This window comes from Colias croceus, chromosome 9, assembly GCF_905220415.1.
Source record: "Colias croceus chromosome 9, ilColCroc2.1".
Taxonomy (NCBI): domain Eukaryota; kingdom Metazoa; phylum Arthropoda; class Insecta; order Lepidoptera; family Pieridae; genus Colias; species Colias croceus.
In genome coordinates, this window is record NC_059545.1 from 8,632,934 (window position 1) to 8,777,112 (window position 144,179).

A 144,179-nucleotide genomic window follows, 5' to 3' on the forward strand; every position below is an offset into this window, starting at 1 on the left:
ACGCATTGCACATAAGTTGCGAAAACATTGCTGTGTAAACGTTCCGCAGATATTTCGCTACGCAGTAGTTTCGCAGAGATTCGCTGCCGCACGTGAATGCGTAGGTGTACCGTCGGCGTTAATAATAATTTCAGTCAAGCTTTTTGAAACTGGTTAGGGATTGGGCTTGTCCTTGGCTCGTCTGATGTTTATCGGCAGTTCATTCCAAAGGTATTTAATTTATAAAATATAATATCATCATGATATCAATTTTCAAGCTTCAATCTCAAATTTATTAGTTGAATTTTTTTTTAAGAATTTTCTATTAAGTATCACACTTTACTTTTGACTTTTCTCTCTCTGAATACTAATTTGGGATGTTTTATTTTGCGATTTATTGCGATTTTAAAAAATCTAGGCATAGAGGCTTTTTAAAATCGCAGAATTAATAGTAGAAAACTTTACAAATGACAAAAATATATTTTTTTAAACGATTTAACAACCAGTGCAAACTTAGCACCCCATCTATGGAATTTTGGGTCGAAAATGACCTTGATCGTTAGGTCCCCGTTAGGTCCTTTAAGGTCCCACAATTTTTTCGTTAGGTCCCCTTTAGTTTTTTTTTAAAGAATTTTTTAAATTTTAGGTATAAAAAAATGCAACTTTAGCACCCCATCCATAGAATTTTGGGTCAAAAATGACCTTAATCGATAGGTCTCCGTTAGGTCCTATAAGGTCCCACAATTTTTTCGTTAGGTCCCCTTTAGTTTTTTTTTAATAATTTTTTTTTTAATTTTAGGTATAAAAAAGTTACACTTTAGCACCCCATCCATAGCAAAATTGGCAAATTTTATCAAAATCGTATTTTTTACCGTTAGGTCCGTATAGGCTCATCATTGAAATTGTTGAATTATTTATTTTATTAAAATTATAAAATTATAAAAACCTGCGCATGCGTCTTAGAGCATTAAGGCATGCGCACATCATACATAAACAATGCGAAATTTAAATTGGTATCGTTTCATTTGTGTTTCATTTATTTAATTTAAATCAATAAATAAATCTATACTAGTCACGTCCGAAAGATGAAACTGGCTTTTTATTTCGAAAATTTATTTGGCAACACTTGACAGTTAACTGTCATTAAAACCTGAGTTGTTGATGTGTCAAAGCTTGTCAAAGTGATTTTTTTTTCTGCGATTTTAGCTTAGGATTTTTCATTTTAGTGATTTCAAAAAAATAAAATATTTTTGAAAACTGAGTTGAAAACATGACGAAAACTTTAAACTATGATTAATAAATTTAAAATGAAACAATTTGAAAGAGATGTAGTTTTCAAGGAAAAACAAGAGTGTTTACGAGAAATATCTCAATGCATTGTTAAGTGTGACTTGATATTTTGATGCTTTTTATCTTGATTGCATTGCACATTATTATAAGTAGGTATGATTTGTTTTATATTATTATTATTATTTTGCATGGATGATACTAGTAACCCAGTTAAAAACCATTCAAGCAACAATATAAAATTGAACGATCTGTCCGTTCAAAATGTTTAAAGACTCAAAATCAGTATCTCGACGAGTTTTATTCTATGACCGAACCATGTTATTCATGTTGAAGAGCAGTACAAAAAAAAAACAAGATGGAATAACTGCAGAAATGGAAGAGTTAATGATGTCAGAGATAATGATAGTGATTCTTATTCTTTATTCGCGGCTTAAAGCCAGTTTCATCTTTCGAACCAGACGTGACTAGTATAGATTTATTTATTGATTTAATTTAATAAATGAAACGATACCAATTTAAATTTCGCACTGTTTATGTATGATGTGCGCATGCCTTAATGCTCTAAGGCGCATGCACCGGTTTCAATTATTTTATAACTAGTGGTCCGCCCCGGCTTCGCCCGTGGTACGTATTTAGTATCCTATATCCTTCTCCTGGCTCTAAACTACCTCCCTGCCAATTTTCAGCTAAATCGGTTCAGCCGTTCTTGATAATTTAATAACATAAATAATTTAACAATTTCAATGATGGGCCTCTACGGACCTAACGGTAAAGAATACGATTTTAATAAAATTCGCCAATTTTGCTATGGATGGGGTGCTAAAGTGTAACTTTTTTATACCTAAAATTAAAAAAAAATTATTAAAAAAAAACTAAAGGGGACCTAACGAAAAAATTGTGGGACCTTATAGGACCTAACGGAGACCTATCGATTAAGGTCATTTTTGACCCAAAATTCTATGGATGGGGTGCTAAAGTTGCATTTTTTTATACCTAAAATTTAAAAAATTCTTTAAAAAAAAACTAAAGGGGACCTAACGAAAAAATTGTGGGACCTTAAAGGACCTAACGGGGACCTAACGATCAAGGTCATTTTCGACCCAAAATTCCATAGATGGGGTGCTAAGTTTGCACTGGTGATTTAACAAGATCTTTCCTCGAAATTGCATAAGTGAAATACAAATAATAAAGGTCAATTTACGAAAACCTATATAACTAGTCGTAATTTTAAAAAAAGGATCAATTTTCTCTTTTAATAATTAAATGCGATTTTTAATTAAAGTTACGTTGCAAAATAATTCACTATATTTTATCTGTATTCTCAGCTGTTTATAAACGCTACTCTTGTCGCTTGTTGCCAACTTCCCGTCAGTCATTTTACTTTGTGGCTGTTGGTATATGGTCGACGAAATCGTAAAAAATCTTAATCATCGAAAGTTAATTTACAAAGTGACAAGATGAGTGCTGGAATGCCTGAATTAGGCTCAAAAATAAGCCTAATATCAAAAGCCGACATCCGCTATGAAGGCCGTCTCTTCACCGTTGATCCGCAGGAATGTACGATTGCTCTAGCTAGCGGTAAGTTGACAAATGGATGCTATTATTTTGTTATGTCCTGTTTTCGTTTAATGCAATCTTATATCCTGTTACAGTATTACAAAATTCGAAGAAAAATATCGTTTTAATTGCATCGTATTGTGGTTTTGAGAAAAATTGTTTAGTCGACTTTCTATTTGTCGTTTTGTTCCTTAGTTTTTTAATATCATATAAGAAGTTATTGACCTTATATTATTACCTCATTATGAACCATTTACTAAAATCTTGTTCTTTTTTAGTAAGCACGTTATTTTTATTCTACCCTCAGTGTATACTTGTTGGTCCCCGCCTTTGTGACCGAGGTTTCATCTTGATGACGTTGATAACGATTATATTGCTGTAAACAAGTGTCGTATTGTGTTTATTTCGAACTAATACTAGCGATTGTTGATAAAATCACCGTTCATATGCTACAAAACATGAATAACCTAGATTCCGAAATGCAAAAAGTTTGTTTCGTTATGTTAATTTTGTTAGGGAGGAATACGACAGATGATCCAATAAAAACACTAATTTCTCTTTTCCGTTGTAGCGCTTTCTCTTAAGTAATCATGGTACCATATGTAATAATGAATGAAGCTAAAATTTTAAATGATATCCAGAAAATAACAATGTTTGAAAAAAAAAACAAAATTTTTAACAAAATTATTTAATTTTTTTTTCTTATATTCATTTGAAATTTTATATGGATAAGAAAAGAAATATGATTGTTAAGTGTCTAACATTTTAAATCACTTTATCCAACCCTGTTGACCATATTATGATTTTCAATTGTTAGAGTATACAAATTTACCTTAATATTTAAAAGAAATTAAAACTTCTGTTACAGTGCGATCATTTGGTACTGAAGACAGAGAGACTCAGTATCCAGTGGCTCCGCAGAGCCAAGTGTATGATTACATCTTGTTCCGTGGCTCTGACATCAAGGACATCCGTGTGGTCAACAATGTGTCCTCGCTACCCAACGACCCTGCCATCGTGCAGATGTCTGTACCACCATCGATCGGAAGCGGTAACCAAGGGCAATATGTGGGGCAGTATAACCATCCAGTTGTGGGACAAACACAGTATCCACAATATTATCCGATGGGTGGGTTTCCGAGCAGTGTGCATCCTCAAATGAATAAGACGAGTGAGTTGTCCCCACAAACGTCAGTGGATCTGGCTCCGCAACAACCCGTTACAGCTCCTATCGGATCCGGAGTTGTACATCACAACCAAGTGAAAGACCAAGGTTTTTCTTCTATATTTACGTAAAGAGCTCACGCTTTTGCTTTGCCATATGCTATCTTGCGATTTTTGTAGCTTTACAGGCAGCCTTCATGAACTTCCACCTCACTAACCTCTTTCTAAATAACTAACTTTCACTAATATTAATTTATATATTTTTATGATGAATATATTCACATTTGTTTATATTTGTCACCAAATTTTTAATAAATTCATTCCTAAATTCACATTTATTTGGTAGACTAATATCATACTTTGATCTTTTCTATGATATCAGAATATTTGAGTATTTGTATTCTAATATTCTTATAACACTGACTGCCTGTCTTGTATTGTAGCTTATATTACTAATGATAATATCAACTTGGCTTGTGGTATCATTTCTTAGATATTTTTATTTATGTACTGTATTGTATACACATCTGTATTTTGTATGTATATCTGTTACAAGTTCTCTCATTATAAATTTTTTACTACTGGTCTAATTATTAATCTTCAATAATAAATTGATCATACTTCATAAGAGCTACTTAGCTACCAATGAAAAAAACAATATTACTACTCAGTATTTTCTGGGTGAAAATTAAAATTATATTTTGAAATATATTTCAAAGTAACAATTATTATACCTATTAACCCATTGAGCCCCAAGAGGTCTGATCGGTCCCAGACACAATAAATTTTCTATTGTGTCTGTGGTTCCGGGGCCTGAGTTATTAAAAAAAAATAACAATTATGGTGTTAAAGGTATAAATGAAAAAAATAACAAAAGTACGAAAATAACCAAATTAACATGAAAAATCGCAACATAATCTGTGCAACATAATCATTCCTTGGTCTCATGCTTGATGTATCACTCCATACTATACCATATTTGATTTTGATATTTTTGTAATAATTTATTTTATAAAAATATCAAAATTTATTGCTTTATTTTATTATATTGTATCATTGTTTTTTTTAATCATCTTCACATATCTGTTAAGTGTTTAATCTAGATTAGAATGTATTTTAGAACTATATTTTAGCAAGTTAGTAAATTAGCTGTTTGCATATTTTAGTTTTATCACAAACAATGTAATAAGTAGAGTAAATATAAGAGCATATATTTTTTATTTATGAGCAAAGCTTCTTTTGCCTATAATTTGCAGACAAAATGCTTTGAATGTATTCCTATGAAATAATTTATTTTACGGAATATTATGGTTACATGATTGCAAATTATCCTTTTAGGTTCTATGTTAGATTTGATTGGAGGAGGTTCGCAGCAAAGCGCGTCTCGGTCGGGAACACCGGCGGCCGTGGGACACAGGAAGAGCCCCACTGCGGACCAGGGTACCCAGGTAATGTTCACTATTGTTTTGTATACTTGAAGTTCATTTAATCGTAACAATTGGAACATAATGTGTTGTACTTGTGTGTATTCGAAATGTGAAGTTTAGCTGATTTAGCTAGGTTGCAAAATCCCTTATTAAAAACTCGAAAAATTTTGAAAAAAAAATAAATGTGTTAATTACTGATGTTATTGGCAAGTTTTCCCATATAAAGAAGTTTTGTAAAATAAGAGACTATTCATTCTTGTATGTATAATCGACCTTAAATGTACAATGAAATTGCTAACTTTCACATATTTCACATGATTTATTACTCCTATACTAATTACTCCTAGGCTGTCATATATCCCCAAGCCAATAATAGTTATTTCTGAACATTTTATTTTGCATGCCGTTAACAATACATAAAAATTTTGATGCATAGGTAACTCCACGATCGGTTAAAAGTTGTAACAATTGAAATTGGTGCATTCCATTGACATTGAATAAACAACTAGACACATTCACATTTAAATATTGTCCGAAGTAAAACTCTGCTTACGCATCAATTAGGCAGAGTTTTCTAATGAACGTATAGAATAGACAGCCACAAAATAAGTCATCCTTTGAATGAATTGATATAATTTTAACAGGCGTTTGTGAGTCAAGTTTTTTATAGTACTTCAATGGCTACATACAATACATGCTAAAAAGGCCGCCTATCAGCAGGTCGGTTCGGGCGCGGGCGGGTCCACCCAGCGTGAATCTCGCCGCGGTGGCTCTACGAACAAGCCGGCGAACCGCCCGCGACAGAACTCGCGAAGCCGCCAGCGACAGTCCAGCGGCTCCCAACCGTCGCAGCCGCAGCAACCACAACACAATCAACATCAACAACACAATCAACAACAACCGCACCACCACCACCAGCCCGGTGAGCTCGTTGAAAGTAAGGCACAAGTGATTTGTTTGGACGAACCGTGTGGACGCTCAAGTGTATTAACATTATTGTAATGCTGGTTCGTATTATTAATGCTTGAGCTTTATTAACGAATGATAGGACGGTTGGTCGTGGAGGATTGGGAGGTTTTGATCCTTGAATGTCAAAGTGTGGTAATATTGCTATTTGTTTTATATTATGCAGATGCAAACATTTTCATCGTGAGGAAAATTGGCAATTCATATTTATCAATAGTTAAATCATATTTTCGGTATAATGCTTGAATTATGCTATTAAAATCAGAGTAATTGGAATGTATTGGTAAAATAATGGCCATTTTAATTGGATGCTTTTTATTGATGCTGAAACTAATTTTATAGCTAGCTATGGCTGCTTCTGGAGTGGTTTGTATTTCTACATAATATCTTAAATTAAACTTTAAAATATATCGACATTTACTTAATTTTTGGAGAAATACTTAAACAGTATACACAATTCTATATTTCATTAAATATAAACAGGCAGATATAAAAGAAATTATTTCAATTTTGTACTTTAATATACAGAATAAAATAATTTCCTTGAATGACATACTACAATATGTATGATGATTAACAGTAAAATCATCATCATTACTCTTGTAACTGAAACAGTAAACAATATTTATTGCTCATAATTTCCTTTTTCGTATTAAACAGACTGAAAATACAATCATCATCATCATCATCATCAGCCCATATACGTTCCCACTGCTGGGACACGGGCCTCCTATGAGGGTACAGGCCATAATCCACCACGCTGGCCAAGTGCGGGTTGGCGGATGACACATGTCGTCGAACTTTTTAATTCTTCGACATGTCGGTTTCCTCACGATGTTTTCCTTCACCGTTCGAGCAGTGGTGATGTTACAACATGCGCAGATAAATTGAAAAATCAATTTATTTCCTGCGCGCTCGCCTGGTCTCGAACCACGGACTTATCGATTCGAAGTCCGAGGTCTTACCACTGAGCCACCACTGCTCTGAAAATACAATAATATTGTTCAATTTCTATCCTAATAAATTTATTATAGTTACGTAACAAAACTTTACTGATTGTTACTTATTTAACTCAGATGTATTGAACCGAATTGAAAAATTCTGAAGCAGATATATATTTTTATACTATTCCTAAGTCTCTCATTATATAAAACGCAAACATTGATTTCTGACTGATCTATCAACACAGCCGATACTGAACCGAATTAAAATTATAAAGAAAGAAAGAAAAAAAACTAATAATCCGCGTTACCCACTGCGTCAAATTTCATGAAAACCGTTTCACCAGTTTTGCTTTTATATTATGTTTTAGTAAGATGTCAATATGCTAATATTCTGTACGTTTCCAGGCCAGGGCTACAACCGCGGTGGCTGGAGGGGCCGGTCCCGCGGGCGCGGGCGCGGCTTCGTGCCCCGCAACAAGAACACGCTCAAGTTCGACAACGACTACGACTTTGAGCAGGCGAACACCGAGTTTGAGGAGCTGCGCAGCCAGCTGGCCAAGGCCAAGATCGCGGACGGGGAGACTAAAGTGGAGAATAATGTTAGTTTTAGTATTTATTTTTTATTATTTGTAACTATAATATGGTTAAAAACCATATTACTTTGTTATTAAATGAAGTGATTTATTGAAATATAAGGTTGATTTTTAAATATTTCATGATCTAATTCAAATATTGTAAATAATAATTTAAAATAAAAATCTATAGCAGCAACAAAAATATGTGAAATTAATTTTTGACAACCATCTTAAAATTGTTTGTTAGAAAATAGGGATCTTTCTTGTAAAAATAGTTGACTTTTAGTTTTGCTTTCTCACAATATTACTTCATGTCAAAAGAAAAAATTAAACAGCACCTTAAAATTATTCTGAGTTTATTAGTATTTAAGTGTAATTACATGTGTATTGAACTGATTTTTCCACTTCCAAATAACTAATATTCGCACCACAGCCCATTGTAATTGATGGGGTTCCATTCCAGGGCGAAGTGGACAAGAAGGACGACTCGGGCAACGAGACGGGCGCGGGTGAGGCGGAACAAGAGGACGACTTCATGGGATACGATAAGAAGAAGAGCTTCTTTGATAATATCTCGTGTGAGGCTGTTGAGAGGTGAGTTTTGGATTTATTTATGTCATATTTGTACACATAATGATATAGGAAGTGAAACTGCGTAAGCTGCAGCTACGTAACAGCTGGTTTAAATTGATTAACACACATCAATTACAGTTATTGAGACTTATATTAGAAGCACTTTTGCTTTGTTGTTATACATAAGTTAATATTTACCACGTCAACCAGTAAATTCTGTAATCGCACTTTCAAGTCCAATTTGACATTTCAATTGTTATACAACAGATTTCTGATGGCAAAGAACTGTCTGGCGGTTTTTGACTACATATTTTTTTCCATTCATCTTCCACAATGCATTAACCCATTGAGCCCCAAGCAGCCCGATCGGTCCACGACACAATAGATTTTCTATTGTGTCTGTGATTCCGGGGCCTGAGTTATTAAATATCAACTGTAGGTATTTATTATTTATTTATTTATTTATTTATTTATTTACGGCATACGCCAAACCATACATATATTAAACTTAATCCTAAACTTGTCCTTAGTTGTAGGTATCTCTTACATTCTTCACCTATCATTCCCATCCCTGACACAAACAAATCATATACTGGTGCAGAAATGAGGATTGAGTTCAGCAGTGAAAGCAATAACTGTAAACTGTATAATGTTAACAGGCAAAAGGGGCGCAGCCAGCGGACGGACTGGCGGACGGAGCGCAAGCTGAACTCGGAGACGTTCGGCGTGGCGTCCGCGCGGCGCGGCGCGTGGCGCGGCCGGCCGGGCTGGCGCCACCCGCACAACCCGCACAATCCGCACCACCAGCCGTATGTCTACACAGTGCTATTTATTTATTTTTTTAAGGGCCGATTTTTCAATCCTTGGTTAAAATTTATCCGTCCAATAAAGTATTACACGAACATTTTGAAATGCCATTTAAACTGTCTTATACGGACAATTAGAATACATTTTTGAAATGGTAGTTTAATATGTTATTCGATGAATAAGTTTTAACCAAGGATTGCAAAATCGGCCCTTAATCTTACTTTATTTTAAGGGAAGTAGAAACAAATTACATGGTATTTAAATACAAATTTATCACTATGTAGTGTTATAACAAGTCACTTTCCACCGTCTGGGTTGTCTGCGTGCATTAAAATTATGCAACAGATTTAGATTGAATTTTTTTATAGAGCGCAAGTTCAAATGTGCAAGGATTTTTAAATGACCTTTAATGTGTTTTGATTTTAATTTCGAATAGAACTTCGAAAAAGAACCACTCAGAAACTTGCTTGTGTACGCGATTTATTTCTGTAATGCCTTTTTAAAACTTGATTATTTTACACCTATTTGGTTAGAATTTCAGAAGTTTTATGGATGTATTGACTAAATATCTGATAATTTTTTCGAATGAAACTGTTATTTTTCGGGGTATATGCAACTTTTTCGTAATTTCGCTCGATTAATTTTTACGGTGTCAACATGATGTAGATGTCCTTAACATAATAACATAATGCATTATTCCATTGCAGCATGTCGTACTTCCCGAGCTGGCGGGCGATGCGCGGCGGGCGCGGGCGCGGCGGGCCGCAGCACGCGCACAACAACCACAACAACCACAACAACCACAACAACCACTCCAACCACAGCCACGCCAGCGCGCACCGCCAGCGCAGCGCGCCCACCGCGCCGCCCGCGCAGCCCGCCGCTACTGGTATACACACACTTTATTCATCTACTAGCTCCTGTTGGTCTTAGCGTGATGATATATAGCCTATAGCCTTCCTCGATAAATGGGCTATCCTAACACTGAAAGAATTTTTCAAATCGGACCAGTAGTTCCTGAGATTAGCGCGTTCAAACAAACAAACTCTTCAGCTTTATAATATTAGTATAGATTAGCCTTAATCAGACACAACAATGATAAATGTTATAGGTACATATAAAAACTTAATTGACTGATGAGTCGACGTAGTCGACACAGAAAAGATTGGTCTGTTTGCCCTAATTTCAAAATGGCACATTCCTCCTCCATTCCCTTCCAATGTTTTCTGTTCAGTGCTGTCCTCGTCCATGTTTTGCTGCTGTTGTAAAGTTTTCGTCTTCCCACCTTCTAATCTGTCTCCCCCGTTTCCTTTTTCCATTTTTGGGATACCAGAAAACCTATTTTCTTCACTAGTTCCACTTGTTTTTATCAAATTTTTAATTAAACACCAATATTACGAATGGTTTTCTACATACTACTTATCTTGTCAGATAGTGAAACAATAATCAATTGTTTTCAATTTAGAATTTGTTTATTTATGAAAGATTTTTCATTGAAAATGTTACTTACAGAAACACTTACTAAACTTATTTGTTTTATTTGCAGCCAAGTAGGACTGGATGAAGGAGGGTACGCCGAATCTTAATTTATTATCGCGAGGACTAAACAAACACTTAAGTAACGGAAAAGTGAGTGTTGGTGATAGAAAGTGTGTTAATTGTTCTATCGTAAACTCTTATCGGGAATGTTAAGGATGGATAGATATTAGTTGATGGACATTGCTATGGTGTGACAGTGTTGTATCCAATATATGGAAGGAGCTATTTGGAAATTCCCGTGAGAACGAAACATGTTCGTCCAGAGGCACCTAAGTGTTGTAAGTATAGAATGGTTTGTTCAAATTATTGGGCTGATTGTTTCATGTTGACCTTTTTCTGAAAATTGTAAAGTCGACCAGATTGATATAAGGCTATTGTGATCGAGAGTCAACCTAGTTCGTTACGTCGAGGCTACCGAATCGCCCGCGTAGAATAATAATTGAAAGTTTATTTATGTATAGTGACGGTTTCGTGAAGGTGGCTCGACTGTTGTCATCGTGCGGCAATGTAAATGTGGTTGTAACGTTTCGGACGCACCTTCACGGAACGGTCTGAAGCCCAATCAAATCATATATTTTCATAGCTTCTCATCTATAATGCAGTTGTGCCTATTGTAACGAATAGATTATAAATGTGTTTTTATATTTCTGTTGTTGCACATTTTTCTTAAGCAATGACAGTGGCAGTCCTACTAGTTGTCGACACCGAGTTGTATTTCTGCTGGACAGATTGTAATTTATCAGTTTGTACTGCTCTCGTTTGAAACTTGTATAGTGATGACTATTTTTTGACTGTCATGTGTATGTAAATTGTATTGTAATAGTAGGACTGTGCGGGATCCTGTGACAGATCACTGGATTTTGAATTGTTTATACAGATTGATATATCGTTAAATATGTAGTTAAATTGTATACGTCACAGGATTCAAATAATGTGAGCTTTGATCCAGTGTATCACAAAGTTTTAGTATAAATTTGTTAGAAAAGGACTGCTTTCTCATGTATGTAAAAATGTATGTCAATCGGCTCATGTCCTTTTTTGAGTGAATGTAAAGACAACAATTTTTTTGACAAATAAAATGTTTGTAAATCTTTAACTCAAAAACTGTACCTGGTGATTGTATTAATACGGAAATATACATTTACTACAAATCTTCTAACCGTTATTTTGATTAAAACATCATATTTGAACAATTCTTTTTATTGCAAACCAAAATTTAAGCTCGTACTGATATACTTGTACAACTTTTCAAGTCACAATACATTTAACAAATATAGTATAAAATAATATAAAGAAATTTTAAAATACAACAGTATACATCAAATCACTCAGTCTAGAACAAAACTGCAGAAGTAATGAAAGTGTGTTTGATTTCAAAAACACAAGTACACATAATTAACACTTCCCAAATCCCAATCAATTGCATTTTTAACTGCAATAAAATATAATACGAATGTTATAACTTAGCACATTACCACTACGTCTTTACATGTATAAAATATATTATAATAAAAATATGCTGACCTTACCCACTAATACTACGAGAAACAAAATATTTACACAACCACAATATTATGTAAAGATGTCGTTTCAATACTTGAGAAAAGATTAATTATTCATAGAAGCGTATTTACGTTAATTTGAGCCTTATCTAATTATTAACCTACATTTTCATAAATGGCAACAAAAGTACAAAGTAACTGAAAATCATTCACTCGAAGATTTCTCAAATAATATTAGATTACCTACCAGGACGTTTATCAATAAAATATTTACCAACTGTATATAATAATTATTTAAATATAACGTATCAAAATTGAAAGAGTATAAAATGAGTGTAGTATAGAAAACGAAGTCAGTATAAGGTAAGTTAGGTTAGGAATTAAGCGCGCCATTCGCGCACGGGTTGACCGTTTTCTACGATCCACACGGATCCACTTTGAGCCTTTTGGAGGATATCGATCAGAGACCTGGCAACGTGTTCAGCACTGAAAACAAAAGAATAAAAAGTTGTGTTAAATCGTATTAACTTTATAAACCACTTAATTCAAGAACAGCTGAACGGGTTTTTCTGTTATAATTATGAAAATTACTTTTTTCTTAATTTCTTGATTAAAAAAACTATTTTGAACAGCTCTATTTTTTACACAATACATTGCAATTAAATTATGTAAGTATAATATGTGTAACTATATGAATTGGTATAATATGAATTCTTATTCATATTAAGTTCTCTTAACATGCTTAACCGTTAAAACGAATTTGATAACTACACTAAAAATACATGATGGAATAGTTATTCCATCATGTATTTTTTTTAGTAATGTATTATCTAGTGTAGTTACACTCTTAGGTTACACTAGATAATACATTACTAAAAAAAAAATTGTTATAGGTCCTAAGGGGCTTCAAATCTAGGTGAGGGCACTGCAACGAGGCGTGCACGCCAACACCAACGAGGATTGAAAATGGAAAAAAAGGATACTTATAAAAAAAAAATTGAAAATAATCCATACCTCTGAGTTTTGGAATTTGCATTGTCCCTCTGCCAAGCAGCTTCATACTCGGAAGACATCAGCTGTTTGCGAATGTCTTTGATAAGTCCAGTGTCGGTGAGGCCGGGGCACAACACTATGCTTCGCACTCCGGTCAGATTTACATGATATTGATCCTGAAATTAGGTAACTCATTGGTAAGATACGACGTTGAGTAATTTATATAAAATTACTAGCTGTCCGCCCGCGGCTTCGCCCGCTTTGTGCTTTAAACTATCCTATCTCTCAAGTTGGATCGAACTGCACATGGTGTGCGAATTTTATTATAATCGGTTAAGTGGTTTAGGAGTCCATTGAGGACAAACATTGTGACACGAGATTTATATATATTAAGATTATTGGGTGGAAGCAACAACTAAAAAGTTATATATGATTTCTTTTCTACGATTATATCATTGTTATTAACATAATTAAGATCAAAAGAGAGATAATATATTTTTTACTCAAAAAGCCAACTCGTCATTTCTAAGACCCTAATTGTTAAAACGTATAATAGAAATAGCTACATACAATAAAATATATTCAAATCTGTTATGAACAAAAAAATCAAAATCAATTATAAATTAGGTCTTTCATAAGTAGCAAAAGAAAGTTGAACATCAACACAAAATAAAAAGCGCGTGTGCCGACTGCCGCCATTTTCTTCGGCAGAGCCATGTCCACACTGACCGATCAGCTTCGTGCGGCTGCTGGCCTTGTGTGGTCTATTAAAATTTAAAAATATTTGTGATAGACGATGAACTACTGGTCCGGGAGCCAGAAGCAGATTTTATGACCAAGTTCCTCTCAAGCGGTAACTAGTAAAATGCATCAAAGTATAGTATTATGAAGCCTCGTGAACGTCAGCTGGAGCTCGGTTGGGGGGTGAGCGGTTGTAGCCTCCCACGCACGTCAGAAAAAAAAAGTATATTCATTCATTTCCTCTCAGCTAAAAATTTGTCAAATTGTAGCTAACCCAATATCTCAACGAAAAATAATAATCAGCTGGTTACAGCATGGTGTATTATACGTCAGCTGGTGTCTCGAATATAATGAGACATTAACAAAATCATCGAGATACATGGAATTCCATCAACATAAGTCCCCGTAAAAGATAAGTAATAACTTTATTAATTATATATTATACTAATATTTTTTTAATAATTATAGTTAACTAATGTTTTTAGTGGGTTATTTCATATTTGTTACACTTTTAGGTAGTTATGTGAATTTGATGATATGATAGTTATTTTTAAATGCAGTTTATAATATTTGTAAAAACATGTTTACCGATGTGGCTGAATGTACGTAGTACCCCGATCATGCGCACAACTAACCAGCTCCAAGTACCTTATTACTGTCTATATTATGCTAGCGTGTATTGCTTGAATTTTTAAAATAACGATAATAATTAAAGATACGTCATTTCATCTCAGATGAAAATTTGTGAGCTGATTGTTAATATACTGATGCGATAAGTAAAAAAAATCAACTAGCAATAATTCGAGGAAAACCTAGTCAGTTGATGCATATAAATTGGCAATAGATGCTTCTGTCTAACTCCTATGTAATAACTTTCAAAGTATCAGCTGACGGTTTTTCCACCAAGATACAGCCAGCTGACCTATATATATATCCACAGTTACATATAAGCTATCATCAGGTAAATTTTTGTTTGAGAGGAAATCACGGAAAATAATTTTATTTTTTTCATGTTCGAGACACCAGCTGACGTATAATACACAATGTTGTAACCAGCTGATTATTTTTTTTCGTTGAGATATTGGGTTAGCTACAATTTGACAAATTTTTAGCTGAGAGGAAATGAATGAATGTATTTTTTTTTCCTACGTGCGTGGGAGGCTACAACCGCTCACCCCCCCAACCGAGCGCCAGCTGACGTTCACGAGGCTTTATAATACTATACTCTGATGCGTCTGACGAATTATCTCTTGAGAGGAAATAATTAACCAAATTTGCACCTGGCTCCCTAACCATACAGCACTTCATTAAACTTACTCCATAAGCCCTCGTTAGGCCTACAACTGCGTAGTTGGTAGCAGTATAAATAGGTGTGGAAACTTGTGGTTTAGCGAAAGCAGTAGATGCTGTGTTCACGATGGTGCCTCCAAGTCCACCACGGTCTTTACCCATGAATCGATAAGCCAACAGGGTTCCACGTATCACGCCATTCTAGAATTAATTTAAATTAAGTTCGTTAACAATAATAATAATCAGCGTTGCCATTGTATTAATGTGGTATTAATCTATTTAGTTAGGGTGTTTTTCCATCAATAATGTGCGAAGATGTGTAGCGAGGAATGTGTTCTAAACACGTTCTAAATAACCAATCATATCACTTCAAGTTAGCGTTTATCGTTTGAAGTGATACTATTCCTTGCTATACATCCTTTTTATGCAGGGTAATCATTTATTATGATCGTATTGAACTTAAATATTAGGTGAGATAATTTATTAGGTGTATTTTAATCACAATACATACCAGGTTTACATCCACTTCTAACTCCCAAAATCGATCATTCATCACGCCAGCATTATTGATTACTATATCCAACCGGTTAAATACTTTTATCGTCATTTCAAAAGCCTCTGTTGGATAAACAAATTATATTTAGTTTCGTAACTACATAATATACAAATTGTAACAAACACAAATTGCTAGCGAGCTAGCTTTTCAATAGCGAAATGATCATAATTTTCACCTTCATATTGTGGATAATCTGTGACATCGCATTGACAAAAAAGCACATTTTTGCGCCCATATTTCGCGCCAAGTTCATCGGCGACTTGCTCTCCGACCTCAGAATCAATATCACATAAAGAAACCTGAAAAGTACAGTTCACTTTCATACCCCAGCTCAGTGTAAAACGTGATTAAATTAGATGAAACAATAACTATTTGTGTCAAGCACCTAAGCTGCACTAGTTACAGCCCTCGCATTAATTCCATTTGCTACGTACCTAGTAACTTAAGTACATACATACTCTTCAATTTTTTATTTTTCTATTCTAATACATATTAGTTAGATTGTTTTTTTATTGAGATATAATATGATATATTTAATTATTTATTTGAAGTTACGAATATTTTAAATTAATTCATGATCCATCCAGATAAAATAATTCAATAACTGTTGTTTTTTCACAACACTCACAAGAGATAATTTATTGATATGTTCTTAGCAGAGGATATATACTATGTGTAATAAATAATAATAATCAATTCAAGAATAATGTCCTTCCATAAAAAGGTGCGCTACGACGAAACCACACCGCGACCGATACGAAAGTTAAGGAAAATAATAGAGCGCCGCCAGAAATCAATACAAATTTAACATGTCATCAAAGTAAGAAACGCCTTTTCAAAGAAATTTTTAACAAATCTTTATGAATATATTTATTTGTCTTTTTTTTTTAATTCCCGATTCTTTTATTGTAATATTAACCCTTTATCTTGAACAAACGATTTTAAATTGTGTAAAATAAGATCCTGAATTCTTATAATAAAACTTACCTTGGCACCATTTTTCAACAACTCTTCACAATACGAGAGGCCGATACCGGCAGCTGCACCGGTGATCAAAGCAACCTTTCCTTTTAACTCCATATTAATTATCTATTTTTATAAAGACTGCGCCCAAATGCGGCGGCCGCTACAACCGATGTGGGTGTGTTTCGATCGAGACACCTCGGTTCGAAGGGGGTTCGGAATGAAGGGGAGGAGGTCTCCCCGTTTCTCCCCAACTTCCCTTGTAGTAAATATACGCACGATTGCATCCCACTCTCGCTGTCCTCCGTACGCCGACGTCGATTCAGTGTTTCAGTTTCGTATGTTGTATGGCCGGTTCACAGGACACTTCCCTCTATATTACTATACTCTTTGCAGGACACTGTTATAAATAGGCAACGTACTACGAGTCATATGTTTCGGAAATTCCATCTCATGCATCGTAAGTCTCGTCCCCTTTGTGAGAGGCAGAAATAAAACAAAGTATTTGGATAGTTTTACTTTATTTGTCAATTTCTCTATATTTTGATGGATACAGTAAATTTTTGATAAGATAAATTTTTCGCTTTTTTCGACTCCTCTCATCTGACTAGTACCTATTGATATGATTGAGGCTATATAATAAAATAATCGATAAGGGAACTATGGAATACCTAATTAAATTTATGGAGAAAATGGCAATCAAAACATAAGGACAGGAACAGACAAATTCTTAAAAGTATGAGTTACTGCGCGTAATAATGAAATAAAATTGGCAAATAAAACGTCGAAACTAGAAAATTTGTCTCCTTCCATAAAAGTACATCTAAAACAACAATGATTTGATTTTCAATTGTATAAACTATACAATATACATCATCTATAATATTTATTTACATTGATTTTAAAAGTGTCTACACAATAATATAGGAAGATTTCATGATTTAAAATACAAAAAGTTCATATAAATTCAAAATATCACAGATTATTAGGCAGTAGGAATAGAAAACAAAATAATCAAATATATAATATATGTACAACAAATAATAACACGAATAAATCAATTTGGTCTACATCAGTAACTAACATACCTACATTTTTATCCATTTGAATTACTAGTGTCATATTTTTAATACAGTGCAAAATATTTGAATCGCAAAATTAAGCGCGCTTACTAGCCCAGTATTTAAAAAAAGTTAATTATTGTTTACGGCTATTTCTTTAGAATTCCTAGTCAATTTCTTTTAATTAAAATGACAGGAGATTTTAATTTGCATTGAATTGTGTGTATTAGATTACGAATGGTGTGCTTGATCAGCTCCTGCAGCAGGAACAGCCTTAGCGAGATACGAAAAGGCTCTTGCATTCGGCAGTCCAGCGATAACACAAGCGCTTAATGCTGAACGCGTCAAATTCATTGGCGCTGCGTCGTACCATTCCATGGTGTCACCATCATAACATTCTACGTGCGGTATTGTGGTAGAACCTGCAAGGGAACAGCACATAAGAGAGCGCATTAAAATACGTTAACCCATTGAGCCCCCAGCGGCCCGATCGGTCCACGACACAATAGATTTTCTATTGTGTCTGTGATTCCGGGGGCTGAGTTATACTCATAAAATTATTGTATTGTCCGCGATCCTTGATTAGTTAAAGAAGTTGAATTTTAAATTAAATCTTTCCGTTTAAAGTGGGTCAAAATAGAGTCTAAAGGAGTCGGTTATATTCAAAAATGTCGGTTATTATAAATTCTATTGTATTCAGATGAATATAATAGAAACATGTTTAAAAGAATGTACGCTCTGATTTTGCATGTACAGTGCGACATAAAAGAGATGAAATTAATTAATTTGGAACTAATTTTTTTTTCATTATCTGGCAGCCCTGAATTTTCAATGCAGCAGCTGTCAAGTTGAATAAAAATTTGTTGTTTTTTTAGTGAAGTTGAGAATTCATAAGATAAAATTGTTATTTTAAACAAGAAATTTACTCAAAAAAGGAGAAATCATGAAAAAGGTTAAACGTAGCGGTGTCCGTGATGCCATGTTTAAAGTTTTCATTCGGTGTTTGTCATAATTTCAAGCTGAAAAACGAGAAAAATATTTGGCTAACGTTTACAAACGTACAGCAGATTATACCGGTGAGATTCCATTTATTTTTGCTCAGTACTACGTAAAATAGAATATTCCATTAGTGACGAGTGTTTAATGTACGTATCTATGGCGATTATTACGTTTTTGAAATTTAATTTGAGGTTATTTGTATGTAAACAAAAACTAGTTTTTATAGTGCGACCAGCACAATTTGAGTCAAGAAGTTATATCCAATCCAACCAGCCTTATATAGTATAGTGATAACTATTTTCATACAGTCCTTACTTACAACCTTACTTACTACATACTAGAGTGGCGCAGGGACCCAAAGTGAGTCTTGGCCTCCGACATAAAAAAATAGTTTTAAGCTACTAAATAAATATGTTAAATGTACTATTTGATTTTATTCATCTTAATTCGTTTGTTATAGGGGTTTCTGAAAGCACAGTACGCAGGATAGTAGAGCAATGGAGTAAAAATGAAGGAGAATATCTACAAAAAATAAATAAAAATATGTAGTTTTCAAATCACCTTGTTTTTTTTTACCTGACGGACCCAGAAGGAGGGTAATGTGTTTGAGCTGTATGTATGTATGTTTGTTTGTTCGTATGTTTGATTCTATGTGCGCCTCTGCAGTATAAATAAAATCTTCCAAATACATTTAGTAAAATTTGACCTAGGTAGGTCATTTAAAATACTAATGTATTTTTGTCTTAAAACTACACGATGATGAATGAAACAAGTTTAAATCGCGGTATTTATTACTTTTTATATTTTGGATTTTTATTCTATAGTATCAAGATCGCTTGCGTCGCAGTATCAGTGTTGCTATATGAGCGACGGTGGCGCCCTCATTTTTTGTCATCTCTTTTGTGTCGCACTATAACCCTGTAGTTACTATTAAGTGAATTAACTATTATGTGATGTAACATAATATGTCCCGTTTTCATAGGGAAGCAAATCTAGCAACAACTAATATTAAATCAACATTGTGAAACTCTTTATCTTTGCAACACTCAGTGTTGCCAGTAACATGATAATGACAGCTCCTCTAAAGACAGCTCCGGAACATGTTTCAACTTTATTGCTAAACGAATTTTGACCATGAATACAAGGCTTAGCGGAACTTGAAATGCCTTACCATTAAACCCTCCGATAACAAAGATCATGTCATCCAATAAGACTGTCGCAAAATTACTTCTAGCGCTAAACATTTCAGTAACCTCTTGCCATTCACCTCCACGTTGAGGGCAAAATCTTTCACCTGTTATCGAATGTTGGTTAATTTGCTGAAGAAGTAAATTGTGATTTGTGACCTATTTAATAAGTACTTATGCTTACCAGTGTTGAGACGACTGTAGCCGTTAAAGCCACCTAGCGCATATAAAGCATCTCTATACGCGATCAAACTGACTCCAGAACGCGGACTGAGCATTGACCTGATGAAACTCCATTGTTTCGTTTCGGGGTCAAACACTTCCGCCGAACTTAGCACTTCTTGACCGTTGAAACCACCGACGATGTAAATCTGATATGTATATTGAACCACTTTTTAATTAAAGATATTTCACCAATAAAAAATATGCTTGATCTAGTTCCTATTTCTTACACATTATTAAAAGATTATAAAAAGTCGAAATTACATATTGCCTTTTTATTACATCGGCAACCAATAAAATAATATGAGGATTTTATGTGTTTATTAATTTTTAAAATAACGACTTTGCTATCTGTAATTCCCGGTAGATTCCGGATCTATCCAGTATATAAATTATTGAACACACCTTGCCTCCGAGTGAAGCTGCACTAGCATCAGACCTCTGTTTATTCATAGGCGTTGTCATCTCCCATTGGTTTTTATCCGGGTGATAACGTTCCACCGAGGCCATGCGAGTCCTACCATTATATCCACCCAGAGCGTAGATGAGACCATCTTACCATCAAACAAAATTATTTAATAACTATTTACTAACTACGTGCCAATTTAAAAATGTAGGTATCGAGAAAAAAACTTCCTCACCATGAACAACAACGCTAACATAACATCTTGCTTGGTACATGCAAGCCCGCTCATGCCACGTATTCGTAACTGGATCATAACATCGCACAGTATTGAAATGGTCACTGCCATCGAATCCACCGATCATGTATATTAAATTGTTCAAGGCGCAGAGACCATGATAAGCACGAGGGGAAAGATCCATGTGTATTGAAAGAAACCATCTATCGGCTCTGTCAAAAAAGTAAAATTATGTTTTGTTAAATATATAACAGTGATATTATAATCGACTTTTTCAAAACTATGAACCTTGTATCGTATGTTTCAACGAAACTCGTAGGACTGCCTGCACTCCATCCCCCTACGGCAAAGAGAATTTCGTATGGTATCCGAGGTCGAGCAAGTGGATCATTTAGGTCTGCTTCTGTTTCCGGTCTCGAATCCAGAACAGTTAAAAATACTACTGCCGGGTAAAGAGCTTCCTGACATTTCTGAGAATGTGTAAAATTTTAATTTTATTTATTTTTTCTATCAGAAAAACACAATTTAAAAACCAATCGAAATAAATTTTCAATACCTCATCCTCAACTACTGGTTGCCATTGTAAGATTTTTGATTTAAAATATTTATAGCTGATGTGACCATATCTTATACATGATAACAGTGGTGGTATGTATATTCTTCGATTCTCTAAGTCGTGTTCCACCCAAGTTTTGATTGCTTGAAATACTACTTCTTCATTACGAACATTTAGTTCATCGTCTCGTAAAATGTCTTCTAATTCTTCATAAGTTAGTGATTTAAATTCACCACACTCTTTCAATATTTTAGAAAAATTTTGTCTTATAAAAAGTTTTCCTTTTTTCTCTAAGTCATTACAAAAATAACATTTAGCAAACTTAAAAATTCCCAGACAATTATGAGGCCGTAATTCTTTTAATAAAAATTGGCAGCATAGCTGGACAATACCAACAACATCAAATTGATCACCGTAAGGCAACAAATATTGAACATTATCAGATGTTACTGAACAAGTACCTGTATATGCATAATCTAATATCAAGCCCATATAATAACTGGGTACGTCTACAAATATTTCCTTTTCTTCAGCATCCCCTTTTTTTAAAGAATTTATAAAAAGGACTTTAAAGTATGGACTGACCGCAGATAGAATTGCTCGATGAACCCGAATTGATTTCATGTCTCTGCACACAATCGTACCGTCACAAAGTTGGCCATTTAGTCTCAGTTCGTTCCAAATTGGTGGAAACTCTACAACTGAAATATTTTCTGGGAGACACACACATTTTCGTTTTTTTACTATAGTTCTCTTCTTTGTTAGTCTGGGTTTAGTTGATGAAGGAGTACGAACGAAGCTCTTATTTTTTGATAATTTTCGATGTTTCGAATTAAATTCCATCCCTTTCGAAAAAACGGCGGTCGAAACTTTGTATCTGTCGCGGTGACAGACTCGGCGTATCGCGACAGTCACATTTCATTTGTTTTATATTTAAAAAAAACTGCCATTCCATTTTGATAACAAAAGCCAGTAACATTATTTATAGATTCAGTGCAGTTACCTAACGTACGGTGGGGCATAGAGTAGAAAATAAAATGAAAAAAGTCTTGCTACTAGCAACCCTCGTATTGTCAAATGTCAACGTCAACCATTGTTGTTGTCTACTTTTGTCTATAGACCCTCTTTTTCATCCGGTTGTCAATATGGTGAGTTTCGCTAGATGGAAAATAAAAAGTTATCAATAAAAATCTCAGTGATACTAAATTTTTGTGAAAGGTGTTAGTGATTTTCTGTTAATACAGTGTTGTTAAGATGCGTTGCATTATATATTTCAGGGTGTCGACATCAATCATAAACACGACAGGAAAGTTCGGCGCACCGAAGTTAAATCTAAGGATGTGTATCTTAGGTTGCTCGTGAAGGTAAATACTGTTTTGGAGTACTAACTATTGAATTATAACACAAACAATAATTACAATGATTTCATGAACCAAAACAATTTTGTAACCTCTCTTTTGTTTACAGCTATACAGATACTTGGCCAGACGTACCGATGCCAAGTTCAATCAGATCGTATTGAGGAGGTTGTTCATGAGCCGTATTAACCGTGCGCCAATCTCTCTGTCGCGACTGGCTCGTCACATGAAGAAGCCCACTCGCGAAGGTTTGATCGCAGTGGTCGTCGGCACCGTGACCAACGATGTGAGGCTGTACAAGGTCCCCAAACTAACAGTAGCTGCTCTCCATGTGACTGAGAAAGCGCGTGCACGTATCTTGGCTGCTGGAGGTATGTGATAACTTTTTAAATGATAGGTTATGTTCTGTAAAAGTTGTTGTAAAACATGTCTCTCTTTAACATCTAACCTAGTTATTATTTATAGAAGCTACATACAATGTACATATCAAAAGGATAAGATTACAACCAAATGCATATAACAAAAACAATATTTTTATTTTAGGTTTTGGTTCCTGTTAATATTCAAGTGATTTTAAAATTATATGACTGAAAGCTATTTTTACATTTTCTTTTCTCTGAAAAGTATTGTAAGCTATGAAATGTTTCAAGATATTATTTAATATAAGTGTCTTAGTGAGTGGATTTTGCACTAGCCTGCAAAGGTCTCAAACTAAACTAAACTCATAGATGTTTATGAAACTTTATAATGTAGCTCCTAGACGAAAGTCATAATTAAATTATCAATATAAATTCCACTATAAATTATTATGAACAAATTGAGCCATATTTGTATAAATCATAAGTAATTATCAGTAAACATCATGTTCAAATCATTATTATTACCTTTATTACCTAGTTTATTACATGAATAGAGATTTAAAATGTTCAAGTGACATCTTTTCAGTCTAGTCTCAATTGAAATAATAGACAAACAATGAAACAGAAAATCAAACAATACTTGAAACACAATTCAGAACTAAAATACAGAATATTTATGTTAAATAATGATTTCCAGGTGAGATCCTAACATTCGATCAACTGGCCCTCCGTGCGCCCACCGGCCGCAAGACAGTCCTCGTCCAAGGCCAGAGGAACGCCCGTGAAGCGGTCCGTCACTTCGGCCCAGCGCCAGGCGCACCACGCTCACACACCAAGCCCTATGTGCGTACAAAGGGACATGAACGCGCGAGACCACACCGTCGTTCAAATGTGTAATCTTTTAAATATAAGGACTACTATCTAATTTGTGCGTTTTATTTATTTCCTATGGATGGAGGTGCATCTAAATTTTAATTGAATATTTTAATCAAAGCAAAAGAATCATCATTTTCAAGCTAACAATAGAAAATGTAATTATAATGTAGTTTTTATTAATATTTTTATACCTTTAGATAATTTTTGTAACAGGTCTTAATGTAAGAAATACAATAAACTTATTTCAAAAAATATATTTATTTTCAAATCTAACAATATTATCACAGATATCTATAGACTAATCACAGAAAGCTTGTATCCAGTAATTTACAAGAATCTCATCATATTCTGATACACCAAGTACAGTTTTTAATTTTTTGATAGCATCTTTTTTATGTCCTGATGCTTGAAGTGATGACTTGATGGTATTTGCTATCCTGAAAAATTAACCAATGCAAAATAAGTAAAATTAAAATTTCGTTTGTTTTTAAGAAATAATCTATACATATAATAAATCTGTAGAAGGGTCAATTCTGTACATTGAAAATATTGAAAAAATAAATAGCAGGGGGTGTTACTGGATCGATACCAAACTCAAATATGTGATTTAAAAAATTTTTGTCTGTCTGTCTGTCTGTCTGTATGTGAAGACATCACGTGAAAACTACCGGTTCGATTTCGATGAAACTTGGTATAATTATACCTTATCCTGGGCGTAAAATAGGATACTTTTTATCCTGGAAAAATACGTAGAAAAAAAAATCTTAATTTTTCAGTTTTATTCATAGACGTTCTGTAGAACCGTGAACACACGTGTATTATTATAGGCCTAGCCGTATCGGTCAATTAGGGAAAGCTGGCATGTTCACAGTACTCACACTTATGCAATTTCACTTACAGTATGTTCAAAAATAAATGCGACTCTAGTTTCATTTTAGACTTGAATTGTAAAATGGGTGTGTTGTAGATAAATATATTATGCAAATATAATTATGAAAGCTCTCATAATTTACCTGTAAAATTATACTTTATAAGTAAATCAATTGATGAAGTTAATTATTTATTCTAATAATAATCAATTGGATAAAAGTATTAATAATCATTCAATTATCAAATAATAATTAAATTTCAGGTCATAAAAACAATACAAATAACACGTGCGCTCACTCCCAACACACGGATGGTTGTTTTGATAATGATCAAAGACCTATGTATATACGGACAATAATGATTTAAATAACGGACGTCTTCTGCAGTTGCGGAGCAGTCTTGTCCTGACTTTAGTCGAGTAAAGATATCTAAGAAATATTATATTTGTAGAAAGTACGTAATACCTACCAATACGCGCTGACAAATATGTGTTACATGTTTATTGTATAATTTTCACACTATTGGTTTTAAACTCAAACTCAAACATTTATACAATTAGACTTCTTCTAGAAGCACTTTTGAATCGTCTTAGCAGTTTAACAGTTTTAACATTTACCACCAATTCAGAGAGCAGTATCTAAAGAGAAGAAGAAGAATCTACTTAATCATACCTAATCGTAATCTTCTACTTCACTGAAACTTTCATCGCTCGAAGAACTCGCCGTCGGAATTTCATAATGTTATTATAAATGAGTCAGTGTAATTATCTACTTTTGGTTCTAATTGAATATATTTTTCCTCATGTTCTCGCGTCTTTCTCCAAACTTTCTAATATTTTTTTTAATAATGTGATAACTCTGATTATTCATTAGTAATTTGATTTTTGAAAAAAAAAATGCCGATTTTAGTCAAAATTTATATTTTTCTAACAAGATCCTTATCATCCAAATTTCTACCTTGGTGAGAAAAATTGACATTTCTAATGAAAATGAACAAAAAATTAAATGATTTTATTAAATACTGTAAAATAGTCTATAATTCTTCCATTTACTGTATCACAAAATTCTTCATAGATTTTTAGATATTCGTAGGTACTACACCAATTACATCACCCTGTATTTATAAACAATTGCAAAATATGACACATACATAGGCCGGGAGATACTGACACAAAATTTCGGGTCATTTGTAACAGAATGGCGGTTCTACAGAGGTCTTATTACGCAATGACTAAAAGAAAAATGATGGTCAGAACGCTGGTACCGGCGGACTTGTCGCGTGGGCGTTAGTCGAACTCGTCGTATAAATAGCGAAAGTCAAACGATTTGTAACACAAAAATTTTAGAATTTACCGATAGCCCATAAAAAAGATGTAGTCCGCCGGTACCAGCGTTCTGACCATCATTTTTCTTTTTGTCATTGCGTACTAAGACCCTTCTAGACCGCCATCCTGTTACAAATGACCCGAAATTTTGTGTCAGTATCTCCCGGCCTAACATGTGCAATGTGTAAATGTGTTGACGTTCCAGCTCTTCTTAATATATCAATATTTGGGTCCAATAGATAATTTTATAAAAGATGTCATTGTCAGAATTACTCAAAATGGAGAAATAAACCATCCACGCGAAGACCGACATCCGCGCGGACGCAGTCGCGGGCGGAAGCTAGTAGTAACTAAATCTACACATACCCCAACCACTCCAACTGCAAAGATTTTATATGTTGTAACAGAACAACATCATTGAATTTTTCGTTATTTATTGCGTTAAGTATTTTATTCATTAGTGTAGGATCTGCAATATGCAAAATTTTATGAATAAAGTTGTTTATAAACAGAAACATTTAAAAAAATTATAATCAAAATAGTAAACATACATTTTGTTGGAACATTGATCTTCCAAGTGCACTGAAAATTATTATTTTCGATTTCTTCTAAAATACATAAATTTTGGGCTTGAATTTCTTCATCATTACTTACTATTCTAATATTTTCATTTGTGTTATCTGTATTTTTTGGCAATAAAATCAAGAGGCTATTCACAACTGTTGATAAATTTCTAAATTTTGATATTATGCCTATCTGAAAAATTATTTTAAATTTTTAAATGGATAAAAATTAAGTTTATTGATAGATTAAAAAATATTTTTTAAAGCATCACTCACTTTTCCACCTGTTAAAAGACAATACAGAAGTTTTTGGAAAACATCTTTGGATAAAAGTTTTTCAATTTCCCGCAATGTCATGGAGCTATTATCAATAGTTACTGAGCAAACATCTTCAAAGATGGTTCCTTTTGTTGTGTTTGGGTGAAACTTGTTGAGCATATCTTGGCTTGTGTAAAGTGTCTCGGAATAAATTAAAGCACCAGTTTTGAGCATCCATGTAAAGTGTGAATGTAATCTTTTGAAAATATCATCATCATCTGGAAATAACAATCTATTTATATTAAAGGATAACTTAATTGAGATAAATTAAGAATGTTTTATTTTCTTACTTGTTAGTTGTTTCAATGATCTGGATTGACCAAAATCATTATTCCCAGTATTCAACCTCAATGCTCTTTGAGAGCATATACTCTGTTCATTATCATAAACAACATCAGCCAATTCTTGAAGCTGTTTGGCTAATTTCTAAAAAAAAATATGTAGTTAAAATATATTAGATTCTCCCTGTTAAAAACAATTATGTAAATAATTGAAATTAAAAAGCTGTAAGTTTTTAGATTTTACCTTCATGTGTTCTGATAAAACTGGAGTAACATTCAGAAGAAACATTTTATCTTTCATAAGAACTACAATTGAAAATAATCTCTTCATTCCTCTGGCCCTGGTATCCTTGAGGTGGAACATGTGGCTGAGAACATGCCCCTGTGTGTCACTGAAGTAAACTACACCTCCTTCTTTACTCCAGTTGACCTAAAATATCACTACATAGTATAAAACAAAGTCGCTTTCTCTGTCCCTATGTCTCTTTGTATGCTTTAATCTTTAAAAGTACCCAATGGATTTTGATGCGGTTTTTTTAATAGATAGAGTGATTCAAGAGGAAGGTTTTAGTATATAATTTATTAGGTTTTAGACAAAGCGAGCGAAGCCGCGGGCGGTTATCTAGTATAAAATAAATCAATAAGCACAATTTCTTAGATATTTTGTTTGATGTTACAGTATAGATATTTTTAGTGTAAATATTAAATGATAAAGAAATTATCAGATGAAAATTGTACAGCGTTCGTGATGTCTACAAAGTCAAAGGTTAATATAAGAGAAAAGTGTAGTATTTACTTCACATGTTATGCTCCGTAAGGCAGCCTGACGCAAAAATGCAGTAATATCATCATTAGGCACAGATTCTCTGCTGCAATAAATTATCCCACTGTCGTCCTTCGACACTAAAACTGTTTCTGCACCAATTGATCTGCAGCCACAACATTCTACTGGGCATTTGGAAGATTCTGTAGTATGACTCTCCTCATCTGTTGTAAATGTACAAAATAATGGTCGCGGGCCGTGAGATTCACAAAAATGACACAAACCAATTATAGCATTCATTCTATACGTAACATATTTTGTGTATTACAAAAAGTACATAGTATTTTCGCAGAAAATTACCAATTTTCTTGTGTTTCCATAATATTTTGACAATAGTTCTGAGCAGCTGATAATGATTGATAATAAATGACATTGACAATTATAAGTATTCGGCCACAGGATAAATTATGTATGTATAGGTGATGTATAGACTATAATAACTTCATGCTCCACCACAGAATATTTAAGCTTTGGTTTCCTAGAAAAGCGGTGCCGGCCGTCACAGAACAGTAAAACGTGAGTAAAACTGTAAAAACAAAACTGTTCTGTGGGAGCCGTCATAAAGCGGCCGCAATATTACGGCCGCCTTTTAGTCCATTGAAAAGTTACATTTGGGGTTGCATTTTTTAGCGGACGCAATTTTATTTTTTTGATGTGTAGGGGGGTCAGTGTGAAGCTAAAACCAAGTTTGTGGGGTCGCCACCCTTGTCTTACGGCCGCCACCTTGAAAATAGTGGTTGAAATGGTTTTAACGATATATCTCTTAAACTATTTATCTGATAAAAAAAAAATACGAACATTATATGTTGCAAATTAAATTCTCTACAACTCTGGCCCAGTAACTTTATGTCGTAGTACTATAAATAAAAAAGTTGTACACGAAAATGTTCATAAATTAGAGATATTTATATTTTTCAACATAACTTGTTTTTTATCATTTTACAAAAAAAATATATCAGACCATTTTTGTCGATTGTTTTTCGAGGAACAACTTTTACACGCAACATTTTTTTCATTACGTCAATAGCTGGTTTCACAGCGCTCTAAAGGAGTACTGTTTTTCAGTACTATAATAATAAAAATACCAAAAATATGCCTTAGGGTCAACTCACACCAAAAGAGCGGCGAAGCGCGGAGTAGCGGAGACCCGCGACTTCTCGAGCATTCCAGCGACTTCTCGAGCAGTCGCGGGAATCCGCGCGCCTTCCCGCGATGAATTCACAGGTCGCTCTTTGCGCAGTCCGAATGCTCGCGCGCACAGACGCGTGCGGGGAGCGGGCGCGAGGGGCGGGATATTGCCAGCGGCCGCTCGCGAATGCTCGGGCATTCTCGGGAATTCCCGCGACTTCTCGCGCAGTCGCGGGCATCCGCGCGATTCGTTCGAGCTTGTCATGCGATAATAAGTATTATAGTAATGAAGATAAAGTTAAAATTCATATGACACGGAAACTGCGCTCCGCTTCGCCGCGCTTCGACGCTCTTTTGGTGTGAGTTGACCCTTAATGGAATTCCACGGAATTCCAGCGGCGCCGCGGGCATCCGCGCGACTCGTTCGAGCTTGTCATGCGATAATAAGTATTATAGTAATGAAGATAAAGTTAAAATTCATATGACACGGAAACTGCGCTCTGCTTCGCCGCGCTTCGACGCTCTTTTGGTGCGAGTTGACCCTTTAAAGTGTATTGAGAAATGAGTCACCTATGACTCATGAACTTATACCAATACGATCATGTGAGTCATATTTGACTCATTGGACAGGGAAGATGTTAAGAGTCAAGCAAAAAAAAAACAAACCACAATAATTTTCAATAACTCATTTATTGACTGTACATTGATTTAAGTTGTTATTGGAATATCACTTAGCACAGTTAATACCTATTAATGTTAAGTCTGTGCTCACCCATAACAATAAATTACATCACTCATACCGAACGAGCAGCGTGGTAACAGCGTAGGAAATAAATCGTCAGATTAAAAATAAATTATTTTAATTTAAATATAAACATATAACATGAACTGTCTATTGAAAATAAGATTGTCTAAAAGGCGCTACACGTTTATTTCTTAGAGACTGGTTTATAGGCTAGTTTTCTGCTCTTGATGACGGACCACTTGTGTCGTTTGTAGTAGTAGACGACTGCGGCGAGCATGGAGAAGATGCCGAGCGCCTTGATGGTCATCTGGCGGCGCTCGTCGAGCTCGGGCTCAGCGCACCACCGCAGGAACGTGGCCACATCCTTGGCCAGCTGCGACGCGGTGGCTGGCGTGCCGTCGCTGTACTCGGCCGCCTGCACACAATGTTTTATTGTTTAATTGGATTTGTGTAGCACGAGTATACCAGATACAAAGGTGTTTTATAACTGCTTGGAGATAGTTTAATGTGTAATATGGTATTCATGAATTTAAATACTTCAATGCAAATCATAAAAATTATACAATGGTGCAAAAAGTGATCTTATCGCATACGGCGATCTCTATCTGACAAGCTTTGGGTCTATTTTCTCAGTAAGATGAGATAATAAACGAGTGTATGTGTGTAGATTTGGAAGGCGAATTTAGGTAAATAATCTGCTACAGCCTAAAACTATAATCGCGTTTGTATGTGATAATAGTATCAGCTAAAAATATTACCACCATAAAAATTACTCTAAAAACACTACCTGTACCAAACTCAAACTGAAACTGGCACTGTGTCTTAAAATTATAAAACAGCAATATCTCCTGTGTATATGCACTTAAGAGAATAATATAGCGACCTGTCCGGTGCGGTGTGAATGCGCCTTAATAAAATAATACAGCGACAGGTTCTGTGTGTATGCGCCTTAATAGAGTACTATAGTGTCGAGCCGGTGTGACTGCGCCTTAACAAAACACTACACCACGCACCTCGTCGAACAGACTCTGCGCCATGGATATAGCGCCGCCCGGGAAGTACGGGTTGTAGTGCTGGCCCTCGCGCAGCGGCACGCCGGCGGGCGGCTCCATGTAGCCGGTGAGCAGCGCGAATATGTAGTCCTCGCCGCCGTGGCGCGCGGACGTGATCAGCGAAAGGTCCGGTGGGTATGCGCCTTAATTAAAAAAAAAAGTTATTTTTAGTACACAAAAAGGAACTGAAAATTATTGACCCTGTATAGTACAAAGGAGATTGCCCAAGTGACTATGGCACTTGGTATCGCAATCAAACTTATTGTGTCAAGATGAAATATAGCTCAATTTGAAGCTTGATGTTAGTACTTTTAGAAACGATTAAAGTTTTTATATAAATAAGCCGCAGTTCGCGACAGTAAAAATAAAACAAAAGTTTTATTCAACGCTTCAAAAAAATACTTTATCGAGTTTAAACTAACGATGAACGTTAAGTTTTACATTTATTACGTAGGTAATATTTTAATTTACAAGATAAATGTGAAAAGTAAATCGTAATAAACATTATTTCAAAATAAATAACGTCGAACAATGCGTCGAACACATTCATTCAACTATGACATATGACGCAGGACGCTTGCAAGAGAGATAGATATATGTGTCAAAAGTTCAAAACAAAAACTTTTACTTTTATTTCTATTTATTCGGTATAATTACGACTTAATAGTGATAAATATGATCATTATAAATACAAATAGGAATTAACAATATCACGAACACGTGACACAACTAGTATTTTACCGATACCATACGTGGTCATACATGTTTCAAAAGAATAACTTTTACTATTATTTCAATTTATCCGGTATAATTAAGACTTAATATTGATACATATGTGATATGACCATTATAAATACAAATAGGAATTAACAATATCACGAACACGTGGCACAACTAAAATTTTACCGATACCACCCGTGGTCATTCTCCTTTACTAGACTCACAATCAAGTCGTCAGAAAATGTCCCAGCGGTGTTGTTAACATTAAAATTAACACTTAAGGCCGGCGGCAGATATAGCGGAGCGCAGAGCAGCGCATTATTCATTGTCAAACTAAACATTGTCCTCATTAAAATATAATTCAAAATCAAACAACAACAAATTATTCCTGAAGAACATCGAAGCCTCACATGTGAAAGGTAGCGCGCTGCGCTTTTGAATACACATTATTTTAATGAGGACAATGTAGATCGACATTCGACAATGAAATATGACCCTTAATTTCGCGGAAGTCATGTTCAAAGTACAGTAGGCAGAGTATGGCTACGGACTTTTTATGCAAAACAAAATTTCATTTTTTTGCTATTTATTTTTTATATTAATATTAATAAAAACTAGATCAAAAATGACGTCCCCCATATTTTTTGCCTGTTCAAAATATTGAGGTTTTCATTCATCCTTTTGTGTTTGAAAATAAACTTATTCTAAAATGTCGTAAGCTCAAGTTTTTGCTGTACTATGTTGTTAAGATTAGAAAAAAAAGACAGTTTACAGTTTTGACACTCAGTAAAATTTGGTTTTAATCAACGAGTCCGATTTCTGACTGCGAATATTGATTTATCATAAATAGAATTTCGTCAAAATCGACCTAGAACATTTAAAATTTCGCCTATCACAATCATAATTGGACTCGAGGCATGATTAAATTTACAATTCGAACGCCAGCGAGGCTGCGCACATAAGCAAATTTTTAAATATTAAATCTTCTGATTCTTTCTTTATATCAAAATTATATTTTTTTAACTTACCGTTGTTTGCAGCTCTGGCAGCGTTTTCGTTGGGGTATGGTGACGGGAAATAGTCCGAGAGCTTGCCCGGCCTTTCAAAGTAGTTTCCTTCCTCATCGGGCCCGTCTTTGACCATGATCTAAAACAAAACAACATTATTTTTATATTATCCTTTTTTACTCATGCTATAACCAGACACCGTTAACCATTAAAACTACATATTTTTTTTTTTAATGATTAATTTGATTAAGAAACAATTACTGTTTACAACACATCATAAAAATTGTGTTTGCAAATGCATGCAAGTATGCTATAGATAGATACAGGGCTGAATTTCATTTTATTCCTAAAATACAGAATATAAAATATAGTGTTCTATTAAATAAATAACCAATATAAAGAAGACTATATATTTTTTTTTTTTTATAATAAAACCCTAGATTTACTGTTTTTATTGAGATAAAACACAAATAAAATATGAGTGTGTAGTGTATGGAGCAATACATTATTATATCATGTATATGTTAGAAACCCCCACCCGAATCTAAATTCTAATTCTAATATTATGTACATAAAGCGCCATATCCACATACAATCTTTTTGTAAGGTAAGAAATCTCTACCATGCGAAATAACATCACTTCATATCATAAATTTATATTATAGTGACTCAAAAAAAATCACATCTCAGTATGCGTAAATACGTGCAATATTGATTTTGAAGATTTCCCCCAAATAAATTTTTCATGCGCTATCTTCTACAGAAAATTGATGTTCAGAAGAAATTACTGATACGCCACCCTATTGCAAAACTCTCTTACTATTCCATTTTATGCTCCCTATTTCTTTTCACTCAAAGCCTTTTGTCATAAATCTGCCAAAAGAATTAATGTTATAATTTAAACTTCTGCATTTACAGCATTAAAATGCTAGAAAGTATTTCAAACAATTTAAAGAATAGCAAATTCGATCACTGACCGATTTGATATTGAGGCGACACATGACCAATCGCTCTTGGCTTTAAATCCCACCTCATCATCCACATTATATTTATTTTTTATTTTAGATTTAGAATATATGTTTTTTTATGTCAGTGCAAAACAACCTGATGTTGAGTGGTCAGCCCCGCCCATAAACACTAGCAACACTGTTGGTGTTACAATGCTTTGCCAGCTTTTTAAACACAACAGCATTCTTTTCTTGAAAGCTCCAATGTCATAGTTATTCCAGAAAACCTACGGTGGTAAATCATTCCAAAACTTCTCTGAACGCGAAAGGGGTTACTAGTAAAAAGCTTATGAAGAAGAAGCGCCAATTATCCAGATGCTGTTTACCATAGTGCGGTTGTTACTAGGTTTTTTCAATATGTATTATTACTAGTAACATAAAAAGTGAAGTCCCATGTCCCCTAGTGGTTAAAGGGGGATGCATTATCCATCTGTTTCACTGATCGATTTTCTTTTTTTTTAGGGACAAGTAGGTGATCAGCCTGTGTCGTACCAGAACGAGACATTTTTTTTCTTCGTCTCTACCGGGAACCGAACCCTGGACCCCTCAGTGTTACGCTCACGCGTCAACCAACCAAGGAGGCGGCGACTAGTAACATAGTAAGTATTAATATCTGAAAAATAATAGGAACTTACTTCGGCGGCCTCCGCCTTAGCCTCAGCTTCCGTGTGGGTGACGCCGACCAAGTTACGGAAAGCGATGTATTGCAGGGAGTGGCACGCTTTGCACACTTGTTTGTACACTTCGTAGCCACGGCGGACACTGTTCACAAATAACAATAATTTGTTGTACTTTTTTCTTAATTTTTTTGAAGAATTCATTAAATTTTTATAATAAACAATTAGAACAATCTGTATTTGTTAGTGATGACGAGATTTTTTTGATATAAAAATGTTTTTATTTTTTGTTATAGAATTTGTGTAGAATATGTAACTAAGTATGTTTGTAGAAGACAAGAGAATTCAATAACACAAAAGAACCATTCTGTACTATATCTAATAATTATTTTTGTTACCTACTTTGTTTTCTTTCACGCTTATTTTCTTATGAAAGTGTAGTAGTGTTATATTTCAACATATTATGTTCAAATTTGTTGACTTTAGTAAGTATTAAATATCCATTGATTTACAATAAAAGAATTTCTGAATGAATACACATATTTAATCTACAATTAAATTATAAAGTTGTTATGACATCTATAATTATAAACGCATTAATGATAATTTGTTATGTTTTATTATCATTTAGTACATAATGGTAATAATAACAAAATTTATAGGTAGATGAGTAATAAATACCTAATAATTATATGTAAAAGTAATTAAATAGTTATCAGTAGATATTATGCACTTTTAAATTTGTTTAATCCAAGAACATTTTTGTGATTTTTTTTTGTATAAATTCCTTACAACTTTTGTAAGTTAGTCTTGCCTAAACAAGTTATATAAAACTGAGTATATCGTAATTGGCAAATAAAATGAACTGCACCTGGCATGGTCAAGGGATTTGAACCATCCATCGTGGCTCCACGGCTGGTGGTAGGGGTGAGCCTCAGTGCCAGAGGCCTGCACCGATTGTTCCAGAGCAAACAGCAGGGCTCCGACGCCTCCGCCCACGACACCCAATGTGGATAACCACTGAAACGGTTTGTTTGTTAGGCTATATAGATAATAATTTTAAGCAGTGTATAGTGAAAATAATTTATTGATACAAGTGAAATGTAATATCGTCAAGTCATCATAGGTAATTGGTAAGGTTCTTCCAGTAAATAGTAAAAAAATAAAAAATAAAATTGGTTTGAACTGTTTTTTAACTTTTTTATCAGTTCTCATTGATTTGTAAATGGTGTAAACTAATATTTAAAATGTATGTATTAAAAAATTTACAAATCTTTATGCATTTAAAAACCTTCTGAAATGTTTATATTTCAAATAAAATATTATCAGTAATCATCGCCCCCCCCCCCCCCCCCCGCCCTTAACCATTTTGAAGGTTCAGTCAATATTTGAAAAAAAAAAGAGGTTTGTTTTTTTATGATCAATAAACATAATCTTTTCTAAATTATATGATTATCATCATTATTATTTATGCTCTATGAAGTAGATAAGTCAGCATTGGGCGTATGTAGGTTAATGATTATGCAGCCTTTGATATTATAATATAACATTTTACACACATCACTTTAAATGTACATAGTACCTATTAATGTATATGTATCATTATATTTTTAGTTTAGGTTTCATAATATTTATGTAATATAAATTAAAATTTTTAGTTCTCTTAAAAATATTCCAAAATGATTTGTACTTACCAATTTCCTACTTTTAGTCCATCCTTGAGTACTTGTGGACAGCTGATACACCTGAAAGGGACGACAACCATTCGTTAGTTTTCTCAATACTTGTTACATAATGTTGGGAAGGTTACCTTTCAATGTTTATGTCCTATAAGTCACTCATTAACTATCTTGCTGGTTAACATCTATACACAAGTTATATCACAAAACTACATCGATAAAACGCAAATTTATCTCAAAATTATAAAATACATGGTCCCTGTCCCAAGTTCCAGGCATTTTCCTCTTCATCGTTAGGTTGTCTTTTGATGGGACAATTCGGGATTTTACACTTTTATGGCACTAAATTAAACGATTTTATCTATATTTAGTACCTGGGGTGTAACTATGCCATAATTTTTCAAAAGTCGTGCCCCACAAATCCTGCCTACGGCGGCCGCCATGATAGTAAAACGTCGTAATGAAAGAAGGTTCAAATGACAACTATTACTGCATTGAAAATTTATTGCCATAGAACAAATTATAAATTATTTATTTGATCCTGTGATTTGATGTGGATTTGATCAGTAAATAATTATTTTTTGATGATTGTTTGTTAATTATTATAACTCTAGGTGTTTATAGTAATTAATTACAATAAAATCTGTATGTACTCAGCGTAATGCATTTATTGCTCTATATTGTGAGTACTTTAAAGCCTCCTCCACATTACTCGCGCAGTTGAACGAGGTTAGACGAATAGAATAATGTAGAGAGGCACTTCGGCTTACTTTGTCCAACTTTACCTCGCCTCGGCCGACTTCCGTTTGTTGTCGGTTTTTGCGCCCGAGTCAAAGCGCACGAAGTTACCTGAAGTTCGTTCTGAATATGAACGTATGCGCTCCTCGCGAAGTTGAACCGAACGAGTGTGTAGTGTAGCACCGCGGACTTCAGTCAACTTCGGCCGAGTACTTCGCCGAGGAACTTCGCGAGTAGTGTGGAGGAGGCATAAAATAGATTAATAATTAAGATATTTTAGACTATAAAACGAATGTAGACAATCAAAAATGCAAAAATGGGTTTCTGGATAGATTTTTTCCACTTTAACTTAAGTTAGGTATTTATTTATATAGTTTTCTTTTGTTATTACCTCAGGTTATTACGGTACAGAGAAAGTAAACTAGTCCATTGAAAGTTACATTTTTTAGGTCTAACCTTGCGTTTTTTAGAGGACGCAATTTTATGTTTTTGATGTGTAGGGGGGGTCAGTGAGAAGCTAAAACCGAGTTTGTGGGGTCGCCACCCTTGTACCACGGCCGCCATCTTGAAAATAGCGGTTGAAATGGTTTTTACGATATATCTCTTAAACTATTTATCTGATAAAAAAATTGTTAGCATTATTTGTTGCAAATTAAATTTTCTACAACTTTTTTCCATTATTTTTTTGTCGTAGAACTATAAATAAAAAAGTTATAAGCGAAAATGTTCAGAAATTAGAGCTATTTATATTTTTCAATAAAACTTTTTTTTTATCATTTTACGAAGAAATGATATCAGACCATTTTTGTAGATTGTTTTTCGAAGAACAACTTTTATGTACAACATTTTTTCATAACGTCAATAGCTTTTCAATAGGTTAATGTCAATAGGTTTTACAGCGCTCTGAAGTGAGTACTATTTTTCAGTACTCCTAACTATACATATAATGGCTATTGGCTCTTTTCCCAGACTCCAGAACAATGGAAGCACACTGCAGAACATTTCAGCCCTGCTTTTCGACGTAAAAAAAAAAACGCGCTTGCAGACTCTTCCTCCTTGGTGGTCGGGAAAAGAGGCAATAATTAATTATTAATAATATTGCAAAATTAATTATTAAAAATATTATAATAACAAAACAAAAAAACAATTACTGATGACAAATTATGATTAGTACACACATAATATATGTATTATGTATACTGTATAGTTAAGAGTACTGAAAAATAGTACTCACTTCGGAGCGCTGTGAATCCTTAGCTATTTACTTAATGAAAAAATGTTGTATGAAAAAATTGTTCCTCGAAAAACAATCTACAAAAATGGTCTGATATGCTTTCTTCGTAAAATGATAAAAAAAAGTTTTACTGAAAAATATAAATATCTCTAATTTCTGAACATTTTCGCTTATAACTTTTTAATTTGTAGTTCTATGACAATAAGTCACTGGACCAAAGTTGTAGAGAATTTAATTTGCAACAAATAATGTTAACAATTTTTTTTATCAGATAAATAGTTTAAGAGATACATCATAAAAACCATATCAACCGCTATTTTCAAGATGGCGGCCGTGGGACAAGGGTGGCGACACCACAAACTTGGTTTTAGCTTCTCACTGACCCCCCCTACATATCAAAAAAATAAAATTGCGTCCTCTAAAAAACGCAACCCCAAATGTAACTTTTCAATGGACTAAACAGGGTATAGGTACCTACCCAAAGAGGTATCGGTATATGTCAAAGTCAACGCTCTTCTGTCACTTTTATGTCAACATTCAAAACTCATCCTCGTGAGATTTTCTTTTCAATTAAAAATATGCAAAATTGAATATAAGAATTTGCATGACCTTCATTTATTTTATTTAAAAGAAAGCTATTCCTTATTATTTAGATGCCGAGTATTATTTACGGAAAATCCTATAAGTTTATATTATCATTTATATCCAAAAGGTATCACCGGCAAGAAGTCATGGTTATTTAGTCCTAATATTCAGTGAATTTAATTTTTTTGAATAACAATTGACTACTAGGTATACGAGCACAATAAATAGCAGCAAAATGCAAGTATTTACGCAGAAAAGGAATCCTTTAACCGGCAGTACAGAATGGGATGTACAACACGAAGACTATGATTATCACCAAGAAATAGCACGATCAGCTTTTGCTGATATGCTTCATGATACTGAGAGGAACAAGAAATATTATCGGGCTCTACAATTGGCTATAGAAAAGATGCATAGTGAGGGAAAGAAGGCCAATGTTTTGGATATTGGTAAAATTCATTCAAAATTTTATTAATCTTATTTGTGGTGCTATTCAACTTGATGCAATCATCAGATTGATTGATGTTTATATTTAATGATATTTTATCCACTCATTTCTTCTTTGAACATAATATGCATATTATATTACCTAACTTTATTTTTGTAATTATTACACACTTTCATATTTCTCCTTAAATTAAACAAAGTACGTTCAAATTTCAGGCACTGGTACTGGCTTATTATCGATAATGGCAGCCAAATGTGGTGCAGACACAATAACAGCATGTGAAGCTTTCAAGCCTATGGCAGACTGTTGCCTCAAAATACTCCAGCGTAATGGTGTAGCCGATAAAATCAAGGTCATACCAAAGAGATCTACTGAATTGGTTGTTGGAGAGGATGGTGATATGCAGGAAAGAGCTAATATTCTTGTCACTGAGGTGTTTGACACTGAATTGATTGGTGAAGGTAATGCTACTGCTATTTGAGCTATATTTATATTCTATACTTAGCCTGAAATATTATAAGTTGTTTAATTTTTTTAACATTTGTTAAATTTGTTACAATTTGTATATCGAATCTAAATCTTTCAACTAAAACTTATATTTATCCTGGCTGTTGTGGAAGTATTCACAAATATAATATGTATAATTTTGTATAATTGGACATTATTTCAAATTTACACCTATTGTATTAGTATCCTAAATATTTCAAAATGTGTCTTAACTCATTTGAGCCCTGAGCGGCCCGATCGGGCCACGACACAATAGATTTTCTATTGTGTCTGTGATTCCGGGGGCTGACTTATTAAATAAATGTAATGCTTTTCTAGGAGCACTATCAACATTTGATCATGCCCACAAGCATCTTCTAGAGAAAGACTGTATAGTTGTACCAGACTCTGCTGTGATATACGCACAAGTGGTGGAATGTCCAACATTACAGAAATGGAACAAACTGAATGATTTGGCCAATGAGGATTTGGAAATTATATTGAGGACTCCTTCTAAGGTAAGTTTCTTCCAGGTTGTATTATGATGGAAATTAGTTAAGGAATAGAGTGAGTTTTGTAAATTTTGTACATTAATATGAAACAAGCATACACTCGCAAAAAAAGAGTGTGTGTACTTATGTACACACGTTAGAAGTTATACTTCTTTGGCGTATGGAAAATATACTAGAATATAAATCTTGAACATAGTTATCAATTTTCATACCACCTAGAACTAACTTCATGCTGTTAAATTTAGGTGTCGGTGTGCGCGCGCATCGTAAAAATTCATTCACATCATTTTTCTCCATCGCGCCAAAAGAAGTATAACTTCAAAAATAAAAACAGATGAATCCACATCCAATTCATTTCGCAAAATTGAAAACAGACGAATGATCCATTTCCTCCCAGACTCCCATTAAGATTTATATTCACAGAGAATATTCACGGTACTATTCTGATAGATGTGTGATGTGCATTACATTTTTTTATAATTATACATTAAGAATTGCTGTATTACATTAATTATTTCTTTCTCATTCCAGATGAAAGCCTGTGCCGGTTCAGCTGCAGTACATGACATACAATTATCACAATTACCAAGAAATGCCTTCACAGAAATTTCTGACCAGATTCCCGTATTCTATTACGATTGGTCTGGCCGTTCAGCCATTAATATGAGGAGGACTGTGAAACAACAGTTCACTGTGACTGCTACAGGCAACGCGCAGATTGTGTTTATGTGGTGGGAGCTTAATATGGATACTGAAGGTAATTAATAGTAATAAACACTTTATTGCACACACAAAACAAAACAAAATCAAAGAAAATGCGCAACACAAACAATGTCGCTTAATTACAGGTTCAAATAGGCGGCCTTATCGCTAAGAAGCGATATATTCCAGGGATGTAGACAGTAATTATTATCAAATATACAAGAATTATATATGACAATTTATAAACAATTTTTTTATCATAATATTTGACTATCTATCATAAATTGAGACCAAATAAAAAAGAGAAAAAGTAAGGAATAGCCTTATACAAGGATTCACAAAATTATTTAATAAGTTTTTGGAGTTTATTAAGAAGAGAACAATCAAAGAATGCAGCCAAATCTTTATATTATTGTTGCAAATAATAATAATGATTTAAATCTTCAGGTAAAATAGTATTAAGTTGCGCTCCATGGTGGAGTCATCCAGATGCAGATTTGTCATCGGAAAGACCGCAAGACTCGATACCCTGGCGAGATCACTGGATGCAAGCAGTGTACTATCTCCCACAACCTATTGCCGTACAAAAGGACTCGGAAGCAACTCTAGTCTCTTGTCAAGATGAATACTCCCTATGGTTCTACTTAGAAAATCATGAAATGAAATACAAAAAGTATGTAAGACCAATTTGTGAGTGTGGTATTCATATGGCATTGTCAAGAACACATGTGTCCTATTTAAATGATGGAAGACGAAGTAAGAAGATGCTAGCACAGATAAAAGAAGACTTAGTAAAGGACGCAGTTGTACTAGACTTAAACGGCAGTAGTTTTCTTGGACTCGCTGCTGCAAAAATGGGCGCGAAAACCGTGTACATAATGGAAAATATGCATTTACATATAGGCATTTTAAATGATTATATAAAAGAAAATTCTATAGAGAATGTGAAAATTATAACAGAACCAAGTGAAGAGATTCTTAGTGAAGTTACGAATATCATTTGTGATCCGAATTTTAGTAGTGCGATATTACCATGGGAGAATTTAAAGGCTGCTTACCTTTTGCATAAGTACAGAAGTAATTTAAAGGAATGTGTGACGATAATGCCGGAAGGTTGTGAATTCTGGGCAATGCCAGTCGAGTTTAATGACTTGCATAAAATAAGGATACCGTTGAATGTGTGTGAAGGGATCAATATGGGAATATTTGATGAGCTTGTTGAGGTGAGTGTATGTATATATTTTATATAACAAGCATATGTGTTTATAAATGAATCATTCATTGCATTTAAGCAATTAATTACATAGATTGTTTTGCAGAAGTTGACAGTATTGAGAGAACTTCACTATCATATGAAGGTTAATCTTATGAATATATCATATATTTATAGATTCTCACATTTACAATATTTTTAAAAAAATGTTAAAGGTTTAAATTAGTTTTAAAAATATAAAAAGTAATAAATATCACTATTTCAGAATTCAAGAATTATAAGTGACGCAGAAATCGAAGCGCAACCTCTCTGGGAATATCCGTGCAAATGTAGTGGACAGCCGAAGAAACTTCTAGAGATACACTTGAAAGATCTTAAGGCAACATTTGCGACTGACGGTGTAAATGCGATAGCGTAAGTATATCATTCTGAATTAATAAGACATAATGTTTTAACACACTTACATATTGCCGATTTTTTTAATGAAAATGTTATTATATTGAAACATTCAAAATTTATAAACTTGAATAATAAACAATAAATAGCTTAACGTATTTGATCTCGTCTTAAATACTAAATGTCGGTACATTAATAGTTATATTGCTTGTTGTGGCTTTAATGCTGATTTTTTTACTTTTCTTAATCATATTATGAACAATTAGCTCTTATTTCTATTATTTTCCAATTACCCTTGATTAATTACTATTTGTAGAGAAACTTCTGAGGGTAATTTCGCAGTGAATGGCTTTGCAATATGGGCAGTTTGGATAGTTGGCGGAAAGCCAATAAGTGCTGGCCCAACAGAGTGGCCCATGCTTGGCCAACAAGTGCAATGGGATATGCATTCCAGACAGGCTGTGAAAATCTTAGTAAGTATAACCTCTAAATAAGTTGATACTTGCTCGTTTCTTAATCTATCCAAAGTGTGTGTAATATTTCAATATTTTTTTGATTATGCTCCTAAATACAACAACTAAATCACAATCGCGAACAAATAGTGTCCGAAGCAAAACTCTGCGTTGTGTATTGGGCAGAGTTTTATAATGACATACATTGAACTTTATTGCTAAGCAATAAGGTGCTAATTTCAATGTATTTTTTATACAACACTGGGCCATTTTTTGATGATTTTATCGATTGCTATTAGTAGTATAGTTAGTTGTATAGTAAACTTAATAAGTAAAGTATTAAAAAAAATGATTTCTAGCTATAACTATCTTCCCCCATTTAATATCAACTTAATTACAAATTCTACTATGTTGTTTTATTTTTAGAAAAATGCCCAAAATGTGACAAGTGCGGACAAATGGAGTTATCAAGTTGCATGTGATTTGGAGAAAGGACAATTCAATATGGTGATCAATTTGGTTGCTACTGAATCATAAATTGTTATAATAAATGTATGTTATACATTTTTGGGTGTTTTATTTAATCATATGAAAGTATTAATTAATTATTAGTTATTTAATGCAAACATAACCTCCCCACCCAAGCTTGAAAGATGACCGAGAAATTTTATTATTATTTTGTTTGTTTATATACAATAAATAAATATAGAAAGAGTGGTATTCTCCAAATGAATATAATAAACTAAGGAAACTTGACATATTTCAATATAATTATATAGCAATTCCTATATGGCTTGCAAGTACAATATAATCACAGTAAAATTTATTAATATAATATGCTGTATGGAATGCAACAGAACAAATGTGTTGACTAGTCAAACGAGTATAATTATGTAATAGAGGCTTCTGTATTTGTCAACACAGCAGAATTCCCGATAGCAATGAACTAGGGAAATTACAAAAAAGCTCCCCAAAAATGGCAACACTCACAACAGAAGCGCAAAGAGAACCGTTACAGTGTTCCAGCTAAGGCCGTAAAAAGTGCGGATGTTGATGTATGGTAACTAGAAACTTGCCACATACCTACCGCAGGGACACGAAAAAATAAATAACGCCTTACATATTCAACTCGTAGACGCAACCACGCTTTTTGTCTATACTTCACGCAAGCGCACCTCATTATACAATATACAGTCCCAGGACAGTCACACGATTAATTAATTATTTATGGCTTATTAGAAAATCAAAGGCTGCTCAGATGCTGTCCGATCTTATTTTATCTGTATTCTTGGCGGGATCGCCGGTTTTTGTTTTTCGGTTCGAATTTCGATGAGATCAGTATCACGTTCGGTAAGTATACAGTATCAACTCAATTTTACGCTTATTCCTTGTAAATGTATTATTTATGAATGGATTCTGAAGTAACACGAGAGAATTCTTACAAATATGTCAACATTTTATGATTCTTTCATGGTATATGTATAGATGCGATATTTCTACGAAGGCGATAATTGTCAGACACTACATATGGGCATTTTCACAAAAATGTATACCCCCTGATTTTCACCTGTCCCTCGAATTCATTAAATTCTATATAATGAAGTAGTTGCCAGAATTATTTATATATGCTATCAAAGTGAAGAAACGTATACAATATTTTGTTTTTTTAACAAAAACTATGACATAATCTAAAATAAAGTTAAGTTAATTATAAATAACCATTGAAAAATGTGTAATTTTACGCTGTCCCCTGCTTACTCTTACGCGTTTATTAAATCATTTCTTAACTTTTTTGTTAGAAAGGTACCATCTTTTAAGGTTTTATTTGGTCCAGGATAATCAGTTACTGTGATAATAGTTAAAATATAATAACCTTATATAACAAAAATAAAATATAAAAAAATAAAAAAGAAAATCAAAAAAATTGTCCTTCCCGGAACGTTCAGTTTTGTCACCGATTTTCTAAAAAAGAAATTACTGTGGTTCAAATAGTTTTGCATTACTGTCAACACCATAGCTACTGCTATGCAACTTATCAGGTTAGAAGCCTTCAGGGTCCAAAAACTGCTTAGAAGGAGTGCACGCGTGTTTGCAAGCCGCAGGGACCAAATTCTTCATTCAGGTATGTGACCATATTTTGGCTTATTTCTATCTATTTATCTTGTAGTATTTAGTTAATTTTGTTTTAAATGTTTTTATATGTAAGTTGATCAAAAGTTTTGATGAATATAAGTGTTGTGGTTATATTTTAAACCGTTTTTATTACGAGAGGATTATCAAATGTGACTTCCGCTGTGTGACTATTTGAGCGGTCACATATACGCTGAACGAAAAGTCACAACATGCCTGAACACATAAAGCAATGTTTACATGGCGATTTTCTTGAGCTATAAAAATATTTTTCTAAGACATTTTTGACTGAGTTCCAAAAGTAGATTTCAAAAATAAAAATAATTTCCCCATACCGATCGCAACAGCTGATTGATCATTTTGCATGAGGAAGTAAATTTTTTTTTAGAGGAAAAAAAGAAGCAGTATGCATAAAAAGAAACAAAATAATCCAGCAGAACTAAGAATCTAGACAATGTGCCTTGTTTAACTACGAAAGGTAATAATGAAACAAAAATCTTAATTTTTTTTACGATATTTTTCATTGGTTTTTTTTTTATTTACAGATTAGCCTTCGTGTTTGCAGCGTCCACTGAAACAAGATTTTTTATCCAATATGGTGATTGAGATTATTTATTTAAGGTTAATAATAAACGAATCACGAAGACTGATTATCGACTGATTAATTTGATTAGTGCCAATATAAAACATAAAAAAGACTTCTTATTCTTGAATCTTGATAGTAATTAACCCTTTAGATAAATAATAATAATGTGATGGCTTAGTCCGAACTGATTGTGATAATTTAGGTTGAAGTTAAGTTAAGTTTATAATTAGGTATATTTATTATGTGCCTGCGTACTTTTTTTTCGCCATGTAAACGCACCCTTTCCCTTTTTAGGTATTCGGTTGTGTGACTGTCCCTATAATACGGAGCTGAATTTTTTAAATATTTCAGTAGATTTTACATTAAATGCCCTTCAAATCAGTCCCTTTAATGGAGAATAATACATAAGTGTTATATTTGTTGCCTTTTCTCTAAAAAAGTATCTAACATTTTAAATGTAAAGATAATAATGACAGTTAAAGTACCAGAGTCACAATACTGAATGTACTATTATTTTTTTTAATTAGCTTAGATCCAAAAGTTGGGAATAGTGAGTGTTTAAAATATACAAAATAACGATTTTAAGTTAATAAATAAACAATATCTAAAAATTCTTATATTTTGCACTGTTTTTCCAGCTACTGAATATAGTCACAAAACTGATATAAAATTGCGAGTCTTTCCATTGTGTCCTATTATTTTTACAGATTTCTCATTTTAAACCCATTGTATTATATTTTTTCTTGAAGTATATTGAATTTCCGTTTTAAAGAGACCAAAAAAAGTTTAAAATATAATACTTTATTAAAAAATGTATTTTTCAAGCAGGGGGTACATTTTTGTGAAAATGCCCATATACGGCAGGAGTAGTTAAGCGAGGTGAAAATAAAAATAGCAAACTTGTATTGAGATTTATTAAAAAGGAATTTCGTGTACAAGAACACTCGATTCAGGTTATATGCTATTATAAGCCATTATTATTCTAAAATCGTATGAAGATCTTCATTATAGCAAATTGATAGTTATTAAAGCATTTTCGAATACATTTCATTCCAGAGAACCTGTATCACAGCGTTAAGAAGGGATTGAAGTTGTTATAGGAAAAAATGTTACATACCCACAAACGTATTAAGTATTGTAAGTGATCTATAAATCAAAAGAACTTGATTAAAACCAGTCGTAATTCAAACGTATGACAGGCAATAAAATTGTGTGGTAATAGTAACATTATTTATAATGTAATTTTTTGTTGGACGAGGTTGATGAAATCAATGTAGATTTGATTGTCATCATGAATAGATTTATGGTGATTCTGCTTTGTTTTAACGATCGATTTAATTAAATTTTAATACAATTTTTAATTATTTGAAGATCACTTTGTATAAACTATAAAACGAAGAAAGTTTTTCAAAGGTAGGTACCTATTAGGTAAACATTTTATATTGAGGTGTTATGTATTCCCATCTTCCGCTTTATGTAAATGGGTGTTTTACCAAACACGGCCATGATTGTGGAAAATGATATCTACTGAAACATTTTTTGTTTTTCCTTGATGCAATTGTGAATTATTGATGTTTATTTCTTAAACTTACTAATAACTATTTCTTGATTACATACCTATACAATGGCAAATACAAAAAATAGCAACACTGTTCATTTAACTACTGACTTACCTACGATTACTATACCGTACTTTCTAAGTATCTTGGAGCGGCATTATCTAGACACGCGGCAGCGTGTCAAGCCGAGTTCAAACGAAGAGAACTGGCGAGCAGCAGCCGTGTGTATATTTACACGAACCATTTCGAGCCACTTTTCACCCCCTTATAACTCGAAAACTATTTAAGTTATATAAACCAAATTTGGTACATATCAAGAGGACCTCAAGATAAACAAGAACCTTAAATTTCATAATTACAGATTAAACAGTTGCGTAGATATTAATATCCAAAAATCGCAATTTTTAAGACTGACTGACTTATAGACATATACAAAACCTAACCCACTTCCAGATGACCTAGAAAGTTCAAATTTTGTAATCAACTAGGTAATAGTGAGTGTACAAAGGAAAAAATCAGAAAATACTGAATTTATTTGTATTTAATTTTTTTTTCAATGACATAAATTTTGTTTGTATGGAAAAATGGAAAAGTTTAAAAAAAAAGAAAATAGTATATTCACCTTACTAGTCTTAAAAAGTAGATCAAAACTAATCAGTGGCCGAAAAAAATTTTGAAATCCATCAATAAATGACTGAGATATAGATTATTGAAGTTTACATATTTTAGGACGAAACATCTGTAGATTCGAAGCGCCTCTGACATCACACTCACTCGCGCTAGTATCGCTAGGGCGGATTACTTCGATTGCATGATTTCTTTATTCAAAACTGTTATTAAACGTAAAATAAAAGAAAATTGTAATAAAAATATTGCCTCTATTGCTCATATAAAAATAATATATCATTTTACATATTCACATTTATTTATTCTTTATTTATGAGTGTTTAGTTTAGTTTTAATTTCAGTGTAAATAAATAAATAAATAAATAAAATCTTTATTTTGCTTTAAACATGGTATTCAATGGTGATACAATTATAATAATAAAGCACAAACATGTTTAGCCAATACAAGCATGCAAAAATAATTACCATAAATGGTGTAATGGAAGAAGGCTTCGTCGAAGGTCGAAATGATTTAATTTGCGTCTTTAGGCGCGTTTAGAGTAAAATTTCAAGATCGCGTCATGGCAATACCGTAACGTCATGGAGTAAGGCGACGATTCTTCTACAACGATCTTTGCATCTTGGTAATAAATAGTGTGTGTACAAATTCACGCTGGATGTTTAGAAAATCATGTAATCTTTTAAACAGAAAACGAGTTTAAAAAATTGCAGATAATGACGGGGCAATGTGCGCTGACATTCATAACATACAAGAAAATATAGAAAATAATACTAAACAAACCATACAGAGAAACCGCAAGAAAAAAAAATCGTATATAAAAAGTATTATATTTATAAAGTAAATCAAATTTGCAGAGTCATTTTCTGTACAAAAAGTAATGATATCCCACCAAAAACATAAATGTAAAAATTGGAGCCGAGTTCAATCCTTGACTTAATTTGCCAAAAAAAGAAATGAGATCTAAATGTGTGCCAAGTTCTGCAGACAGTCCAGAAATTTATTTACAAAGATGTATTCAGTTCTTAGGTTGACTGAAAACTCAATTGTTTTATTTTCCCTTAGAGAACCATGTTTATTCCAAAATATAACTTTTTTAATTTGAATAATATAATTATTTTCACAAAGCGAACAACTAATGACCTATTGAACCCCATAATTTGATGAGGCTAGTTTTACATACTGTTTATATTTTGTGAAGTTCTAAAAACTAGCCTCATCAAATTATGGGGTTCAATAGGTCATTAGTTGTTCGCTTTGTGAAAATAATTAAATTATTCAAATTAAAAAAGTTATATTTTGGAATAAACATGGTTCTCTAAGGGAAAATAAAACAATTGAGTTTTCAGTCAACCTAAGAACTGAATACATCTTTGTAAATAAATTTCTGGACTGTCTGCAGAACTTGGCACACATTTAGATCTCATTTCTTTTTTTGGCAAATTAAGTCAAGGATTGAACTCGGCTCCAATTTTTACATTTATGTTTTTGGTGGGATAAAATTATCCAAACAACTTGAATTAATGGAAACTTTCACAAAGTTATGTGTAGTTATTTAACTGTAATTGAGCGGCACATAGTACGTGAATCATCTCGGAATCCAAAAATGCGGCAGAAGCGAGTTCTGTGAAGGAATTATATGATTAGACAAAAACATTTTCTTCCTCCATTGCGTAGGTAAACAACATTGTCGCTTAATTTTATTTTACTGTAAGTAGCTGGAAGTTTGCATTTGTTGCACATTTTTCATAAGAACTTTTTATTTAATAAAGTTTAGTTTTTTCAAGTTCAATTGAGAAGCTCCAAATTTTTGGCAAAAAATGCATTTACCTTGTACCTATACGTTGCAGTAGATAGTATAGTTGCTAGAATAATATTATGTGGATTGAATTTCTATCTTGTGATGCAGATGATGCGGCTGCAGAGTGCAGCCGATACTATGTAAATCAAATCAGGATCATCGGCAATGGTCCCGTATCTATCTACTTGTTAGAATTTTAACACTGTGTGACTGACTGTGGTTTGTTACGATATCTCGGAGCAATTAACTAATTGCTCCGAGTATGATATAGTTTAAGATTCGTAACTATTTTGAAATAACAAATTACCTTTTTTTTTTCGTCATGGCTGTAAGACTGTAAGTAATAGTAGTTAATTAATTAAATTTATAAATTAAATTTTGAATTGTTATCAAAAAACAATTTATTGTTAAAAACGTAACTACGTTAAACTATTTATTTTAATGTCCTTATTGGATGGAAGTTAAATTAAAATGTTTTAGTTATGAAAGAGAAAATAATGAGAAGACTCAATATGTTGTCGTGTGAATCCTAGAACTTTTACAAATTGCGCTGCTTGTATAATTGAATCAAGGTCTGATTGAAATCTCCATCAAAGGAACTTTATAGACATGAAAGCAATATAAAAACAGTATAAAGTCAATACCGTATGCCATGACTGTAAGGTAACATATATTCGACGGCCCCCTGACGAGGCATCGTACTAACGAGAACTATATATTAAAATAAATGGCTCTTCCCATAAAAATAAGCACTTAGGTACCAAGTTTTTCTTTACAAAAATTAGTACCTTAAGTCGTTTTTCGTCCCACGTATAAACTTACGACGACAAATACACGCAGCATGTTCACAACGAAATATTTTACTTTATAAGGTATACAACTCGAATATATGTGTTTTACCTCTTAATTAAGAACCGTTTCAAGTAAACGATAATTATCATTTTTATCTGATACAATAATATCTACGATTTTATAATAATTTTAAAGTTATCTAAAAAAAATACCTATCTATTAGGATATAGACCGTACATAAACATAAAGTATAGTTATATGTATATACATTACATTACATTATAATATAGTCTACACTCTACTAACTACTTACTTAATAAGATGCACCTCCTAATAAAAAATATTTTTATTTATAGTTACATATTATAGTTACGCAATTAAATGCAGCTTCCTCACAACATTAATAAAATATTACACCTGTAACTAGCAATCTCTTAAGGGTACAGGGGGCCAGTGCCCAGGGCCCCCCATCGTCTGGGGGCCCCTTGGAGGAGATGACAGACAATTTTTCTCACATAAATCTCAAAATATTTTATTAAAAAGCAATACACTTTTCTCGTTGCCAGAACGTCAGATCATTTTCAGATTTATTCGAATCAAAACATCTATGTATAGGAATAATTCGAGTGATTCGAACACCATTATAATTAACTTATCAGACATTTACTCGAATTATTTATTTACTTATTAACGTAATTTAATATATTTTTACTTGAATTATTTTCGGAATTATGAAAATTAATAACAATTCTAAGTTTACAGAATAGCATACAAGGGCGTTGTGACAAAACTTAAATCTCTGGGCCTGTAGACAAGTGGCAGAAACGCTAGAGAATAGAATCCGCTATTGATAGTTGATACTAATTGATATCCCACCAAAAACATAAATGTAAAAATTGTAGCCGAGTTTAATCGTTGACTTAATTTATGAGGTTAGTTTTACATACTGTTTATATTTTGTGAGGTTCACAATTTAACAAAATTGTGAAAAACACACTTAAAAATAAAATATTAAAATTTCCGGTCGTTCTGGTGATTGGAATTTTGTTTTTGAGATCAACGAATGAAAAAATAGATTTTTCGTAGAAACGGTGGCTCCTAGATAAAAATGTATTTGAAGTTTTTTTATGGATAATTTTACGATCTACAATTTTGGTAAAAGGTTATTATATGATTAACTTACCGTCTCGGCGAAAATCGCAAAAAAACTTATTTTTATATTAACTGTACTCTATTTTTTTTCTTTCCGAGTACCAATAACCGTAAAATATTTTGGGGGCCGAGTCACCTTCGTCCGTAGGAGTATACCCGGAGTATGGATTCCCTACACGTGGCCCCTGGGTGGTGCTAATCAGGTGACATGGTGGGAGACAATCGTCGCGGCTATAATGACCACCCATCAGCTGAAGCCGTGTCGCCAAGCGTCCGCGTTCCGACACGATGAAGCTGATGTAGCCTATGTGAAGACGGGTCGAATCAGTTGCGTTTATACAACCTGGACGATTTGACGCACACTTATGTTGTTGCACCTGGAGACTAGTCATGGAGGGTAGCGGGATCCGAGGCACGGTTCACCGCTGGCCGACCGCTAGTCAAGACCCAAGTAGCGTGCTAGCCACATGTGAAAGGCTGCCCCGCCAACTAGCGAAAAATCCCAAGATGCGCCATAGTGCCGGTTGGCGACCGGACGAGAGGGCCCTATGGACATCCTTGGGGGGGCTCGGGCGTCCCCGCAGTCTTTAGACTAGTCCCCATCAGTGTAGCTTCTGAGTGTGAGTCTCAGGTCTAGAAGTATAGCGCCTCGATTCACTGCCGTCTTCACACCTACTTCACTCTTTAATTTATATGAAAAAAGCAAGGTACAAGAATAAAGTTGTACAGCGGCAGCACTCCCTCTCGCTGAAAGTAGACCTCACTAACATCAGAGGTCTACACTCCAACCTCGCTGCAGTCCACTTCCACCTAGAGACTAGCAATCCTTGTATTTTGTTCCTCACGGAGACGCAGATTAGATGCCCGTCTGACTTGGCGTACCTATTCTATCCCGGCTACACCCTGGAGCACAATTTTAAAGCTCGGTCAGGTGTGTGCGCGTACGTCCGAGACGACATCTGTTGTCGGCGTCTCCGGTATCTTGAAGACCCCCATTTTTCCGTATTATGGATGCTGGTGGACACAGGCCCAGAGAAACTTCTCTATGCATGTGTCTACCGAGCGCACAGCGGAGACCAGGAGACGATCAGGCTCACAGAGTACCTAAGTGAGGCGGCGGACGCTGCTCAGCACAAATACCCTTCCGCTCAGCTTGTGTTACTGGGGGATTTTAATGCCCACCACCAGGAGTGGCTATACCCATACCAGTGCACTGACCTCGCTGGGAGAGAGATGCGTAAACTTGCTATAGCATTGAATCTCACCCAACTGGTTCAAGGAGCGACGCGGGTTCCTGATGTTGAGAGCCATACAGCCAATTGCGTGGACCTTCTGCTGACAACAGATCCAGACCGTTACTCGGTACTGATTTCCTCGCCGCTTGGCAGCTCCGATCACTGTCTGGTGAAATCTGTATCTGTCTACTCGCCGCCCGATCCCAGTCCTAAGGACTCTCGGCGCGTGTGGCAATACAAATCAGCAGATTGGGATGAGATGCGTTCCTTTTTTGCATCATATCCTTGGCGGCCTGTCTGCTTTTCTTCTGAAGACCCTTTGACCTGCGCGGATGCTGTGACTGATGTGTTGCGACAGGGAATGGAGTACTTTATTCCATTCTCCGACGTAGCCATGTCCGGCAAAGCTCAGCCCTGGTTCAGAGCCGATTGCAGACGCGCTGAATCGCTAAAGCAAGAGGCGTATCTGGCTTGGGTTGACGCTCGACACCGCAAAGCGAGGGATGTATCTGAAAAGAAGAAAGCCTTTAACCGGGCTGCCAAGTCCTGCAAGAAGGCTCTACGGAAAGCTCGATTTGACCACGTTAGCCGTATAGGGAACAAACTGGCTTCTTACCCCTCCGGTAGTAAAGCGTTTTGGTCCCTGGCAAAGTCGGTTGAATCGAATTTCTGCCGCCCCTCACTTCCTCCACTGCTGAAACCTGACGGGACGCTGGCTCACACCGCCGTAGAGAAAGCGAACCTATTTGCTACTCTATTTGCGAAAAATTCTCGTCTGGATCCCGCAAGCGCAAAACCACCCAGTCTACCTGGATGCGAGGCGAAAATGCCGGAAATTCGCATCCGTCAGACGGAGGTTCTTAAAACGCTGCGGAGTCTTGACGTGAATAAAGCCAGTGGCCCTGATGGAATTCCAGCCATAGTTCTTAAAACCTGTGCGCCTGAACTTGCTCCTGTTTTGACACGCCTCTTTCGCCTTTCGTTGACGACTGGAATAGTACCGAAATCATGGAAACTTGCCAACGTGCAGCCTGTGCCCAAAAAAGGCAGTCGTGCCGATCCTTCCAACTACAGGCCAATATCAGTCACGTCCATACTCTGTAAGACTATGGAACGTGTACTGAACAGCCGGCTCCTGGCACACCTAGAAGCGAACGACCTCCTCAGTGACCGACAATACGGTTTCCGCCGAAACCGGTCCACTGGGGATCTTCTAGCGTACGCCACCTACATCTGGAGCGAGGCCATCGAGAATCATGGTGAAGCACTTGCTGTCTCCCTTGATATCTCGAAGGCCTTCGATAGGGTCTGGCATGATAGTCTTATTGGCAAGCTTCCATCCTACGGTCTGCCTGCTGGTCTCTGCGCCTGGATCTCAGATTTTCTGAGAGACCGGTCGCTTCGGGTAGTCGTCGACGGCTGCTCGTCCGACCAAATGGCTATAAATGCCGGAGTCCCTCAGGGATCAGTTCTCTCCGCAACACTCTTCCTGCTACACATCAACGATCTGCTGAAACCCGGTATCTATGGGTACGCAGACGATAGCACTGTTGTGGAGAGATATGTATCCAGCGCGCGAGCCAGTGCGGCACAAATTCAGTCTCTACGGGAGGCGATGGTCGATCGCATGAACTTGTCCTTACAGGCGGTCTCCGACTGGGGCGATGCCAATCTGGTCAAGTTCAATGCGTCTAAGACCCAGGCGTGTCTATTCTCCGCTAAACGGAGTCCATTCCACCTGACTCCGAATTTCCAAGGTGTGTCCGTGCCGATAACTAACCACCTCGAGCTTCTTGGTATCACCTTAACGCCTACTCTGAACTTTGGTTCCTTCATTGAATCTAAAGCCCAAGTAGCCTCAAAAAAGCTTGGAATTCTGGCGAAGGTGAGACAGTATTTCAGCCCGGGACAGTTGCTCAACCTTTATCAAGCACTAGTCCGATCGTGCATGGAATACTGTTCTCACCTCTGGGACGGTTCCGCCAAGTACCAGCTGGAGGCGCTTGAGGCGATAGAGAGGCGTGCCAAGAGGCCCATAAACGACGATAACCTAGTAGGCAAAAAGCTCCAGAGCCTCGGTCACCGCTGCAGAGTGGCCAGCTTATCGGTCTTCTATCGGATACACTTTGGAGAGTGCGCTGCGGAACTGCACGATCTCGTTCCGCCATCCCCGTTCTTCCATCGATCGTCGAGGCGCACAGATTCTAGGCATCGCCATATGGTGGACGTTCCATGTACCCGGACTAAGCGGTTCGGTTCCACATTCTTTATCCGAACCGCGAGGGACTGGAACATGCTTCCTGAGTCTGTGTTCCCCGACGAGTACAATATGGGGGTCTTCAAGCGTAGAGTGAACAGGTACCTTCTAGGGAAGCGCGTTCCATCTTAGACCACATCTCAGCTTAACATCAGGCGAGATTGTGGTCAAGCGCTTCCCTATTACCAATAAAAAAAAAAAAAAAAAAAAAAATATCATGACCGTAATATGTCAAAAATCAGCGATAGCAGTTTCTATTCCTTAGCGTTTATTTTATTCTCTGTCGTTAGTCTCACCCCCCACGGTTAGACAACCAATCAGAGCCACGCTTGAGGCGTGGCACGAAAATTCGCAATGCACGTGAGTCTGACGTTGCCAGATAGTATAAATTTGTTTAAATAATGCAGCAAAATATAAATAATACTTTATATTTTCATATTTTGGTCGGAACCGGGAGAACCGGGTTTCATACTATTCAGACCCGGTTCTCAAGACCATCAAAAAACCCGGGTTTACCCGGGTTTTTCGGAACCGGGTAAACCCGGGTGCATGCCCTAACACAAACACAAACACACATTCAAATTCGAACACGAACACGAACACGAGCACGAACACGAACACGAACACGAACACGAACACGAACACGAACACGAACACGAACACGAACACGAACACGAACACGAACACGAACACGAACACGAACACGAACACGAACACGAACACGAACACGAACACGAACACGAACACGAACACGAACACGAACACGAACACGAACACGAACACGAACACGAACACGAACACGAACACGAACACGAACACGAACACGAACACGAACACGAACATGAACTCGAACACGAACACAAATTCAAATTCAAACACGAACACGAACACAAACACAAACACACATTCAAATTCGAACACGAACAACGAACATGAACAACGAACACGAACAACGAACACGAACAACGAACACGAACAACGAACACGAACAACGAACACGAACAACGAACACGAACAAGAACAACGAACACGAACAACGAACACGAACAACGAACACGAACAACGAACACGAACAACGAACACGAACAACGAACACGAACAACGAACACGAACAACGAACACGAACAACGAACACGAACAACGAACACGAACAACGAACACGAACAACGAACACGAACAACGAACACGAACAACGAACAACGAACACGAACAACGAACACGAACAACGAACACGAACAACGAACACGAACAACGAACACGAACAACGAACACGAACAACGAACACGAACAACGAACACGAACAACGAACACGAACAACGAACACGAACACGAACACGAACACGAACACGAACATTAACACGAACACGAACACGAACACGAACACGAACACGAACACGAACACGAACAACGAACACGAACAACGAACACGAACAACGAACACGAACAACGAACACGAACAACGAACACGAACAACGAACACGAACAACGAACACGAACAACGAACACGAACAACGAACACGAACACGAACACGAACAACGAACACGAACACGAACAACGAACACGAACACGAACACGAACACGAACAACGAACACGAACAACGAACACGAACACGAACACGAACACGAACACGAACACGAACACGAACACGAACACGAACACGAACACGAACACGAACACGAACACGAACACGAACACGAACACGAACACGAACACGAACACGAACACGAACACGAACACGAACACGAACACGAACACGAACAAGAACACGAACACGAACACGAACACGAACACGAACACGAACACGAACACGAACAACGAACACGAACTCGAACAACGAACACGAACAACGAACACGAACACGAACACGAACACGAACACGAACACGAACACGAACACGAACACGAACACGAACACGAACACGAACACGAACACGAACACGAACACGAACACGAACACGAACACGAACACGAACACGAACACGAACACGAACACGAACACGAACACGAACACGAACACGAACACGAACACGAACACGAACACGAACACGAACACGAACACGAACACGAACACGAACACGAACACGAACACGAACACGAACACGAACACGAACACGAACACGAACACGAACACGAACACGAACACGAACACGAACACGAACACGAACACGAACACGAACACGAACACGAACAGGAACAGGAACAGGAACAGGAACAGGAACAGGAACAGGAACACGAACAACGAACACGAACAACGAACACGAACAACGAACACGAACAACGAACACGAACAACGAACACGAACAACGAACACGAACACGAACAGGAACAGGAACAGGAACAGGAACAGGAACAGGAACAGGAACAGGAACAGGAACAGGAACACGAACACGAACACGAACACGAACGGAAATTCCAGCCATAGTTCTTAAAACCTGTGCGCCTGAACTTGCTCCTGTTTTGACACGCCTCTTTCGCCTTTCGTTGACGACTGGAATAGTACCGAAATCATGGAAACTTGCCAACGTGCAGCCTGTGCCCAAAAAAGGCAGTCGTGCCGATCCTTCCAACTACAGGCCAATATCAGTCACGTCCATTCTCTGTAAGACTATGGAACGTGTACTGAACAGCCGGCTCCTGGCACACCTAGAAGCGAACGACCTCCTCAGTGACCGACAATACGGGTTCCGCCGAAACCGGTCCACTGGGGATCTTCTAGCGTACGCCACCTACATCTGGAGCGAGGCCATCGAGAATCATGGTGAAGCACTTGCGTAAATATTAATGAACGAGAAGTCAAGCGTAAATTACAATTACTCGATATTACTAAAGGTTCGGGTTATGACGGTATCAGTACGGTATTTTACAAAAGATGTGCAACGGAATTGTCAGTTCCTCTATCTATAATTTATAATAAATCTCTAAACAGCGGAATATTTCCAACTTTTTGGAAAAAAGGTTTGATAGTGCCAATTTTTAAACAGGGGGATAAGTGCGAAGTAAAAAATTATCGGCCTATTACGTTGTTATCGATACCCGCGAAAATTTTTGAGTCTCTCGTTTATAGTTACATATCGTAGCACACCAAGAGTCTTATTTCTGTGAACCAGCATGGTTTCACAAAAAAACGTTCGACACTTACCAACTTGCTAAGTTTCACTAACTCAGTGATAACAAAAATAAGTAACGGTAATGAGGTCGACGCAATCTACACTGATTTCAGTAAGGCCTTTGATACAGTGAATCACCATCTGCTAATTAAAAAACTTAGGGACACTTTTTGTCTTTCAGAACAGGTTTCACGAACACTAACACGAACAACGAACACGAACAACGAACACGAACACGAACACGAACAACGAACACGAACAACGAACACGAACAGGAACAGGAACAGGAACAGGAACAGGAACAGGAACAGGAACAGGAACAGGAACAGGAACAGGAACAGGAACAGGAACAGGAACAGGAACACGAACACGAACACGAACACGAACACGAACACGAACACGAACACGAACACGAACACGAACACGAACACGAACACGAACACGAACACACATTCAAATTCGAACACGAACAACGAACACGAACAACGAACACGAACACGAACACGAACACGAACACGAACACGAACAGGAACAGGAACAGGAACACGAACAGGAACAGGAACAGGAACAGGAACAGGAACAAGAACAGGAACAGGAACAGGAACAGGAACAGGAACAGGAACAGGAACAGGAACAGGAACAGGAACAGGAACAGGAACAGGAACAGGAACATGAACAGGAACAGGAACAGGAACACGAACAACGAACACGAACAACGAACACGAACAACGAACACGAACAACGAACATTAACAACGAACACGAACACGAACACGAACACGAAGAACTAAAGGTTCGGGTTATGACGGTATCAGTACGGTATTTTACAAAAGATGTGCAACGGAATTGTCAGTTCCTCTATCTATAATTTATAATAAATCTCTAAACAGCGGAATATTTCCAACTTTTTGGAAAAAAGGTTTGATAGTGCCAATTTTTAAACAGGGGGATAAGTGCGAAGTAAAAAATTATCGGCCTATTACGTTGTTATCGATACCCGCGAAAATTTTTGAGTCTCTCGTTTATAGTTACATATCGTAGCACACCAAGAGTCTTATTTCTGTGAACCAGCATGGTTTCACAAAAAAACGTTCGACACTTACCAACTTGCTAAGTTTCACTAACTCAGTGATAACAAAAATAAGTAACGGTAATGAGGTCGACGCAATCTACACTGATTTCAGTAAGGCCTTTGATACAGTGAATCACCATCTGCTAATTAAAAAACTTAGGGACACTTTTTGTCTTTCAGAACAGGTTTCACGAACACTAACACGAACAACGAACACGAACAACGAACACGAACAACGAACACGAACAACGAACACGAACAACGAACACGAACAACGAACACGAACAACGAACACGAACAACGAACACGAACAACGAACACGAACAACGAACACGAACACGAACACGAACACGAACACGAACACGAACACGAACACGAACACGAACACGAACACGAACACGAACACGAACACGAACACGAACACGAACACGAACACGAACACGAACACGAACACGAACAGGAACAGGAACACGAACACGAACACGAACAGGAACAGGAACAGGAACAGGAACAGGAACAGGAACAGGAACAGGAACAGGAACAGGAACAGGAACAGGAACAGGAACAGGAACAGGAACAGGAACAGGAACAGGAACAGGAACAGGAACGGGAACGGGAACGGGAACGGGAACGGGAACAGGAACAGGAACAGGAACAGGAACAGGAACAGGAACAGGAACACGAACACGAACACGAACACGAACAACGAACACGAACAACGAACACGAACACGAACACGAACACGAACACGAACACGAACACGAACACGAACACGAACACGAACACGAACACGAACACGAACACGAACACGAACACGAACACGAACACGAACAACGAACACGAACAACGAACACGAACAACGAACACGAACAACGAACACGAACAACGAACACGAACAACGAACACGAACAACGAACACGAACAACGAACACGAACAACGAACACGAACAACGAACACGAACAACGAACACGAACAACGAACACGAACAACGAACACGAACAACGAACACGAACAACGAACACGAACAACGAACACGAACAACGAACACGAACAACGAACACGAACAACGAACACGAACAACGAACACGAACAACGAACACGAACAACGAACAACGAACACGAACAACGAACACGAACACGAACAACGAACACGAACAACGAACCATAGGTACCCTTATATCTGTTACCTATTTATTTTTCTAAGCTCACCTAATAATATTTTTATTCCCTATTTTACTGAATCAATCAAGAAGAATAAAAGTAGATAGATATAGCTGTACAAGTCTTTGATTGCCTACGCCTATTTATTATTTCGCTCAAGCGTAAGTGGTGTAGTAGGTATATTTAATTATATTTTGCGTACTGATCGTGTATAGTTTGGAACGAAGAAGAAAGCATCCGCGTTACAAAGTATACACGATCAGTACGCAAAATTCGTGTATATTTTGTAATAACAAACAGCAGTTTCCTATGGTTGCGTTCTGGCTATGTATAGTTTGGAAATACGCGTTGCCGGTTGAAACAATTTAACTGGAATATGGCTGGTAAAGGAAATAATATACCGTATTACAGGATATTAATGGTATAGAAATATATTTTTATGGGTATTATATTACTAGTATAGTGTATTATTAAAAATATAAATCATAATAATATTTTAAATTATCTGTGGTGTTTTTTTTTTTTATAAATTGTATCTACACGATTCTTCGAAGCTTTTCCATTAGGTTCCATTACAAGATTTTTCTTTTCTTTTATAAATAAGATATCTGATAAAGTCTACTTTTATAGATTCTGTCAAGAAATATTTTTGTTGTACGCTGTTACTTAGTAGATACATGATTACGTCCAATCTTTTTATCTCAAGGAACGTCACTTCATTATTATTTTTTCAGGCATTTGAAGCAAAGTGAAGACAGATAGACAGAAAATATGTGCATTGATTGCGTAAATGGTCTTGACTAGGTACCACTTACCGTTCTTAATACCTATATGGAGGATAGAGATAGTATCTGTGAATGATCCTCTTTAGTCCAGATCCTTTTTATAGTTCAGGATACATCGCCCATTTTTGCAAGTGACTACTATCAAGCTAATTTTCCGTTTGTAGCTTTATTTTGATGAGACGCCCAATAATTTCGTGTACGAAAGTCTCGATTGTGGTAGCTAACAGAGATAACAATTCGATGGTTCTCAAATATTTATTACTAACTGAATGAATTTTTTTTTCAATCTCGAGATAATTACCTAAATTATTCGAAAAAATATTTGTCCTACAAAATCTATGGTTTGTTCAAAGAGTCCCCCTTTCCAAAGTGTATCGATAACGAGGTCATCATAAATGATTACTAACAAGCTGATTTTTTTGTTTTCACTTAGTTAATGTTTATATAATTCAACAGACATATTGTCCTACAAATTGCGTAATAAATATTTGAGAACCATCAAATCAAAAAATTTTATCCTTGTTATCTCTGTTAGCTACCACAATCGAGAGTTTCGTACACGAAATTATTCGGTGTCTCATCAAAATAAAGTTACAAACGGAAAATCAGCTTGATAGTAGTCACTTTCAAAAATGGGCGATGTATCCTGAACTATTAGTGAGTCTTTATGTGATTAACGTTAACGAATCTAAAGATAAGAAGGGGAACGGCTGTAGAATACAGTAGTAAAGTATTTTTTTAATAATCATCATCTAGCAAGTAACTAAATAGGCTAATTAGGTCTGAAACATTCTCAGTATATTTTCCAAAAGCTCTTCGTGTTTTTACTTTTTGGAGACACTATACTTTTAGGTGAATTTCCTAGTTTATTCGATTATATATCTCTTATATATAAGTAGAAAATAAGAGTTTGAATAATAAGCATAGTATTCTCGATTGTGAAGTGACTGTCCCGTATGCCTTAACTTTATATCTTAATTCAGTTATGGCCTATTTACAAATATGTTTCTATGATATAAGATCCTATTAAAGATAGCCTTTAATATTTTTTAAATATTTTTATTTATTTTTATCCAATAAAAACACATACAAGCATTAACAGTAGCAAGCAGTTATAACTACGTGTTAATCCGATCCATAAATCCAACTAAGCCAATGTTACTGTTATAACATAATTAAGAGCTTAGAAAACTGATCTTATTACACGATTTGTTGGTACGAAAACACAATTTATTAGGTGTAAATAATAAAATCGATTCCATCCTACCGTCGCGTTGCAGAGATATAGTAAATTATACAGGGTGTCTCACCGTCGGTATTCTAAGCTCAATGGAGGTTATAGTTTTGCATACGCTAAGTACGTAAAAAATACTTATAAAATTCCAGATACATTTTTTTTCAAATAGATTAATTCTTAAAACTCTATGTGTACACTGTACACCCCTAACAAGCAACTCGCCCGACTTTGCCACCTGCACGTGAGCTATAATGTTTTCATAGACAAAATGCTCACATAAGCGAATATTAAATGCCGTCTGCGCGAAGATAAAGAAGAAAACATGAACAAAAAATATAGGCAAAAATTTTTGTATTTTTTACGTGATCAGTGTATGCAAGTTTACAAATCCCTTCGCGCTTAGTATACCGATAGTGGGACACCCTTTATAGCGGAGAAAGTTATATGTTGTATGTAGTCAGTTTTATAGCCTGTTGCTTGCGTTTAGACTTCGTAGTTTATTAGAGGATTTGTAATAATGGTATTCTAAATTTAGAAGATGGTCGATGAGATTATTTAAGATTATAGACTTTTCAATCCAATTTTACATCGACAAACATAACAAACACCCTCTTTTATAGTTAAACTAGCTATCTGCTCGCGGCTTCGCCCGCTATGTCTAAAACCTAATAAATTATATACTAAAACCTTTCTCGAGAACCACTCTATCTATTAAAAAAAAAAACCACATCAAAATCCGTTGCGTAGTTTTGAAGATTAAAGCATACATAGGGACATAGGGACAGAGAAAGCGACTTTTTTTATATTATGTAGTGACTAGTGATTGCCGCCGGGGATGAGCTAGATGTTTAATAGCTACTTAGGTATATCTATATCAAAAAGAGGAATTTTAAGCCATGGTAAAATCTTTCACCTTATAAGTGTCAGTAATTAATAACTCAGCCCCCGGAATCACAGACACAATAGAAAATCTATTGTGTCGTGGACCGATCGGGCCGCTGCAGCTCAATGGGTTAATATGACAAAATTGGTTCACTATATTTAATGATATATTTTTATATCTTAACTTTGCATATTTCTAAGTGCGGTTCCATGTTTCATCAGAAAATTATTTAGTTTAATTATAAGATTTTTTAACATTATTCAAATATTATACAAAAAAAAAATAGTTTTATTGAAAACTTTCTCTAGTTCGGTCATTTCACGTCATTAAGTTACGTTAAAAGTCGTAACATCACAAGCCTCAACAACACCTTTATTTACTTCTAAGTGTTATGTATATTGAGTATTAACTAACCACATTGAACACGATTTTCATTTCACTTCAAGAGGCTCATTTCGTTAATACTTAGTACTTACCTACGCGTAACCAGGGTTGCCAGATGTAAAAAAAAAAAACAATTTTCATCAGCGAAAATACTATTAATATATAGAATATGAAATCATAGCTGATAGCAAGTCGCATTTGGACTATGAAAATCAATCTCATTTTAATATTAAACAAATTCTTTCTTCATACACTTTTTAGGTTATAATTTTTTAATGTGTAATTTTAAAACCGATAAATGATTGGGTAATGATTTTCTACCCTGTCATCGAAATAGTATGGAAACAGTGAAGGAAAACATCGTGAGGAAATCGACATGTCGAAGAATCAAAGGTATAGTATACTTAGTTCTTATACCTACCCTGACCCCTGTTATGAAGCCCGTGTCCCTGCAGTGGGAACGCATATTGGTTGATGATGAAGATGATGATGTTGGTGAGTATTTATTATTCTGCTCTTTTTATAAAGTGAGAATACTTTCAAAATTTAAAGGCGAATAAATGCCGACAGGTGCACAAAACATTTCAATAGTAGCACAAAGTCAGGCATTTGGTAGCCCTAGGGCAGGTAACGCTAAGCCGCTAACTAAACATTCAGCTGTGAACGTATAGTGTTAGTAATTTGAGGTAGCCGCAAATAATGTTTACCGCTATGTCTTAAATTGACCATATTTCTTCGTCTTCTGACAGTCCGTTATAATATAATATGCGTACTCGTTCGTTAACACGGTTGAAAGATTGTGCGCATAATATTTTATGCCTATTGTTATTTCCTAGTTAAGAATTTTTTGTATGCGTTTGTTTTATACAAAGTTACAAGGTGTAAAGATTTCGCAACAATTAGTCACGGTTGTGTGTCCAATTGTGTACCTAGTTTGTTGGTAAAATATAATTAGTAATCGGGTCCCGGGTTCATTCAAAGAGTAAGCAAAAAATCCCCTAGATTTTAACTCTGAAGTTGCCACTAGAGAAAAAGGAGAAGAAATACAAGTTCTACTATCTACGATCTCACTACGCAGTGTCCAGTGATGATGCGATTTTCATTGATGTTTTTTCTCACATTTATCGAAAGCTGTAGTAGGTGTGTGTTTGTGTTGAAACTTTGAAATGTATTAAGCTCATTATGACATACATCTTTGCATCGAGCTTATTCACTTATCACTTAACAATTCAAAACATCTGAGCCAAACATACGTATGTTTGTATATCGCTTTCAACTAAGCAATTGAAACACGTAAACTTTCTAAAGCCAATATAATAAAAGTGTGCTGTAAAGTGTAAACAAACATGGACACATTGTTGCGTGTCCATCCGTTCTTAGGAAACGATCCATTACATTATAATCATAGAATCAATTATAGTCGATTATAGAAAGGAAATAGAGTCGAGATTACTGTGCATAATATAGCATAATCCGGTTATTATTTGTAAGAACAGTGTACGTTTGTTCGTTTGTCTGCTTAATGAACGAAGTGTTTCACGCGTCACGGGCATTAGCTTTAGTCGAATTTGTTACCAGAGTTCTTAATTCCATTAGCATAAGGTTGAAGTTTTTTTATTAAATACGATAATTTAATGGGGTTTATCTATTTGCGGTCCAGCTACACACAATTGACATATCAAATAGAAAGGCAGAGTGGAAATCTTTAAGCGAGTCTTTAGTGTTCGTTCTTCGTATTACAGTTAATAGACTTGTGTTGACACTTGACCGTGAGTGTGCTCGAAATATTTTATTAAAAGCCTTTACAAGCGATCTCCCATGTGCGTTATGTTTACAAAATGAATATGATAATGCTGCATTCAATGTTTAATGGTTTTAGTTTGATTTGTATATCTGATGGCTATCTGCGTCCAAAATCTGTGTAAGAGATACATAGCATCATCATAGGTCATTCATCATCAATATATCATGTTTCCACTGAATAACCAATAATAATTACTTGGTCATAAACCCCCATTTTGACTAATACTAATCTCTAACTATATTGTGTGTGTACCTAAATACTAATTTTCATTACCTACATTAGCGTCTTCGTCCAATCTCTGTAAACTTTTTTATGTATATAAAAATATTTAATTTATGATATACCTATGCTTTTATATCACACTATTTTCAGCACAAAAGACCGTCGTAAATTACTTACAGCGTATTTATTTAAGCCCTTTCGCAAAATACTTTATGAATGTGAAGTTGAAATATGTGTTAACTAAGTAATTACTTATTGCTACCCTTTTTAGTGAAGAAATTCCTTTGTTTCTAAGCAATAATAGTAAGTTCAAAATAGGTATTACTTAAAAGGTAGTTGTGCTTTATTATGATTAGATATTGCATTACCGAGGCATGATTAACGACAACACTATTTCCGAACACCTTGAGCCTTGTGCAATAGTGATGTGATGGATATCGATAAATGTTTAAAGCGATAAAAGGGCATACGGTTTAGGTGGTCCCTGAAATTTAATAAACAATAATATAAAACACATGTAACATGAGAAGAAAGTTTTGGAAAAACTTCGAGCTTTAAGTAGAGCTTTTTACAATAATATGTTTATGTAGGTACCTGATGTGATAAAAATAATATTTTTTTATTAATTGTAACGATGGTAATAAGTAAAATTATCTAAGACATAAAAATCTTAAAAAAATCACCCATGCTTTACTGACTCTATTATGGAGTCCATAATAACATCTCGTTTTATAATTTATATTTTCACAAATATTATTAATATCCATGAGCTAAAAGGCATGTAAATGCAATAAAAACTGTAAACAATAAACGATAATTTACTACTGATTAAAATTATTATTCATATTTTAGTTTCACCTACCTACGCATAACCTTTATATAAAGGAAATTGTCGTAGGTACGTGAGATTATTTTCATGGAGGCAAACCTTCATCTTTATATTATGTTTATGAGCTGTACTAAAAATATTTAATAATAATAATCTGCTGTTATATTTAATTTACCCTTACTACCTAGATGTTTTAACTTCAAAAGTGTTTAAGATTTTCAATGTAGAACAAGGTATAAAGTTGATAACGCCAGTTTGGAAAGGATGCACAGTGCACACATTGACGGCTAATTAGTTGTGAATTGTGATCATTGTGATGAATTCGATAGCTAGTTAGACCTTTACTTTACAACAATAAATAACAGACACATGAATTATATACAGGAACATAGATCAAGAAAAAATGAGTGATATTTGATATTGGCAAATAATAAATGCTCCTAGCCATAAAAGAAAAAGACAAGTTTGAATTCTTATAAAAAAATAATGTGCATGCAATAGCTTATTACAGTAGATATTTAGATAGGATTATAAAATCACAGTGATGCTACAAGTATAGGTCACAATCATAGATAAGAATTTAATACCATACTGTCACAGTACGAGCTTTTCCCTATTAGTCCCTAGTTTCCCTTTTCCCTATTTCAATCTTCCTTTTATTAGTTGGAAAAATGACAACTTTAATATATCAAAACAATGCAACTCCGAACTTTATAACTCTGCTTTGATTTTACTAGACACATTTAACTTACTGGGTTTAAAGCAATACAACTTTTTTCAGAATACATGCGGTAATGTTCTGGACCTCGTTCTTTCTAATACCCACTTACACTGTAACATAAGCTCTAAGCCGCTAGTAAATATTGATCCTTACCATTGTCCACTCGAATGTATTATTAATGATTTATATATAAAACCTTTACAATGTAAAACCCGGGTGGTACGGAAATTTTTTAAGGGTGATTATGACGGGATCAACTATAAGTTAAAAAATATTAACTGGCACGAGCTATTATATTTGGAGGGTGGTTTGGTAATAATTCACTGTCGGTAGTTCTAATAGTTTTAATAAACCAGTCAGACTCCACACCCGTTGTTTCATTGACGTCCCATTGGCGACGAGTCGGAACTACGCGTGACGTGAATAAAGTGAAGTAAAGTGTTGTGAACATGCCTATAGGGAAATTGGAGCCGTTTGATGTTAACTCCAAACAATGGCCGGCATACGTTCGCCGTGTAAGACAAAAGAAAGACTTATCGCCCCAGACAATATTATTCTTTACTCTTTACTACATCATACCGTTAATCACTTATCAACATTCAGTACTACCATAATAGTATTCAAAATATATAATTATCTCATACATTTTCTTTCATCTGTTTCAGCAACTACAAAATACAATATGCTGACCCGCAAGGCAGTAGCTAAGGACATGGAGAATAAATTAAAAGCTGCACTCCATGATTTGAAAACTTCACAATCTTTATGTGAAAAACTCATACAAGAGCGGGATGAAAGTGAATTAGAGATTCAAGAAATAATTAAAAAGAACTCTCTTCTAAAGGCCGAGCTGGCAGAACTACACATGAAATACATTTATAGTGAAGACAAGTGCAAAGCCCTCCAAGACATTGTGGACAGCTTCCAGCAGTGCTCTAGTGACCATAAGATGGCTCTTAGCCGTATCGCTAAGTTGGAATGTAGCCTAATGGAAGTGCAAGAGGACAATCCCAAGCGGCAATGCAACACACCAAGTAGTCTTCATGATGAATTAGTTGAATGTGGACAGTTAAGTGGCTCTGTAAACTTTAAAAAAATCAATTTCTCTTCACATAAGAAGTTGAAAAAATACCTTAGATTAAGTAAGTTTATCAAGCGTACCCAATCAATTGTTAGAAAGAGTTCTTTTAAAAATGTAGTTCAATTAGAGAAAGTCAATAAAAATCTGGTTCAAGAGTTAGACAAATATCATAGGGATCTAGAATATTATAAAATCTTGTATGATGTAGAAACAAATGAATTAAAGGAGAAGATAGACTCTTTAAGTCAAATGTTAAATGATGTCAACCAGAAGTATTCTGCTGCCCAAATGCAAATAAACGAGCATATACAACAGGCAGATGACTTAATTAAGTTGAGTAATGAAAATATGGATCGCTTTGAGTCGCTGACCAATAAATATGTATGTCAGTGTTCAAAAAGTGACAATGAGCAAACGTCACCCCATAAGCTTGACTGCACAGACATACATAGTGTTAAACCCGTGACAACAATTTCAACTAGTAAAACTAAACACCTTTCCGAGCAGGAAATTATTGTGTTGTCAGATAGTATTGGTCAGGGTTTTGGCGCTATGCTCAACAATTTAGGGCTTAAAGTCACAAATATTTGCACTCCTAACAGTTCATTTAATTATATAATCAAATCACTTGATCATTTTAGCTTTAATAAGAATAATATTGTAATTATACTATATGGAGATAGTTTAAATATAAAAAATAAGGATATTGATGTAGGATTTCAAAAAATGTTGGAAATTAGTAGTCAGACTAAATGTAAATTTATGTTGTGTACATTGCCGTACCTACCTGGTTTGACACAAGAACAAAATAGATTAATTCATAATATGAATTTAAAATTGTATAATGTAACAAATCATCATCGTGATGCATTTCTTTACTTTGACATTAATTTGTGTATTAAATCTTTTACTTTGACAAAGAATACAGTGTATCTGCCATCTAGATATAAGCGAGAACTTGCTATGTTAATAGCATATAATATTAACCAGTCTGGTACATGTTTGTTATCAGACCCTGGATCTACTATAATTTTATGTAGTAGTAATAATAATTATATACACCAACCTTGTGTTGACAGAAAATCTAGCCCTAAGCTAGATTTAAACTAGTATATAAGACAACAGCTAAGCAGACTTTTTCTATTGTACATCAAAACATTCAAGGCTTGGCTAGCAAATTATTAGAAATAGAATTATTTTTAAATCATAATACAATTAAGGTTTTTTGTGTAACAGAACATTGGCTTAAACAATGTCAGTTGGTAATAAATATTGATAATTATACATTAAAAAGTATATACTTCAGGACATATGCTATTCATGGAGGTTCTCTTATTTTTGTACACAATAGTGTAAAATGTAAAGAACGAACTGACATTGTTAGTCTTTCTGTAGAACGGACCATTGAACTGTCCTGTGTTGAACTGGAGCGTTACATTATTGTTTGCGTTTATAGACCCCCTTCCAGTGACTATAATATGTTTGAGACAGTCATGGAAGAAATATTAAAGCGTTTAAGTAGGAGTAAAAAAAAAGTTATAGTATGTGGTGATTTTAATATTGATATACTTTTACAAACACAAACGGCTACACGAATTGTTAATTTGTTTCAGTCATTTAATCTGTATAAACTTTTTAATGAACCCACACGAATTACACCTACTTCTGCAACCTGTATTGATAATATATACTGCGACTGCTTCTGTTTAGAGAAAAATATTCTCAATACACTCACTTCGGATCACTGTGGCCAGAAAGTAGTTTTTGAATGGGATTGCTTACCTGAATTTAAAAGAATTAATGTTAGGCCTATAAGTAAAAAAGGCATTAATAAATTTAGAGATAATATTAATAAAAACCTGCCCGTACTGAATGATCAATCCTGTAATAATAATCCTTGTGAAATGTTTAAAAATCTTTTCAATTTAGTTCATAATGAATTTGAAAAAATATTTAAAGTTAAATCTTTAAATATTACCAAGGATTTACCATTTAGTAAATGGGCGACACCTAGCATACATAGGTGTAGGATCGTTCTTTATGAGTTATATGGTATGAAGCAATATAATAAAGACCCATCTTTTCTTAGTTATGTTAGAAATTACTCAAAAACTTTTAAAATTGTTTGTTTTACTGCGAAGCGATTGTATATCAGAGATAAAATACGCGAATCGGATAATAAAGTTAAAACAGTTTGGTCTATTATTAATGGTGAAATGGGTAAAAGCAAATCAAGTAATACTATAAAACTTGTAAATAATGACAGGGTTATTGACAAAAGTGCTGATGTTGCGCTTGCTTTTGAAGAATTCTTCAGTAGTGTCCCTGTTACTATTACTAATAGTTTAAATTCGTCTTCAGCACTTGCAGAAACCTTTTTGAGGGACCATGTTGCGGGGTGCAGTACATTATTTGAATTACGACACGTAACTTCTAGTGATATTGTTACTGCCTTTAAGACGCTTAATCTAAAAAATACTTGTGATCTTTGGGGAATGTCCGTAAATTTAGTTAATAATATCATAGAAAATATTGCGAAAAATTTAGCTTTTATATTTAATAAGTGTTGTGACTATGGTACATTTCCTAATTTACTAAAGCTTAGTAAAGTTATACCTCTATTTAAGAAGGGCGATCAAGAAGACTGTAACAATTATAGACCTATCTCTATTTTACCAACATTAAGTAAGGTATTCGAGAAGTTAATATTAAACCAACTGAGTAGTCATTTTGCATCTAATGATTTACTGCACACCAAACAGTTTGGTTTCACAAAGGGGCGCTCAACCACAGATGCTGGGGTTGCACTTCTAACACATATATATAAAGCATGGGAAAACTCAAAAAATGCTCTGGGGATATTTTGTGACCTCTCCAAGGCATTTGACTGCGTTGAACATTGTACTTTGTTACGTAAACTTAATCACTATGGAATTAAAGGAAAAGCACAGAACCTCATAGCGTCATACCTGCATGATAGGATACAGACTGTAGTTGTTAATGGAGAACGTTCTAGCGGTGCGTCAATTAACATTGGTGTTCCACAGGGGTCAATTTTAGGTCCCTTCTTGTTCTTGGTATATATCAATGATCTTCCCTATTATTTGCAGGATAGGTGTGAAATAGTTCTGTTTGCAGATGATACCTCATTAATTTTTAATGTGGATAGGCATGACCCAAATGTTGACGAAGTGAACAGTGCTCTTTTACACATATCTGAATGGTTTAATGCCAATAATTTATTATTAAATGCCAAAAAAACCACTTGTGTTGAATTTTTACTTCCTAACGTAAAAAAGTTGAACAGAGATATTACCTTGAACGGGGAGGTATTGCATCCTACTGAGTCTACTGTATTTCTAGGGTTAACATTGGACGAGAAACTACAGTGGGGAGCCCATGTCAACACCGCTGCAGGTAAGCTCAGTTCAGCTGCATATGCAGTCCGAAAAATAAGGCAACTCACCGATGAAGATACGGCTAGACTGGTTTATTTCAGCTACTTTCATAGCATTATGTCCTATGGAATTCTACTGTGGGGCAGGGCTGCAGATATAGAAACTATATTTATCTTACAGAAAAGAGCCATTCGCTCTATATATAATTTACGTGCTCGGGATTCACTAAGAGATCATTTTAAGAATACTGGTATCCTTACTGTACCATCACAGTATATATTTAATAATATTTTGCATGTACACAAAAGCTCCGACTTACACACAAGAGTAGGAGATAGACACGATTATGGCACAAGGAACAGGAATAGAATTGAAATGCCATTTTTCCGATTAGCTAAAGTTAAAAATTCATTTATGGGTCAAGGTATACGCTTTTACAATAGAATTCCTCACAATATTAAAGAGTTTAGTAGTTCTAAATTTAAAACTTATATAAAAAATGTATTAGTTCAGAGAGCGTACTACAATATTCAGGAATATATGGACGATAAAAACCCATGGAGGGTTGTCGCGTAAAAACCACAAGACAGTTCATTGGCATATTATGATATATTATATTGTAGTTAGATATAAGTTTCATATATTGTAATATTTACATGATTTTAAAAGAGCAACTATGGAGTTTCTTGCCGATTCTTCTCCATAGATCACTGCTGTCCGAATCGGTGGTAAATGTTAAAATAATTATGTAATGACGATTCGAAAGTGCTACTAAATAGTAGTCTAATTGAATAAATGAATGTTTGAGTTTGAGTTTTGAGTTTGACAATTCATATTGTTGAATGAAATCAGGCAAGAATTGCAAGTGCCATTGCTCATTACCATAGTGGGAGATACTACATATTCTCTAATGTGCGATTTGTGTTCGCCGGAGCATCCGGAATCAAAATCGTTCGAGGAGCTCGTTCGCCTAGTAACACAGCATCTAGAACCACAGCGTTCTGAGATAGCCGAGCGCCATGTTTTTCGCTTACGTCGACAAGTCGTCGGCGAGCCGCTCACCGAATACCTACATAATTTAAAACATTTGGCGACTACGTGCAATTTCGGCAGCAATTTGGAAGAGAATTTACGTGACCAGTTCGTTTCTGGATTGGCGAGTGAGGCGATGCGATCGCGAATTTTTGCCGAAAAAGACATAAATTATAAACAGGCCGTGGAGCTGGCTCTGGCTTTGGAGGCGGCGGAGCGACACGCAGAGGTGAGCGCAGCCCCGAGCGCAGCAGGCGTGGGCGGCGGCGGCGGGTCGGCGGCGGGCGAAGGCCTGCACCAGGCGAGCGTACGGCGCTCGCAGCTTCGCGGGGCCGCGCGCCCGCCCGCGCAGCACGGCGGCGGCGGGAGCGGCGCGGGCGGCGGTGCCGGCGGCACCGGCCGCTGCTGGCGGTGTGGGAGGCCGCACCGGGCGGATAAGTGCCGGTTTGCTAATTATAATTGTGATGAGTGTGGTGTACGTGGCCATTTAAAAAATATGTGTAAATCAGTGAGTGGCAAAGGGCGGGCGAACGCCCGACATAATTACGTGAGTGACGATGAGCGAGACGAGGAATTTTTCAACATCCAAGTGGACGGTACAGGTGACCAGCCTTATTTAGTTATGGTTAAAGTGGATGGACGTCCAATCGAGTTCGAAGTCGATACCGGCAGCCGAATTTCGACCATAAGCGAAGATTTTTTTAGGCGTAATTTTTATAATAAAACTGTATTATCTAATAATATAAACATACGCAGTTATGTCGGTTCGACAATAAACTCGCTTGGATTTATTAATGTATATGTAACCCTCGGTAAGGTCTCAGTGTATAATTGTAAACTTTATGTAATTAAGAACGGGGGACGTCCTTTGTTAGGCAGAGAGTGGGTACGCGCTCTTGGAGTTAAAAATATAGCCATAGATTTACAGGAAATTAATGAGGATGTAGGGAGCGATCCATTTGTGAGTCAATTAATGTGTGAATTTCCGGAGGTGTTTACGGAGAAGTTAGGAACTTGTAAAAAAACAATAACGTTATATGTAAAGGATGAGAAGCCCGTATACGTGCGCGCGCGACCTGTGCCGTTAGCACTGCGCGCTCGCGTTGAGAGCGAGCTGGCGCGGTTAGAGCGAGAGGGAATTATTTACCGCGTTGAGTCATCCGATTATGGGACGCCGATAGTACCCGTGGTTAAAGAATGCGGCGATATAAGAATTTGCGGTGATTATAAAATTACTATAAATCCGATTCTTAAGCGTGATCCATATCCACTTCCTCGGATCGAGGAGTTGTTCGCTTCACTGAGTGGGGGAGAAGAGTATTCAAAAATTGATTTAAAACATAGTTATCAACAATGCTTGTTATCGAATGATTCACAGCGTTATACGGCTATAACTACGCACGTCGGTACATTTGTATATCGTCGCACTCCATTCGGTTTGTCGTGTATCCCGGAGAAGTTTCAAAAGATCATGGAGGAAACCCTTCGGGGTGTTCCAAATACCGTTGTATTTTTGGACGACGTCTGTGTTACCGGTGTGGATAGGAAAAGTCATTTAAGAAATTTACGTACAGTATTAGAACGGTTACGGGCTATGGGTTTTACTGTTAAATTTGAAAAATGCAGTTTTTTACAAAAAAGTATTTAGGTTTTATCATCGATAAAACAGGATTACGTCCCGATCCAAATAAACTAGCCGCTATTACTGAGGCCCCGAGGCCCCAGAATATTACACAATTAAAAAGTTTTTTAGGAATGTTAAATTATTATGGGAAATTCATTGCAAATTTAAGCATAATGTTACAACCCTTGCATGCACTTTTAAAAAAAGACATCGATTGGACATGGGATTCGAGATGTGAGGAGGCTTTTATTGCAGCTAAAAATGCTCTCACCTGTGATAAAGTATTAGCGCATTATGAAGACGGTCGGGAACTCATTTTGTCAGTGGACAGCAGTGCGTACGGGGTGGGCGCGGTCCTGGCGCATCGCTACTCGGGCGGGAGTGAGCGCCCTATCAGCTGTGTTTCACGGTCGCTCAATTCGGCGGAGCGGAATTATAGTCAGTTAGACAAGGAGGCGCTCGCGATTTATTTTGGGGTAACTAAACACCATCAATATTTGTATGGGAGATCGTTCATATTGCGTACCGATCATCAACCCTTATCACATATTTTCGGTAAAAAGGGGGGAATACCACAAACAGCTGCAAGCCGTTTACAAAGGTGGGCCGTGCGTTTATCAGCCTATGACTTCAAGGTAGAATTCGTGAGATCTTGTGAGAACGGTCCCGCGGATGCGTTGTCTCGTCTGCCCCTTCCGTGTGAGCGGAGCCCCACGGAAGCGTTAAGTTATGTAGATTTAGTTAAAGATTCATTGCCTGTAAGTTTTAAAGATATTGCGGCGGAGACATATAAAGATAAATTATTATGTAAAATCAAAGGATATGTTTTGTTTGGATGGCCGGCTCGCGCCAGCTGTGAGGAGGAGCAGGCTTATTTCGCACGTAAGGACGAAATCATACACGAATTGGGGTGTCTGATCTTTAAATACAGGCTTGTTGTTCCACCTCCGCTACGCGCGAGGGTCCTGGAGGAAATTCACCAAGGGCATTTAGGAGTGAACAAAATGAAAAGTCTGGCTCGTAATTACGTTTATTGGCCTGCTTTGGATGCAGATATAGAGAATTTGTGTCGATCTTGTGAGGCATGTCGAGTGGTTCGGGACGCTCCGCCCCACGCCACTTTACATCCTTGGGAGTTTCCCCTAGGGCCCTGGCAAAGGGTTCATGCGGATTTTGCTGAATGTGGGGGTGTAAAATATTTTATATTAGTTGACGCTTTCTCGAAATGGATTGAGGTAATTGCAATGAAACGAACAGACACGGAATCCACGGTGTCAGTGTTGAGGTCTATGTTTGCTAGATTCGGATTACCGTCACAGCTAGTTACTGATAATGGCCCCCCGTTCTCGTCTATAGATTTTAAAACTTACTGTAATAAAAATTGTATACAACATGTAACGTCGGCACCGTACAGACCACAAGGTAATGGGGCCGCGGAGAATGCGGTTAAGACGGTAAAGAAGGTAATTAAAAGAGCTATTTATGAAGGCGAAAATATTTCTAAAGCACTGTCGAAGTTTTTATTTCAATATCGTAACGTTGAGCACGCCACGACTAAAGTGTCGCCGGCCGTAGCGCTTTTAGGCCACCGTCTGCGCGGTCGCTTAGACGCGTTACGTCCGGACGTCGGTGCAGAGGTGCGCACGGCACAGCAGCGGCAGATGGCTAACAAGGGAGGTCAGGATAGGAATTTCGAGAACGGGGATCCCGTACTTGTACGTAGTTATTCCAGTAAGTCGCCTAAATGGGTCGAGGGTAATGTGACGCAAAAGACCGGCCCTGTTTCTTATAAGGTGAAGGTTGATGACGGGGTTGAATGGCGTAGGCATCAAGATCAAATTATTTCACTGAATAGTGGGAACCGTAAAAGTCGATTCTCTTTATCCCGGCCGAATTTGAATAACTCGACTAATTGTGCCCCCGCAAGCGATGGTGCTGACGGGACATGTGCTGATGTGGCGGAGGAGGAGGAGGCGGACCAGGACGCGACCGACAAGGATACAGGTAAATCGACTGCAAATTCAGTCACGCGCTCCCCCACCCCTCCTCCTGACGGTGCATCAGCTCGAGCTGTACGAGCTTACGAGCGTTCCCGTAAGTTGTTTAATAACGAGTAAAAAAAAAAAAAAAAATGTTCAGTATTGGTTAAGTTCTTGTTATTTAAAGTTGTATTTTGGATTTAAATATGTATGTATTTTTAAGAGGGGAAAAATGGAGGGTGGTTTGGTAATAATTCACTGTCGGTAGTTCTAATAGTTTTAATAAACCAGTCAGACTCCACACCCGTTGTTTCATTGACGTCCCAATATTCAGGCACTGTCAATGAGGCTGTTGATGCATTTTATAAGGTTATATATTCCTGTATTGACGAGTATATTCCTATTGTCAGACTTACGTCTCGGTATAATTATCCCAAATGGTATACACCAGCACTAATTAATCTTATTAAGGAAAAATCAAAAATTCATAAGAAATGGAAAAAGTTTAATAATCCGTGTGACTATGCCGCTTTCTCTCTTCTCAGAGCCCGTGTTAAAGAATTACAATTAGAATCATACAATAAGTATATACACCGCTGTCAAAATAGCATTATAAATTCACCGAAAGAATTCTGGACTTATATAAAAAACAAGCGGTCTGACCATAGTCTGCCGCAGACTATGTATTATAAAGGGCGTCTATTAACAAACGGACAAGATATTTGCGACTCGTTTAACGAATATTTCCGAAGCGTATTCCAGCCATGCGATCAATCTATCCCCAACTATGCTAAAGAAGCTAATATGTCCGATAACCTTCATTCCATTGAGGTTAACGTGACTATACTTAAAAAAATATTTAAACAACTTCATCCTCGGAAAGGGGCTGGAACTGACGGCATACCTGCAATTTTTATTAGGAAGTGTGAATCTGGCCTGTTATCTCCCCTTTTAATATTATTTAAACGCTCTCTTTCGGAAGGTATCTTCCCTAACAGATGGAAAGAGGCGCAAGTCGTACCAATTACATAAAAGTAAATCTAAAACCGATATAACGAATTACAGAGGAATATCAATGTTGAATATATTTGGTAAGCTTCTAGAACGTATTGCTTTTAACAACATATATTTTAGTGCTTCAAGATGTATCCCTAATAATCACCATGGCTTTATTAAATCGCGAAGCGTTATCACCAACCTGCTTGAGTTTACGCATGACATAAACAGAGACCTAGATGACAATTCTCAAATTGATGTTATTTATACGGATTTTGAGAAGGCGTTTGATAAGGTGGATCACAATATTCTGTTAATGAAACTTTTTGCCATTGGTATTAGAGGCAACCTCTTAAGATGGACGGAGTCCTATATAAAGAATCGAAGTCAAGCAACAGTAGTAGGGGGTTACAGATCAGATTTTATTACAGTGACATCCGGTGTTCCTCAGGGTTCACATCTCGGACCGTTATTTTACAACGTTTTTATCTATGATCTATATGAGTGCTTTCTTAATTCTAATTTCCTCGTATTTGCCGATGACAAGAAGCTTTATAAAAAAATCTGCACCATAGAAGACTGTTTCAAACTGCAAAGTGATCTCAATCGCCTTTCCCTTTATTACAAAAATAATAAAATATCGGTTAATATCAACAAATGTCAAATAATCACTTTTACACGTAAGAAGAATAATGTTATTAAATTTGATTATAGATTAAATGATGAAATGCTTCAAAGAACAAATCAAATTAGGGACTTAGGTGTTATCCACGACACAAAACTGTCACATATTGATCATGTCGAGTTTGTCATGCAAAAAGCTTATAAAAATCTAGGATTCATACTTCGCACTAGTGATGCATTTAATGACATTCTATGTTTAAAGGTACTATATTTCGCGTATGTACGTAGTGTGCTCGAATTTGCGAGTTCTATTTGGCGTCCAATTTATCGTTGTCATATTGAACGGCTAGAAAAAATTCAAAAAATCTTTGTAAAAAAGCTAAATTTTTTATGTCATGCCAATCCAGCTGATTATCTCGAATCTTGTGCACTCCACAAATTAAATACCTTAGAACAGCGAAGGGATATTATTGATATGATGCTCTTTTATGACATTATAAATAATAAGTTGGACTGCCCGAATATTCTCAGCAATATATCTATTCAGACGCCATCGCTCCGCACTAGACACACACACTTATTCAGAGTACCGCTTGCATCAACCAGGCATCTGCAACACTCAGCTCTTTTCCGCTTGCCAGATATATATAATAAGAAATTTTCTAATGTGGACATATTTAAGACATCTCGCTCAAATTTTAAAAAAGCAATCACTTTTTCCAATAATTAATAATAATAACTAGTTTCAGTACTTAATTTTTAGTTACTTAAATTTATACATACATACTCTCAGTCAATCAGTCAATCACTCACTCACTCACTCACAACAGACTACACACCACAGAACAGATAAAGGAGGTTTTCAAACCTCCATTATATGCTCTGTGCTACACACCCATTACACACCATTACTACACCTACACTCATCACAAGAGTCTTTTGTTAATTATTATTTTAACGTATATCTTTTCCTCTTACTTTCTTACTCGATTTTCCTTGTCACAATATGTTTCTATAATAATTCTATTAACGGAATTCCTTTTTATTGGCGTATTGTTCTATTATTATGTAATTATTGTATGAATAGCTGTAAGGAATCAGAAATAAATAAATAAATAAATAAATAAATTAGTGCTTTAATAACCTCAAAATCTTTTGTATTATAAAAATAAAATACAGATCATTAAGATAATGTTGATCTACAGGCCTATTGTTACATCGGAGTAGAGTCACGTATAATAATTTATTTCAAAAATGCGTAATGGCTCAATTAAGGTTTTGTGTGGGTGACTTCCCGCTGCATTAAAATTTAATCATACATTTTTGACTTAAGTAAATGGCCACCTTTCATGTGGCCCTTGTTAACATATTACATTTTCATATTGATAATTAGGTTGTTTTACGTTTGGAAAGTCGATCCATTCATATAAATATTTTGTGGAGGAGAATTTTGTTTGTAATAAAAAATGAATTCTAACCACGTCAGTATAAACTGCTACAGTTTTCCAGAATGAATTCAGTTTATCTAAGTTTTTATACAATGTCAATAGAAAAGGAGTCAGAGGGCGAAATGCCAGTATAGGTTATAAATGTATATTCACGGATTCTATGCATGAAAATATAAAATTAATAAATACCTTATAATTTTATAGCGTTGGCAATACCGGACATTTACAAATGCGTCGTGTTACCAGAAGTAATATTAACTAAAATTGCCTGTTAAAATACAATCACTGGGACATTAATTTTAGAGATTGCCAGTTACAAGGATAAGTAGTAAATAGTAATAATTCAAGAGATATTTGCTTAATTATAGTATAAATGAACGGGTGGCGCAGTTATAGCAAATTTGTATGATTTTAATTATAAGTAATATCGTATACATCTTTATTAGAATAATAAAATATTTACTGTTGTTTTTTAATAAACAGTTTGGTAGATGCATAGTTATTATTTATTATTATTACAGGAAATGTATGCTTATTAAATGCAAGTGCGTGTGATTTTACGCGCACATAAAAAACGCAATGTTATTAAAATACCTACAGGTTTAAGCAGTGAAAAGATTTTTCAGTGCAATTGTGTTTTCATAACTTACGCCATACATGATACAATCAATATAAATGAAGCCATATTTTACCTTCGTAACGCATACGTTTACGATTTTTTGTTTTCATTTGGTCTATCCGGGCGAAGCCGAGGTTAGTTGTGTTGCTAGTTTACAAAAATCGGAATAACCACGGAATAACATAAAAGAATAGATGATAGAAGAAAGGTAAGAGTGAATAATATAAGTAAGGAGTATAGAAACAATTTTTATGACGAAATCTAATTTCTACTGCAACATGACCTTTCAACAATATATGTTGATAGAATTAATGGGATTGAAATATTGATATGAGATACTAAATTACATTTAAATGGTCGCAATGAAGTTGGCCAAGCGTTAACGAGTTTGAATTTAAACGTAGAGATGTCCTCTTTGATTATTTCTTATGTTAACTACTTGTGTTAGTTAAGGAGTTGGAGAGGCTTATTTGAAATTGAAAGATATTTTTGTAAATAAGAACTTTTTAGAAAGGAATGCATGAATTTTATAGCGATCAATATGGCAGCTTTATATTATTTATATGGGTTGCTTATATTAAGATAAATTATGTTGATGATGCCATTAAAGATTTAAAGTACCTTTTAGTTACAGGGAATAAGAGATTTATAAAGCTCACAAGTAGGTAAACATTAGCAATGTCTTTTTCAAACAAATTGCATGAAGATATGGCAAAACTAAGTACATTATACCACAAGCGATTTCATCTTAGAAATGTACACATTTCAGCATGTTTGCATTGTCAGATTGTTATGTATAGTCACATAAATGAATGAAAAATATTAACTCATACTCATAACTTTTCAATAATTACCAGAATGAATATTATATTTACAAACTTTTCTAGAACCTATTAGCCTACTAGCTTACCGCCCGCGGCTTCGCCCGCTTTAAACGATTTGAGATTTAAACTATCCTATCTCTCAAGTTGGATCAAACTGCACATGGTGTGCGAATTTTATTATAATCGGTTAAGTGGTTTAGGAGTCCATTGAGGACAAACATTGTGACACGAGATTTATATATATTAAGATTAGGCTATCGAGTTTGGACCTCACCCTTTAAAATACCAAATAATGATATGATGCATCTTCATTTTATTATTCCTGAATAATCATTTTATATATAGATTTTAATTTCTCTTTGGAGCTACCGACTCCGACTATACATAGAATAATATTAAGAAAATATATCAGCCAATCAATTTCATTCCTTTACAGGTCAATTAAGAACAGTTAACAGTAGTCATTTACAATATTAATAGCGACCACGATTAACTTAATAAGAAGATAATTCGTATTATGATATTAATGATCACACACACAAAGATAAATGCGTGAAAATAAACGATTCATTTAACCAGAGATAAAACAGCATTTGAATAATAAGCAATGCCTATACAATATTTTAATTCAATATAAGTGGGAAGAATAATGTCTCTGTAATATGAGGTGGCATGATACATGGGTATCATTTGTTATGAGTTTTCCAGCTATTGACCTTCCGTAAATGTTTAGAGTTTTAGATATTCTTTAGAATTTGAATAATTTCTATTGATATTTGTGACCCTTGAATGAGCAATAGAAAAGTATTAAAGTTAGGAATAGATGTTGACTGAAATTCAAACGATTCTTGTTTAATCAAGTTGCAAGTATAAAATTAATAAAAAAAATGTGTGCGTGTACTAGTGTACACACGTAAGAAGTGAAACTTCTTTATAACCTTATTTTTCAAAAAATAAATCACTATATGCAACTTTACAGAAATACGTCGAATCAAGCGTGGTAGGGATAAGAAAAGGATGGCGCGTAACGGAAAAATGTCACGCGTAATGAAAAAATGTTACACTTTTTCCAACCCCGATAAAGAAGTTTCACTTCAAAACTAAATCTGGATGTATAGAAAGATAATGAAAATTAATTATTATCTAACGAATAGGCTTTGAACACTGCAACCTTAAAACCTAAAGATAGTTGCATAAATATCCAAACAAAGTGTAATATATTTTAATTGATTATAATAATACAGCTATTCAATTCATAAAAAACAAACATATAATTATCACAAGCCGATGTTAAACCCACTTATGTATTTAAATCCTTCACAACATCTACATTAAAAACAATATCCTTAGATTTAATTTAGATAATAGCATAATATTCAATGGTTAATTTATACGGGCTTAAAGTCTGGAACACACTTAATATTGTGAAAATAAATTACAGAATTATTTACCGTATATTTATGATAACATCGGTATACTCTTGGTATACTGTTCAATATTTTTTTTTGTATGAATTGATATTGAAATATTTTTTTTTGTTTCAGATGAGTTGTAGGTCCTCCACTATGATTCAGATTTGCATTTAAGAAGGCCTGAAATTAAATTAAAATATAATCAGCAAATACAGCATGCACAATGTGCATTGCACATATTCTACATCTTTTCTACATCTTCTTCATCTTGTCTAATTCTTATGAAGTTGGCAACTCCTCTAAAATATATTAAAATTGTAGTTAATATTTTTAACAAATTCACATATTTTGGTACATAAGTATACCCACTATAGTCAAAATGATCTGTGGATGTGATTTAACTACGTAGATATACGTTAATATTATTTTAATACTCAATACACCACGAAATACATGACCCATGAATACTGGCCCTTAGCAATGATTTTATCGCAAAATTATCTCGATTACTAAATACCGTTATTTATTGTATCAATTGACCTTTTGCATCAGTTTGCAATTCATATTTTATAGTTGAGTATATATATAGGGCATTTCCATTATATTACAGTTTTTGCCTTGTTGGATTTTCGAATAAATTCCCGGTGTTTTAAGGAATTAAATTGAAATTTTATTGTTATATAAGCCTTTCTATTTAGGTTTTAATGTTTCACATTTCATTTCATTGAATGAATGTCGGATCTAGTACCTATTCGACTTTAAGGTATATCCAGGTTATTAGGTATAAATAATGAAAGCGCCAAAAACATGAATTTCCAATTATGGGTTTCTCTTATTTAATCAGATCGCACAAGATGCATTTTCATTGCTCGTGCATTGACTTTTTATCAGTTCGTCATTAAAATTATTATTATTATGCACGGGTGGTAACCCCTGATAGAATTATTCATGACCTGTCATATACATTGACAGGAAGATTGGCGAAATGTCATTGCTTTTTTATTCTGACAACATTGGCGGTTAATAACTCATTTTTGCGTGACATTGGCAAACATGAATTATATTTTTTACTCTTTTGCGAACTGTACGTTATTGACAAGGTGCTAATAGAAATTATGAATTATAAGTGCCCTGAGCTTAAAACAATGATTAATTGATGTCTTATAGTAAAGCTCTTATCGAAAATTACAAATTTCTATCTTGTTACCTTGTAAAAATATACGCTGGTAACCATTACCTATATTATAACGATGCTGGTGACATCTTTAGTTTTGTATCGATACCTCATTAGTTTTATAACTTTAGATAAATACGAATACGAAATCCATAACGTTATAGCCACCTGTCGCAATTAACCCAAATTATTAGAAAAATAAGCTAACAATACAGAACCCTGGCATCATTTACACAATTATTAAGCTACAAAAACAATAACACAATTATGAAATTCAATATAAAACGTAATAAGGTGACGAGGTTGGAAGCAAATCTCAGTTTGATTTGCCAAGCACAACCTCGGGCTAAGATATTCAATTTATAATCTCATAGATAGAATAAGGTTATGGCCTGAGGCGACGGCAAAGGTTAATCGGGGTACAATCGGATACACGTCACATTAAATGAACCATTATGTCGCTGTAGTGTGGCAATCGTGATCTATCATCGGATATGATTGGCTTGCTTCCACGGACCTTCTTCGGTCAAGTGATGCCCTTGTTTCGTTTATCTGTGGTTTGGTTGGGAACAGATTAGTGCAAGAGTCATGCGGGTATATGCGTGACAAACTGAAAAAGTATTATTAGTAGTTTTTGAACAAACAAGTGTATCTTTTATTTCTAAGAGTCTGACTTGATCAAGACTTAATATAATTAGTCAAAAATATTATATTTTTGACAAGTTTCAATTTTAAGTAAAGTTATGTGCTTTATGACTGACACCTCATAGTACTTCATTTCTAACCCATCTACGATCAATCTATACACACGGTACAAACGATTGTAGAGACACACTTACCTAGTCATAATTATGCATCACTTGTACCTATAGCCTTATAAGACGCGTTTTCGACTTGCATCATACAATTATATAGTTTATTAATTTATCCAACTAACTATGTTTTCACACCAACAAAATTTACTACCAAACAGCTTATTCAATCCTTATCATAAATAGTGTTGCAAAAGGTCCAAGGCCTGTCTATTTGCATCAAATCTGACACGAAATTAAACTGAACTTTGATAGCTCTCAAGCTTGAGTCGTGTGGGTGGGTGTGAAAGGTGAACTGTGTTTGACAACAGACATTGCGAAATATAAATCATTTTATGAGGTAAATAATTATACCTTTGGTATGCTACGAGGCGCTACCTTATGCAGTGTTATGACTTATGAATATAGATATGACTTGGCAGATAATAATCTATATTTATTGCCATTTATTATTTGGCAGATCTGGCTACCAATAGATAATTAATTATTACTCTTCAATTCTTCATTAAGTCTTGTTTAATCACATAATATGTTATAATGATGCATCATTCAAAAGTTAAATATAATTGTCCCACTATTTGTATACTAAGCGCGAAGGGACTTGTAGTTTTGCATACAGTCATACACTAAAGGCATATACTGCTTCTCTCATGTGAGCATTTTGTCTAAAAAAACACGATAACTCACGTGCGGGTGGCAAAATAGGGCGGGTTGCTTGTTAGGGGTGTACACATAGAGTTTTAAGAATTCACCTATTTGAAAAAAAATGCGTCTGGAATTTTATAAGTATTTTTTACGTACTCATCATAATTATGCAAAACTATATACTCCTTTGAGCTTAGTATACCAACGGTAGGACACCTTATATATAAGTACAATTATGCATACAAAGCACAATATAACGGTTGAGCTTATGTTGATCAAATGAATGTGACTGCTTAGTAGTCAGTAGAAAACCCGGGTAGCTAGCTAGTAGTTATTATTCTGTGATCCGGGGCACTATCGTAGTATGTTTTCCTTGAGTAATGAAAAGCTTATCAGGACCAATTTATACGTTTATAATTCAAAATAAAATAAAAATTGGTGTTTTCAACAATTATACATCCAATTAAACTAGCTAGCATTACCGCATAATAATAATCATTGCTAACAACGCGAAAAATTATGATTAAATTTTAAATACACAGCTAAACGTATGTAGGCATAATGGAGTACTTTACCGTCTCTATAATTGGTCACTTGATGGCGGTCTGACGGTATTTTTACCCCGCATTTACGCTTAATTGCAATGGCATGTATATTTTTTTTATTTAATTATCAATGTTTGTTGCTAGCAGTCACATCGTTGGATGCTTTGTGCTAATGTGAAAAACATAAAAAACAATAGATTATTTTGAAAATAAATATTCAGAAAATTGGTTAACAAATGAAAATAGACATAAAGATACTTACAATGTTCGATCAAACAAATTTCATCCAATATCATTTATTCATAAATATTTAATAAAATTTAACAACAATCAACCTGCCAGTTTAACTAATTGGCAGCCAATGAAGTAGTCAATGGTATGCCCAAAATAAATATCGAAATCCGGAGCTTCTGAATTTTGAATGAAGCATATTGAACATATTTCACAACAAGTAATAAATGATTAATTTGAACCCTCTGTATGATAATATTTGCGACGGATTAAAGATCCTTCGTGATTTTTTTTTAGGTAGGTACTTCACTTTGCTATAATTATTTTTTTATTTTTTATTTTTTAGGTACTTCACTTTGTTTGTTTTATTATTTGGGCCTTTCTTTGGTCAAACAAAGTGTGACAAATCACATAATAACTAATAACCTATTATATTTTAATAACTGTGAATAAGCATACAGTAATGTATGTTTGTCCCTACGTACTATATAAAAACGTATACCAAAATGTATGTAGGTACACATGCTTCACTATAAGTACCAAATAAATAAGATAGCACTTAGTGGACAAATTACTTTATCTCAGCTTTAATGGCAGTAATAAATTTGACATAATCAAAAGCCTGTCTGATTAACTATAAACGTACCTATCATGTTTTGTTTTTTATAGCAGTAAGTAGAACGATGCGGCTTTTTAGCACCGATTCGGTCAGTAACTGGATTAAATTGATAAGAAACTAAAGTTTATTTCAAATACAGTGTAAAACATTTATCTGAAAAATAGAAACATAGCACAAAATATGTGTTACTTGTTAGCGTCCATATTTTTTACCATTCTGGGCAAAAACTTAATAATTCTACATGATACTAAAAGGAATATGATTATAAGTTAAAAGCTTTTAAAAGGATTTCATGGACGATAATACGATTTAGAAGTTGTAAAAAAATTGGATAGTTTATACCTTTTGAAATTGTGGTTTTTATTGTAAAATGTATTAAGTGTTTCAAGACAAAAACATATAGGTAGCTTAAAATGTGTATGCCGTTTCAATATCAGAATCATAAATGCAATGGTCAATTTCATTAAAAAAAGTGGCACATTATATAGTATAAAATGTTTATTTCATTTCCATTTTATGTTTACATGTAAAAGTTAGTAGCAATAATGGAAATGACAATATTATCTCATACTATATTTTACGGTACTATCGTAGTTACTGTCATATAGAATTTTATCAACAATTTTGTGTTACGCACCGGGAACTGGTAATTTTATCACGATACGTAGATCACATTAACATTTAAAGCTTATCTGCGGTAAATAAAAATTGCATGAAACGACATCAACCCTTTAGGGTCATAATAAATGTTATGAATTTAATATCAACTTGTCCTTGCCGCCTTCTGGGTTTGTTCGGTCGTTTTGTCGTGTTTATTGCGTATATGAGCTGTAGACTTGTTAAGATGGACATTAAAACAATGGTCCGTGTAACGTGAAAATATTCGTGATGAGTGATAGGCCCTCGCATCATTAGTGAACAGTCGATGCGTATAACTTTACGCGGCTATGAATTAAGCATCTGCTTTATACGCTTATTATTATCTGTATAAATCAAAGACCTATTATACTAGTAGACGCGGCATACGCCAACATCATTGCACTAAAAAACAGCGTAATTAATACATACCTACTTACTAACGCATTATCACCAATACAGTTGTTCTCTCTTTCACTCTCACGCACGAGACATATTACATGTCTCACTCATGTACTTCGTAATAACAACTGCCGATTAAAATATAAAAAGAACGTCCAGCCACGACGCTGAATGGTGCGTGATTAAGTGGAACTCGGGCACTTAGCTGAGTTTTTTCTTGCCAAAATAGAGAGCGGGTAACGTATCTAGCTTTTTTATATATCATAGGTATAAAGGCAATTTATGGCCAATGCATACACAATAAACGACGTCCATCATTGTTCTTGTTACGAATATGTGTAAAATGTATCGAAGTTGATATATTGATACTTGAAGCTATTAATTAAGGGTAAATGTCGATCAACGGTAAATTAATTTCAAAGTTATTTTTATTTTTTACATGTCAGATATTATGCATAATTAACAACATATTCGGTCGTTAAAGAGGTCGTTTATTTACTCAGATATTTCTTATTAGGGTTCAACAGCTTTTGAAAATTACATTATTTTTTACAATATCGTTTTAGCTGTAGCTTAGTTTTTAAAGATAAATTTATTATCAAATGATATTTTCAATAAAAAATATTTCGTGAGCCTCCATTTATTATGTTTGAGATTTTCGTATCAGCTTAACAAATTGCCCAAGATTTGTTTCAACTAACCACTTGCAATTCGCGACGTCCATAGCCAACAATGCGTTTTATAGACAGATCCATACGTGCAACGTAACCTATTTTTTATATTTTCAATTAAACCAGATTCTCATAAACGCGTTCGCTTCGCTCGCTCGTTCAATCAATTCGCGGCTTCCCTAGCCTACAATGGGTTGTATGGACAGAGCCATACGTGCATCGTAACGGTACGTTATCAGATCTGCGGAACCTAAGACAATGGCCGCACTGGGCAATAAACTTAATGTTCTCTATGGAATTATAGTTAATTATGAGAAAGGATAGCCGTTGCGAATGCCCGTTGGAATAAACGGTTTGTGTGTGCAATGAATTTTTGTTACAACCTCTAACTATAACTAGGATATTGTCAACGCTCGTTTTCGAGTAATGAGATCGCTTATTAAATGAATGAAATCGTTAAGGTTATTCATTATTATCATCGCAATTTTTTAAAGATATGTTTATACTATTAAAATGCTTACTTTTTAAAGTAAAAACCAAATAATAATTCATGAATACAGGATTTTTTGTAATATAAATCTGTAAGAACGGGACATTTAGGTACTTATGATTTGAAATGAGATTTTCGCGGAAAGTTCATCATTAAAAGTCCAAAAGAAATAACTAAAAATATATTCATGCTATTAGCGGCAAAGACAAAAGAAATATGTTCCGTCCCCGATTGAATTTAATAGATTTATTTAGAAACTATGAAGCTAGTAAGAAGTTGTGAGATTTATTATTTCTATACACGTGACTTCCGTTGAGCAAGGAAGTCTCCGAGACACGGCAGTGTGTGTAATATCAAACATTTGTTAATGTCATATCACAGACTAATAATAATATACTACGTATACAAGTCATATGTAGTATCTATACATTATAATCTATGATCTATCTATATTACATAAATTACTTATATGATTTACTTGCTTTTTTTATATCCTTCCCGGCATAAAATAAATTGTTTGAACTGTTTAATGTTTATTTAATATCATGTTTTTTTAAATAAATCCTTAAAATATATTTTCCTTGAATTATAATTAAGGATATTTTCCTCTGTAGAATATAGAATATATATCTACACTAATCTAACATAATAATAAAAATCGAACTTTAGACTGAAATCTCAAATGGCAACAGAGGAAAATGAAAAATTGTACAATACCTATGGCCACGTGACATTCATAATAAAAAAGTATTGCCATACTTGTTCGACCAAAGGTCAGAAACTTAGCGTAAGTTGCTTAATTTTTGTACAATTTTCAATTGAAATATTTTTTGGAACTTTTCTTTATAATAATTTAAAACCAATGCTGTAGAAACTTGGCAACTCTTGTTTATATGAGAACGTGGCTTCACATAATTTCATCTATACTTATTTAGATTGTTAGTTAAATAGCATAGTATTGTGAATATTATTAAAGTTCATCATTAAAAGTCCAAAAGAAATAACTAAAAATATATAATAATAATTACTTTAATATTTTATTATAATATTGTATTGTAAAACTAACAGAGTTAAAAAATACAGATTATATAGGTGGTTAAATTGAAAATAATTGTGCATTAGAAATAAATTATACATTTACCCAAACATTTAATTCGTACAAATTCTGCCATTATGCTTTTTTTATCATGATATGATATCGCAAAAAAAAAAAAACTTTCGCATTTATAATATTAGTAAGAAGGATAGGATAGGATTATAATAATGTACCGATTGCAAACCATGAGTTATGTAAAGTCCTATAATATTCCAGCATTTACAATCAATACCTTTGAATGTAATTTGATGATTGTTCATTATTGAACGACCTTTGCTTTTGACGCAACAAGTGACAGTGATTAAATGAATATACCTATTTAGCAAGTAATGACTTTATGTTCTTGGCTAATTTATCGCTTAGAATGGATATTTTGACAGCGACTGGGAGTCTGTGGAATTATTGTTTCTCACCGAATTTTGTAGGAATAGCGTTTTCATTAAGTATTTACTACTCAGGTAATTAAGCTAAATCGTAGGATATAAACACAGTTTTTTAGCGTTTTCGTTTTAAATTTAGAGTCATAAATTAGGCATATATAATATCTTTTTCTAAATAAGTATATACGATTACTTTCAGAAGTGACTGAGCTTTAATCTGCATATCTTCCAAAAATATAAAATAACGAATGTCTTCCGGAAGGACTTCGTGACCATGAGATCAAAATAAAAAAGTATAAATTACAACAATTTTCATTTTAAACTGTATATCCACGGGTAAAATGTTTACAATGTTGGTGAAAGCAAGGCTTCTTTTATATTCATCTAGCCTGTATCGAATACCTAGTACCTACAAAACGGTTACCTACACACGGAAGAGCAGTGGTGGCTCAGTGGTGAGACCTCGGACTTCGAATCGATAAGTCCGGGGTTCGAGACCAGGCAAGCGCGCAGGAAATAAATTGATTTTTCAATTTATCTGCGCATGTTGTAACATCACCACTGCTCGAACGGTGAAGGAAAACATCGTGAGGAAACCGACATGTCGAAGAATTAAAAAAGTTCGACGATATGTGTCATCCGCCAACACGCACTTGGCCAGCGTGGTGGATTATGGTCTGTACCCTCATAGGAGGCCCGTGTCCCAGCAGTGGGAACGTATATGGGCTGATGATGATGATGATGACAAAACGGTTACGTGTACTAACGATTGGAATTAGAATTAAATTGTTTGAATTATTACATCGCAGTTCTATTAGTAATCGCTACGCTCATACCTACACGTACCCTTACGCTTTAACAAGCGGACTTGAATTATTATCGATAATATCATCAATTTATTTTAGAATTTAATTGCGTATCTCTAGTGTGGCGAATCGGTAACCCGCAGTTAGCTAAAGGACTAGAGCAATTTGTTTGTATCACGATTTACGTTTTATTTAATTAGCGCTTGCAGTTTAGGTGGTTTACCTACCATCATCGGATCGTTTCAATTAAAATGAAGATTGATATTGGATTTTTTTGTAGATATTTTTATGTTTGCTAAGAAGTCACTCTTAATAACTAGAAAATATTATACAGGTGGTCTGAGGTATGCTGCTAAATAGGTGGTCTGGATTATAGGTTTCCCTGGTTTATTGAACCTCTTTGCGACAATCGATTCAATCATTAAATTAATATGTCTATGAGAATATAGGAAACTGATTTACTTCTTGTAAAGATATAGTAATATATTGTACCTACGCCCATGCTATTTTTCAGGAAGGGGAAAAAATCTGATTTGAATCGATTAAATTTTTTTTATTAGACTTCAGAGTAAAAAAAAATGATTTAGATTCAACAATAAACATTACAGACGGCTATTGTTGTGTATTAGTCTTTTTCCGACTGCAAAATAATTCAATAATCCTGTTTTGCAAAAATGTATATCTATATTCTATAATATAAAAATGAATCCCAATCCTCGTAACATAACACATACTCAAAGTACTAAAAGAATACATCCTTTATAATATATGTGTAACATTTAAATAAAGTAAAACAGAACTATTTAGAAAACGAATCAATATACGATAAAAAAAATACACAAAAAAGAAAACATCATGTAATAGAATAAGATACAACACTAACCGCTCACATTCTCTGCATAAATACTATAAAGCTCACAATGTGACGCCATAAAAATCTCATAAAATCGATTGTTTATCCAATGTTTAAAAACAAATTTGTATGGAATCTCTGTTTCGTGTTAAAAACTAAACCAAGGAAAAAAGCAGTTTTGTTGTTTTCAATAAGATTTTTTACCATGATGATTTCATTACCATGATGTAAGGAAAAGGGATGGTCTTACAGGACCTATATAGAACTGTCATTATTCCACCCTGGAAATAATACTGCTTTAAAACTTCTTGGTACGGGGGTTGGTTGTCAATAAAATATTCAGATGAGACGACAGGATGCGCGACTGTTCGACGATGTTTAAACTCTTTAGTGCTTAATTATATGAAGAAAAAGACAGGGCCGGAGTGAGAAAGTGATATCGTGGTTTATTAAATTAGAGGCCCCATCGTGGAGTCGTATACATTCATGACAATATGGTTTGAGACATAATTTTTATTTATAATTCGGAATTAAAAGTATTTAAAGGCCTGTAAGACAGTAATTAATTGTTATAAGTTTTCGTAGCAGGTAAGCGAGGTGTGTTCGTAGCAGTAAAGATGTAACTTATATTCTCTCATAGAGTATCTACTTATAATATAATTACATGATTTTTTTTTATTTTCGGGTAAACTTTGCATTTATTTGCGCCACAATTGATTATTGTCAAAAAATGGTGCATACCATAGATCAAAAATTTATTTATTAAACTTTAAAAGTTTATCATTTCATAACTATATGAATTTCAAATTAATTGTAACATTCTATGAGTTTATTTTCATAAAAACAGTCTCACAGTGAAATCCCAAACTATAACGATTAATAGAAATAATATGTTATGAGGCCCCAAACTTAAGGGCCCCGGAGGCCGGTACTGCCTCACGTTTGACCGGTTTTATATTCTTCACGCATCTAGCATCGGTAGTCCAGCAATTGCGGTGCGTATGTCCCGATAAAATATTGTTTTTAATTGTATTACCGATACAGGACTTTAATGGGCGTTGGTAAGGTATACTTTACCTCGGGCTATGTCGTGATGAGTTACGTGTTGGAAGTGCAGTGTGTGCTTAAACGCACCTGCTTGAATGGTTGCATACGTGCTGTGGGTAGGGTTGGCAAAAACATTGTTTATTATACACGTAATATATCTATTTTTGAAACAAGTATATGGTGACTACCCGAAAATCTTTGCTTTATTGTTGTGATGCATACATTCTTAAGTACTCTTTTGATTACGTGTAATATAATTTGTCAAGAATATTAAATATTACAGGTAAGTTTTTTCAGAAGCTTTTTTTATTATAATAATATAGTTTACGTGGCTTTCAATAGAGATACGTGTTAATATTGAATCATTTAACCCTATGCGCATGTATTACAAAATATACTATTATTATGTAAACTTTTAGTGCATTTGCCAATATAACATAAAGTTTATTAAATCCATGTGACAACCCTATTTGTGTATAACGAAATATTACCGTTTCTTGACTAATATGTTCCGACGTGTATGATATAAATGCGAAAACAGAAAAAGTAAGGCAGGAATTGTACTGTCAATATGTTGGGAAGTAATTACAGTAATGAAACCATAAAATAAAATATGTATGATGTGATTGTGCCTTTTATTATTATTTTGTCGATACATGACATGCTCCATCCGTTTTCTTTCGTGTGGAGCTTAACAACTTTAGATATATTATATTGTTGAATATAAAACAATGTCTATAATATTAACATTGTTAATGACTGGTACGTTTATTGAAAAAAAAAATGTTTTTTTTTTAAACGAAATGTTGAGCAAGTTAAATTTTAATATATTCTAGAATCTAGGTCAACACAAGATTTAAGTAATAAGTGCAACGAAACGAGTTAAATTTAGTGCAAAAAATGATATTAAAAAGTAGATAATATTTTTGATTACGTGAATTCTTCACCACAATTCAGCTGAATTTAAATTATTCTTCTTTGAATAAATTATTTTTTCTTTACAGATTATATCACCAATTTTTCTTCGATGGTGGAAATCATGTCAATTTTGATGACTACAATTTTGACGAACCTGTTAGTCAATCGGAAGTAATGGCCCAGACTAGCATAGGAAGGCTGCACAATTCACTTGCGAAAAAAAGCTTATGTACAATTGCATCCAGGATTTGCAGCGCTCCTCAGAAAACTACTAATATGCAGAGAGACGGCTCAGAAAAGTCATCCAATGCCTGTGTTACATAATGCAATAAGCGATTTGTTCGTCTTAGGGCCGATTTTTCAATGTTTGGCTAAAACTTATTCGTCGAATAATGTATAAAACTACCATTTTAAAAACGTATTCTAATTGCCCGTATTTGACAGTTTACGTGACATTTTAATAATATCGTGTAATACTTTATTGGACGGATAAGTTTTATACAAGCATTGAAAAATCGGCCCTTATTTCACAAATTAATGGGAAATACGTAAATCACAGTGTCCCAGTATACGAAACAGTTCTCAAAACAGACAGTGATATTATTTTACAAGGATCATGCGTTCTCTCGTTGATTTAAAGCGATTTGTTCCCTTTGTCTCTCGTGCTATTAAAATAGACAATGCCTGAATGTTACCATATGCCAGCTTCAGTTCCTGGGCAATGATCCAAATAACATTTTCTTACTTAGTTGCAGTAGGTAATTATAGTACATGATGTTTTACATTGTTACAAATCCAATCACATTTCTTATAGACTTGTTTGCTCAATGACTACTAAATATGCATAAAGCAATACAAATGCATCTTTGTTATCCGATAAATAAATAAATTAGCAAGCAGACTTCCACTCAAGCACAGCGACGCCAAAAAGATAATCAATTAATTACTTATTTCACGCAAATGTTCGTCTACAATGGTGCCCTTAGGGTACCGCAGTGTTCAAGATAATTCAACATTGACCAAAAAGTGGCAACCTTTAAGCAGCTTTTGAAGTACATTGCTGGTTGAACAATGAAGTTTTTGAATAGATATTTGAATGCAGCAATGCACTATGCACTAAAAAATTACTCGCAAAGCCAAGGCCTAAAGGAAAAAGGTGTATTTAAATGAAGGTGCGTTCTGGACGCCAGCGGATGTATCTTTATGTATGAGGCTTATCATTTGTTGACCACGCGTACAATAATATCAGGTTGCTACCAAATAATTATAGCTTTTAATTTGCATACTGTGAAATTGTTTTATTGATATTTAACAAAATTATAGACAAGTGAAGCAGCGTGTGCGTTATTTCACAATCGGTTAATTTTAATGATGAGATGCTCAATTTTTTTCGTTGTATATTTGTATTATTGAAAATTAGAATACACGTCACCCTTTTTTTTCAAAGCATTATTAATATATATGTTAATTGTATAGTTGACACTCATGCATATGTTCGATTACAAAAATCTTCTGATAGATATAATATTATTTAGATAGTGTGGATAATTTGATTCTGATCCTAATCTAAATTCAATTAATCGAATCAGCATCATATTCAAAATAAAACGACAATTTCATACAAATAATAAATGCCCATAGCGTTATAAAGTGATTTTCAAAATGGGTTTCATAAACAATATTTCAAAAAAGGACCACGACGTAAATGATTAGCCGTATGCGCCTGCGCCGATAGCCGCCGTAACGTATTTGGTGTGAAATGAGCACAATTTGATTTGCAAGATTTATGGCCTCAGATAATGACGCTCAGGGAGCTTGGCTAAATTGTTTACCGAATTTGCATAATAATATGGACTAGTCTGATATGGAGGGACAATGACTGGACATTGAGAAGATGCCGTTAGTGTTTTGTTATTTATGTTCAAGCAAGATTTATAAGACCATATACAGCGAGTTTGAGATGCTGTTTCAAATCTAAGAGTCTGTTATCGTGAACATGTATCTAATTTATCCTTAAAGACGGAAATAAGTTCGCAGTGTTTTTAATGCTGCGAATTGTCATGACCGGTGACCAACATCGGTGGCAATCACCGGCCATCAAGTGTGCCGAGTCGAATCCATTGCTGGAGTTGCAATAAAAAATCTAGTCTCATAAAACACGAATTGTATTTATATAAATTAAAACAACATATATGCTCACTTAGATGACGCAAAATTATAAGCGCATTACCACATTTGACATTCCTAAAGATTACGCGAACTGAAAACGGCATGAGCAATAAAGCCTAACATTTTTACCAACATTTCTCTACAGTTGCTAGGCATAACATACCTCACGGGCCAAACGTTTAACAAAAACAAAGTATTTAAGACAACCACGTAAATAAAAGGGACAAAGAACAAGTGCAAATAGCTTCACGAGAAATGACTATAATTATAGAGGAGCATGTGCCAGCGATGACGGTCTCTTGGCGCCTAAAGCACTCACCTCTCTGTAATCAAACAACATTTCAAACATTAATATCTTCGCATGCTTATAATTTATAAGTGAACAATGTCAAATTATACGTCGTCTTATTAACATCGTCTTGCGTTGTATTTATTATATCTACCTGGACATGTTTTGTACGCGATTATCAATGTCTCTTTATATTATTATTAAAATACTTATTAATATTTTATATTAGTTACCTATAAGCTGTAGACAATCCTGTAGTTCTGGATTGACACTATAATACAAAGACTCAAAAATATATTGACACTTAACTCAACTTTTGCTTCATAAGCTCATCGTAGATAGATTATGTTTGGAAAAGGCGAGAGAAAATGTTTGTATTGTCGTAATAAATCTTCTCACACATTTCCAAATACCATTTCCCAATCAGAAGTCATAACCCTCAATTTATCACAGATTGTTAATAACACTTATTGTTAATGCTGGTCATACTTATATTGGTCAAGATGCCACTCCTTTGCAATATTAGAATTATGTAAAGGCATATTATCAGTTTGTAATTCGTAGGTACAAGCCCTTGCGAGGTCAGTGAAAGTGTTGGACCGACTGGGCCAAAGGGTTATCTATTTTTCTTTATGCAGCATTAACAGATAGTTAGATATACTACATTATAGCTGGCTCGTTGTTCACAAGGGGTTATTTATGTTTTAATTGGGAGAGTGGTAGAGATTTTATATAATACCAGCTGTGACGCCCTGCGGTTTTACCCGCAGTGCTCCACTCCTGTTGGTCTTAGCCTTCCTCGATAAATGGGCTATCTAACACCGAAAGAATTTTTCTAATCGGACCAGTAAATCCTGACTGAGATTAGCGCGTTCAAACAAACAAACTCTTCAGCTTTATAATATTAGCAGTATAGATAAATTGGTCTTCTAAAAACAATTAACTGATTAACAAAGAGCCAAGTTATACCGTTCTATAAATTGTACTTCGCAAAAAGAAGGAGCAATCCGTTAAACAATTCTTTAAACGATCGACTCTAAACACATCGTCAAATAACAGGCAACATTATGTAAATTGGCTGAACTTAACAAAAGGTTGAATAAATTAGGTAACAATTAACCATTGGACATTTATCCGATCACGTTAATGTAATTACGATGAAATGTCACGAAATCGCAATATACTTAAGCCCGTAAACAAAGATACGGTGAATCACTTTTATTGTTTTTAACATAATTGCGTACGAATATGACTCAACGCCGCGTAATACTTGGCCATAATGTATGAAATTATGTCTTTGTTACGAGATATGAGTCAAAGAGAAGAATGTTTTTATTTTGATTGTACGGAGGCTTTGTTACGATTTCTGGAATTTTACTAGAATTTATACACATAGGTTTTTTTTTTAAAAGCACCCGCCATCAAAGGTTGTTGTCTGCTTTCCTCTGGAGTATTGTCCAGAGACCTTTATTTTCCATCATATAAGAAAACACAACATTATTTAATTACAATTTGGGCCTAATAGAAAGATATACCAAGTAGAAGGCTACGAGCGTTTAAGTCAGTATATTTTTTCTGTGGTTTAAGTGTATTTGAAAGATGTGGACAACATTTGATGTATTAAGAAAGAAATAAAATACTAGTCTATTACTAATACATATCTTCGTTAGAAATACAAAAGAAAACAGCATTATTTGGAAGCTCTGCATACGTTTCTTCTTATATCGAATACGTATATTTTGCAAAAATACAAACACTTAAAAAACACTTACATAATTAATATCGATTATAAATGCAGTAATTTAATTTCTGGTTTATTGATCATTATTTCATCGACGCAATTTATTGAAAAAGACATCAGACAATTTTAAATATACAAGACAAGTTAAGCCAACGGTTTTGATCGAAGATAAATATATATTTATTTAAACATAGATACGTCTTAATTACGGGACTTAAGAGCTTGTTTATAATTCTTGAATCTTAATAATGATAACATCGTATTATCATTAACCTTTACCTGCATTATGCGATGTGATGAAAATACCTTTTACATTTTTTTATAAAGAGTGTTAAGATTTTTTTACTGATAATTTATTTATATTGACAGCTTTTGTTAATACAGAATGTTTTGTAATTTAATTGGATAATTAGTGTATTTACTTTCTGAATTGCTGATAATTCAATAAATTATTGTATCAATTGTTTGAAACCTAACTTTACGAATTCAAAAACTACACAACTTATTACCAAAATAATTTAAACTCGACGTGTAAATCTAAATAATGAAGAATCAAGCAATCTATCGAATCTCATTTCTCGATACACATAACCGGGTTTTATACATAACATGAAATATTGAAATCTGTACTCAATCAATCGTTTAATTGTATCCAACGGAAGGGTCTGTCAAGATAAGATTGACGTGCCGCTGATCGTATTATGATAAGTAAGTACTTAAGTAAGTATAAGATTTCAGTGACAATTTTTTAGTGTGCGATGTGATATCTTCACTAGCTTTTACTATTTATAACTATAATCGTAAAGAAGTTAACTATATACATCGATAAACTTATTAACACACTGTTTTGTAAGACGATTTATTTATGGAAGTTAGAACTGTATTCAGAGTAAAAAATCATTTAAACCAAAACTTTACAAATAGTCCTTATGATAAATGTTGATTATTTTACAGAAAACTTAAACGATTTGCTTCTTCGGCAACGGGCGAAAATATATCATCAATAAACATAAATATATCATCAATATTTCTATAAATAAGATCAAGCCCGTATCCTAAATCCTAATCCACAAGCCATTTTACTAACTACACCTGTAAATATCCCATATTAAGTTTCCCTCATTAATACAGTCACCATAGCTGTTGAAAATAACATTATAAAGATTGATATCACACCTTAATTAAAGCATCCATATTCCCATACAATCTGCGATCTGTCGTAGCAACCAATAACGGTTCAGTATCGGAGCCAAAGGTTAGGATAAAACCGTCAACGACCTTTGGCTTTCGCGCCCTGTAACATGCGACAAACCCAACATTGACCAACGGGTCAGGTAATAGAAATAGTGGAAATTGTAGTAAATACGATGATAGTGGATTTGATGACGGTGATAAGGTATTTAGTAAGGTATTTAGAAACTTATTCTGGTGAGTGTGAGATTTGGAAAGTGTTGGGATAAAGGTGCAAGTATGAAAATAAATGTTTTTTCTTTCTTCGATCAGATATTCATTGTTTATTGTAGTTTTAATGATTATGTAGGTATATAAAAAACGAAACAGTCATAATCTTACAGTTTTATTTTAAAATTAGCGGTCCGCCCCGGCTTCACCCGTGGTACATATTTACGTTTTCTCTATATAAAAACCATCCTCGTACTTCAAGGAATATAATAAAAAAAGAATTATCGAAATCGGTTCAGCCGTTCTCGAGTTATGCGCTTACCAACACATTTTGCGATTCATTTTTATATTTTAAAAATAAATCCAATAATTGCTATGCCACAAAGATTTTAGACAAACTTCAATTCCATAAATAATTGTCTATTGCCACTTCGAAATATCGATCAGTTGTGCATTATTTTACACAATATCAAATTTGTCTAGTTATCAAACAAGCCCAACGTACCACAGATATCCTATAATAGTTAGGAAGAGATAAACTTGGAATTGGAACAGTGGTGAAGGAAATTACGGGTTGGTGTTGAGCGCAAGTTTCTACTGCAGATTTGCCGGTCCAAACCATTATTTTACATTCGATCCAACGCTTCTAAATTATTGCCTGAACTGCCTAACGGATATGTCATTTGAGTATTGCTTCAAGTTTCTATGATTGTTAAGTGCCGTGGAATCTTGTTGGAAATCTCGTGAATTAGTAAGTGATGGGCATACGATTCCTTCAAGTATATTGCCTTTAAAATTAAGCGGCTTTACGACTGAAATTTAATGTGTTTGACTATTGTGAATAAATTATTTTACTAGTCAGTTGAATTGTACACGAAATTAAGTGGTATTTTCGGGCGGATTTATAAAAATTTATAGTTTTTTGTAGTTCAGTAACTATTGGATGACCATTGCCTACAATTTATTATCAATTTATCAACTGAAAATTACCAATGCAATGCTGCATTTTAGGTACATTTTCGAATTTTCACTCAATTTTATTTAACAATCCTCAAAAATTGAATCGTCGTACTGAATAAATTGATGCTCCTATCATAATATTATTGTTTCTCTTAGAGACAGCACCATAGAAAATCTTCATAACAATAGAAGTACAAACGCGTAGTTAGAATTAATTAAACACACGTTAAGTGTCTTCTCAAACAACGCTGGGCATTGTTCAAAGTGTTAATATTGTTTAACGTGTGTTAATATAGATAGCTATCCAACATTATAACAAGCGATAATTTTCGATCACAATAACCGCTATTGCGAGACCCACTATCGACAGAATACTTGGTTTTTCATGACTTCACTCTGACATTTATTCACTCACTTATCTATTGTTCTTAACCAAACGGTATAGAATCTTTAGATGTAAAGAATATGGTTCAAATTGTATATATAAGTAAATAAACAAAGGTTACCAACAAGGGTACCACAATCCGCACGGAGCGTGCTGTAAAATACCAATATAATACGGTTGTACATTGAACATTTCATGCCCTTATAAGGATGTTTACATTCAGTTCAGGCGCGTTAAACGCTCGAAGGTAAATAAAATATAAATAATCGAGTTGCGATCGTGATCGAGCCTGAGCCATTTGTTCGCTATTAATTTTAGTGTCGTGCCATCTAAAGATCGAGCTGTTTCAGAATGACAGGAATGCAATACTTTCGCGCGTTTATTGTACTACATCTTTCGTTTTACAACTAAGAAATCGACCATAATCGGATAAAGTTGTGGGATTTTGTGGCGAATAAAATCTTGTTTTAGTGAAACTGTATGACTCGTTTTATTGTGCGCAAGAAATGAGTATAAAATACCGTATGTTATTTTTAAACCCAGAATATAACCTTGTCATATTCCTTATGATTTTTGTAGTTAGTATTGCTTGGCTCTTATTAAGTATAATCAGTAATAACACAAGTTACCAGCGGAGAGCATATTGTTTTCATTAATCTATAATTCCGGTTTTGGATTCTTAGGGGTAACGTAAGTAGCTACACTCGTTTGAATTGATGCAACATTACTTCGCGAACAATAACAACTATATAATCGTAAATAATAAATTTAAAAACGAAACTGAGTAACAAATACACATCTAAATCAAAATCAACTAGTGTCAGTAATATTCAACAGTAAGTTCGTAGTCAGCGTAAGTAGTATGAAATTTCAACCATAACTGCACCCAATTCATAAGTTGTGACGTCACAACATTTGCCAATTTTTCAACAACAAACAAAACATGTCTTCATACCATCAAAATCGAGAGCAGTGGCCTCATGAATTCAAGTCATAACCAAGGATTGTATTAAGCCTGCTCACTCAGTGTTCAGTGTACATGGCTGACACTTGTTGAATCATAAACCATCGATTCGTAAACAAAGATGCGTCAGTATTGTTTAATAATAAATGGAAAATCTGAATCATTTAGCTTGGGAGAGCGCCAAATGACAGTCGGAGCGATGATGGTGTGTCTGTAGAACTTGGATCAATTTTAAAAATAAGGTCATATTTGTATGGAATAACAAGATTATGGGGATAGGTATTCTGGTTGAAAATATGAAGCATCTCATTTATCGGATCTGGATGATGCTTTTTTTAAATAGTTCTTAAAAATTTTAATTAAATGAGTAGTTTTAGGGACAGAGAGACAACGACAGCGACTTTATTTTATATTAGAAGTAGGTAGTGATGTATACGAAATTAAACAATTCAATATTTTTAATACAATAAATGGTTACCGAATTGTATTAAAAGCGTATAGAAGTGCAATTATTGCACTTCTATCGCTTTTAATTGACATTTTAACATAAATCAGTACCATAAACCATTTGTAATTTTATTTTAAACTAGCGGGCCGCCCCGGATTTGCCCGTATATCGCAATAAAAGGAAGCCTATGTTCTTTCTCAGGGTCTAAAGATTGTCTGTGCCAAATTTCATCAAAATCGGTTGAGAGGTTTAAAGCGTAACAGACAGACAGACTGCAGACAGAGTTACTTTCGCATTTATAATATTAAGTAGGGATATCATGATTTCAATTCAATTCAATTCACAATAATTAAATAAATATTTATCAATAATCCATTCAATTGTACTGCACACTTGAAAAACATAAAATTCGTCAACATTACGCCATTTGATCATTAAACAGGTACGCAATTATTCAATACTCTCAACTCGATACCTACGAGGCTATTAGTATCCATCATACAATGAGTTGACCTCTAGCTTGTTTTGCTATAGCGTTTCCAATAACTCAAAGTGTCATCAATATATTATAAAGTTACATTGAAATAAACCCGATGAGCGTATCGCAACGGAAATCTAGTCGCAGATAAACGGAATTTTCGCAATTTGCATTTGTCTATCTACAAAAGTGTATCTCTACCCAACATGATCTCGACATGCTTCGACGTTGGTTTCCTCAAGTTCTAGACTTCTTTCTATTAAAATATTTAATAAGATAAGACTTACAGATGCTTAGATAGGGACATATAAATCCATGAATTATAATGACGCTCAATTCATTTATGATCTCAGCTATGATAATTTTGTGATTCATTGCGTATTTCTTACGTTTAAATTAAATGAAATAATTGATGCTTGGACAGTAAACATTTATTGAATATTATTATTATTTACCTATGATTGTGTGGACCTCTCGACCTCATCTCAGTCTAAGTGCTTGCACCTATAATGACCCTAATTGAATGAATACTAAAATTATACACGATTTATTACTTAAGGTATTTTACAACAATGCAATCAAACGGCTAGTCATCCCCAAAACTGCGTAGTTCAGGATACATCGCCCATTTTTGCAAGTGACTACTATCAAGCTGATTTTCCGTTTGTAGCTTTATTTTGATGAGACACCGAATAATTTCGTGTACGAAACTCTCGATTGTGGTAGCTAACAGAGATATCAAGGATAAAATTTTTTGATTTGATGGTTCTCAAATATTTATTACGCAATTTGTAGGACAATATGTCTGTTGAATTATATAAACATTAACTAAGTGAAAACAAAAAAATCAGCTTGTTAGTAATCATTTATGATGACCTCGTTATCGATACACTTTGGAAAGGGGGACTCTTTGAACAAACCATAGATTTTGTAGGACAAATATTTTTTCGAATAATTTAGGTAATTATCTTGAGATTGAACAAAAAAAAATTCATTCAGTTAGTAATAAATATTTGAGAACCATCAAATCAAAAATTTTTATCCTTATTATCTCTGTTAGCTACCACAATCGCCACTTTCGTACACGAAATTATTGGGCGTCTCATCAAAATAAAGCTACAAACGGAAAATTAGCTTGATAGTAGTCACTTGCAAAAATGGGCGATGTATCCTGAACTAGCGTTTATTCGGCTTGTACACGCCACCATGACGTGCCAAACCAGTGGCCCTCCAATTTAATAGGCCCATCTCCTAAAAGTTCCCGTGTTTTATAACTCTGAAGTACTCATTGGGCAAGGTTATTGATCTTGGCAAAAAATTCCGAAAGAATCGAACCAGGGTAATGGGATTAATCTAATGGCATTTGTATAGTGTGATTTGCTATGATCGAGAATGTGCTTCATATCCTTGATGCATTCGTTATCTTGCTATTACAATTTACAGGCTTAGAAGTAGATATAATTCATAATATATTCCCCATAACCTCATATTACATCCTCTTTACTGATTTGAATCATATGATTATTGAAAGAACGATAGGACTTCAACCCTTCAGTTTGATCAAAATGTACCTTATTTGTCTCATGCCATAAACAGCTAGCTTTGCTCTCAGCTAAAATAAACGGTTTTAATTATGTCCCCCAACACTTCTGTCACATTTCATCAGCCAATAACTAAATATGGGAATAATTATTTTCTCGTGACGCCTTTTGAAGCGCTACACTGTATCTCATAACAAGACGAGCATTAGTAACAGTTCTCAGTTAATTTCAAAGGTATCCCTTTTGATCCTATCTATTTATACATTGGTAACGGTCTATTTTAGTTGTTTACGGCCGCTTTTAAAGTTTTACGATGATATAATATTTGTTTTGGTAGTTCTGTCTTATTATATAGTTTCGTTTTATAAGTTTTGGTAGTATTTTGTTGTGGTTGAGATTATTAATAGGATCATCACTTCATTCAGATAGAAAAAACGACAAGTATTTTGAATAAAATAGAAAACAATGCAATCACAATAAATTAATAATGTTTGGTTTACGATATAATTCTTCTATTTAATAACTAAAGTCCATTATTGATGAGCATATAGGTACCGGTTGATAGGTAGCTAAATTGCTTACGAAGTCGCTCCGGCAAGAAATCCGAAACGTTTTATAGTCTTAACATTAAAATTATGAACTCTATAAATGGTTTGCCCATGTTCGGTTTAATTTTATATTTTCTCCATTAAAACAACTCCATTACGCATCATATTTATACCCAAGAATTTTGTATCTATTCAAATTTAATTTCTTTCACAGCGGGCTTCAATTACCTTTGTAATACTATTTTATTGAAATCGATCCTGCAACTCCACAGTTTATGGTAAATTATATAGGTAATGAAAGTACAGAACTATCATAAAGTTTATGTACGTAATGTAGGTATAATAAAATTTGCATACACTACGGTTAGTGCATGACAGAGTGGAGTTAGTATCAATTCAGTTTAGACCGTCAACTCGCTTCGTGACTGACATCCCAATCGGCACATATCACCAATGCTTGCATCGCTGATGTTATGACATCGGTATTCCGCCAACGGGAGATTAATATTCAATATGAGGATACACCGTCATCTTCGCATTCGAATAACCTTTAATCGGCGGTCTTAATGCATTCGATTCGATCCGATAATCGATACAATGAAACGAGATACGGATCTCGATACATCGATGCGGAATCGGAGACGTAGACAAATTACGCTTAAGAACTTTATTGCGGTCTAATTGAGGTTGTCGATATTTACGGGGCGGGCGTTCGATTATCGTTTATCGAATTTTCACAATCGATTGATTCCCCTCAAGTTGTTGGATATCGATGTTGCGATAGGGATGTGCTGTAGGGAATTATATAAATAACCGTGTAATTTATTGCGCCGATAAATCGTGTTGATCGGACGCGTTACAGAGGTCTCAATTATAAAATTTATCAACCGAAATCGCGGTCGATCAAATTTTTCCCTTTGTGCTCGAAATGGGGCGAATTTAATTACGGGGTATGCTATTTGATAAAATCCGAAGTAACTTATTAGGATGTCTTTGATGCTATTTGTCAGATATGTTATCGACGTTTGCAACGTCGTAACAACGTTGTTTATTTCTTAAGTATATCTATATCACTTTAAAAGTATTTATCAAGTTGTTTTAAAAGTGTTTCAACCTTACATTAAAATTCAAACAGGTAGACAATCTGGTTTATAAATAGTCAAATTTTCAAGTTATACACATCGCGACTATGAGGTCAAAACCCTGTTTATTATCAAGACGTTTTAAATATATCACATAAAGAATTCTTGTATATTTGGACTCAAGATATTACACACTTCATTCAAGAAAACAGGCATGTCATTGACCGCGACCGTTATGTGTTTTTGGCACTACTAAGAAATATGTACTATGGGTTTGGTACACCCATTAACATCGTGTATGGTAAATAGTTTGTACAGCCGTGTAGGGTTGCCATGCGATGTGATGCCTTTTTTATATCATAGTCGTATTGATTCAAGGAGTCGTATTGATGTTTGAGCTTTTAGGACAAGATGAAGTGGTACACTTTCAAGTTATTTTGATGTAAGAAGGTAACAAATAAAACCAGACAATTGATTCTCATCGCGGATAAATACACGTTGTAGACCTATTGTCATAGCCTAATGCAGTTAGATATTGTCTTGAAGTTGGTCTAGAGAAGGTAGAGCCAGAAAATTAAACTTTTTTATGTCGAGCACATGAATGATTGCATATAAATAAATTAATATATAATTTTATATTATGATGATGGCAATGATAGAACAACCAATAAGCAAGAATAAATTTTTAATATCTAATATTAACCCTAAACCACCGTCCACAACACAGCCCTTAAAAATATAGTTTTAGAGCTAGCGCTCAAGAGCAATTTTTGTCTCCGCAACTATTTTGTCTGTCCCATCAACTCTATGGGCTAGTATCTAATAAGAAAGTGCGCGCACGTAGCGACGCAACTCCCCATAGAGTTGATGGGAGAGACAAAATAGTTGCGGAGACAAAAGTTGCTCTTGCGCGCTAGCTCTAATGAAATAAAAATACCGACAAGTCCAAAAAAAAGCTCACACGACACAAAACTGTCACCGTAATTTAATTCTAGATTTCTATGACTATGTGAAAAATATTTACGAGGCGCGGTAACTGTATCCTAAGATCACAGAGGCCGCTATCTTACATCAAAAACACCGCTCGGGGCAGGTAATAACGACTTCTACGCGAAAATTGTCGCTTCGCATCAACACATTTCACATAGGATTTACACCTGTTTAATGTTAAGTTAGTACGTATGTTGGGTAATTCTATGCGAGCTATTCGTTTAATGTTTGGATTTGTAGTGGCAATTTGTGAACGATTGTTAATTTTTTCCAACATGTTGATTGTTGAAATCCTTCAATTGCAGTAAATATGGTACAGGTATGGTACAGGTTAAATAATTATTTTAATGACCAAATTTAATGATATTGCAAAAACATGTTCTTCTAAATCCGCGACGAAATAACCCTCAAGAGTATCGAAAACTAGAGAAATCTTAGCCTTTGAAAATATGTAGTACAAAAAATCGTGACAAAACCATTTAATTTATAAACATAATCCGAACAATTTGTACACATGTGTTTTTTAACTAAAACGTGTTTAACAAAGTCGGTAAAAATAAAAAAGACCAACAATTTTCAGTCCACGTACATCATGATATATATAAAGATCACTATTCTGATGAATGCACGGAACGACAGATCGTGTTCACTTCAACTTTCTTTTCTTTAAAACCATTGCATAAAGTCATTGAATTAAATAGCTGCAGTTCTGAGAAGGAAGGACTTGACTAAGTTTGAGAGATATGTTCTGGGTTGTTTTGGTTTCGGTATATTTCATTGGGTCGGGATTAAAAAAAGTTTTAGTAGTAGGTTACTATTTAGTAATCTGTGGTTTTATGCCATTTGTAAAAATACCGACTATAAAAGATATAATAAAGATTCAGTATTATCGAAGCACATTGCAGTACTTTCAATGTATTTTAATGTCTATTAACCCCATCGGTTAATATTAAATACTACCAAATAAATAAAACAAATGTTTCCAAACAATTATTTATTAATATCTCCAAATGCATTAGTATCTGTTAGGCTAAAATATACGCTGGTAAAGTAAATCTTATCTATAACACTATGAAGAAGTTTTTTGTTTAACAAAATAACAGGTTCCCATATACACGTCATGACAGTGATATGATCAGTCAATAGTTTTCAAGAATTACTGATCACTGCAGCATGATACTCCATGACGCATGAAATGTTATTAACCAGGAAATCTGGTTCTGTCCGCTGATTGTGACATGTTAGTACAGATAAAGTTTGTATCACAGGTTTGTATGCACATAATAAGATAGGCTAATAACCTAACACTTTTAGAAAAGCTCATAAAAGTTTCAAACCTCTATCTTTAAATCGTTGTATATTTAAAAATAACGATAACTCAAATCAAGTGATAATTATTAGGTTGCACCGCACCGGCGGTAATGAGTTTATATCACGAAATCCTTGGTTTAAAAAAAAACATAATGCCAGTTTGCTCTATCATAATAATATGCTCGAAAATTATCTGTTATAAAATAATTAAACCATAATAAATTGTAAGGTTACATCAGCTTGATTGCATCACTTTCAATACAACAGTTAAAAGACGGTTTATTTATTATCCATATTAATGTCAGTTTAAACATCGCGTGAGTAATTTTTCTTTGTCTTTAGTGCCATTTAATAAGCGTGCTTCAATCGACACCAAATGAATTTTATGTTTATTTCAACAATGACTAACGACCATTGTTTGCGCCGTGTTTCAAATCGGTTCTCGGTTTTTGTGATTTATACTTAGATTAAATCTAGTCTGTTTCATCTTGATTGGTTTCGTAATGATGCTTTCACTTGACTGTTTCTTTATGATACGTATTTATGGGTGTATTGAGTTCTTTATGATGCTGTTTATATTTTTGTTTATTTAGGTAGAGAATAGTGGTCTCTACATTATCTGTTAAGGCCGGAAATTATAAAATTTTAATCAAGTTGAAAATGATGTTTGAAGCATTGTATTGTGTTTACATCCTCCTTGTTTTGAATATTTTTATTATTGTATGACTGGTTTTCAAATTTATCCATTTTACAATACTAACGAGGTAAGAATTCCAAATATCCCAAGATGTAGGTAAGCATAAGGGCGGTCGGGTCCTCTTTCATTCGACAGAAAAAAACAAAACAGAATTAATACGTGCCACTTGATCAGCCATTTAAAACACAAATAAAACAAACTAACGACATTATACGAACAGTTTCCAATTAAATAGCTTAACGGTAAGATTTATTGGTACCCTTAAATTGTATAATAGTACATTAGTTTTAAAATATAAAGACAGTAATGGCAATTCGTTAAGTGATAGTAAATATTTGGTGTCTTCCCGAAATAAAATGACTACCAGCCGACGGTATTTCTCTTGGGAAATATATCGAGTGGCCGCTCCTTGGGTGGTGACAATGTTTCTCTAATTGAGTGCCTGTTTTGGGAATTCGAAACAGTGACTATCGTTTATAGCATATATATGAAATCTATACCTGAAAACATTAGAAGTGAAAAACTTAGTGCGGATGTGGGAAATAAGACGTGACGTTTTTAATTGCATAACAAATTAGACAGAATAATAAAAATGTAGAGAAAGCTAGAACTGTTTTGTTTTTTAGTGTTATGGTTATGACTTGGTTATGAATAAAGTGATAATAGGGGTCCTCTTTTTAGGTACTCTATCTCGTTACTTTTCAAAGTTTCATAGATAATATCAAAATATAGGATATCAAGTATGATATAAGATTAAGATTAGATAAGATTTTAATTTATTTTGTGCGAGAAATGACATTAATCTTATTATTTGTCATCTAGTTTATGCGTTCTTATAGAATAAATAAAAATTTCAGAAGATAATCTAAGAAGATAATAAATTTAAAAATAAATGTCATTTTAACTGATTTAAAATGTATGAAATTTAATATAAAAGACCACTCACATAACAAGAAAACACATGTTAATAAACAACCTATATTTTGGAGATTTTTCGATCATTATAATACTTTTTATTAATCATACACAGCGTGCAAAGTTTTATTGGCACCATTAATAAAGGTCATTACAAGAAAATTACAATAATCTGCCCAAAAATTGAATGTGAACATAATTGATTGAACTCACATTTTTACCGTTTTTATTCGATTTTTAACTTTATCCTCGAGGGGTAAGTTATATTTTGCTTTGATCATTCATTTTAAGGTAAGTTTGGGTTATCTAAGTTATCAGGCGAAGTTATCTTCATGGTATGTAATTTCCAAGTAAGAGAGCCTTGTGTAATGTTTCTTAACCTAGGTAAGTTAAAGTTTTGAATAAACGGGAATATGTTTCCAAACTTTGCAGAGATCATATATTTTGAGATGGTTTTCTAAAGGAATTTGTAGGATAAATGAATATTCCACACAACAATTAATCTCGGTCAATCAAATAATCAAAGAAACTATTTATCTTTAAAATATGAGCTGAACTAGGGGCCGATTTTTCAATCCTTGGATAAAACTTACCCGTCCAATAAAGTATTACACGATAATATTAAAATGTCACATGTAAACTGTCAAATACTGGCAATTAGAATACATTTCATATGGTAGTTTAATACGTTATTCTACGAATTATTTTTAACCAAGGATTGAAAAATCAGCCCTAGATGTAATAAAAAATGTGTGCGTGTACTAGTGTACACACGTAAGAAGTGACACTTCTTCATGACCTTAATAGACCGTAGGGATAAGAAAAAGATGGCGCGTAACGGAAAAATGTCACGCGTAACGAAAAAATGTTACACTAAATTTTTTTCCAATCCCGATAAAGAAGTTTCACTTCAAAAATATCTATATTCTGGTAATCATGATAAAAAAAGAGACATAAAGGGTCGAAATTTATGTAAACTATTATAAAGTTTTGACTGATAACGTTGAAAGTTCTAAAAATGTTGGAACCAAAGTATTTATGGAATATATGAGAGAATTAATCGCCCTTGACGGAGGTTCACTTCCAGTCTGATAGAAACTTGTAGATGGGGCTTGATAAATTACTTCGAAACTAGATAATATTAAAATGACTAGTTTATCCTGTCCTAGTCAGTATTAATCTCACTGAAAAACGGTTTTTGAGAGTAGATTATCTATTAATAGAAGAAGGTAATACGCAAATATAGTTGGAGCTACTATTCTTTTTAATGTTCAATCAAATTTGAATTCTATTCATATATTATAGACAAAGTTAAATATTTATTAGTAACGTTAATAAATGATACAAGAAATTATTTTTGCTTTGATTTCTCAATAAACTAAATTTATTTACATATAACAGCTAAGAGTGTCAAGATACTAAGAGTCTATAGCCTTAACCCTTAATTGATCTTGTAGCTAATAAATTGCCTTTTTCATAAAAAGTGCATATAAATCACAGATAATATAACATACTATGCTTTTTAGATCTCTATGTTTCTGTATGCATATTTCGTAGAAACGAGCAATTTAAAGGGAGTGGTAAGGTAGAATTTGAAAAGCTTTCGATGCCACGTGGGAGTGGTGAGTACCGTCTCTTCGGTTAACTTTCCACAACTTCGCTGATTGTTCACGTGGGCTGTGTCAACAACGGTGTAGTAAGGGAGCCGGTTGGATATTTTTGATAATGTTATATGCGTGTTTAGTATCCACTATATTTTGCAGTTTCTAAAACAGTTGAAATTTTCATTGCAATAAAATTGATCAATAACTTAATACGGAGATTTATGTTTGTTTAATACCATTTCATTATGCGCAAACTCTCACAGAGGACCTGTGTTTCGAATGAGGCAATATTTAAAGGATTTCAGACCTGTAATCAATTATATTATTTTGTTCACATAACTTAATTCATGCCACATGCCCCCACTTTGGAGATTATCATTTTAAACAAGCACACAATCGAATCTTTCCATTTCGTTATATTAGTGTGTTGCCTCCAAAATCGTCAGCGAGCTCCTGTACTATATTTACGCAACGGTTCTCAAGTGCTCTAACGTGGGCTGCGATCTACTATGTTTACGGTTGCCAACAACGGTACCTTCGGCCACACACATTCGTTTTGCTTTGATTAGTGGTGATGGGATTTGGTGCTTGGTATAAATGATTGTGAATTGTGATAGGGTGTCCTTGGAGTGTAGGTTGAATCATGAGTACCTAAACAAGAATTGTTATGAAAACAAAATAATCGACTGTTAATTTAAGTAACCAATGACGCTTATGCTACCACATTTCTGATGACAACGATACCTTATAGTCTAAATCTGCCCAGCGGTTTGGGCTGTAGGACGTGCCAAAGAAAAATACATAGATACTTTGTTCAGTACAATATCTATACGTCATAATAGGTAATAAATCTGTAGAAGGGTCAATTCTGTACATTGAAAATATTGAAAAAATAAATAGCAGGGGGTCTTACTGGATCGATACCAAACCCAAATATGTGATTAAAAAAATTTTTGTCTGTCTGTCTGTCTGTCTGTATGTTCAGGCATCACGTAAAAACTAACGGTTCGACTTCGATGAAACTTGGTATAATTATACCTTATTATCCTGGGCGTACAATAGGATACTTTTTATCCTGGAAAAATACGTCGAAAAAAAAAATCTTAATTTTTCATTTTTATCCATAGACGTTGTTCTATAGAACCGCGAACACACGTAGCGTTACCCGCAGTGGATTCTTTTTTTATAAGATGTCATTGTCAGAGTTACTCAAAATGGAAAAATAAACCATCCACGCGAAGAAGGACATCCGCGCGGACGGAGTCGCGGGCGGAAGCTAGTACAGTATATATTTATAGTTGTATAGATGCGAGGTAAAGTATGTAGATACTAGATACATATACACGAAAAACAAAACCCTCCTTCTGTCGCAGTTGGGTAAAGATACGTCATGTGACAAAGAATGCGGTCGACTTGATTTGATGGATTTTTAAAACTCTTAGTATCGGCTAAGGTATTAAAAATTTAATATTTGTGAATATTATGTAACTCACTATCCAACCAATCCCCATTTTTAAATTAAGAACGTTAAATTTCACCACATCCAATGCACACAGTTAATTTATGACTATTATTTACTTCATAAATTAACGTCTGCTGCACATGTTCAACTCTATCACCAAAGAGTAAAGGTTATTTTACGTTGCACGTATTTGCATGTAGGATGTTAAGTGTGGTAAGTATGTAGGTGGTTACAAGAGTGTAGGATTCGTTATTACACTGATTGTATCAAAATATTAGATAATGAGGTTGTACTGTGGGTTCATTAGGTAACTAGTCCCGTTGTGCCTGTTGTTGAATGGTTATGAGAAGTTATACCTAGTTGAAATAGTTTTAGATTGTTATAGATGAGGCTTATAGATATTCTGATCGAAGGTAATAGTTATTCTCATATTTTGTAATAGTCAGAGAGACGTCTTTTTTTGTTTCACATTTTAACACTGTCATCAAACTCTACGCTAAAGCAAATAAAGAAATTGAAATGTTACGTTACATTTAATTTGTTTCTGAGTCTAGTAAATCATACAAATTTTAGTTAATTTGTCTGTAAACTTCCTTTTGCCACACCTACATCTTGTTAGTTCACCTAAAATCTTTCTATCTATGATAACCTTTGCAATGTTTCATTGTTAAAATTAAAAGTGTTGCTTTGTGTTTCGATTTTTTAATCTCTGTTTTACATAACGTATTCGATTAGAACATAAGCTTTGGTACTAGATTTGTAACATGCCTCAGCTAGTACACAAAATAGTGTATGCATTAGGACAAATGCACAACAAGATTCTTAGCCGCATTAGGACACACGTGGGATGCTATGCATATTGAACATGCATTTACATCTGATTGTTAGCAGCCATTTAACAGCTGACAGTGGGCTGAGTTGTGAGGAATATCCTTATTATGTTGAATGACATTGGTTGGGTACCATTGTTTGGAGGGAATTTGAATCCATACTAATATTATAAATGCGAAAGTAACTCTGTCTGTCTGTCTGTTACTCTATCACCTTTACTACTGAACCAATTTGCATGAAATTTGGTAAAGAGATATTTTGATACCCGAGAAAGGACATAGGACAGGTTTTATCCAGGAAATCCCACGGGAACTATGCGGGTTTTTTCTTTGACTGCGCGGGCGATGCCGCGGGAGGAAAGCTAGTTCGATATATTTTTAAAGAATATTTACGCTCTATATTAACTCGGTACGTATTTGATAACCTAATCAAGCTGCAGGAAAAACGTACTTATAACTAAATGTGTGTAATTATTCTCTATCATCTATTAGCATTTAGCAGTTAATGCTTTGTTGAAAATTAAAAACTTTGTAAGCCTGTATGGTAACCAGAGTCACACTAGTCACTAATGCTCAACCATTATAATTCAACTATCGACCATACGGCTCATTTCACACTGGTCATCCATCATAGCGGTACACCAAGCATGGCACAGATCATCCGATAGTGTGACCGTGGGTTTATATTCCATTCGTGCTGAGCGATATTAAGGGCAGTGTGAATGTAGAATAAGTGTTGAAAATATGCTTGAAAGAGGAATAAAGGAATGTTTCCTTTCAGCAAATTTTTCTGTCTTGAGTATTTCAAGTAAGTACTTTCCCGTCAGGGCTGAATATTTCCACACTGTATATAAATTCAATAATATCGAATCTTGGTCTTTTCATATTTACTTTAATTTCAATTGCTGTGCCACAGCTACAGTACGTCTTTGTATCGAAGTTAGAATTTTCGCATAGGTAATTTATATGTGATAAATTCAATGAGAACTTAGAAGTAAGTCAATAGGTTAAGTGTTACATTAAAGGAACGGAAAATTTACGTTATGTAAACTTGCATTAAAGTTTTTTACTTAACTCCATTTTTGTAATAATTTAGAAATAAAAAGTCAAAGCTTGTTTACCTTATAAGCTAATCATGATACAATATGATAATGAGAGATTAATAAATTGAAGGATATGAAGCATTTATAAACGATACAAAATTAATTATCTTCCTCTTTTAAGATGTAGACTAAGTTTAATAAAGTAATAATATCTCTTTAAGTAATGTCTATCATATCTGATATCATTTACGCGGTGCGTATTTTTTATAGTGTCTCATTTGAAGTTAAAACTCGTTGGTATATCAGCACAGATATAAGAGAAAATATTGCCAATTTTGTTTTGGTTTTATGTGCCTATGCTTTTATTAAAAAAAGTACACGACTGGAATTTCAAGACTGTTTCCTAAATGCTTGTCACTTCATCTTTATTCAGCAGATTTCAGAAGTTTGAATGATTTGAACTTATTTGAACTTGAATTTGAAGATTGTGATTAAAATGCATCAGAAATTTATACCCTTAAAGGAAATCAAAGCACCATAATTTACAACTGCCTCTCATTAAATTTCTATAATATAAGTACCTTAACCTAGGTAGCTAATTATTCGCAAAATACCTATTCCTATAACCACAATATTTTACCTCTTTCCATTTCTAACACGGATAAATTACAGCCTTTCGAACCCACTTCCGCAGCCATCTATCATTACAATCGTTTTATTTAATGAGCCTCATTAGGTATCGCGAAACTAACACCTTTATACGTATACCATAGTATAAAGAGACAAGTAGGCCTTCTCTCGGCGTTCTGGAGCGCATGATACCTAAACTCTCGAGGCGAGGTTGTCACATGTCATATTAATATGTGAATAATTGTATATACAAACGCCGACCGCTCACAGCAATGGCGCGCCCGGGCCCCCCTCACGAGAACGGTCCATGAGAAGGAACTGAGCGACGTTGTGTGCGTGCGTCAAGCTTGCGACGTCCATGAACGGGGTGCGTGGCCAAGCGCTCCGCGTACATACGAGTACAAACGGCACGATGTATCTTTGTTCGAAGATAATTGCTTGTTATCTGTATACTTTATACTACGTTTATACTTAGCAGTAGGTACTTACTACTTGTTTACAACCATTGTTTAATATAAAAATTAATCTCTAACCGCACTAAATCACCCGGTTATGATAATTTACCGTTTAACCGGAAAATTACAGTTTAAATTGCCGACATGGCCAAATTGCTGATTTAGTCCCGAAGTGTTTTGATACCATGTAAATCACATATCATGTATTATGCATGAACTGTAACGGTATAGTTTGATTAAAAAACTGTATTAACAGTAAATTTTGATGATCTCTGAATTGAATAGTAAGTGCCAATAAAAACGAATTAAAAAGTAATGATTTAGAAATGTTAAGTTATTTTTGGTACAACAGAAATAGAGATGAAATAAATAAAGTAGGTAACCAGTTTACCTTTTTCGAGGAAACCTGCATTAAGATATGCTAGTCAAAACCTACTACTTAATACATTTCAATTTTTAAACAAATCCGTTACGTAGTTGAGATAGATTAACGAACAGATAACATTATTTTAGTGACCATAGTAGATCTAGTTTGCTATAATCATTGTTTTTTTTATTAATAACAGTGGTAAACATATTATTAAAGCACACATTAGTATCAATAATAGGTCTAAAGAAAGGTCAAGATCGCCGCTTGAAAAACTTATTTGCTAGGTATCTTCGGTGGCGCAAAAACTGCGCCGACTTTGTGCCCACTTATGGCCGTGAGATTGCTTAAATGATCCTTGGAAATTGTTCGCATTCTAGGTGCTTCTAGATGAGGTATGCGGGAATCCTGGGTATGTGAAGATACTGCATTCGTTAGGCGGCCAACTACTGATTTTATAGCCTCTAATTACAAGACAAACCTGAATGGTTGGGGTGTGATCGGAAAAGGTGCTAGGGCTTAATTGCGTACAAAGCTATATACGTATTAATGATCGATAGCGTTTGAATACATGTGATCGTACTGTGATGGGATTCGATTCATGTCATTAATGTCTTATGGATTAAAATGCCGAAGCGTTATGATATGGAAACAATCTAAATGGATTTATTTGTGGTGCGGTGGAATTATTTCTCGTTTCTTAACGTTGTTGCGGCATGTTTTTTATTTACACGTATTATAAGTGCAGATGAACTTATTGAATAAGAATAACAAATAGCCAATGGAAATAAGATAACAAATTTTAGCTATGAGAAAAAAAAAACACAAGCACAAAGCAAAAAGCAAGTCTAGCTTTAAGCTTCCTTGCGTATAAGGGCAGGCTAATTAGTCATGATATTTTTAAACATATACTAAAATATGCAGGTAAATGTAAAATGATTAAAGACAAAACAGGCACCGCTCAACGTAAAGGCATTGTTTAATTGACTTTATCCAGGAAAAAAGGATAAAGAATCCCAATGCAATAAATCCACCTTTCAAAGACATGCCGGTTGCGGTTATTAGTATAAAAACAATTAGGTATTCCTTAATTATCGTTTAAGGTGTTCGTCTTTTGTTTATAAATAGCAACAATAAAGAGTAAAAACATGATATGTCGCTTAATTCGACACTGCTATTAAAATAATTTTAAACAATAAAAATACTATAACGACCAAGTTAATACATTCTTAAGGTCTTTGGGTATATAATGAGCTGTTTTATTGCTTTGTATCTCATTTTCATAAATGCGTACTACCTTGATGAAATTTTAGGGTGACCCTTGTTTTAAATGGCATGATAAATAAGACGCATTCAGAGATTGCGACATGCGGCATCGAATAGCTAACAATATAAGGATGCATTTTTATTCAGGAAAGAATCAAATAAAAGTCTTTGTTTAATGCGTGTTTTTAAGAACTGGCATCAATATAACAAATAAGTCTAAAAGTTTTAAAAATCAAACACTTACGTATCGAAAAATCTTAACTATAACTAAAAACAATATCCATGGAAAAAAATGTTATAATCGAAAGTTTACAGTACGAAAATAATATCTAACCTATTAAGCAATACGCAATATTAATGTGTAACCTTTTAGATCAATAACAGATCAAAAAAGTGCTTTTTCCCAGCTTTAAAGTAATTTTGTTCGCAACGATGATTGGCGAGACGATGATCCCACGTCCGCTAACTCTCATGTGTTTTTGCGTTCTTTAGAAATTCAATCGTAATTGTCCAGAATGCAAACTTTAAATGTTCAAAGAAATAGAACGATTTAAATCGTTTTAATTAAAAATAATGATCGGTTCTCCACTGGTGTTAACAATTTAGTCCGCATCAATTAGAGCTAGGAGATTTTTTGCGAATTATAAGAATTTTATGTTATATTCTACACTATACATCGTAGGTATATACCACACTATATACCTACGATGTATATGTATTGGTAAGTGCAAGTGTAATGTGTGAGAAACAGCATACCGTCATTTCACTTTTGAATTTTTCTTTTTATTATTCTTGTATATACAGGGTTATTTGTAAAACACCGGCAACCTCGCAGGACAAGATAACTAACATCATAAGTAACAATATTTGTTCTACGACTTTTGGCATAACGCAATAAATTATTTTTAAATGATTTTTTAAGCTTTTATTGTACTCTCCTAACATTTGTAAGTCTATGTTCTATTCATTATCGAAAGGACGACGCGATGCCCCCTTTCCCCTCCCGTTCGCTTCTTGTTTACGTAATGTTTGGAATGCGCGTAGAGTTTATAATATACAAACGGAAAATTAAGTGAATATTTATTTTTGTATGAAAATAAAATCTAACAAATTATCAAAAGTCGTAGAACAAATGTTATTACTTATGATGTTGGCTATCTTGTCCTGCGAGGTTGCCGGTGTTTTACAAGTAACCCTGTATACGTAAATAAATAATTAATCGGTATTAAGAGCTATACCTTAGACATCGGACTTAAGACAAGAATCAGCAATCAATCTATCAGTAGAATTATGTCTAAAATAAGTCCCTATATTATATAGATTTTATATAAAAGAATGATTCCTCGATATAATCAATAATCAAACGGCATCAAAGAATATTTTCAATGACATTATTGACCAATTTCCGAGAAACTAGTTCAATATATGAGATATATAATGACAGGAAGTCCATGAAAGACTAACTATAATATCCCGTCACTCACCATGACCAGCGTATAGTGACGACTAGTAACTAACGCAGCAATTAAAATGGAGCACAACACTAATGAAGTAATTATATCAATTGCCGGACTCATCAAATTTAATGACACATTCTAAGGAAGTATTGATATGGGATCTAAGTATGGGATTTTCTTCTGTGTGACGCGTTTAGTCTGTGGCTGCGTGAGAGAATGACATTTTATACCATACATCACTATTATATGGTTGTTTGGTTATTTTTATGGCACCTCGATCGTAATTTGCGATATGCATTAGATTATCCTTCTTGTGGCACCTTAATAGATTCATTTAGAAACTTTTTATTCTTCATTTATTACGTCTTATAAATGCAGAAATCGACTTGGAAAGTACTGGATTAATTAATTATAATTGGATTTGAAATAAACTTGAAAACAATATTATGTTTAAATGATAATTGTGTAATGTGTTGATGATATGCATACTCTTCTTTCACAATCATTTTTAACATATGAATATCTAAAAGAGGAAATAAAAAAATAAACTTTGCAAATATTGTCTCCAAAATGCAATCTTAGACGAATACTGCAATCTATCACATCTATTCGGTGCCATCAGCCGTTATAAATTCCTTGACGTCCGAAACAGTTATTATTCGTGACTGGGGCTTCATAAGCAAGTGTACTTGCAGCTAAACAAGCAAAGAAATAAATCACAACCCGATTCGAAGTAGACATTTCGATTTCCGAAGCGCACAGAATAAGGTGGCCTAACCCCTACTAGGGATTTCGAATCGAGTCTCTCGTGACCTCTCGATTGGCCGATGAAGTCATAAATTATATAATGCATTGGAAATTGTTTCTCGTGGTAGATACCGTGGCATGGCGCACCTACTAATCGGTTATGGCGCGCCTGCAGCGTACGGGAAGATTTATTGCGTCGAGATCTCATTTGGTTGGATAGATATATTGGCGAATATCAATGTAACGCATGCAATGAATCTATTGCGATGCCCATTAGTGGGCTTCTTTGTTGGTCTTGATTGTGCTTCGGCTTCGATTAAAGTTACGATCATAGACTATTTACTCACAGAAGTTCCGTTGTAGCCTAGTTACAAAGAATAGTTGATCGATTATAGTGCATTTTATGTTCTTATTACATTATATGTTTGACCACAAAGCGAGCAACAGAATGTATTGAAACAATAAGGGTTTCAGAAATCTCAATAAAATAAATAAATCAGGAGTCTCTTTTCTTATTCTTATCCTACTATGACACTCAGAAGTTTTAATATAGTTTAAATCTTGTTTAAATGGATTAAAAAATATTAATTACTATAGGTATTCAAGTGATATTTAATATCAAATAACAACACCTCGTCTATGTTCTCTTTTTGTTGTTAGTATATTAGTTCTATTTAGTGATGGGAAGAAGTTTACGAAATCTATCGGTGTGGACAATATTGTTTAATTCACCCAAGGACCTTACGGATGTTACTGGAAATGTTTTTCTTCATTTTGACCATGGCAACCTTGCAGTCAACTGAATTACTTAGAGATGTGTGGCATAATATCTTAAATAGATGACACCGTTTATTCACGATTTAAAATGATGAATCGTAAATATCCAAATCTATTTGCAGACAGAAAAGACGATTGAAATCAGTTTTATTGCAGTTGTAATGTTCTCCTGGTGTAATTAAAGAAACCCTTATGCGTTTTAACACATAATTTTATTATGGCTCTTGTAATTAGGTGTCAGAATGTCATCAAGGTGTTATGGAGCTTTAATAAATATTCTTATCAGTTGTAATTTACTGGCAACTGTATGTATAGGGCTTTGGTTTATGGAGGAATGTTGGTGATAGGATGTTATAATAGAAGCTGTAATAGTCTCTCTATAAGTACAAAGATAGACAGTTTATACGTTTTCTGATAATACGTTTATAGCGCTATGGTTCTAGTAATTTAATTAATGAAGGAATAATCGTAGTATGATTTAAGTGTGTATCACGGGTAAAAACTTGCACTTGTGAAAGTCTCAATATTGATATATTATGTATGATTGATGTATTAAAATAAAGTTTATTTAGTGATTATAACTATGACCTATGTTAAATTATATTGAAGATATAAGAAATGCGTTTTTTTAATCTCTGTAATTATATGACCAAGAAAGCTTTTGCTGTTAAATATTTTCAGATTTTATGGCGACGTACCTAATAGCGCGCTGTTAGTTGCATCACATAAATGTCATATAATATCCACCGTTGGTACATTACGAGTCGACAATAAATTACAACAAAGGTATTTTCTATTATTTTTACGACGCACAAGAATTTATTATACAAGTAGCGTTCATATTTACGACCGTCTTATTCAAATATTGAAAATGTTTAACGTGATCCCACGTTTACAAGCCATAACTGAGATTACTATAAATTCATTTTGATAATAATTTATTATACTCTCACCACTATCGCAAGTGGTATCGTACACTTTATGGGTCAGTACTATTGTACCGTAAACGAAATAAATTATATCCCAGCTAGCCCTCAAGTCGATGCGACCTCGCGTCTTCTTCGTATCTAAAATTGCTTACCATTTATGGCATCCAAGTCAAATATTATAACTCATTTATCGAACGGTACTCGACGTTATTAATCGCTTATAATTCGGTACTAAAATGAGTTTTTTCTGTCGAGTGACTTTGAGAATGGTAGTAGGTGTAATTGGATCACGCCCCGTTCAATTATTTCGCCGTAAATAATTTAAAAAACGATACTACGTGAGTTTATAAGGCGGTTATTTCAACGGGAACTTTAATATTTGCACATATGTCGAACAATAATCGTTTCGGATGAAGCTATAAATTACGAGTGCGAATTTTCTGTACGTCGTTTTTGATTTGGCTCATGATGATTATCGGACAGGACCGGACCGGGAATAACCTGTTGCAACGGTGTTTTATTGGTGGTTATTGATTTTTATGTGCTGGAAAGTGTTCGCTACTTTCGGTAACGAAAAAAGGACTTGGGCATCATAATTTTTAACAAAACATCACCTGTGTCTTTGAAAGGTCCTTGAAGGGAAAACATTTCAATAGAACCCATAACAGAGATATATTCCTACTATATGTATAGGACTCCCGAAGGTTAAAACAATTGCGATATATCCTTTCCCCGAAGTGCTATAGGTCCCTTGTTAATTTTTTTTGTGTATCATAATCTCCCTAATTTGATAAATTTTCCAAAGACTGTGATGTGAACTTGATAAAATATAATATATATAGTACATTATTGTTTTCTATTGAGGAAAGTTCAACGAAATAATAATAAACTATATGGTCTATTGAAAATTAAATTGACACTACTTTGATCATTTCCTAGGAAAACCGGCAACGGCAACAAAGAGCCGATTGTTGCAACTGACAAATTCCTCCCTGTAGTTTTATGGCTAGCTTCATGGAGGTCCCTATCTACTGTAAGAACACTCGTTAATAATCGGCTATAAACTGAACATGCAGCTATCAACACTTATCTAGCCACTTGCATTGTAATTTATGGTTAATACTGATTTTTATGTTGTATTTTGCCCGCGGTACGCCTTATTTCATGTACGCAGTTTTATTACGAAGTAATGGACGATGTCCATTCGTGGTTATGATCTATTAATCATAGATGTTAAACTTTGTTCTTTATAATAACACTCTCAATTATTTTAACTTTACAGCGTGTACAATATGTCCAATTTAGGATGTCCATTATGTAAAATTAAAGTGCAGCGTCACTTTGTAAGAATCCTTACAATTTTTAATATTAGATTCACACTGCGAGCATATAATTAGGTATCAAGCATCAAAAGAAAATTGTAGAAATATAACAAATGTTCTTGAAGACAATATCTTTCATTTTAGCACTCGGTCTTGGGAAAATAAATTTTGTAAAAATAAAAGACAACATTATTTAAAGAACACAATTAAAGAGGTATATAAAATTGTAACCGACTCTTAATTATTCTGAAAATACATTGGTATATTTTGAATAAATAATAAATTGTACAAATACATATAAAGTCGACATCTCAGCAACAGCAAGTAGGTAAGACAGAGGTCAGAAATACTAAGGTCAGGTATACATTGGTGTTAGATAAATGCAACAGATTGATTGATACACAGATACTTTGCAACATTTGTGATTTAACTAATCGCTAAAGGTTAGGTGTTTTTATCAACCATTTTGTAATCATGGTGATGAATTACTGCTCTTTGACATACCGATAAGGGCTTATACGAAAGTATAGATTTTAGTGGTCATAATTGGACCTTGTCATTGGTTTAACTAATGTTGGTCGATATAAGCATACGTAATGATGATGATTTAAAACTGTTAGGTTTTTTTATGTAAATTACGAGATATTATGTAAGTATATTGTATCATGTATTGTGTGTTCCTTTTTCGATTTTCAGTATAAGATTTTATTGGGCAAATCGTGCTGATTTCATAAATTAAACTACTACTACATGTCATAAAATCTTAGTTACAATATGATTACATAACATATTTAATTAATTGCACTCACACTGAAAGGAAGCGCTCAGACTGTAAATTGCCAAACAACAGAAGGAGTAAAAACAAATAATATTGGCGAGACATTAACACAGCAATATTTTCTTAATTATGCACGGAACAATAAATAGAGTTGCAAAGAAAAACACATGCATGCAGTATTTTTCTTTCTGAAAATCATTTTTAGCGTCACACTCACAATAATAAGGTATCACAACACCTTGAGCAAGATAAAAGATATTTTTTTAAGCATAAGTACATGAGTGCGAAAGAGACGGCGATAGAGTGCAATGTTCATTAAAGAGGGTCAATGGGGGTGTAATTTCCCCCCTCCCCCGAGCGATCCTGTGGTCGTTTTTTTAATTTGTTCTCGAGTTTCAGGGATGTCGGAAAAATTTAATCAGGGAAATCCAATAAGTATTTCGAATATAGGGAATTTGTTTGGAAATACGGTCGTTTTAATAAATGCTTTTTGTGATGGTATTTAACTAGTGGTGGTCTAGTCTATATACATATAATAAATCTGTAGAAGGGTCAATTCTGTACATTGAAAATATTGAAAAAATAAATACCAGGGGGTGTTACTGGATCGATACCAAACCCAAATATGTGTTTAAAAAAGTTTTTGTCTGTCTGTCTGTCTGTCTGTCTGTCTGTCTGTATGTTCAGGCATCACGTGAAAACTAACGGTTCGATTTCGATGAAACTTGGTATAATTATACCTTATTATCCTGGGCGTAAAATAGGATACTTTTTATCCTGAAAAAATTCGTAGAAAAAAATTAATCTTAATTTTTTTAGTTTTATCCATAGTTGTTCTGTAGAACCGCGAACACACGTTGCGTATTATTATAGGCCTAGCCGTATTTGGGTCCAATAGATATTTATAAGATATCATTGTCAGAGTTACCTACTCAAAATGGAGAAATAAACCATCCACGCGAAGACCGACATCCGCGCGGACGGAATCGCGGGCGGAAGCTAGTGATGCTTATAAATAATAATATAATATAATGTCTTTGCGATACTGAAAGGTATTTTAGAGCAACCACTTAGTAGTCTTATTTTTTCACAGTTAAAAAAATTATCTCTTAAATGTACAAAATTTAAAAAATATTACTTGTTTTTTATTCGTCAAAAGTATAGTACGAGTATAAATACATTATTTAAAAAAGGTGTCAAATAATATCAAAATCATAAAACACCGTACGAACGTTCGTACCGAACACATGATACATCATAATAAAGATAACCAAGGTAAGTACGTAAGGCGGTTCCTCTGGACGTGGGCCTGTGACACCTTCGCGATTTGTTCACCGTCCAGTCGGGAGGGCGAACGAAGAGTGGTAGGAATGCTCCCCTTATACGAGGAATAAAGCTGCTCAATGACATGCTCGCTCACAGCAATGAATGCGATATATTTTGTTTAAGTTTATATAAATTTAAAAATATTATTTTGTTCTTTCTTAGTTATAAAAAATGATGTAATTTTAGTTAAGTAACTGCCTTGTAATGTTTTGCGTATACATACCTGTAAATTACTTGTGTTGAAAAAAAAAAGAATAAAGAATAAAGTACCTAAAACCCATATGTGCAAATATCTCCCACGTGACAGCCCTGTATCCTCGAGACAGTACAGCCGGGAGGCACGGCTTCTTATCAACGAATTAATTCTAGACTAACGAAGACTGGGGGCAGCCGCGATTAACACAACCACCCTCTAGGTAGCGGCTTAGAAGCGATAGAGCGGCCTGGTGGAATATCCTTTTTAAAATTGGACTAAAAAATCAATCATGTATATTTTTGTAAGTGTTATTGAATGGAATTAAAATATTTAGAATCGTTTTTGTGTTTCATTTCACCTGTTTGTATACTTCTACAGTCCTCTGCTGTAGTGGTGATCTATTTTGAAATCAGTCAAGGTATCTGCAGTTTATACTATTTTATTTATTTAAACGGTTATACCGTATGATTATGAAAAGTGGAATAATAAATTTAAACTGATTCTTGAATTTTATTATTTGGGCCTTTCTTTGCAAATAAAAAGAAACGGAAAATATTGATAATTTTTATTTGGAATTGTTTCAGAATTTTCCATTTTCCGCAACAACAATTTTGTGTCCATGTCTGTATCTTTCTAACTCTGCGCGCCAAGGTCCGAGCGGGTGGCATATTAAGACGAAGTTGGAAGTAAAAAAAGGCGAAAAAGAGTTTTATATTCTCTCTCGAATGGGAAGAAATAGGAGAAATCTTTCTCATTTAGCCCACCAGTGCTGACTAGGGTGCTGCGGCGGGCGGACTCTTTTAAGCTCCGACTTAATTAACAAATACTTAAGGCGTAATTAAAAAGTTGTGCAAGTGTTAAGGTGAATGCATATGTGCATGTGTTTCGCGACGCTGTGTATGTGTGCGTGTGTTGGTGTGTTGGACCGTGTCTATACGGGAAGAAGGATGTATAGAGGAGTCCATGGTTTGGAAGAGGTAGACATATAAATACGTAATTATGTCTTTTGTTTACCTTTTCAGTGCTCTCTTGTTTAGTTACGAACTTCTTTTAACAAAGCAAACACTGGATACATTTGAATTAATTTTGATTTCAATATATTTGACCACGTGTCGTAAGGCTACTAAATACTATGTACTTCAAAATGTACCTACCGCGCTACACTACCGCGTATTCCAATGCCTTTTGGTTGGGATAATAAAAAATAAATCAGTCTACTAGAACATGAGGCTGATGCCAGACACTGATGAACTAATTGCCCGTAAAGAAAATCGATCAGTAAAATTTATATGATTGCATCCGGTGTATATAACTTTTCTTGTGATGGATATTATCCGAGATAATAATGATAATTGATATAGATAATATAATAGAGTTCTTTATGTGAATAATAAGTTGTTGGTTTACGCTATGAAGGTGGGCTTATTTTTCAGAGGTAGTAGGCGTATCACCCGGTTAAATTATTAATGAATACCTGAGTTCCATTTTTATTACGTATTGTTTTCAATTTAAGTTATTCAATATTTCTTGAAACTTTTATATAATTAGGTAGCATGTTATGTTAAGAATAGGTATATAATTGTCTCTGCTCTTTTGTGCATAGTGTAGCGGTTAGTACCTCGGCTTACGGTCTTGAAGCTCTGGGTTCGATAACAACACAGAGCGATTTCTAGAGTTAGTTTCCTATTTGTTTCTTAAGGGAATTTGTGATTTAATTACATTATTATGACAATAGTACAATTTTATGACATTTCCTTTTCTCACATTCAGTACCTACTTAATGATATCAAAAATCTTAAAATAAAACTTTTTTTTCCTATATTGTAATGATTCACTAAGATTAAGCGAGTAATTACCTACTGCGTAATTTTCTTAACTCTTTTTATAAGATTGGACCTTCAAGTGCTGTAACAAAAGTCAGAATGTTAATATTCGAAAAGTATGTTTACAAAGTGGTTGATCGCAAAAAATGGCTGCGACCCAATTTTGTAGTTTTGGTATAAGTGTGATTTTACCTAACGGATGTATTTTTCTGACCTTTGGTACGATTTCGTTGAGGCTCTACATTACAAGATGCAAAGCAGTCATATTAGTTAGAATTATAACACATAAAAGTTAAGTCCCTACCAGATAAACATATTTAAATACTTCATATTCTTTCTACAGTCGTAAACGCTATTTATTTAAAACTAAATCGTATTCCATCTCTTGCGTAATTTGCCAAGAATAAAGGGATCAAACTAGCCAAGTGAAGGGCAAAGACTTTCATATCAATTTGTCAAAGTACTTACCCATTGTCAACCCGCTAACACTGTAAACAAAGAGCCCTTTTATAGACTACTCAAAACAATAATCCTCGGCCAAAGTTCGGGTTCACATTCTTAAAATTATAGACCTTCGTTATCCCTTAAGTCCACATTGTGGAAAATTTCATTTCAATACCGATACCTCATTGCAAATAGCCGTGGACCCGGCTTAATATGCATTAAGGGTATTCCCGAAATTTCTCCAGTAAAAATGTATGAAAGCAACCCGACCGTAGCGTATAAGTGGATTATGGGTACTCTCTTTCGCTCCTGTAGCGCCGTCTCGCTCTTCCCAATCCCCGATAGATTTTGGTTTTAACATAGAGATGGATTTATTTATATTTGATATTTTTATGTATAATTCGCAATACTTTTTAAAAAACCGCATTGAAATAATAATAAACACTACAAAACGCAATATTCAAAGTTTACAATTACAATTAAATTTTATTTAATATTTTTAGTATAAATATACATAGATAGGTACTATAAAACAATTGACAGTAATCTTACCCAACGTATTGTAATCATGATAAATGTATTTTATAACTAACCGTATATAACACAAGACATTATTTATCCATTATGAAATAAACACATGTATCGGGTGGGTGAGTCGCTGATTGTATCTATAATCAAATAGTGAGTCGTGACTACATTAGCTCTTATTAAAATTGTATTTTCAACACAATGCATTACTGTCAAGATGATAATTGCTAACCAATTTTGCATAATACTTATTTTGTTAAGGTATTGTTTTTAAATAAATAAATATTTAAATACTGTATGGCATTTGCATACCTCTTTTTATTGACAAACTTAATATTACGAACCTAGGAAATAATGTCGGGATATTAATTAAATTGGAACACAGTATATAATTTATGTAACCTTTAATGATTCAAATTGTTACATATTTTAATTGTAATTGATAGAAGACGTTTACAGTAATTTTGGGAATAGGCGACGTGGCACGATGGACGATGCTCTACCAAAAACTCCGCTGTCGTAGTTATAATCTGCAACAAATGAAATGAGAATTAATTTTATAAGCAATTCTATACCTATACCTAGTCTATAGACACAGTTCACAATAGAAAATAAAGTTTAAGGTTTAAAAAAAAAATATCGCTCTCCACACTTGTCGAGCTTCTTTATTCTCTATGGTAGAGACAAAGACTGTGTGATGTAAGCAATTTTTTCCTATAAGAGCTCTTTCTCAAATCAATACTTGTAAAGTGCTGGATTTCAAAACCCCGTCTATTATTGACGAAAATAACGCTTAAATCGACTATATTTTATGACTTGGAAACCCTGTTTTCTGTTTGGAATTACTGAATTGTTTGAGAGAAAAGTAACTGTGTGTTTATATCTTTAGCAATATAGTAAACAATTTTTATTCATGTTAAATATGTCACGTAATTAGAATTAGTTAAAATATCATATCAAACATATTATAACTAGGTAGTATTAATTCTAGAGTAACAAATAATAGGTTTTATTTTGTCCTAAAGAGATTTAAAAAAATTATAAATATAATATTATAAATATTATTATAGGACATTATTATTTATTACACAAATCGACCTAGTCCCACAGTAAGCTCAATTAAGGCTTGTGTTGTGGGTACTAGGCGACGATAAATATAATATTTAATAAATACATATATAGATAATAACACCCAGACCCAAGAACAAATAATTGAGTTCATCATACAAATATTTGCCCTGACCGGGGATCGAACCCGGGACCGTCGGCTCAGTAGGCAGTTACTTTACCACTGCGCCAACCGCGTCGTCAAAAATATTGGATGGGTAAAAGCAATTACTTAATTATAAAAGAAAAAAATTCACTCGAATTAAAACAAAGAATATCGAACGTTATATTAATGAATGCAATATGTATTCTTAAGCTAAAATATTTTGCTATTTAGGTAACTTATTGAAATACAAACATTGAATATTCAATTGTTTGTGTATATTCGCAGTTATATTCATAAATTTCACAAAACTTATAAATCCACGCCTTTCACCAGCCAATAAAATGATTTTAAATCTAAACGAACTAAATCAACCAGCCCCTAGACTGGAAGTAAATGAAATTTAAATGAAACAAGACTAAATGAAATAAAAAACTGTCGCGGTCTTTGCTGTGTACAAATTGCGTCAAAAGTAGACATTTTTATTTTTTTTATTATTTGAACTGTTTTATCGACAGGAATGGTGCTAAAGCTTTAAGGTTAGAGTTATAAAACCTTTTATGTGACTATTTTGGGTAATTTTGTGTAATTAGACAAGTTTTATTTGTATTCATTTATACTCATGTCGCTTGAAAAGCTAAAACATACAACAGAACTAAGAAAATGTAGAATAAAAGACCGTATGAGAGTTATATTACGAAAATAATAATAATAATAAGGGCGTAGGGATGTGACGACCCCATCGCCCACGGTTGGGATATCTATTGTTTACGTGATAATAGATATTCCACCCGTGCAATCAGTCACCCGCAGGACACCTTGTGGCGGGGTGTCGGGGAGTAGCGACCCCGCGGGAACCGAGTGCTCCCGGGGGAGGCCCCTGTCTTCATCTCCGGCTTGCCTTCACCGGCCGGTCGGAGTGAAGCCTGACGAGGACAGGACCCCCACCTCTGGCTTGCCTTAACCGGCCGGCCAGAGTGGAGTCGCGAGAGCTTTTAGCTCGAAGGGTGGATGCGAAGCGTAAGTGGCGAGTGGGCACGTGATGCTGGACCCTCAGGGAGCGCGTGATCGTCGTTTAAAGTCCAGGGACGCCTCTCCACCCTTAGCTGCTCACAATATGTTGCCCCCTTGTCGCACTATTGCAGCGGCTTATTTCGGGGGCCCATACAGTGAGAGGGCGAGTCACCACCTGCCAACATATTTTTACTTTCTTTTAGGCAGGTGCCATAGTTTCCAATAGTCCCCAAATACCGGCCCATTTAACATCCCTCTCCATAGCCCAGTTTATTTTGTTTTCCATATCTCGAAATAGTCCTACATCGGCCGCGGACTGCCTAGGATTGTATCTCTATAGTGCAGTCATGGGCAGGCTGCGGCTGGTGTCCCACAACACAGTAAAGTTCTCTAAAGGGCCTCTGCGTGTTGGATCCGTGTCCCCACGTAAGCCTTCCAAAGGACCGGGTACCTTCCTTATGATGGTACCCGAGTATTATGGAATGAGATACACATAATAATAATAATACGTTAATGTGTAGCTTCTAATTAGTCACTTATGTGATTAAATTCGTTTTAAGTTAATCAATTGGAAAATAACGTCTCGTGTATTTTAAATTGAAAATTAAAAGAAAATTTGTTGTTCAGAACTTTTCAAACCAAAAAAAAATAACAAGGCTGTAGATTACAATAATTTATTTATTTATAAACGTTCAACGACCTCAAAACTAATTCCACCTAACAAGAGAAACCGATTCCCACCGTAGAGAGAGTTTTAATCTCACACCAAGCGCCTTAAGAGGGTATAAAAATGAGATATTTCCATAGTTAAACGTGCCTTACCATTTCATACGGATTATTACTACGTGGGAAGTCCGATTTTTGAATTAATATGACTAATGTAGGTAGTTATTCGAATATTCGATGCTATGACATGGATTGTGATTGCAAGGGGCAGTTGGAACCTATTGTTTTACCCCTTTTTGTTTTATTCTATTTTTTGCAGATTCATTGTTCATGCAAACATTTCTGAGCGACATTAACGGTTCTTACGTTTAAGAAAGCTTTTGTAAACATTTAACAGTGAATTAATTGTTAGTTTTAAATTCATAATTCAATTATTTTCATTCATACTGAAATAAAAAGGAGGATATAGAAACCACTAAGTATCTTTCGGTAATGTAAATTATGATATTAGGTACCATTATTTTGTGCTATTTGCATTGATTAACAAATTCAGGTTTCTCGATTTGAAGGTTGAAGGTATTGTGGCGTTGAACAAATTCAAAACTTGCTCATTACAATAACGTTAAATAACAATCCAACTGAATCTGAAAAAAATATATTTTATAAAAAAACGCAATATTACTATCACCAATTTGTAATTTCACAATAATGCGTACTGAACAAACGCGTAAAGCCGCGCTATTGTAGCTAGCTAACGTATTTCCCAGGAGTGGCTGTGTCGCGAAATATAAAGAAATAACTCTGAGTGCGTCCGTAACGACTAGCGCGACTGTACGTGGCTCTACGGGTTTTGATACTTTTGATTTTATTTACCTAAATATATTTTTATACTTTTTGTCAATCTATTTCTAAAATAAGTATCTACATTACTTGTAAGCATCAGCTAAACTGCTGATGTGTTTTAAATTTATTAATAGCACAACTGAATTTTATAAAAAATGCATTTATATGGAGAGAGTCGTAAATCATATTTTGAGGTAACGTAGCAATAACTTGAATTGCTTTATCCTCTTTTTATTGTTTCGAAAAATGCTGATAAGAAATTTATATCAATATGAAATTATGTTTTATTATTAGCTTATGTCTAACTTTTAGCAGAGGTCGTAGCATAATTATAATAAAAAAAATAAAAACATGATATCATACTCTACCGCTTGCTTGTGAATATTTTCTATCTGTTCTGTTTGTATGTCATCTAATAGTTGTGACCAAACTCTTCCGAATCGGCTCGAACGATTTTTATGAAATAGTGTGTGCATTTCGCGTAGGTATGGGAAGGGCAGAGCAACGTTTACCAGGTCAGCTTTTTAGTATTTATAAAAGTAAATATATCATTGGAATAACTTCGAAATAAAAACTCAAAACGTGTAGAACGGTGTACATTAGAAAAAATCCATTTCAGCTGAGCCAAGAGTCTAAGTAGGATTTGGCGCTTGAAAATCCTTAGAAAGAGATCACGAACACGTTAAAGCGAGATGGAAGATAAGTAAATGAAGTACATAGTGTATATAGATTGGATATTACAGTTTGATTTACACCATTGTTGGCTTGCCTACGACTTTTACACGCGCTCGATACGATTTTTTTTAGAAAAAAATTGTAGGTATTCGTCTTAAATAATAGGAGTAATGTTATACAATAGTCAATATGTTTCTTATTAATACAAAACTTTAATTTTTTAGCGTACACATACTAAAAGCTCTTTTTCACTTCATGAAAATTAGCTTTAGTTCGAAAATATAAATATTACTGTTTAGTTGGGATAATGAACTGTATTGATTAATTGTATCGATGAGTAATTTTTTTGCAAGATACGACATCGATCCGATATCGCAAAGGTCGTGAGGTCGGACGGTATAAATGAATACAAGTGGCCTAGCATTGAGAGAGATGAAAATAGGAAACCATTGGGAAAAAAGCAAACAAGATTTGAGGCATGAATATAAATGTGTTTTGCGGACATCGGATTTACTTTATGTTTATTTAGATTCGATTTTAAGTGGATTGGACTAGTTATCTAGAATCGATTTTCAGCTATTCAGCAGGGAGGTACTAGAAATCTACGTGTTTTTTTAAATCGTTTTCATAGCATTGAATGAGTGATAGCCAGTCTTGAAGTTAAAATGATTTAAATAAAACTTGAAAATATATTTAATATGAATATCTATGTTTATGTAAGTCCTACTAATATTATAAATGCGAAAGTTTGTGAGGATCACAGGTGAGGATGTGTATGTGTGTGTTTGTTCTTCTCTTTCACGCAAATACTACTGAGCCCATTACAATGAAATTTAGCACACATATAGAGGGTAACTTGAATTAACACATAGGATAGATTTTATCCCGGAAATCCCACAGGAACGCGGGCGAAGCCGCAGGCGGAAAGCTAGTAATGTATTTTAAAGTACGCTCCATAGTTTATATAAATATTGGTATAACAGTCGAATAAATGAAAAGCAGTGTGACTGCTCTATGTATAGTTTATATTTAAATACGAAAGACGTGGCTACGAGTGCAAAAGAATTATTAAAAAATACATTTGCATGACGCTTGCCCATATCAAACAATACCGCGAAAGCACGGTTAAGCGCAGTTACGCCTCATACGAGCCAATAAAATGTCGAATTTACAACTTTCATGTAAATAAAAACTTGTAAAGTGTCGGCAAAGAACAAAAGCAGACATTAATAAAAAGTTCTTCTGCGAGGAACTTTTGCAATATTGCGTTAGAACCTTCATTCATAAGGTCTAGATTTTTTGTAAGAATCTCCGAGAAAAGTTACTGGTCAGTCTGGATTTAACTTTTTGTTGAGGTGTCGAGTCTGTGAGTTTAATATCCTAATATTAAACTTGCTACAAACTAAATACTAACGCAGTAAATAGAAATATTTTTCCATGCAAATACTTGTTAAATAAATATTTTTTCTGACTTTTTCACTTTTCCTATATTGAATAATATTCAAGAGATCTTAATAAGCAATATTATTTGCATATTTAATTAGTCAATTTAGTAATTACTTATTTTATTACGAAAACTTTGTTTTAGTCTATAGCATGCTCTAGCATTTTATTCTGTTTTTGCTATCTACCTGACATTGATTTCGTATATGGCAAAGTTTGTTAAGCATAATTATTATTTTATTACCATAACACTTTGTACAGAGTTTCGTCGGTAAATGACAAGAAATAATCTCGCAATACATTATGCTTGATTGGTTTTTATTGCAGAATAAAAATGACAAAGAGTCGACGATTCTTTCTCGACAAGTATTTGATTCGTTCAGAGGAAAATCTAAAACCTGATTTAAGTGTGATTGTTTTTTGTATGGATAACTGAAAGACGAGTATAATTTACAAAATATCAATTATGAATAAAATATTAATGAATCTTTTAAGTCAACATTCTTTGTTTGTTGTTAAAGTGAAACTTTTATTACATCGTCTCAAACTTTTTGGTCTGTGTAGCGCATGTCGCGTGACGCACGATACGTACAAATACGATAATTTTTAGTTAAATGTCTATAGTGTGAAAAAAAGTTTCACTTTTACCGTGGTTTCATAAAACCACACAACATTTTTTTTTTCTTTTTCAATTATTTTTATATGATTAAGTCATTTCAAACGGTTATTATGGTCTCTCAAAAAACTTTTCATTTTTTTTCATTTTTCGAACCGGTTACACAATTCATATCATATGTTATTACCTAAACTGCTCTACCTGTAAAAACCTGAAGAGAAAAGCTCTCATTGTAATGTAACCAACTCAGTTATTTTCTCGTAAACTTCCATCAATAATGTCAATGTTTCAGCACACATGGGAGCCAATAAGCACATCTTACGTCCTCACATCTTATCCTCCCAACTCTTTCGCATACGAGGTTTCCCATTTTCCCCATTTTTCCGATCTCACCCACCAATAGAACATGTGAGGGGCGGAGTCTCGATTTATTGCGAATTCTTTCTTTGAGTTATTCGCTTGAATTCTTTTAGCTTTTACTCCGATGCGTTTTATAGTTGAATCGTTCTTTTGTTTAATAAGATTTCGTTTTGTGTCTGCTGCCTCTTTGTAATTTGTTTTATTGACTGAATACGTAAGCGATGTGAAGTTATACAAGTATGTCTGTAATCTGTGTTATAAAGTAATCATTACTTGTTTTTTGTTGTTTGCATAGTCACAAGTGGCATTATATTAACTATCGATTTAATCTTTCGTTGTAGGTATGTACCTACTTTAAAATATTTTAAGTCGATATACATAAAAAACTAGAAAAGTTTATACCTAATCCATTCAAAAGCCAAAAACGTTTATGTCAAAATGCACCTAACTAATATCTAACATTTAAGATTGCTAACAAGCTAACGTCTTTGCTATGACGACTTAGATTATGAGTTAAATTTATCATCAATTTACGTATCAAAATTCGCAGTCACGTGCCTCACAAATTCACACGTACCTCTAGATAAAATCGTTACATCAAATGTACATATACAAAAGTATTTGCATATAATATGCAAAGGCATGAGTTCATTGTTGTCCAATATAGTTGCATGTCGTGTTGCAAATGCCGTGCCGATATGGCTGACACCATGACCATGTAGATTTGAAGGCGCGTGATTTGGATATAGCTCTATCATGAATTATAAAATGGTGTTATATGTACATAAGTATTATATCGATATCTTTGGATACAGTTAGCAGTCTGTAAGGCTTTAAGAATGATGTAGGTAATCGAGAAAATAATAATATCATAAGTCTTAATAGTTATATGAATAAAATAAGTTATGCTCTATCTTCTTTAAATCAAAACATGATTGATACCTACCTAAAATATTTCTTTTCTAAAGTTGTTAGTAAGGTATGTGACTTATCCGTTGTGTATTAGTATTATTGAAATATCGTATCACTTAGGCAACGATCTTTAGGCAGAAAATCTGGTATAGAATGCTACAAATATGAAATTATTAGACAATCAAACAAGGCAGCAATAGAAAGCTTTACGAGTCTAAAGTAATGCACAAACGTATTTCCATGCCGTCCATCAGAGCTTTGCCTCCAATATTTGAATAATAAGTTCGAGTCGGTTATCATAATGAATCATCCAAATATATTCAGCGCTTATTGAAGCACGTATTACATAAATAATTTGCTCCTCTGTTTGTTTAGCGATGAGAGAGAAATTGACGACGCCGCGTACCGACAGCAAAAACGACGAACCGCAATTTATAACTACATTAAAGACACGTATGAACAAAAGTGAATAAAATAATGGTTTTAATATTCATATATTTCTTGTACTGAATCATTTCACAATTGGCCATAAAGTGCTTTTATGTTTTTGTGATTTACTAATTATGGTATTAATGCGATGTTATGGTATATCAGGTTTGCATGTGGCAATACTGTGTTGTTTAAATTGTTGTAGTGTAAATTTATGGGCTTTTTTCATTTAATTATATAGCTTAGAGGTTTTTAGTTCACGTCTCATTAGGGACAGAAAATGTAAGAGGTATGTAAGTGGTTATTAATATGTTTTTCTACACATTTGTAGAATCTAGATGACATTCTTGAGGACTCGTCGTAAATGAAATACATTTTTGTTGGAAGGCTTTGAAATAATTTAATACTCCAGACAATTCAAGTAACACCATCTACTTAAACTATGAAAAGCTTGTACCGTAAAGATTAGACAACATAATTTTTTTCATATATATTTGTTGATACAAGTGTGTAAAGGAAAACTCATATTCAGTGTTGCTCAGTATTACAACATTGCATAGAATCTTTTCGAATGCTCTGCCGCCTGTTTGCACTTAAATAATTTGACATAGTGGGGTTAGAATGAGCATTCGGTCGTTTGGTGTAAATTCTGTTGCGTCTACTCAAATTTTATGAGACACCTATTACTTAAGAATAAGTTACAAATTATGAAAAAATACATTACATATATTTCGATCATATTATCACTTTTCACTCATTCTCATAGGTGCAGAAACCATATCAGCTATTGCAATAAATCAAAGAATTTTTCGGAATACCTGAGTTTCCATCATTTCTGCTGACGGTACATTAAAACCACGGTGGTTTCACGTGTTGACCATTTCTACATTATATTTGCTTGCTCCTTTAGCTACCGCATTCCGCTTCGCAGCTAATATTTAAGGAAGTCATTCGCTGTCTGGTTTTTTCCATAATCTTTAATTATGAATCATACTCGACAAGTTTATTCTGTAATGCATCGTGTGTACACAGCGTTTAGGACTCGAGATTATTTTGATTGCTTGAAATAACATTTTGAACGGTTTAAATTGGAATCATTGCGTATGAGGTAACGTTATTTAGACTTTTTTTTTTTCTCTTTTAAATTGTCAGTTTTCATTTAAGTTTAGGGTTAGTTTATGTCAATAGTATTTTTGAATTCTTTTATGTAAATCTATAATATAAAAATGAATCGCAAAATGTGTTGGTAAGCGCATAACTCGAGAACGGCTGAACCGATTTCGATAATTCTTTTTTTATTACATTCCTTGAAGTACGAGGATGGTTCTTATATATAGAAAACGTAAATATGTACCACGGGCGAAGCTGGGGCGGACCGCTAGTTTTAAAATATATCTATTTATTTGCAAACTCTACGTAGGTAAATTCTTTGGAATAAAGTTTAAAATCGCATATAATATTAAGCTTTTTGCTTATAAAACTTGTTTTCTTGTTATTATAATTATATTACTTAGTTATTATCATGTAGATATTATTATAAATTAAAACCAATAACAATTTTAATAAGCAGCATCCTTAAAAATACGCCTGTGGGGACTTTCATTTTTTTATTTAAAGAAATTAAATAAACCAACAGTTACTATTCCTTTAATAGAGTTTTATAATATTAGTAAGGATTTGCATAATATGAAAATTCTAGTCATAGATGCTAGTTATAATACTAGATGCCTCTTTATTATTGAATACCAAGTAAAACCCTGTGTTCGATAAATGTTATTTCATATCTTTTTTGTCGGTTTTATCTTTAAAATTTTTTAGGTTGTTAGGTTAGAGATATTTTATATTGAGTGGTTAAACGGAAATTCAGTTAAAATATTTTTTTCCATTTTCCAAAGTCTCATAGAAAATGTAACTTTTTATACTAGATACGCAAAGATACATTTTTTGTTACACTGTAAAAATATCAACTGTAAACTGTTTATAACGTGATCGCGTATCAGAAATCAGAAAAATTAATTTTAGTTTTATTATTGTCATTGTTATGACAATAGCTTATGAGCTAGAGCAATACTCTGATTGGACACATGATTTTGATGATGATGATGATGACGACATGATATTTCGTATATTTTGCGGTATCCAGTTCTAGCTAAGTCTTTGTGTGTGATGTTGGTTATATCCATAACTTGATCATGTAATTGGTGAAGATAAAAGGCGTATGTTAGTAGCTACTCAAATATTATCCTATAATTATAAATTTACCTTTATTACAAAATTCAATGATCGCAGATAATTTCTGAGATAAAAATCATAATTTCTTCACGTACGTAAATAAAAATATTACGTATTTTAAGAAGTACTGATTAAAATCTAGTGCCTAAATGATCTTAAAAGGTAGAGATTAATTAATTAATTACTAGCGGCCCGCCCCGGCTTCGCTCGCGCAGTCAAAGAAAATCCTGCATAGTTCCCGTTCCCGTGGGATTTCCGGGATTGCGTCATTTTCCCGGGATAAAAAAGCCTATGTCCTTTCTCGGGTATCTCCATACCAAATTTCAAGAAAATTGGTTCAGTAGTTTAGACGTGATTAAGTAACAGACAGACAGACAGAGTTACTTTCGCATTTATAATATTAGTATGGATTATACAACAGGGATCAAACCAAGATCCACTATTCTTTCTAATCAACATCAGTTTTTATAATCCTGACAAACGTACACAACAATCTTTCTTCTCTCCAACCTCCCATTCAAATATCAAAGCGCGTACCGAATCAAAATTCATTACGATCCATAACCTACCTCAAAATCGATAGCCCAAATATCTAATTACTCGTAGGCGTAAAACACCCCAGTATTGATTATAAACGACCTTGGTGAAAAAAATTAAGGCAAGGACCGACCCAGTTTGAGTTTCCCCTCAGTATTCATTGCCAAGTTTACATTAAATGACTACTTTGCCCATTAAGTCGGGAGCCGCTGAGAAAAAGGTCTTTAATGAGACGAAGGAAGCGTTTAAGAAATGTACCGCGACTGAAGCGGTTTGATACTTTTGTGCTTGTGATTTGAGTTGTGAGTTTTGATAGTTGTTTTGTGCTTTTAGGGTATGATTAGATGCGGTGGGATTGAATGCTATGTTTGAGTTTTAATTGGAGACTGATTGGTTATATTGTATTTAATTCTGTTGAAGTTATGTTTGTTTCAAGAGTGTAAGTTATCATTGCAATGTGCAGTTGTTATGATTAAACTAATAAAATACTACTGTACTAAATCTTAAATGGGATGTTACATTCTATTTTTTTCATATTAATGATGCATATGTTCTCGTAATGGTGATGTTAGATACAGTTGCTAATATAAATTGATTTTAATTTGAATACATCGTATGAAAGAGTTAAAGTTAAACCTAGATGTAATACGGGTTTAATATCCAACAACAAGTTTTATGTGACACTGCTAGCATTTCGTATATCCAACGTTTAAAAGGGCTCGGTTGCAGTGTAATTAATAAAAAAGAATTAAAAAGGAGTCAGAATCAACGGTCGCGTGCCCTAGAGGCCAATGTCCTTTAGACAAGTTCGTCCCCTTTGTATCGCCGTCCCGCTCTAATTAAGTATTTAATCAGTGTGTTGTCTCTTTCCAAGGGATGGTAATATCGCGTTACTTAATACCCCGCTGGGCTCATCGTATAATAATTTTCAGTAATTCATCAGACTTTTTGTTTTGCTAAAATACCGTGTTTTGTGACTGCCCCTTTTTGTTAGTACGGCGACACAAGCTTGGGTTATTCAACAGTTGCATTTGTTGAGTTACATAAAAGTGGTGCGTATTTGCTAATAGAAACATTTCAAATGATTTGCATAGAATTTTAACATTTAAAATATATTAAATACTCCGTAATGGCGTGCAATCATAATTTACCCTGCGCTCGAACCAAGGAATACTTTTCTATTGTTGGAAATGAGATTTTCTCCAAGAATGATATACGAGAAACGGTATCCGATATCGTGAGTAAGCAATAAAAGTAAAGTATGTCGAAAAATATCGCTTAGTAGCACGCCCCCTTAATATCTTCTACATGAGAGCACCCGACGCGCCGCGCCGTATCGGGGAATTTCTATCTGAATATTTTCTCTTCTTATTGTCGTTATCTGAAAAATATGTTTTTCGTACGGTCCGTATACCCCCTGATTCACGTCGGGGACATAATGACGTAACTAGACTCATGAACGCGCTCTGATTTATATCTTATTGTCGTGCCATTAAAGTTCGGAGTTCTCTATTAAAGGGTGTCGGCGCGTTCCTTCGGGAGGCTCAAGAAAAATAGCTTGCACTTTGTCAATGTATTATGGGTTCAGTGTGTGCGGTGTAGAGTCTATTTTTGAGTGGTCGAGGCCAGGGTGAGACCGGAAGTGGGAGGAGGGGGAATGGACGGAAGAGAAGCGGAGGCAAATAACTTTGTCCTATACGTACCTACATGTACACACTGAGAATAAAAATTTAACTTTCCAAGTTTGACAATGAAATGTTATTTATGCATTGTCGTTAAATTGTTGTAATTTGTTGTAATGTTTATTAGGGAGATTGGAAAAAAATATTTGAATACACATAAATTACTTAAACGGAATATTATTTTTCGAAAATATTTTAAATACCATATATTTAATAACGTTCTTTGAAATACATAATTTGATTCATGATAACTGATATGAGCGTATTCAAATACTTTATCATGAAGTAATATAAATCTCGCCTATATTTCATATATAAATATTATTAACTAACTCCGAGAATAAATGTTTTCAAATTCATAAGACAGTGTACCTACTTTAAAGAAAGTTTGTCAAAGGCCACTTTTATAGATCTATAAAACCTTTGTTTCCAAAGTAACAAATTTTTCGCTATTAAATGCGTATAAAATAAAGAGGTTTGCATGTAAACCAGTAATTTGTAAGAGTCCCAGCTTAAACCAATTTACTTTTAGAAAGCGCCCGCACTTGAGTGTAGGCACTTTATCGCTCGTAAAATTCCTTTAAGCAAACAATTATTGATACACGTAATAATGTAATAAATTAGAAATTAAATCCTTGCTTAATATCCCGTACGATCCCTTTGTGGTCTCGAAAATTCTTTGCGAAGTCGAAAATCAAAGCACGAAACAGAGAAAGTTGGGTGCCCTTTGAGCAGTCGCGTTATTATTTTCTCAAGAACCTCTTTTATATAAAAGAACGCTTCAGATGCTGAGGGTGGTAAAGGGAAAAATATGACGGAGTTGCGCTATCGGCGTCTCTATCTTTTTTGTGTTTCAGAAAGGGATGGAAAAGAGTTATTCGAGCACCTTTCGAGTTAAGAGTCTCCCATACGTTGTTACTCGTTACGTCATGCCTCGGGGTCGTGTGGGAGGTATTTCGACATATTTTATGAAAAATGTAACCGTCTTATGATACTTGAATGTTTGTAATGCAGTCGTTTCTAACAATAATGAGATGAAAGTTGCTACCGTTTATTTTTGTATGGCTCGCCCACGCGTTTGTATGAGCGTGGGTAGTTAGTTATTTCTCTGGCATTAGTTATATGTATGACAAGACAATATGCAAAACGTAAGGGCAAGTCAATCGTGACATTTGTGGAAAGGTTCTTGCAACACTGCAATGTATTGGAGCAAATGCATGTTATGTTTTGAATTATGAATAAATAATATCTAGATACGAGGATAAATGTGTAGATAGACTGAGTTTAAATGACTAGCCGCTTTTATTCTATGAATAATATTTGTGTTTACTATCAATGGAAGTTTTGTGCTAAATAAAATGAAACTATTGTGCTAATAAATGCTTTAAATCTAAGCAAAATCTAAAGATATGAAATCTTTCTACTAATTCTATCATTGGCAATCTGAAAAGTGTTTTGGCTGTTTTGTGCGAAAAATTTATTCAAACCAGAAGCATTTTATTAAGTTTCGTGTTTAAATACTGAAATATAAAACGTATTTAAATATCGCGAGAAATCTCTGTACAGAGGAAGTCTATTGAAAATGAAAAATATGCACTCAAATGAAAGTAAAGAAGCGAATAGACGAAATAATAACTGTAGGAGATTATTCGCATTTCAAACGCTTTGTTTTTATATCTCATAAAAGAGGTTATATTAAATGTCTATTGACATGAATTGAATAGCATAATGTTCTAGTTCATTAGAAAAGCCATGGAGTAATAGAAGTAGGGTATTGATTGAACAAAACATTATTTCAATGAGGAACGTCTCAATGCTTTCTAAAACTTTTATTAAATTGTATGCCCTTAAATCAGAACAAATATTTCATTTATGAATGAGCGAGGCATCATTTTCAACATGTCGCAACGATAGTGGTTATTATCGTAGCGATGTCGTGAGACGTAATATCGTGTCGTGATTTGGAGCAATTTTACTGGTGATTTTTGAGTGCTCCAATTTACATTGATATTTAAAGTAACCACGGTAATAAGAGAATTCTCTCAAAAAATAATGATAACAACGCCATATGTTTTAAAGGTGAATTCATAATTTTTAGGTATGTAGATAATACCTATACTTACTTGAAACCTCAGTTATACATAATTTTAGTCACAATAAAGTCACATAAATACAAGTATTACGAAGTATATAAAATCTCTTACTTTAGCAACAAATGTATATTTAACTGGGTGATTAACTGCTTGTTTTTCTATACAGTGTCCTTTAAAATTAAAAATATCACATTATTGAAGAATCCATTTGATCTCAATCCCATTTCCTACTGTCAACTTAAAAGATTTACGTTTTGATAATAAAATTGAGCTTTTAAGTTCAGTTAGTCGAGTCTATAAAGTTTTTATCATGACATGATAAATTTTATGAAAAAAAAAAATAAGAATGCTCATAATTACGAGAGCCCAGCATTATGTATAAGAAGTCTGTTTGACGTGTGGAAGCAATAACAGCAATAATAAACTTCGGAAGAACGCCAGTTTTCCTTCTCAAGAGTCATACTAATACTGGATGAGCCATTTCAAATAATGTAGAGACAATCTAATTAATTAGTATAGTAAAGATAGTTGAAAATATTGTAGATATCTATAATTATTTTATTCGATAAATGTTATTACAGCCTTGACAATTGACTGTACTTAATAATAATATAAGTAATTCTGCCAATCCAATGCCAATCCAATATCGCAATAATAATTATTTTAAAATAATGAATGTCAAAATATTAAAGATATATCATACAATCTCGTGTTTTGATGTCATTAATTAAGCATTAAATAAACAATCAAAAAATATACAACATATATCGTATTACGTGGCCTGTTTCAAATTAAGATAAGTCCACAGTAATAACTTAATTCATAACGTAAAGGTCACAATGAAATAAAGTGATAGCGTACAATTAAATGTGTGTATCGTGGATAAGATTGTGTTTATTGTAAGTGGAGTGTGGCATGTCTCTTATAATTATAAGTAAACGATACACGCCTTAAATATTGTACTATCTTGTTTTAAAATACGATTTTATGTGTGGATGTGAAATGTGTGAAATACATCTGTCGTACAGTTTTGTTATTTTTATATGAAAGAATTTGTATTTTTACCTGTGCTAGATGCGGTAATGAACTGCGGTAATGAACAAATCACGTTTTATATAGGTTTTATTATAATGAATTATGTAATGCGTGATTGATCGGAACATTGTAATAAAGAAAAGAATATTTGTGGCACTTCCAGTAACCTAATTCCATGTCTTTCCTCGAAATATTATTCTCGCGTCTCTCATTATGAAGCAAATCATTACTCGGTGAAATCGTATGGAATCACGGAGAGGGATTATTGCTTTGTACACTTGAATTTGCACCCTTTGCGGTGTAGATAAGGTAAAAATTCGTTTGGACGGTGTCGGTCTCGCTATGATATGTCATCTGTATAAAAAAATATGGGAATATTGAGAAAATGAAATCACGTCGATAGCGCTAAGAGGTTTTTAATATTCCTGCCAGTGGGCGGTGCATTGTTATTGTTAAGTGGTGGTCTGGAAAACATATATTATTATCATATTTGGGGTGTTTTCGGATTGTGTGGTTTTGTATAATCTTGTGGGAGTAAGCGCATCATCTATATTATGAAAATCTGTAAAGAGAAGAGGAACCATAGTTTGAGTTGATTTGATACTATAATATGATAATCAGTATCATTATCACTATCTCTAGTATATGCATCACTGATTTAATTAACCTTAACGTGGGATATTATGTGAAATGTAAATTTTGCGTTTACAGCATAGAGATAAAATAATTTAAAATTTGACGCCTATATTCTAGGAGGTAGCAACGTTGACAAGTGAGCATTTTAGTATAGTTGGTTCTT

General features: G+C 34.2%; 10 protein-coding genes across 20 annotated transcripts; 5 read left to right on the forward strand and 5 right to left on the reverse strand.

Annotated features, from left to right (window-relative positions):
• Positions 1 to 2,603: 2,603 nt before the first annotated feature.
• LOC123694688 (protein LSM14 homolog B) lies at positions 2,604 to 12,011 on the forward strand. 10 transcript variants are annotated; one of them, XM_045640185.1, is made up of 9 exons: positions 2,604 to 2,847; positions 3,695 to 4,099; positions 5,329 to 5,438; positions 6,135 to 6,354; positions 7,733 to 7,932; positions 8,336 to 8,496; positions 9,135 to 9,284; positions 9,990 to 10,171; positions 10,829 to 12,011. In XM_045640185.1, the coding sequence occupies exons 1-9, from the start codon at positions 2,727 to 2,729 to the stop codon at positions 10,834 to 10,836; spliced, it is 1,557 nt and encodes a 518-aa protein (XP_045496141.1). In that variant the 5' UTR covers positions 2,604 to 2,726; the 3' UTR covers positions 10,837 to 12,011. The 10 variants fall into 10 exon arrangements, with proteins under 10 accessions (XP_045496141.1, XP_045496146.1, XP_045496145.1 ...); XM_045640190.1 differs by having other exon boundaries at positions 8,366 to 8,496; XM_045640189.1 differs by having other exon boundaries at positions 6,135 to 6,339.
• Positions 12,012 to 17,158, reverse strand: LOC123694696 (15-hydroxyprostaglandin dehydrogenase [NAD(+)]-like). Its single transcript, XM_045640205.1, has 6 exons — positions 16,891 to 17,158; positions 16,079 to 16,202; positions 15,859 to 15,965; positions 15,375 to 15,548; positions 13,338 to 13,492; positions 12,012 to 12,809 (listed from the first exon to the last, which is right to left on the reverse strand). The coding sequence occupies exons 1-6, from the start codon at positions 16,981 to 16,983 to the stop codon at positions 12,704 to 12,706; spliced, it is 759 nt and encodes a 252-aa protein (XP_045496161.1). The 5' UTR covers positions 16,984 to 17,158; the 3' UTR covers positions 12,012 to 12,703.
• Positions 17,159 to 17,786: 628 nt separating this feature from the next.
• On the reverse strand, positions 17,787 to 22,430 carry LOC123694685 (kelch-like protein 10). The gene is made up of 7 exons (XM_045640181.1): positions 21,533 to 22,430; positions 21,265 to 21,446; positions 20,977 to 21,188; positions 20,741 to 20,889; positions 20,298 to 20,484; positions 20,098 to 20,220; positions 17,787 to 18,349 (listed from the first exon to the last, which is right to left on the reverse strand). The coding sequence occupies exons 1-7, from the start codon at positions 22,373 to 22,375 to the stop codon at positions 18,159 to 18,161; spliced, it is 1,887 nt and encodes a 628-aa protein (XP_045496137.1). The 5' UTR covers positions 22,376 to 22,430; the 3' UTR covers positions 17,787 to 18,158.
• A 140-nt stretch (positions 22,431 to 22,570) lies between these two features.
• Positions 22,571 to 24,174, forward strand: LOC123694697 (60S ribosomal protein L18). The gene is made up of 4 exons (XM_045640206.1): positions 22,571 to 22,680; positions 22,810 to 22,896; positions 23,000 to 23,261; positions 23,947 to 24,174. Exons 1-4 carry the CDS (start codon positions 22,678 to 22,680, stop codon positions 24,144 to 24,146), a joined length of 552 nt encoding a protein of 183 aa, XP_045496162.1. The 5' UTR covers positions 22,571 to 22,677; the 3' UTR covers positions 24,147 to 24,174.
• A 190-nt stretch (positions 24,175 to 24,364) lies between these two features.
• Positions 24,365 to 28,704, reverse strand: LOC123694691 (folliculin). 2 transcript variants are annotated; one of them, XM_045640199.1, is made up of 8 exons: positions 28,605 to 28,704; positions 28,278 to 28,468; positions 27,726 to 27,911; positions 27,491 to 27,626; positions 27,159 to 27,418; positions 26,871 to 27,075; positions 26,686 to 26,788; positions 24,365 to 24,562 (listed from the first exon to the last, which is right to left on the reverse strand). In XM_045640199.1, the coding sequence occupies exons 1-8, from the start codon at positions 28,675 to 28,677 to the stop codon at positions 24,424 to 24,426; spliced, it is 1,293 nt and encodes a 430-aa protein (XP_045496155.1). In that variant the 5' UTR covers positions 28,678 to 28,704; the 3' UTR covers positions 24,365 to 24,423. The 2 variants fall into 2 exon arrangements, with proteins under 2 accessions (XP_045496155.1, XP_045496153.1); XM_045640197.1 differs by having other exon boundaries at positions 28,278 to 28,679.
• A 1,399-nt stretch (positions 28,705 to 30,103) lies between these two features.
• On the reverse strand, positions 30,104 to 36,737 carry LOC123694694 (cytochrome c1, heme protein, mitochondrial). Its single transcript, XM_045640203.1, has 7 exons — positions 36,634 to 36,737; positions 36,275 to 36,325; positions 35,452 to 35,600; positions 34,599 to 34,725; positions 32,978 to 33,095; positions 31,191 to 31,372; positions 30,104 to 30,592 (listed from the first exon to the last, which is right to left on the reverse strand). The coding sequence occupies exons 1-7, from the start codon at positions 36,700 to 36,702 to the stop codon at positions 30,362 to 30,364; spliced, it is 927 nt and encodes a 308-aa protein (XP_045496159.1). The 5' UTR covers positions 36,703 to 36,737; the 3' UTR covers positions 30,104 to 30,361.
• Positions 36,738 to 38,761: 2,024 nt separating this feature from the next.
• Positions 38,762 to 43,591, forward strand: LOC123694682 (protein arginine N-methyltransferase 7). Its single transcript, XM_045640179.1, has 9 exons — positions 38,762 to 38,943; positions 39,024 to 39,265; positions 39,480 to 39,725; positions 40,090 to 40,268; positions 40,794 to 41,019; positions 41,412 to 42,187; positions 42,443 to 42,591; positions 42,890 to 43,046; positions 43,452 to 43,591. The coding sequence occupies exons 1-9, from the start codon at positions 38,885 to 38,887 to the stop codon at positions 43,560 to 43,562; spliced, it is 2,145 nt and encodes a 714-aa protein (XP_045496135.1). The 5' UTR covers positions 38,762 to 38,884; the 3' UTR covers positions 43,563 to 43,591.
• A 14,419-nt stretch (positions 43,592 to 58,010) lies between these two features.
• On the reverse strand, positions 58,011 to 60,006 carry LOC123694579 (tetra-peptide repeat homeobox protein 1-like; the record flags this gene model as incomplete). The annotated part of the gene is made up of 3 exons (XM_045640044.1): positions 58,011 to 58,061; positions 58,798 to 58,965; positions 59,875 to 60,006. Coding segments are annotated over 3 exons (351 nt in total), but the record flags the coding sequence as incomplete, so codon positions are not given.
• Positions 60,007 to 64,130: 4,124 nt separating this feature from the next.
• On the forward strand, positions 64,131 to 74,527 carry LOC123694580. Its single transcript, XM_045640046.1, has 3 exons — positions 64,131 to 64,287; positions 68,034 to 68,436; positions 72,700 to 74,527. Exons 1-3 carry the CDS (start codon positions 64,131 to 64,133, stop codon positions 74,525 to 74,527), a joined length of 2,388 nt encoding a protein of 795 aa, XP_045496002.1.
• A 149-nt stretch (positions 74,528 to 74,676) lies between these two features.
• On the forward strand, positions 74,677 to 76,620 carry LOC123694581 (uncharacterized protein K02A2.6-like). The gene has a single exon (XM_045640047.1). It carries the CDS (start codon positions 74,677 to 74,679, stop codon positions 76,618 to 76,620), a length of 1,944 nt encoding a protein of 647 aa, XP_045496003.1.
• Positions 76,621 to 144,179: the final 67,559 nt, after the last annotated feature.

Excerpts from the sequence above, each read along its gene's own strand:
- LOC123694688 (XM_045640185.1), top strand. The coding sequence starts at position 2,727 with ATGAGTGCTGGAATGCCTGAATTAGGCTCAAAAATAAGCCTAATATCA. Across the intron at positions 7,933-8,335 it reads AAGTGGAGAATAATGTTAGT|CCCATTGTAATTGATGGGGT; the intron begins TTTAGTATTTAT and ends TTCGCACCACAG. Across the intron at positions 8,497-9,134 it reads TCGTGTGAGGCTGTTGAGAG|GCAAAAGGGGCGCAGCCAGC; the intron begins GTGAGTTTTGGA and ends TAATGTTAACAG.
- LOC123694580 (XM_045640046.1), top strand. The coding sequence starts at position 64,131 with ATGGAAACAGTGAAGGAAAACATCGTGAGGAAATCGACATGTCGAAGA. Across the intron at positions 64,288-68,033 it reads TGATGAAGATGATGATGTTG|CAACTACAAAATACAATATG; the intron begins GTGAGTATTTAT and ends CATCTGTTTCAG. Across the intron at positions 68,437-72,699 it reads GAATTAGTTGAATGTGGACA|GCAAGAATTGCAAGTGCCAT; the intron begins GTTAAGTGGCTC and ends GAATGAAATCAG.
- LOC123694581 (XM_045640047.1), top strand. The coding sequence starts at position 74,677 with ATGTTACAACCCTTGCATGCACTTTTAAAAAAAGACATCGATTGGACA.
- LOC123694691 (XM_045640197.1), bottom strand. The coding sequence starts at position 28,544 with ATGAATGCTATAATTGGTTTGTGTCATTTTTGTGAATCTCACGGCCCG. Across the intron at positions 26,789-26,870 it reads GATCAATGTTCCAACAAAAT|ATCCTACACTAATGAATAAA; the intron begins GTATGTTTACTA and ends TGCATATTGCAG. Across the intron at positions 24,563-26,685 it reads TTGCAGTTGGAGTGGTTGGG|GATAGCAAATACCATCAAGT; the intron begins GTATGTGTAGAT and ends TTAATTTTTCAG.
- LOC123694682 (XM_045640179.1), top strand. The coding sequence starts at position 38,885 with ATGCCGAGTATTATTTACGGAAAATCCTATAAGTTTATATTATCATTT. Across the intron at positions 39,726-40,089 it reads CACTGAATTGATTGGTGAAG|GAGCACTATCAACATTTGAT; the intron begins GTAATGCTACTG and ends ATGCTTTTCTAG. Across the intron at positions 43,047-43,451 it reads GACAGGCTGTGAAAATCTTA|AAAAATGCCCAAAATGTGAC; the intron begins GTAAGTATAACC and ends TTTTATTTTTAG.
- LOC123694694 (XM_045640203.1), bottom strand. The coding sequence starts at position 36,702 with ATGGCGGCCGCCGTAGGCAGGATTTGTGGGGCACGACTTTTGAAAAAT. Across the intron at positions 31,373-32,977 it reads TGCCAGAGCTGCAAACAACG|GCGCATACCCACCGGACCTT; the intron begins GTAAGTTAAAAA and ends TTTTTAATTAAG. Across the intron at positions 30,593-31,190 it reads CGCAGAGTCTGTTCGACGAG|GCGGCCGAGTACAGCGACGG; the intron begins GTGCGTGGTGTA and ends CATTGTGTGCAG.
- LOC123694685 (XM_045640181.1), bottom strand. The coding sequence starts at position 22,375 with ATGGAATTTAATTCGAAACATCGAAAATTATCAAAAAATAAGAGCTTC. Across the intron at positions 20,890-20,976 it reads TGTTAGCGTTGTTGTTCATG|ATGGTCTCATCTACGCTCTG; the intron begins GTGAGGAAGTTT and ends TTTGATGGTAAG. Across the intron at positions 18,350-20,097 it reads TGTTATCGGAGGGTTTAATG|GTTCTACCACAATACCGCAC; the intron begins GTAAGGCATTTC and ends GTTCCCTTGCAG.
- LOC123694696 (XM_045640205.1), bottom strand. The coding sequence starts at position 16,983 with ATGGAGTTAAAAGGAAAGGTTGCTTTGATCACCGGTGCAGCTGCCGGT. Across the intron at positions 15,966-16,078 it reads AGATTATCCACAATATGAAG|AGGCTTTTGAAATGACGATA; the intron begins GTGAAAATTATG and ends TTTATCCAACAG. Across the intron at positions 15,549-15,858 it reads TAGAAGTGGATGTAAACCTG|AATGGCGTGATACGTGGAAC; the intron begins GTATGTATTGTG and ends AATTAATTCTAG.
- LOC123694697 (XM_045640206.1), top strand. Across the intron at positions 22,897-22,999 it reads ATCTTAGGTTGCTCGTGAAG|CTATACAGATACTTGGCCAG; the intron begins GTAAATACTGTT and ends TTTTGTTTACAG. Across the intron at positions 23,262-23,946 it reads ACGTATCTTGGCTGCTGGAG|GTGAGATCCTAACATTCGAT; the intron begins GTATGTGATAAC and ends AATGATTTCCAG.